The sequence below is a fragment of the Anabas testudineus genome, chromosome 13 (genome assembly GCF_900324465.2).
Source record: "Anabas testudineus chromosome 13, fAnaTes1.2, whole genome shotgun sequence".
NCBI classification, from domain to species: Eukaryota; Metazoa; Chordata; class Actinopteri; order Anabantiformes; family Anabantidae; genus Anabas; species Anabas testudineus.
The window spans coordinates 11,961,711-12,083,606 of NC_046622.1; the positions used below are offsets into that span (position 1 = coordinate 11,961,711).

The 121,896-nt window shown below is 40.1% G+C and overlaps 7 protein-coding genes across 12 annotated transcripts; 5 read left to right on the forward strand and 2 right to left on the reverse strand.

Moving 5' to 3' along the window:
• Positions 1-33,474: 33,474 nt before the first annotated feature.
• Positions 33,475-90,086, forward strand: gramd1bb (GRAM domain containing 1Bb). Of its 4 annotated transcripts, XM_026340543.1 has the most exons (22): positions 33,475-33,884; positions 39,550-39,627; positions 42,020-42,046; positions 68,584-68,794; positions 73,590-73,610; positions 74,229-74,252; positions 79,496-79,580; positions 79,719-79,822; positions 79,958-80,053; positions 80,451-80,531; positions 80,700-80,815; positions 81,271-81,430; positions 81,547-81,739; positions 81,884-82,027; positions 82,152-82,270; positions 82,361-82,503; positions 82,630-82,733; positions 82,924-83,224; positions 83,469-83,480; positions 84,061-84,168; positions 85,005-85,125; positions 85,674-90,086. In XM_026340543.1, exons 1-22 carry the CDS (start codon positions 33,475-33,477, stop codon positions 85,761-85,763), a joined length of 2,748 nt encoding a protein of 915 aa, XP_026196328.1. In that variant the 3' UTR covers positions 85,764-90,086. The 4 variants fall into 4 exon arrangements, with proteins under 4 accessions (XP_026196328.1, XP_026196337.1, XP_026196345.1 ...); XM_026340552.1 differs by lacking the exons at positions 74,229-74,252; positions 83,469-83,480; XM_026340560.1 differs by lacking the exons at positions 33,475-33,884; positions 39,550-39,627; positions 42,020-42,046 and adding an exon at positions 57,040-57,155.
• Positions 90,087-91,109: 1,023 nt separating this feature from the next.
• On the forward strand, positions 91,110-99,398 carry LOC113165697 (dapper homolog 3). Its single transcript, XM_026365395.1, has 4 exons — positions 91,110-91,539; positions 95,845-95,977; positions 96,760-96,870; positions 97,240-99,398. The coding sequence occupies exons 1-4, from the start codon at positions 91,327-91,329 to the stop codon at positions 98,724-98,726; spliced, it is 1,944 nt and encodes a 647-aa protein (XP_026221180.1). The 5' UTR covers positions 91,110-91,326; the 3' UTR covers positions 98,727-99,398.
• Positions 99,399-99,638: 240 nt separating this feature from the next.
• LOC113149652 (C5a anaphylatoxin chemotactic receptor 1) lies at positions 99,639-101,646 on the reverse strand. Of its 2 annotated transcripts, XM_026341871.1 has the most exons (3): positions 101,544-101,646; positions 100,234-101,284; positions 99,639-100,190 (listed from the first exon to the last, which is right to left on the reverse strand). In XM_026341871.1, exon 2 carries the CDS (start codon positions 101,268-101,270, stop codon positions 100,239-100,241), a length of 1,032 nt encoding a protein of 343 aa, XP_026197656.1. In that variant the 5' UTR covers positions 101,271-101,284; positions 101,544-101,646; the 3' UTR covers positions 99,639-100,190; positions 100,234-100,238. The 2 variants fall into 2 exon arrangements, with proteins under 2 accessions (XP_026197656.1, XP_026197664.1); XM_026341879.1 differs by having other exon boundaries at positions 99,639-101,282.
• Positions 101,647-102,893: 1,247 nt separating this feature from the next.
• lbhl (LBH regulator of WNT signaling pathway, like) lies at positions 102,894-107,544 on the reverse strand. The gene is made up of 4 exons (XM_033326313.1): positions 107,106-107,544; positions 104,727-104,802; positions 104,081-104,375; positions 102,894-103,641 (listed from the first exon to the last, which is right to left on the reverse strand). Exons 2-4 carry the CDS (start codon positions 104,757-104,759, stop codon positions 103,571-103,573), a joined length of 399 nt encoding a protein of 132 aa, XP_033182204.1. The 5' UTR covers positions 104,760-104,802; positions 107,106-107,544; the 3' UTR covers positions 102,894-103,570.
• Positions 107,545-110,856: 3,312 nt separating this feature from the next.
• On the forward strand, positions 110,857-114,915 carry polr2i (polymerase (RNA) II (DNA directed) polypeptide I). 2 transcript variants are annotated; one of them, XM_026342289.1, is made up of 6 exons: positions 110,858-111,021; positions 111,177-111,231; positions 111,583-111,656; positions 111,781-111,855; positions 113,715-113,766; positions 114,218-114,915. In XM_026342289.1, the coding sequence occupies exons 1-6, from the start codon at positions 110,960-110,962 to the stop codon at positions 114,278-114,280; spliced, it is 381 nt and encodes a 126-aa protein (XP_026198074.1). In that variant the 5' UTR covers positions 110,858-110,959; the 3' UTR covers positions 114,281-114,915. The 2 variants fall into 2 exon arrangements, with proteins under 2 accessions (XP_026198082.1, XP_026198074.1); XM_026342297.2 differs by lacking the exons at positions 113,715-113,766; positions 114,218-114,915 and adding an exon at positions 112,343-113,703 and having other exon boundaries at positions 110,857-111,021.
• Positions 114,916-115,387: 472 nt separating this feature from the next.
• pglyrp5 (peptidoglycan recognition protein 5) lies at positions 115,388-116,781 on the forward strand. The gene is made up of 4 exons (XM_026375949.1): positions 115,388-115,444; positions 115,558-115,753; positions 115,824-115,942; positions 116,129-116,781. The coding sequence occupies exons 1-4, from the start codon at positions 115,432-115,434 to the stop codon at positions 116,299-116,301; spliced, it is 501 nt and encodes a 166-aa protein (XP_026231734.1). The 5' UTR covers positions 115,388-115,431; the 3' UTR covers positions 116,302-116,781.
• A 2,294-nt stretch (positions 116,782-119,075) lies between these two features.
• foxg1c (forkhead box G1c) lies at positions 119,076-121,182 on the forward strand. Its single transcript, XM_026366154.1, has one exon. The coding sequence runs from the start codon at positions 119,519-119,521 to the stop codon at positions 120,704-120,706; it is 1,188 nt and encodes a 395-aa protein (XP_026221939.1). The 5' UTR covers positions 119,076-119,518; the 3' UTR covers positions 120,707-121,182.
• The last annotated feature ends 714 nt before the right edge of the window (positions 121,183-121,896 follow it).

Here is a 121,896-nt window from a genome sequence, read left to right on the forward strand (position 1 = left end):
GCTTGCTTGCTTACTTTTCAGTTCATAAATGTAGGTCAGGTTGGGGTTCTCCATAACTGTGAGACAAGTTCTGTGGTGTTGCAGCTGTACACTAAACGGTACTGCTTCCTCTCCATATATCTGGTCAGGCGATAGGGGTCGGTTGAAAGAAAACACTGTGCATTGCAGCTTGCTGCATACGGGACTATATGGATACACACTACATGTTTCTGCTTTACAGGCCAGCTCCTAAGGTGCAGGGAACAGACATGCCTGTGAACTGTAACTGCCTCGTTGGTGTGGATTATTAATGGGACTCAAGGACAAGATAAAAAAAAAATGGCTATTCAAAGCATGTAAATCACATTTAGCTGACTGCCCAAAATTGCATTTGCCTTGATTTTTGGCAGCTTTATGTGCAGCAGACAGCGGAATGAGACTGTCACTGCAGTGTGCTCACAAGTGATGTTCACATAGCATTCTTGTAGATCAACCAAGATAACAGCGCACTCCAAAGGCATATGAAATATTGATGAATGATCTGCCGTGTTCTCCTCCAAGCTGCTTAGCCATTATATCACAGAAGTAAAACTCAAAATACTGCTGCACTCGGCAACTACTACTCTTGCAGTTCAGCATCTGTTTATCCGTACGCTGGTGGTGAGAAAAATTTATTATGTTGGGCAATAAAATATTTAAGACTGATCTGTTTATTAGACTGCACTTTTAATATATAGTGAATACCTTTGTTTCACAGCCATGCATTTTATCTCCCCGTTAAACAAAGTTATTATGCTGTATCTATACATTCAAGAAATAAGTTGACAAACATCAACACATCAACCCCACAGTAAACAATTATGCTATTCTAACACCTGAATGGAAAAAGTGTCTAAGCATTGTATACTACTTTCTGCTATAAGTCCCACAATGCAATGCTCTACAGCTGTTTGTGATCATACAAAATGACGAAGCTTAGGACGTGTCTGAAATCTCAGTTTACTCCTCATCATAAAGGGAGTAGTGAATAAGACAGTAATTTTGGACAGGGACATGTTACAGGTCAATTAATATTTTCTCTTCTGGAGCAGTATCTTCCCTTAAAGGCATAGTACAGCATTTCCAGGAATGTGCTCATTTGTCCCCTGGCACAGAATCAGATGAGGACATTAATGCCATGGTGATGGTCTTGTCTGTTTTAACATAAAGCTCTGTCAAAACCCAGTTAGCTCTGGAGGAAGCTTGGCTCTGTCTGGTGGTAACAGCGTCCACCTACCAGTGCCTCTCTAGTTGACTGATTAGCACATTATACCTCGTTTAGTTTTGCTGTTTTACAAGGGTTATGTACCAGACTAGGAGCAGTTGCCAGGCAACCAGTGGAGACTTCAGGAAGCTACTACTATGAGCCAAGATGTAGGTCTACAGTACCATTATGTCCTGTAAAATGGTGAATTGTCAATTTAAAACATAATATGATGTCTTAGGTAAATAAGCTTTAGAGGTGCTGACTTGTTTAGACAGTCCAGTACCTGTTTTTAGTCTTTGTGCTAAGCTAAGATATTTAAGTGGCAGATTTGACAGTTGTATTGATTTTCTAATTTAACCCTCTGTGCAAAAGTCTCTCACAAAATGCCCTTTTACTATTCCTAAGGCCTTGTATTTCTCATTGCTGTCCTGGAGTTGGGATCCTATAGACGTCTTAAAGTATCCATCATCTAAAGTAAAAACTGTTATCCAAAACCTGGATGATCTGTTCAGTTCAATCTGTTTTTTTGTTGATTCATTGGTGTGTTATCCTTACAGACTTCTATTTATCACAGAGCTGAGCTAACAGTCTAAATGATTCAGTAGCCAATACATCAGTGGAGCATATCAGCACACACGCGTGCACACATCTTTTTCCTCAAGCTACCTCACTCCTCTCTCTAACAATGCCCTGGGACACCTATCATTTAGCTCATGTACTTAAGCCTGGTAATAGCTCCTCTGTAATTAAATACCATTCATCCACCCTGAGAGGCGTCAGCCAGTTCTAGCCCTGATTATACATGTAACAACACAAAATACCAGTTTGTGGCTTATAACACAGTGCAGCACCTTCACACAGCTGCCTAATCAAAATTAAGCATATAATTTTATTCTCGGTGCCGATACATTATGCAGTACTATAAGACCAGTTTCACTTATCACCCACCATGTATATTATATTGTTTTTTTTTTTAATATCTCCTACTGACTAATTTAAGAAGAGAGGGTGTAAGAAAGTGTCACGTCGTAACAGTATCTTCGTCTGTGCCATGACCTTATCTTCCGGCCCTTTCTTCTCTAATTATACTGTTAATGTTGCTTCCTCCTTCCCTTGTTTTTATACAGAAGCAGGTCATGTTGAATACTCTCTGCGGTGCTTGAGCTGTTCAATTATGGTGTTGCTGAATAGAAGAATTTGAAAGTGGAAGGAGCTCGTGTTTATCACTTTTTAAATCAATGCTGGAACGAATGAGGAACTGCAAAAGTGTATATCTAAACAATGTACAGCATAAACCTTAGTCCTGAGCTTTTACTGTTAAGCTACAGTCAGATGCTCATACAAATGACAACGTGTGTATCATTTCAAAATGACAGGCATTGTTTACTGCATTAGGGTATGAGGCAGTGTGGGACACAGCACAGCAGAGGTTCTGTGCCTGTGTGGTTTGTATACTGTATATGTTATATTTTAGCCCTATTATTAAGGCAGACACTCCCTCCATAAGACTGGCAGAACAGTTTTGTGTGTGGTATATGTTGTGTTGGAGGAATTAGTTACACACAACATTGACTTTTCATGTTGCGTTTCTTGGCACTTGATCCTAGTAATAAATCTTATTTTTCTATTCTGGTCTCTGCTGACTCCTGAAAAAAAAAAAAAAAAACTTCACAGCTGCTAGATGGTGAACTTTCTTGAGAAGATAGTTGCAAACTTTGTATGTCAGCTGTTACTGAAACATGCGTGTGCCTGTAAAACCAAAACTGAAATTACAAGAATAAAAAAAGACTGACCACTCTCATATTACATATCATTTCATCTCATAGTTATGTGCAGAAGATAATAGTAATTACTGTAACTTTAAAAGTACAGTCTTTGATGATAAGCAGCAGGGCATCATCATTGAGGACTGGTGTACTAATCAACTGACAGCAGGTATCTGCCATTTTTTCATATAATGTCTAAACAGAGAATGACGGATAAGATGGCTTTTAATTTGATTGTAAGTGCACTTATGCTGATTGCTATTATATGCCATTTATTTATAATTAGGTCTTAGTCAACATGGATGGAGCCCTTGTTGAGCGTCTATATGTGCATTTAGATTTAATAAACACAAAAGGTCTTACCAAAGACATGTCACACCATGGTAACAGAGCAGAAGCTCTGGCAACGGGAAAAGGTTATTAGACTTTCACTATTTTAATTTCTTAAGTTGCATGTAACAGTCTAGACACACATTGATTATTAAAATCGTTGTTGCATCTATTAAAGTAAATTGTTTTCCTATTACTTTCTCCACAACAGATACTGTATATCGGTATCATTTCTCTTGAACACACACCTGACACATCATCCTGTACAATGATGAGTGGAACATACTGTTGTTTATTTCAACGAACCATCTGCTACTAGTGCACCCACAGTCCCAGCTGGGTAGGTCTCGTGCCAATTACTGACTATATAGCCAGATGTTTTATAAGTTATTAACCTCCTTCTGCTGTAAGCAATATAGTACAAGTTGGTATTAATACCAAGCTATTTAACAATACTCAAAAAGGAATCACAAGGTTATTCATAAATAAATAACACTGTGCAGGAAATTCAGCATTTATTTCCAAAACCATGTAACAAAACTTGAATTCATTAGTATCGGTTGTTTGGCAGTTAATAGTGATTTGTCTCTCAACATTTTCACAGCTGGGATTTTGTTTTTTATTGTTTTAAAGATATCTTCTACTCATCACAGGATCAATACCGCAGCTGCTTAAAAAGTAAGCAGAAGTCAATGTCATTAACGTTTGTTTCAACATACTCACAAAAGGGCTTTGTGCATTTGTACTGTATGAGGTTCATGAATTTAAATTGATTGAAAACTTCAATATGCAATGTAAACTAGCACTATCGGATGAGACTTAAAGCTCACCCCCTGTTCTGCTCTGCTCTGCTCTCCTACCCATCTGCTACACATCACCATGATCTGCACTGCTCTTCAGCTATTATTAATAAGAACAATTCAAAACAAACTAATCAGAAGAAAATTTTAGAAGCAAATATCTCTGGGCCTCTAATATTCAGTGACCTCACCTTTAATGTGTAGACAGTTATAGAACAATGAAAACTCCACTAAATACTTTCTATCCTGCCTCTTATTTTTATCAGCTATTCCTCATTGACACTGAATATCGTAGATCTAATTTTGGGGGGACTTTAAATTAACATTTTAGTACTGTATATTAGCATAAAAGAGTGATTTTTAAAAAATCAAACTGATGTCTTAGTCACATGTGTTAGATCCAATTCCTCGTCACACAAGGAGCTGGGTCAAATTGACATTAGTTTCATGGTCAGGTTGGCATGGTACAGTAACATGTCTTTTCTTCTAAAGTGGACTAAGAGCTCAGACGAATCCAACTTGAAAGTGTTATGTTGAAAAAATTCTGTTTATGAAAGAGAAGTAGGGATATCATTCTCACCAAACAGCAGATTGCAGAGTGCCCTTCAACCTGATCTAGAAAACAGCTGACTGTAATACAGTTTTGTATAGACAACTCTTTAATCACTGCTGAATGAACTAAATAAAATAATAAGACATTAATAGAATATATTGTGATTAATTTTAGGTTACATCTTCCAATTATTGATCTACATATCTGCAGTTTCAGACAGCAGTAAGGCACCAGTTAGACACAATATAAATAATTATTATCATTCATTTCATCATTTTTGGTGAGACATCATAACACTCGTAGTGACTCATAGTAACGACTCATAGCCGTGCAGCCTAAACAGTACACTGGTCAGTTTAATCATGAATAATTAACCAAATAAAGACACATACACAGTAACACAAAAGGGAATACACATTTTCATTATGTGCTTGTTGTCAGGGCAGATCGTTTCCTGACCTTGTGTCTTATTAGATCTGTGAGAGCTAACTTTAATAACATTAAATTGGCTCTCAACATCTAAGACAAGAGAAAACTTTTTTTTTTTTTACACCTTCAGAACAGCTCCATAGCAACTACGTCATTAATGTCTTTATACCCTGTTAGTTCTGTACAATAGCCGCACATCTAATGACCAGACTAATATACGGCTAGATTTAGTAGCATTGCTAGATGTACTGTACCTGGACACAGTTTATTTTCTTTAGTAAAACATATTTTCTATTATGTTATTAATATTTTATTAGATTTTGAAGATTCAGTGTTTAACTGTTGCACTGTGCTGTCAAAGCATTTGAACCTTGTTTCTCAAACTCACAGAAGGTGATCTGTGTAATCTCATGTGGGTTTAGGTTCATATTGGTCTCTTGCTGCTTGTTGGCAATAACACTGCAGGCAGGTGACTTCCACCTCTGTGCAGACTTTTTTTTAGCCTTGAGCTAATCTACAGATTAGAGCTGCCATGTTTTACTTTTTAATCACAATGAATTCTTTGTGCTTTTTTAATTCTTGGAAGAATGTCTAGGCTTGTTAATCTGGTTTTATATTCATTTCAGAATGTTAATTTGTATTAAAATGCTTTCTTACTTAATGTTGATTAATCTATATATAGTTTAAATTGCTGACATTTTCTGCATTTTCAAACCATTTCCTTCTCCTCTTTTCATAATTATCACTGTGCAGTGTGAGGTGAACTAGACAGGAGCAGATATTTGTGTATTCATGTATTTGTTGGCAGCATCATACAGTAGATGCAGAAGAGTGTTTGTGTGTGCATGCTCTTTGTGGATTACACATGCACTTCCCAGAGAGAACATCACATTTTTAGCATCAAACAGGTAGTGAAATATTAATAGCATCTGTTTCTCTACCAACACAAATTCTGTAATCAAAATTTTACACGATTCCAAGACTCAATTCAAATATTGCTGTTTATGTGTTGAAAGATGTTTGGCCGAGACATCTTCTGTCAGACTTTTGAAATGTGTGACTTTCTAGAGTTTCAAATATAACCCAGTTGCTATAACGATTTGAATTTGCACCTGGACTTGACTGACAATCCATCAAAATCTTTGTACTCGGGTAGACATCCAATTTAGCTGGCATCCCCGCTGACAGTCTTCACAGGGTTGTATCAACAGAGTTGGCTGTATTATCTACATTTCACATTGTGATACTTCCACATGTGGAATTGTTTTATAAATGCTTAACAATAAGTGTTTACCAATGCTTCTTGGCATGCTTTTAAAAAAAAATGAAATCCACAGTGATTGTCCAAGTCTCCAAGCTTACTGTTGTAACTAACACTCAATATGTTAGCTGCTGGATCCCCAGCACCACCTAATAATGGCTGAGGTCACTCCAGCACTATTTATATCTAACAACTCTTTGCCTCCTTCCCTCCTGCTGTTATCCCCTCAAAGCAAGGGATTTTTCAGTGTGAAGGGAGAGAAATGTGCAGTGTAGGGGGAGTTCGGGAGAGATGGTAATGTGGTGGTGTTGGGGAGGGGGTGTTTGAAGGGGAGATTCTCAGCACAGTGCTGTCATCTTTCTACTGTTGTGCATTACAACTAAAGGCTCAAAATAGAGCATGTCTAGAGAGCATGCAGTCACACACATAGCAGTTTACGCACGCAGGCACACACACACGGTAACCGTGCCATATATGTGATCATAAGGAAATTAGTTTAAAGAGATTTTTGCAGAAAAGCTCATTCTGTGGAAAGTAACCAAATACTAAAAAAAGAAAAAACTACAGTTCTATGAGGAAACAGGAGTTTGTCAGTTTGACAGACACGCCTGCTTTTTGCATGTGTTTGTCTCTCTGGGCCATTTGCATATGTTTGTGTGTACAGTATGGTTTCAGTGGTTGTTCTCAAGCCACAGTGGATACAAATGAATGCCACAGTGAGTGAGCGAGCAAGTGTACAAGTGGAGAAGGATCAGGAAGGAGAGAGGAATAGAACAGAGAAGGAGACAGAAAAAAACACAGAGAGAGAGAGAGAGACAGAGAGAGTGAGAGTGAGAGAGAGGGCTTTGTGCAGTGGCGGATAGTGCAAGAGCAAGTCGCGATTCCACAGGAAAAGGGAGGTGCGTCCTTCAGTTTTCTCATGGGGGATTTAAGCTTGCTTCAGATTAGCTTTAGTCTGTTGGAGGATTCCCCCGCTTGTGGAGTTCGTCTCTCTCCTCTAATGTAACACAGGACTTTGCTGTGAACCGAGAGCGAGAAGCCCAAAGGAAGGAGGGAGAGGGACACTTGCTCCTACTTCCATTGTACCTAACGTGCTTGACAGATGGCACTGGCAGAATGATCTTTGACTCTCACCCAGCGACCGGTCCCTGCTCCTCTCACTGAGGTAACGTATGGCAGCTCCTCTCTACACCTCTTGGCAAACGAAACTGCATGCACATACATGCATTCTGCTGTACCGTTTGCCTTGGATGTGCTTGAGTGAATGTGCAGAATGAATATGACAGTTCAGTGTGCATGCAAGTATGTCTGAAATTGTAGTTCACAGGCAGTACCAAGAGGGATGAGAGGACAGGAAGTACTGTAGTTCAATCACCACCACATCAGCACCTCGTCAGAGTGGAGTTATTTCATATGGCTGAGTTTATCAGTTGTTTGTTGGTTTTTATCAGTGGTGCTTTTTGATCCTTTTATTTGTTGATAATCTCAGGTCTACAGTGAGTGGTGATTATGGCAGCTGAAGGGCAGCACTCTATTGTCAGTACCTGTTTTCTTGATTCTGCAGACATTTCCACTTTTTGATTTTGCAATTGTCCTCTGTAAATAAATCCAGTGTTCCTTAACCAGGTGTAGGAAACAAATCATGGTGGCACAAGTTGTAAGAGAAGCAGGTGCTGGGTTGGAAATAATAGGTACTGTCCCTGGAGAATGTGTGATGCTGAGTGTTGCAGGTTTAGCATTAGTGGTGTGATGCTCAGAGAGTTTGGGATTTGTGTTGTTCCTGTTGTAGAAAAGTGTATTCATTCATGCAACCTAAAATGGGACCATTTTAGGTTGCATGAATGTCAGTACAAGTACCTGTTAACTGTTCTGGAAAGCAATCAAGAAACTAAATCTTACAAACATAACCTTTGTTTGTAAAAAAGCTACTTTTGCTTCTGCCTGATTGAGAAATAATTGTTTTAGTCAGTCAAAACATACATCTGAAATCTAAAACATTTGAATTTTGTTCTACTTTTATAGTCTTTCAAACTCAGGATTTACATCAAATGACTTGGCCACTTGCCAGTCTTTCCTTTAAAGCTCTCAACACAATGTGTTAGTTTGTTTCAAGCAGCCAACATTGTTGGAAATGTATTGTTTAATTTCCTTTGAAAAATAGATGAAAGTAATATTTAGTGAAAAACTTGACATTTTTGAATGTGGGGAAGTTTGTATCAGAAACAATAGAGTAACCGAGTCTGGTCTCTTTGTAATAGATCACCTTCACTTTCAATACCTCCCTCTCTCCTCCCAACCTCTCTCTCTCTGTCTCACTCACTCACAGTCTGTCTCTGTCCTCTAAATCCTGCTGTGAGTATAAGGGTAATGTTCAGAGGAACAGAGAAGGTAAAGTCAGACAACAATCTGGCACTAAAATTAATTGCCTAGCTGTCTAACAAAACAGATTTATGTCAGACCACATAAAAGCAGTGACACTTTACCAACAGTGCACAGATTCAGTCCCTATTAGAATGTGTGTCAATCAGCTGCTTGCTGTCATAGCATCCATGTGCAGGAGAACAATTTCCCATCTGCACTTCCAATGCAGTATGTGGAGTGTCAACTAAATCCATGAAGTGGAAATGCAAATATCAAATGGCATCTATTAATGCAAACTAGTTTGTCTCATGAAATTGAGTTAGAAGTAACTAACTGAGAATGACAAACACAAGTGCCAATGTGAGTGCCACTGAATTACACTATTTAGAAATAAGGAACTTATCCTTGTGTGTTATAAGTGCATTTTCAAACCACTGATGGCAAAAGCCAAATCATCCAAGAGCAAATTATGTGTCCCAAAACAACAGGTTAATCTATTTGACTGTAAGGATATCAAGAGTTATGAGAAGTGTGTGTCAAAAATACCACAAACTGGCATCAATGAAGAAATCAGTGAGCTGAATTGAAGCAACAGGGACATGATGGTCATATTAGGGTAGCTTAAACACAAAAAGGTTGACAGATCGTTCAACCTATTTTGTCCCCTGTTACAATAATTGTATTTCTACAACGTTAGAATTTCTTTATTTTGTGCCTTGGTATCTGATCAGAAGGTCATATTTCGACAAAGGTGTTGTATAAATTTAGCACATCTCTGATTTAAATTTCAATATATCGATATTTTCCTAGCTTTGAACATTCAGTGATAACTGAACAGTACATAGTAAGGCCATAAACTGTTAACTGATATATACAGTTAAAGCCATCTGAGTCATCCAGCACTGACACCCTCTGCATGCCTGTGTATAGAAATACTATGCTTGGAGCTAATTAAAAATTTAGCAGACGTGGCAACCTGGATGTCAGACCCCATTCAATCACACCTGCTATAAGGCTGCTCTGAGGTTAATGCTATATAGGAAGGTTCCAGTTTAACTCAGAGTATGCAGAACCATCTGTCAAAGCAGGCAAGTATTTAAAATGCCATCATATTTCTATATGACTTCTAAATGGTGCTGTGTTTTTTTGAAGCCCTATCATTTTACACACTGCACATTGTACTGTACCACAGTGGATCCACAAATCTTAACAGTTTATTTAGCTTCCCCAATGAGGAGAGAGGTGTATGCTCACATTCTCTCCTGCTGTGTTCCCAGGGTCAGTCTCCTGCTGTCTTATACCGATACTGAAGCTCACATCATTAGTTATAAATTAAGGACACCGTGGCTTCCTTTCCAGACAAACCAGACAACGCAGGTGATGTGTAATCCCTACAGTGCTGTAGTTTAATCAGTTATCACCTAATGGACACATTTGTGAGATGTATCTGTGAGATAAATAAAGTATTGATTAAGGTTAGAGGTTTTGAAGTTGTACTTTGCATCAATAGTTTAGTTTTGGATGGATTGTTACAGTATTTATCTCACACACTAGAGCCAAACTAATAATGCTGTGCTGTGATATACTGAAATATTTCTGTTTTCTCTTCTAAATACTGTTACACACCAATTTCCTTTGATGTCTGGGTTTGACTTTGTGAGGTTATCCTATATTTTCTTGTAATTAATCTCCTAAAAGGTATTTCTGGTAAACTATACTACCAACATTTTTATTCTTGCCAGTAAATGATCTCTTTTGGCCCCCTCTCCTCACCACCTTGCTATGAGAGGCTGCATTATCATTATTTTGACACCATCTGCCACCTCGAGCGCACACGTACGCCTTTTCACACTGTGTGATACATCTTCTATAGTGTAATAATGCTAAACTAACATCGAGGTCACAGGGTGCTTATAGGTGCTTAGCTCTTAAGCTTTTTTCCTTTACATCAAGTGAATATGATTTAAGTGGCGTGTGTTGAGATTGTATCCCCATCTAATCTCTGTACTAATAAACAGTCTTTATTAGCATTCCCTCATTAATGACATGCTCCCCCTGTAATACAAATCTAATGCTCAGAGGGTTAGCTTAGTTGGCACGTTTGACTGGTATTAACAGGTGTTACCATAAGCCAGACAGACTTTACTTGTAAGGAGACATGCTGAGTTTTGTATAGTCAAAATTAGTGCCAGGTCTCTCCACTTAGTCATGACTTAGTAATTTAAGAATTACTACACCTGTTGTTGTGTTGTAAGGAGCGTCACACATGGCATGTTGACTGTTTATTTTATAAGGCTTTAAATAATTAACATTTAGTTATTTGGCATATTATTTGAGATGTAGGGTACAAGGCAAAGGCAGGGAAAGTGAAGTGAAGTGAAGTGAGTAAGTCTTGCCTAGGATCCCCTAATGGAGGTAGGCCCCAGCAGGGATTCAAACCCCAGACTGCTGCATGGAGGTAAAGTGATGTTACCACTACACTGTCCAGCCACAGAGCCGCAATTTGAATGTTCACTTAAATGATTCAGGTCTGACAGCAGGCGCTTTGCTTGATTTTTTTATTTTTTTTTCATTAATGAATAAACTTTGTTTTGATTCAATCCACATCAGCATCAGATACAGTCATCTGAACTTCTCGTCTACATTTGAAGTAGAGATGAATGAGTACAGTAAGAAGCAGGCCCAGCATGATGCAGATTTCAGCTTAATCTCTGGAGAAAGTGAGTGAACTTGAAACATTCATCAAGCCAAGTGAAAGAGAATATTATAATTCACATTTTATATTATTTCTGATAGAAGAAGGTGTAGCCTAATTGTATTATGCCTTATTACCTCACATTAAAAAAATGTATTCACATAGAGTGACAAGTTACCCTTGTCCAGTTGTTGTCTTTTTGGTATGTGTGCCAAAATGTCCTGACAGGAAGCTGTTACCAGAGAAAGATGGCAACAAAATCCAATGAGAAAATAGCTTCTAGCAAGTGTTCTACAAATTGTATTTGTTGTGCTTCTTGTTTATTGGTTGGTTTGTTTTGCTTTTCTTTTTTTTATCAGTACTCAGGAAATTAAAAAAGCATATTAGTTCACTTCTGTTTCCCCTTACTCTTGAGTTTTTCATTGAGTCAAACAGAAATGATAACATTCAGTAATCATTTAACTAATGCATGTAAAATGCTTACTCTGCCTCTGGGAAATTAACAAGCAAGCAAAACTAACTTCCCACATGCCACACAAGAGAGAGGATGAGACAGAAACAATAACCAGGGGTGGGCACAGCACGTTCTCTAATTAGCAACTGTCACTGTGTTGTTTGTATGGGAGAAGACAGTTTTTATGTTTCCTGCTTATTGCACGAAGGAGCAACCTCCAAGATCTGTCCCGGAGTCCATTTAACATCAGTCATTTCCAAGTATTGTGTACATTCAGATTGTAAGTGGTTTGAGAATCAAGTTTTACTTTCTGCCTTTGTGTCTATGTTGGACTTTTACCAATATACTAAATTAAACACTTTTCTAATTTTCTAAAATTGCTAAATATTTGAACATGTAAATGATCTCTTATCTGCAGCTTCTGCAGAAAGTACAGTCAGCATAATTAATTTCAGAGCTTGGTGTTACGCAATATCTGTTTGTAGTTTGAGTGTCAGATGAAGAGGAGGAGAAGGAGGAGGAAGATGAGGGACATGAGGTCCAAGTCTTAAAGGCTGCAGGCACTATCCAGCAACTGTTAGTCATTTTAAATATAGTCTTTGTACAAAAATTCATATGAAAGCCTCCAAACACAATGTCTGACACCTTTTTCTCCACATCTTATCTTCAGTGCATTAAAAACCTCCAAGATTTATTCAATTGTAATAACAAAAGTATATCTACTATCTTAAACATAGTGAGGATCCCATGCACCAGGTACTTTTTAAGAGCCTTGCTGTACCCTGCAGCCCTCAGCTCTTCCGCACAGGTATCAAATACACCATGAGTACCACTAACCCCAACCTTTACTGTTACTGTTGTAACATGTTTATTCCTTGTCTGATCCTGCCTGATCTTTGACACTCAAGGCTGCATTTTTTAAACTCCTGCTAACGGCTATGTTTTTGATTTCCCTAATTTTTCCTCTGACAGAGGAACAATGACAGAGATCCTCTGACAGAGGAAAAATGTAGTACTAAGAAAAGATTTTCAGTGTTTCCACTGACAAACTTAATTGTACTCTTTTATATAGGTGCAGCACACTCAAAAGAAGTTACATTGAATGCCATGCCAGTCAAGCACATGGCTGCAAAGCCTTGTTGTTGTAGCACAAAATAATGAGACCTGACATTGTCCTGTTGAAATATCCACTTCCTGGAATAAGATGCTGCCTAGAACTGACATTTTTGGATGCTGCAGCAGGCTTTTGTAAGTGACCATGGTTTTGCAAGGTACTCCTGATCCCATTTGACTGTATTCATAATTTTTGAATGATTGTTACTTGAATATATATTATTTTTACTCTATCCCAAATAATTATAGGCATTAAGTTATACATTTGAACATTGAGTTCTTTCCTTTATACGTTTGTCAGATAAATACAGGTAACAAGAATACAAGTAAATTGATAAATTATTCTAGAAAAAGTTATTTGTGTCTTTTCAAGAATTACAGTTTTATTCATAAAAACATGAAAACAAAAAGCACTGAGATGTGGTAGACGGTAAAGTCATATGCAGGCGAGTGAGAATATTTGGGATCAGAAACGATTCGGAGGAGATTTATTGGCTCTGTTATTGTTGGAAGCACATCCGTGTCCAACCAGTCCACCTGCATGACAGTTACAAGTACAAATAAACAAACACAAAGCTGAAATGGTCTCAAAACTGTCACACATATCGCAAATTTAATGAATTGGCTATGTCAGTGTTAGCAACATGGACCAGTGACACCGTTCATTAAAATAATACAACATTCGAACACTTGGCTGCAACGTAAACCTAATGAATGTGTCCAAAACTCATGCAACCTATGCCTACAACAGAAATCGAACAAAGGATTTCAGGTTATTTCGAATGAGACCTTGAAGTGCTTCTTGCATTCTGTTTCTGGCTGTATTATACAGCACAAGTTGCATTTCTTACTTTATAGAGTCCTCCAGTTCTGTCAACTTTTAAACAAACATGATGCATAGCAGGGTGCTGTCATGTAAATTATATATTTAGATTCTTTTTGGCCTTTATTTCATATACTGACAGTCCCACAGGCCTGTTAGCTGTGGCACTGCAATGTCAGCATAATCCACTTCATTATTATAATAATAGTGTGTGTGTGTGCTATGATTTTTTTTCACTCTGTTATTATTCAAAATGCCTATAGGCTACTGTTTATAATCCGCCAAATAAAGAATTATTAAGATATATTTGGCTTGCTACTATAGAGCTTTGTATGGCTCCTGGTTTCCATACAGTACTGTATGTTCAAATGAAAACTGTGTGTGCTACTCAGTGAGATCAAAGTTAAGTAGTCATTTCATTTTCTTTCTTTCTTCAGGGATATTTAAGCTAAGCTGGCTGATTTGAAAGGACAAATTGAGTTTACGCAGCAGGTTGTTATCAGAACTTCCAAAGGAGAAGAAGCCTTTTATGTGGCAACTGACAGATTAATTGAGTGCAAGGATTTCCCAATTTCATTCTGATTGAGTAACAAGTGAAGCTATTGTTTTTTCCTGATTCTAGTAGAAGGCCTTTATTAGTCATTTGAAAGAACTGTGACCCTATGAAAAGCTGATACTCCACACAATCGTCACAGAGAATGAATCATTGACCAGCGCTGTGAAATGAGAATATGTTGGTTTGAAGCTGTTTGTAACAACCATTATTCCACTGAATATACCACTGTGCTCTCTGTAAAGGTGCAAAAATATACGATGAGCATTTTGTATGTAAATCAGATATTTCTTCAGTTCAACTTAAAACAATTCAGTGCAGATGTACTGTAATATGATAAATATTGGGTGTATTAATTCAATCTTAATAGTTTATACAGATAAATTATTATGTATTTACAGAAGCCCAGAGACAGCTTTTATTAGACCTGTGATCTTGTTCAACAGTCACTGTGAAAACATGATTAGTTTCTTTGTTCCGGCTGTTGAACTATAAGACAGTAGATCTAACATGCAGCCATGATGGCAGATTTATGTGGACAAAGAACATGTTAAATGGTGCTGATCCTAAGTGAAGCTGAAAAATGTCTTTGTTGTCAGTGAATTTATCATCTGGACGTTGTACTGCTGACGCCTGCTTCCCTCCATCTGTCGAGCTGTCACTGATCGTCACAGTCTGTAATTCAGACGATTTGTGCTTTCACAAGGTGACCATTGGTTTAGTACTGTGTAGTTTCTCTAGAAATATAGTTTCAATAGACATTAAAAGTACATGTTCAGTTGTCTAAACACAAAAGGTCAGTTTAAATGCAACAGATCCAACATCACTGTAGTGGATGTGATTAAAGGTGCCGTCTTGCCAACAAATGAACATTGGAAATGAGTCGACCTGTTTGAGGAATACTAACAGAATCTCGGCATCAAACATTGGTCCGAACATATCAAATGATTAATCATTGTCTCATATTTACTCGTCATTCAAACAGGCCGTTCGTTCGTGTTTTGTCATCGCCTCCGATCACACCCACAATTAAGAATCAAATAGAATTTTTCTCTCGCTTCCCTGTTTTGTTTGTTCTGCCAAATTGGAATTGCATTTTCAGTAGTCTGGCGGAAAACATTTGCAACATTACTGCTGTTACATAATGCTGAGAAGATCACAGCTGCTCTCAATGAACACAATGAAGGTAACTGTGACAAATTGAATTGTGTATTATAAATGGCTTCTGGTTTGTTTATAATTTACCAAAGGCTTTATGAATAAGATATAGAGTGAGATTTGTTTTGATTAAGATACAACATGAATTCCCATTTTCCTGCAACCCACGTTTGAATTCTGACTCCCAGGGTACTCCATTAACGAACGTTAATCCAGAGCCCGCAAAGAATCGACTGACTGTGTTTTGTCTCATTAATCAATATTAATAAATGTAGTCACAGGGGTCATTTAGTTCACATTAGGGTTGTATTGTGCAACAGTTGGAGTGCATATTGATTCAGGGAAAACTGGGAAAAATTGAAGATATCCATTACTGTCAAAAGTAAACCTTTCTCCATTAACTACTAATGAGCAGTTGATGCCATGGTCCTCAGAGAGATGCTAAATATATCTGACACTTGGTTTAGTTGCAGCTAGAAAAGTGCATATTTTTTCCAAACTAATTACCTACTTGTAGCTGTTTCCAGATGGCTATTTATGCCTGACGGTGGCTGCTTACTTATGTCACTGCTTTTTTTTTTTTCTTCTTCTTCTTTTTATCCATCGCTGAAATATAGATTTTCTCATTCTTTTGTAATAGCAATCTCTTAATCAACGTCAAAGCTCAGTCTGAAATAGCAAGTTAACGTTCGCACTCTTGTTTTGCCCAGAAACTGTGCCACAGCATTCAAAAAATATGATTTTATTTAGTGATATCTTTATTGAAAACACTGATGTAACAGTAGTTTTATGTGTAGCTGCCTTTGCTGTTGTATCTGGATGGCATGCTGTGCAAAAGTAATAATAACTCACAAACTTTCTTTCTATTGCTCTTTCATAACAGTATTATTGTAGAAGGTAATTTGAAGAAAATAACCCCAACCTGCTTAATACCGAACCCTCGTGAAATTATACTGTGATGCTGAATTTTCCTTGCATCTGCATAATAAAATGTTATGGCCTCAGGAAATGGGTCAAAGAAGGACATGGGTAATAACTTACTTTTACATCAGAGGTGAATAAAGAGGAAATGTACCTGGTTACACGTGTGACTACCATTTTCTTGCACCTTGCACACTTCTATTTGAAGATTTTATGATTGAGCTGCACTCTCTCCAGGCATTCATTTTAAAGGCCTGTAGGCCAATAGAAGTCTGCCTCCATCTAATCAGAAACATAGTGGGATGCAGTGAAAAGCAGTGGAGAAGCTATTAAATGAGCATTTAGCAGAGAATGCTTTATTAACTGTACAGTAGATGTAGATTTGTTTTACCTACTGCGACTACAATGTCCGTAAACTGTATCAGGATAATAATATAAAGGATGTAGCAATCTCTCTATCGTCACAAATCGTCTACACTGATGAGCCAAAACATAGCAACCACCCCACCTACTGTAATCTTGCTGGAAATGTATGTGTTGTCAGTTCTTACATAACCTGCTAGTTGCCTGTCAATTAACAAAATTCTTTAAATTCACAGCTCAATATTGACTAGTACTCTAAACAGACATACAGTATACGGCTATTTAATAAGCTCACTTTAACGCCCCCATCAAATCTATAGCAACCTTCAGACAAGAGGCTATAAATGACCATCAGTAATGAGCAGAACAATCCTGACAGTGTCAATACAATCTTGGCCCATCAGTCTAACTTTACTTTACATCCTATTATGATGGAAGGCTCTGGAGGCTGCACATGCTGTACTTATGACAGAATCTGAGGCTCATTATCTGTGCTGAAGTAGCACCCCTGGGCACCATAATGTATATTAGAGAGACTTAGTCAGCCTCTGCAATAGGTTGCAACAACAGAAATAGTCCCAGCTACTCTCTTCCAGCTGATATTAATCATCTGGCGACTCCTTCTATCGCACACTGTCAATTCAGTTATTGACCTTTCCTTCATTCTTTTCAACCCATAATAACTTACTCTAATAAACTTATTAAAGTAAACGTGTCAGACCATTCAGTTCTGTAGTAAATCTGCAATTGAAGATGTAAATCACCACAGCCTGCTCCTCCACAGCCTTGAGCCCATGATATAGATCCTAAAGTATTGATTATAACTACATTATGTTATATTTGCATGTTTTTTTTCTCTTCCAATACAAGAATACTTTGTGTTCTGTTTGACTGATAATCACTTAATTAACTCTACTTAATATATGCAATTTATATATACTGTATGGCAAGATAACCCTGGATCAGGAACTGTTTTGAAAACCATGTTTGTAAAGTGCAAAATGCACATAGACGGAGCCACAGTGACATATTGAGCAGTATCACGCCTCAGCGAGTGTGATTTTCATCGCTATGACTTCACAGTTTATCAAAGAGTGTTGTGGAGACAACAGATTGTCCCTGTCTGCACACTGTGTGTCATTCTTTTACAAAAAAGAACTCTGAACATATTCACGCACTGAAAGGGACATGGAACTAGTTGCCAAAAGCTTTTTTATAAGAGGTTGAAGAGCTGAAATCCTGTTGAGTAGTTGTCTGTCAGCTTGATCAAACAAGCAGCCACACTTCCCGAGGTGCTTTGCGTAGCTCTACTGCTATAACCCAACCTACCTATATTGTGGATTTAACCCTTTACATGCTAACTTCTCCCCTTGTACAGTTAAGACTGTATAAGATGTGATTGTCACTGAATAGAAAAAACAAAATGATTAAATTTACCTCTCTACCCAGCAAATCACGGCTGATTCATCAACATTATTTCAGTGGCAGGCCAGAAAATCCAAATGTTACTTCACCCATTGCACTGTGTGGGAGAATGTATCTATGAGAAGGATGGATTCGTCTTTGAGGCAATACTAAGCTCATTTCTTCAGCTGTGTTATCGTTGCTTGTACCACCAGACAAGGATGTGATAAATTAACGGTTGTCCTTGCATGTGTGCCTGTTCAATCAAGTTTGATTTAGAGCCCCCTTAGGGAAGAAGTTTGCGTATAATTTTGTGTATATATACTATGTGTACTCTAGCTGCATGAGCTGATGGAAAATTTTAAAGATTACATTCTACAATACATGCTACAGATTTAAGTCAACATAGGTATCACCTAGAGATACAGTGAACCCTTGAATCATAAGGAAATGTGTGCAAGGTCACGAAATCCAACTGGACACCGCACACAGTATTCTCACCCTGTGTTAATGTGATGTTGATGTGTAGCCAGGAAATACAGTTGAGTGACTGTTGCTCTTTAGCTGTTCCTGTTCCTGTGAATTCCCGTGATGTGTCCCTGCGATTTAGTCATCCCCTGTGCGGTGGGTGGACAGAGAGACACAACAGTTACCCTGGGAGTCAGAAAATCCGTTGCAGCACAAGTTGAATCAACATTGATTGACTATACCTAACAAAACAGAAGAACTATACATTAGAGCCACATTACTATAATAATTAACATGCAACAGACATGCTTCACTTTTCTTCTCTGATTGTGAATAGAACAACATTTTTGTCCTTTCGTAAATGTGGATTCTGTTGTGTTTTAAAACTTATGATGCACTTTAGAGAGGCTTTAAGAGAGACTGATTTAATTCTGAAAAACTGTACGTGAGATTATAATCTACATATGGAAGTAGCTGCTTGTGATTTCCTGTTGTTTTGTTCCTTATATTTTACTTTGTGTTTGGGTTTGTGCAGTTCCTCATACTGTACATACAGAATAAATACATACAGATGAAATAAACCCTATCCGCAGCGCATCCGCAGCACCTGCTACAGTATGGTGTGTTAAAATGTGGTCCTTTTAAAGCTCTGTCCTTTAATCTATTTTGGAAACAAAGAGCACAAAACACCATTACATGCAACATACTAGTGAACAAACTTTAATAATCAAAGCAGTTAAATTTAGCAGTGAACGACCAATTCTCCTATTGTTGCCATGGAAACCAAGCAAAATTGTCAGTAACTCACGCCGGCTCTGTATATTTATTACCTCATATCTGGTCAACAAAATGTATGTGAAAGAGTCTATTCACAAATCAGTGTAGGGGAAGGAGGGAAGTAGAAAATAACAACTACATATTCCTCTCTCTCCGTTCTTCGGGTGCTGAAAGATGAATGTGATGTTGGCGCTTACTACAATTACTTTGCTGAGATTGGTACAAAGGCTGCACATTCTCCTACTCAATCTCAGTTTCTCTGTTTCGCCTCTTTTTTGTGTGTGTGTTTACCGTTTTTCCATCTGCCGGGCACTTATAGACTCGCAGATATATTCAACTGTACATTTCAGCAGGATGTGCAGTATATGCAGTAATTTAATGAAGCACATACTGTACACAGTAGATGACCTGACAACGCTGTCAACTGAGGACAGCTTGAAATCATGATATCAGCATAGAGTGAGCCTGACAGCACTAAACCTACCTCAGAAATCAGGTGACGAACCGGAGACAGGCTTAGGTTTCCAGATTTTCTTTAAAATTCCTTCCCCATTCATTCACTCCTTCCTGTAAAATAGACAAACAGTCACTGACTCTGGTGAGTTGTGAATTAAGACCCTTGTTATCATTTTGATTTAGCGTCATCACTGACAGATGCAGAGTTGCACAACTGTAAACGTATGAAGGATCATTAAAAGAAAATGCACCATATGGAATGGTGACTAACTTTTCTATCAGTGTGGGAATTTTTGATGACACTGCAGAGTAATTTCAGGCAAAGTTGCTCTTTCATAGTGTTAAATGGACTTTTATTTTGCTTACCTATGTGCAAATATCGAAAAAACGTATAAATAGATGTGCATCTATGTGCAAAGACGCATCAGCCACTCTCTTAGCTAATGGATAACTGAGATGGGCTTTTATGAGTTCAAGAGTTGTCCAGTTGGCAGTGATGTAGTGTCTGTGAATGGCTGCGTACTCAGGGTTTGTCATTAACTACACCGTCACTGCAGCACCTACGGAGATTTCCTATTCCCCAGAGCACTGACTGATTGTTACAGAGCCCATTCACAGTATAATTGGAGTCTTATCAAACAGTAGCTATTTCAGGCTTAGTACCCAACTCAAGGAAACCAACTGTGTAGCTTTTTATTTTGCAAACACACAGACAGTGTAGCACACACACATGGAATATGTTAAAGTGAAATATGCAGGGAAGACCACTTTTTACATACAGATTTAATATAAAATATTTAAGTAACACCGTTTAACATGATTCCACAATCAGTCTTTGCAAGATTGATTGTGGCTCACTACTTTATGCCAAAGTGTGTGAGAGAATTGTCAAGTCAGTTCAAAATGAATGTTGCTCAATGCGAGATTGCAAAGAATTTTATCTTTCACCATCAACAGTACATTATATTGTGAAATGATTCAGAGACTCCGGACTGATGTCAGTGCTTGAAGGCCAAGGGTGGAAACCACTGAATGTCTGTGACCTTTAACCCCTCAGGCTGCATTGCCTGAGAAACGCATGGGCCACATGGGCTTAAGTAATTGGGAAAACCGTTGTCACATAACACAATGAGTCAGCCTGAAACTCTATCAAGCAAGGAGAAGGGCTTCAGTCCTGTTTTCTGTGTCCAATCTTATGTCAGATGGACTGAAAGATGGTGGAAATGTGTTTTGCACATTCTGCAGCGTTGGGTTCTCCATGCCAAAGATAAAAAGGCTCCCCAGACTGTTATGAGAAAAAGATGCAAAGACCAGCATCTGTTATAGTATAGGTCTGCATCAGGACCATTGACACCATTTATGAGGAGGCGTATATTTAAGTCAATGAAATGTCTTTCACTGGGAAGTCAGTGGATATCTCAGCAGGGTATGCTACAGCAGTGTGACTTCATAGACACAGAGTGCGTGTGCTTGACTGGCCTGCCTGCAGTCCAGAGCAGACCCCTGGTCAGATAACAGCAACATCAACAGACTGTTGAGCAGCTGAAGTCTTGTATTCAGCAAGAGCAAGCAAATATATTCCACTTCGAAAACTGCAACACTTAGCATGATCAGTTCCCAAATGATTAAAAGGAAAGATGACAGTAAACGTCACTCTGTCACAGTTTGTGTGTCACAGGCATCAAACACTGAAACTCTTTGTACTTTTCTCAGACAAAAGTTCAAGCCTATTGAAAAATCATTTTTAAAATCTTTGTGTTTTTTTTTTTTTGCGACTTAAATAAAGTCCAAACTTTTTGTACACATTAACTGTCCAAGTCACACAGTCAATTGAATGTTTAGTATTATGTAGTTTATGTTTCATGCTTATCTGTCATGCACATGTTGTATATGACTATCAAACCTTTGTTTGTGTGTTCTCTCAGGTGCTAGAAAGTTTAAAATAAGGGAAGTTCTTTGAATGTATGGGGATAGAAGATTTTAGGAGAATAAAATATATTTCGTCTATCACTAATATTGCAATCAACCCTTTTCTTGTAGCTTGAGAAGATCAGACCAGCGGAGGTCAGCTAGGAGCCATGTTTTTGATGAGATATGGAAGTTTAAATTATTTTAAGTGGCTAGAGGGAAGAAACACTGAATGGGCTGCATAATATATTAAAGTACTTCACAGTACATGGTAAAAAAAGGCTGTGCAGTAGAAGTTTCAGACCATTAATGGTTTGATTTGAATCTCTCTTCAGCAAATCCACTTGTAAGATTGAAACAAGTCTCAAAAAGCAACTGACTTACATGTTATTGTGCTGCACAAGCGTCAGTCGGGCTTCCCAGAAGCGTTATTCCTCTAGGCAAAAGTCTTTTTTTTTTTGTGACAGTGAATGATGCTGATTGTAATCACATAATAACTGTCGATCTGTCCCTGTCTGATCTGCTGGACTGTCTTTTTCTCTTTTCTCTTTCTCTTTTTGTCACTTTCAAATCAATAGCAACATTGTTTAAGCTCTCCACAGAATCCAAGGATTGAGTCCTCCCTCTACAACAACAGCCTTTTTGCAAGCTCCACGCACAAGTCACCAGAAAAAGTCACAGAACGAGGGAGGTGTGGAAACACAAATACATACTGTAAACACATACACAGTTTAATCACACGCTGGCAGTCAGACTGCCCACACTGTCTGTCTGTAACCTTTAACTCTTTGTTCCCAGAGACTTGGAGAAGGTCAGGCTTTACGATCTGTGACTGAAGTAGCTATAGACTGTAATGTCCCCGGTTTGTGTAAGCTTTTAATACTGGTTAGTTTCTGATGAAGGCCAGTTTGACTCTACCACCAAGGACCAGATGAAATTTAAAAAATGTGGCTCTGTCTACTGGATGTGTTGTGTTGAAATATCTCTTGTAGCTTCACACAGAGCATGAAAGGGATACAGGCTCAAACTATATCATAATGAAAAGATATTTCAGATTGTAAGAACGTCTGGAAAGTCTGAATGACCCTGCTGCTGTGTTTCTCTCTTTCTCTTTAACCAGACACCAAACCAGTACAGTACAGTACGCGACTGTCTCACTTCCAGTCTAACTCCCTCACACAAAACTCCTGTTGTATAATGTGCTTGTTGTCTTTTTTGTTTTTTTCCAGTCATGTTGGTGCAAATTGTAACACATTTCATACATGCCAAAATATGTATTAGATAAACATAGTAAAATAGGGACTAAATATGCTCATATATATATATCTCATAACTTACAGTGCAGTACACTGTGTGTGTTTTGTGTGTTATTACACATATAAACATAGGATAGACCATGAAATGCTGCACTTTCCTTTCCTTTCTTTGTTTTCTAGCCACTATAGAGATTATTATTGTCTTATCTATTGACCTTCTCTATTCACCCCTGTGAGGATCCCTTATCACATATCTTGAACAATAATGTTTACCGCGTTTTACGTTTTCGAGGAGTAGCTTGGAGTGTTTCTTTGTCTCCGCCGTGGAGGTTTTATGATAACACTGACTTATCGAAAGCTGTCGGTCTTCAAGATACAGATACAGTCAGCTGAAGCGTGACAGCGCACAAAGGATGTGTGTTTTGAGATTAGATTTCCACCCTTTTGTAAAGAGGAGTCACGTTCATCTACTTAAAACAAAAAAATAAATAAGGAAAGAAATTGTGTACTATTAATGCAACATATATACTGTCATATACTGTGTCTTTCTGGAGAGTGAAGGGTGCAGAGGATGCTCTGGAATCCTGCACACAGCTCTGACATCTAATTGAAAACACACCCTGAATCCCACAGACCACAACTAATAAACAAGGAGAAATGAAAGCAGGCGTTCAGGCCACTAAGAGGTTAAAAGGAGGGAGGTCATTTGTGGCGTTTGGTCAGACACTGATAGGTCACTGCTCAGTGGTCTGCTCTCTGCCTCTCTCATCCGTGAAGGACCGAGCGGCGGGTCTCCGCCTCCAACACGCACTGATTTGGAGTTTTGCTGTTGCGCCGCGTAAACGTCGTCTTCAGCGGATGTGTTTTACCTGTCAGCATGGATAAGGAGGGTGTCGCGCACAAAGTTGACGAGGGCGAACCGAAGGTAAAACGCAGCTCAGACACTGATGAAACGTGTCACGCAGACTTTTTACTGCAGTTCTGATCTGACGATTTGTGTCGGTGAATGTTTGTGCTGTCCCACAACAGCGACTTCAGTTGAGCCCATAGGCGCAAGCAGTTTAATAAGCGTATGGGAATGGAGCGGGCTAATTGAAATGCCATGTATCCACATTGATGTAATCTCAGTTTGAGTCAACAGACTTTTCATTTACTTGGCTGCAAATAGATGTGCCATCATGTAGATTCCGGTATTTCCTGCATCTCTGAGAGCAAAGCGCTTTAACGCGCTCGCACTTGCTGCTCGGTTCCTGCAGCCTTGTCTGTCTGTCTGTCTGTCTGTCTGGGTGTGCGTCACCCAACTTTACCAAGTGTTGAAGTAAACATAGCCATGAAACAAGACTGCTCACACATCAGCATCATGCTGAAGCTGTTTGTGTTGACTTGATGCAACATGTAGGCCTGTGCATGTAGATCAGCTAAAAGTAAAATATGTCAGTAGTGAGTCTTATAAGAGTTATGGTTCAGTTCAATCTTTAGTAAACATGCAGGAGTCTGTTTAATTGTGCAGTTTATTTGTTTTCTAAAGCATTATAAATGTGTTTGCTATATTATTTTAACCATATTTCACTTACTAAACTACACAAGTTCCAGTCTGCTGATCATGCATCAGGTTCTTACTGCATGTATGGTTTGATTCATGGAGCCTACCAGTCAAACAGTGGTCCTGCTTGTTCCATGCTTTAACCCTTGGCACTGGCTGCAGCAGCCATGTGGCTGGCCTGCCTGCATAAAAACACTGTAGTTATATGTTCTGATGTGCAGAAGTGTGCAACAGTAAGCCCCCCCCCCCCATCTGGATACACATGTTCCCGTTTTCCTGACCATAACGTCTCTGTGGATTCATTGACAGTTTGTTTGGAACCACTTATACAGGGTTGTTATTGTGTGTGTTGGTCAAAGCCGACCTATAAACAGCTGCCTGATCAAAACGAGTTGTGCTACTATACATAATAAATATATTTATATATACCACAAAGAGAACACAGTTTAATTCCCATGAAAATATGCTCTTTCAATATATTGCATGTCACTATAGCTTAAATATCTTAACCAGTACATGTAATATTTGTGCTGGTTCTTGTTAAGTTTAGTGTATTACAGTACTATCTTCCATGTTGCCTAAAGCTTGCTCAAATTGGATTGTGGTGTTGTCTATATCATTTTTGTATAATTATTCTCTGTAAGGTCTTAAACCTTGCACTGTAAAGTGCCTTGAGATAACTTCTGTTGTGAATTGGCGCTATACAAAGAAAACTGAATTGAATTGAATTTCCCTGTGCATACTATATTCCAGGTAAAAGATGTTGGCCTGTAAGTTGCATTTATATAATCACTTTATTCCAGAGGAAGTCTTGATAGATCCTTCAGCACAAGACTACTCTTTAAGGCAATAGCATGAGACAGATTACTTTAATTATACTGTTTTACAGTATGTGCGCGAAACAATCAGTGCTACGTTTTTAAAGATTTGGACCTATTTATCTGCAATATAGGCAATAAGAAACTAAGAAAAAACAAATGCTGACGTGAACGTTGCGTTGTGGTGATAGACGCAGATCCTTAATTCATTAGTTTTATAATGTGACCGCTGTTGTAGAGGACACATCTGCTCCATTATGCACATGCAGCGCAGTGTGTGTTAGCAAAAAGTCTTTTGGGGTGGTGGGAGGGGGGGTGGCACAAGCTGACTCAGCAGATTATCCCCATGTGTCTAAGCAGATTCGTGTTCAATTCAGTATGTATGTGTGTATGTGTTTGGGTAGGAGTATGTGTTTGCAGGTGCCCTGTGAAGACGGTCTGTGTGACAATTGAAGCTGTATTGGAAATATTAATTTATGGAACTGTTTGACCTAAAAAATACACTTGATTACCATCTTAACCAAACACAAATGGAAAGATCACTCTCGATTTCCTTTCAGTCTTCAGCTCACAGCCCTGTGATTTATGTACAAAAACTGGAAACGTTTCATCTACATTTGGTTTGTGCTGCAGAGACATTCAGTAAAAACATTTTAGTAGGTGTTAGAGCATTTTCTCAACCAACATGGTGCCTGTAGCAGCTCAGACAATCTGTCTTCACAGCATAGTTGCCACCTTTGCACATCTCTGCCATACGGTACATCCAGGAAGCTATTGAATGTACTGCTGTACTTGAGGTTCTGTTACTGTGAAAAAGGCCTGGGCTGTAACTCACACAGAGCAAAGCAGCAAGCCGCTCCCAATGAGAGCAGATAGTAAACTTAACATGTGGTTACTGTCACTGCGGCCAGCTCCATCTCGCTCTCTCTCTCGAAGTGAGACCACTTTGAATGCGTCTCACAGTCTCATGTCTCCCAGTTTCCAACAGCCCCTCTTTTCAGCTGTTTGTGACTGTCAGGCCTGGGAAAAAGCCTCCTAACCCCACAGGAAATGACAGTTGAACACACCAAGCTGTTGCTCACAGTTGTCTTTACCTCAGCGTTTCTGTGAGTAAACTAGATTTAGAGAGATTGAGTTCAAAGATTAGATTCCTCTGTTTGATTTTTTTCTAAATACTATACACTGCATTTTTGCACCAAGTGAAAATGTAAAATACAACAAATATACAATGACCTTTCACCAGCTGTTCATAGTTCCTTCGTAAATATGTGGCTTCTATTGTAATGTACGCTAGAGAGAAGTGTTTTTTTCCATCCTGTGGTTCAGGTGTTTTGATTGTTTAGGTATTAGAAAACAATAACTTGACCTATATTCAAATGAGGACTATATAGGTTTCATATGGGTTTGCTTTACTGTCAGTTCATCAGTACTGAAGAGTATGTAGGTCTTGTGGTCTTGTTTTGCATTTTTTGTGGTCTAAGAATGGATTTCCTCAAATGTTGTTCCTGATAAAGATAGTGTTTGTAAAGGCTCACAACACTAGTCGTCAAATTTGTCACTACACCAAATTCTGCCACCAGTTGAAATACCTGGAGTAAAAGCATTCATTCAAGGATGAACACAAATAATAAGTAAGTTCCTCGCTGTTGGTGTAGTTCTGGGAATCGTGACTTAATTAGCAAGTTGTGAGAAGTTTAAATTGTGAGCATGCATCTAAAATTGGAAAGTAACACCACCTGATTTTGCTTTCTTTTTAGAAGCATGCTTTGTGATCCGACAACAGTAGCAATAGCATTGTTGTATGGAGTTAGATTATGTATACTCAAAACCAAAACAAAGCAGAATGTCTTTAAGATGTTCAGACCCTTCAGATAACATCAAATTTTTCCCCCTCCTTTAGCTTTAGAATAATGCACTAATACAGCCAGAGGGTGATCTACAGCTGCACAAACACATCACTCATACACATAGCAGCATCCAATGTGAAAGGCAGTTTAGCAAGACGGATCCGATTGTCTTGTCAGAGCTTCATTAGCTGGCGTCATTTAATGGTTCCTAATCACTGTCATTAAAGCAAAAGCTAATAGAACCAATCAGTCTTAATTCAGACAAATCTTGCGTAGGCTGCAACATGACTGCATTGATTAAGGCTCTTTTAGACTCTTAAGGCTAATATGAGCACTTCTTTTCCCTAATTGTATTCCCCATGTTAGACTATTATAAACTGTTGGTTTACTTCTTTACTTATTTCAAATATCAGACTTATTCGTGACTTCTCTTTTTATTAGTTGCTCTCAAAATACCTAGTGAGTTTAGCCAGAAGATATGTGTACTGATTTTACCACATGTGAACTACTGTATAGAAAGTGTGTAATAAAGCCTGATGAAAGATTGACTTTTGTATTATCCTGCAACGGTACAGCCTGTTTACAGAATAGATTTGGCAAAATTGTGGCATTCCTAGTGCCAAGTTATTTGGAAACAACCAAACCCAGTCTGTTATTATTATATTTATTTGCATTCCATTTAATTTGTGTCTGTTCCCCTCATCCTTTATTTATATAGCACCAACTCACAACAAAAGTCATCTCAGGGCACTTTACAGTGTAGAGTTTAAGACCTTACAGAATCATGTAGGAAACCCAGCCAATCCTACCCTGTAAGCAAGCACTAGGCAACAGTGGAGAGGGACAACTTGCTGTAACAGAAGTAACCTACCACAGAACCAGGCTCAGGGTGGGTGGCTCAACCGGCTTGGGTTAGTGGAAAGTAGAGAGAGAAAAGAAGAGCTACAAGTAGCAGCAGGCAAAACACTGGGTAGGTTGGCACACTGGAAACATGCAGCAGAGACCAGGGATAACTGCAGAAAGGTACAGAGAGAGGGAGACAGAGAGGAAGAAGGCAAAGTTAATGACATACAATGATGGCATATGAGTGAATAGAGAGAGGAGAACAGAGGAGCTCAGTGTATCAAGACAGGTTCCCAGCACACTAATCTAAAGCAGCATAGCTAAGTGATAGTTCAGAGTCACCTGAGCCAATTTTAACTGTAAGCTTAATTAAAAAGGCAAATTTCAAGCTTAGTCCTAATAGTAATGAGGGTGACTGCCCTTGGACCTGAACTGGGAGCTGGTTCCACAGGAGAGGAGCTTGATAGCTAAAGGCTCTGCCTCCCATTGAACATTTGAAACTCTAGGAACCACAAGTGGACTTGCACTCTGAGAACGAAGTGTTCTGCTTGGAAAATATGGAACTGTGCAGAGGAGGGAGTCCTTGTTACAATGTGGATGGTGGGACATAGGTTATATTTAGGAAGCACTTTGGTTTTAGCTTTATGTTAGGATTTATGCATGAGGTCAAAGAAAAGCCTCAACATTTGTGAGGGAGGCTTGAGGAATAGTCTATTACCATGCCTTGTAGCTGGTAGTTGTTATTGCAACTTTTATGTAAATAATAAATGACTAATATGACTCATGACTGAAAATAACCTTTCCTACATCATTTAAATTTACAATGAAGCCATTTTACAGTAAATAACCTCCCTGACCAGTGAACAGCACAGCAGCAAAGCTGGTCTCCACAAGAAAAGAGGGTGGCCTGTTTTGAATACAGTCATTTGCAGCAGAACAGGTTCCTTCATTCTTAATAGGATGCTGTGCAATCATATAGCAGTCTGACTGGAGCATTAGGGAGATTTATACCGTAGATTAGCACAGGAGAGAGAATGGGTAAGATGGGGTGAAGACTGTTACGTGAGCAAAATAAAGTCATCTTAGCTTCAAGGTGCACATTTGTTTTTTCTATCATCACTGAATTTCTGTTGTGTTTAGTACATATTTGAGCAATAGATAAGCTTATGATTAAAGTTTAAGATAAGGACAAGTTGTGGGCATCACATTATAACACCTCAGTAGCATCATAATGGATCTGCATGAAAGGTGTGCAGAGGCAGGGTAGAAATGTTTTACATGTAAATATTATTTCATTTTATTTGTTTACTTGTTTAAATTTAAAGTTTCTAGAGGGACAAGTCATTCGATTAGCTTTTTTGCTCATAGACCCAGGTGTTTCAGATTACCAGCAGTAGTCTGTGTGATGCTCTGTGTAATACTTTGTAATCCTGTTTAATTGTTTTACACACATTCACACCTGGAAGTGGGAGCACGCAACCACAATTTGGGGCAATTGAAGATAAAAGCCTGTAAGAACTACAGAAGAAGCCACTCAAATTACTTCCACTGTTACAACTGTGATCCACCGTGTAATTATTGTACTTCAGCTTCATGGCACTGCTTAGTGGTATTGGGTGCATTGATGAATTATTTACTTTTTTCTCTAAGGACTGTTACAGTAGGCTTATCATTGTAATTCATTTGGTACTTTTGTACTTCATCTACCATGACAGATTTCCCAGCTCTCAGATGGACTATATGTTTCATGCCCTTGTGAAGAATTAATTAGACTAATCAGGGCACTTTACGCTGCATGCATTTTCGCAAGTGTTCATTTAATCAGCATTAGCATGCCTCTGTAATCTGCCCAGTCTTGGACATTGTGCTGACAGGGACACCGTGCTAAGAATAGAGGGGCAGGAAAACAATAGAGCTGAACTTTGATGGTCAGTAATGACGCATGAAAGGCAAGCAATCACATGGTTGTTTTGTGCTGTGTAGCCATCACCGTGATGGAAAACTATGTCTCAGCTGTAACAGCAAAGCTGCTCTGTGGTAGGTCCATCTGTTGACCCCACCAATGCACGCATTTCAAAGTACACAAGAGGCACAAAATAACTAAAGCATTAGTGCCTTTCCTGCTGTGCACTCTGTTATTTCATATTATACTGCACAAACACCGCACAGGTGTATTAGCACAGCTAGAGAACAGTGTTTCACAGTGTTTCTGGTGGTTAATAAATTAATATAACAAAGTCACTAATCACATCTGAAAATATCAGCATATACAAATGCAGGACAGTGGGTGGACACAACAGCTCGTGGACATGATTCTGAACCTTGTAAACCTTGACATCACCTCCTCACCTGAGTTGAGTCCAGCGAAGCCAGAGCACGACCTGAGGCTACTTGGACGTGTGAAACTGTAACAAGAGATGTTGTCTTGCCATTATTTATGCATGATGTTTTCCCACTTGAAAACTCAGCCTCTGGGTCAGATTGTGTGTTGTTGCTGTCTGTGTGTGTGTATTTGTGTATTGGAGCATGAACCATACCATGGTAGAATATGCATGGTATTTATATATAACTTTTTCTATCCTTCAGTTCATAGTTTAAAGACATTTAAGGAACACTCATTCATTTAATTTTGTAGTTTCATTTATTTATCAATTTCCAATAATTAAAAAAATACAGTAAAAGATTGTTCTTACATATATGTATTGTCATTTGGACTTAAAATAAATAAAATGAAATATTTAGCTGGTTATCTCTGGATCACTGTTTTACAGTTTTATTTACACTGTAAAAATAGTCAGGCCTGAATGATTTCCAGCCCGTACGCTCTAAGGTAAAATTTTTTTATAGATTTATTGTCAAATCCTTGCATGTACTAGAAGTATCCAATCAGGCTTTGTCGCAATTCTTTCATCACTGTGGCATTCATTCTGCTGTCCTCTGCATGTCCACTCATTCTGATACCTGCACATGATGACCAGTTCTCCTGCAAACTTTGATGTGACTGATCGGTTGACATCTTTACTCCCTAACTATTAAACGGAAATCGTTTTCTGTGGAGTAGCACACCTCTCTATAATCAGCACTGACCTCCTCTTCTTTTATAGCTTAACAGAAGGACACACTGTTTGTTTATATGACACTGCATTTCATTAGTGTCTTCTTGATAGCACAGCACCTGTCCTGTGACCCCAATTGTGCGGTAGGCTCAGTGTTGTATTGCCTCCTATCACAGACAAAACTTCCTATCACATGGCTTACAAAATGCTTCTTCTGTATAACAGGACGATGAAAGTTATTTTTGTTTTATTTTACTTCAGCAGCCTTCCAAGTCTGTTTTTAAAATCCAAGTTTCAGAATGTGAGATAGGAGTTTTATAATCACTTAAGCTGCTTGGCTGCTGCTTTAAAACCTTCTGCCTGAATCCTTGAGGTCATTTCATCTTGGCCTTACAATGTCCTCTGTACTGCAGTCACCAAAGTTGTCAAATTCCACTTCTATTAAGTTTCCTGGATCAGAGGCCAGAACACGCCTTACTTTATCAGTTACTTTTAAGAAGTTTGTTTTCTCATATTTTCATTTTCAAGGTGAGATTATTGTACGTTTGTGTTCCTCTCTATGTCAGGGCAGCAATAATGCTTAGAACTCAGATACTAAATCAAATACAGAATCCCTCTGTGCAATTCGGATCTGCTTAATTTATAGAAAACACATTTTTCTATAGGAGCTTTTGACTCTTACTCTTAGGTTGTATAATATATCTGTGCAAACAGGACATGCTCCCTCTTCTATTTCAGTAGGCACAAAACAGTTCCCCTGCTATTTGTTTGTCACCTCATACAGTAGATGCCCAGCTGAGAAAGCCATATGTGCAGAACAATTATTCTAGTGGTGCTAATGGCATAGGCTATGAAAAGAACGCAGATGGTTGTATTTACTATTGACTTTGTGTTTGCTGTGTTTTGATCTGGATCTCCCACGAGGCTCTCACAGAACCTGCTTTGTGATTGTTTCTACTGTGGTCAATTTTATTTAATTTAATTTTTTCTGTTTGGCAGTTGCACCTCTAAAATAGAAAGGTGTTTTGTATTTTGGCCTGCATTCAGTCACTGTAACGGCTTCTTATCAGTGGCCAATGTTTTACTCCTGTTTTCTGATTTTTAAAGAGGTCTCGACACTCTGGTGTTCAGCTGAGTTTGTTGTAGCGCATAAAGTAGGTAGCCATTGTAACAAAGGTAGTCATCCAAAAGGGTTTGTCTGCAGTACCTGTAATACTCAGCATGTGTTAGAGATTAGTACATTAGGGCTGGTGTGTGGTGGTGGATAGGCAGTATACATGTAGTAGATCATGAATGTGACCATGTGTGATTGTGTTGGTAATCCCATGAGAGGTGCTGCTTGTTTCATTTGACTAGTAATCCTGTTATCTGCTTGTGTCTTTGTGTGTTGCTGTACACAATGTCTGCCTTTTTTTTTATTTTTTTTATTATTCTATGTGTTTGTGTGTATGTGCTAGTGTGTGTTGCTGCTTCAGTTGGTCATCATCACCGTCAGCCTTGCCTGTGGCTTGCAGTCCTATCACTTCCCCCTAACCTGTAGGCAGTAACGGTGTGGAGACAGCAACACACTGGGGCACAAGACGGACCTCACCTGCCAGGGGCATGGGCACAAGCCAGACCGACATCTTCCTCTGCTCCAGTGATGCCAAAATGTAGCAACAACCGCCAAGCCCTTTGTACGACATCAGAATCAATATTCAAGAGCTGACAATTGGTGCCTTTCTTTTTAATGTTAGCAAAAGCAGCTAAGGTAACAGCTTTGGCAGCCGTGACGGTAGCATAGCCTGTGTGTGTGTATGTGTGTGTAACTTTGCCTGCCAGTCCCTGGGGAGGACCAGCAAAGGAGTTGTGTTACACTCCCTGACAGGCTTTATACATGTTTCATCTGCTGCTCTCAAAACAGAAGACCCCTTTGTTATCTAATCCAGCCCTCTTCTCCCCAGCCTGAGAGACTGAGTTTACTGCCACAAGACTGCTCTTCACAGTCTGTCAGCCAGCCACTGAACTGATACATATCAACCAACAGCTGAGGAGCAGCAGACGGACTTTGTCAGGCACAAGATATCTGCGATCAGGACTTCTTAGTCAATCCTTAATCCATTGGCTCGAACATGGACCAAAAATTGTCCAGAATTTAAATAGTATGTCATCTTTTTACCACTAAACCTTAACGTTTCTGTAGCTTATCGCCTTTCAAGCTGCAGAACTGCAAAACCTGCATTTGGCGTAACCAAGGAATCTAAAGAACTACTGTAGGGGGTCGTATTTGCATTTTAGTGAGCTGGTTGAGACCATGAGTGACACTCTCAGGCCTCCTTCGCTCCAGGTGAGCGTCCCAAATGATGCCCCGGCATACTCGGATGGAGGAAGCAACGCAGTGTCAGATGGTTCTGTGCGATCCAGCTCTTCTACGCCAACTCTCCGTCGCAAGCGCTTCAAAATGCGACGTATGAGGAATGTGCCTAGCGAGAGGGAGATCGAAAGAGGGCGCCTCACCGATGGTCACCTCACAGCCCGATCTCACTCTGGCTCCAAGGAGTACCTCCAGCTGCCTTCCATTGAAATTACACCATCCAGTGATGAAGATGCCCCATCTTCCTGGTCCAGCTGTTCCACACCCAGTGCCTCTCCCCGCCGCAAGCGTTTCCTGTTGAGGAAGTGGCTAAAGGTCAGAGAGAAGAAGGAGCAAGGCAGTGAAAGCAGGTTGGTATGGGCCATACTCACCTCACATTTCCCTCCTCTCCCCAAATCTACCCTAATACCTTCATGCTGCTTCAGGCTCCAGCTACCTGCACTAATGTGGTATATGACTAACTGTTCTCTTGTAGAATATTGAACATTTTGACTTCTATCTTGAGGTTTCTTTTCACCTTTCACAATCTAATACCTCTTCAACAGTAAGCAGCTTAAGAAGCTCTCACACAATTTAATACAAGCGGTAGTTTTTCAGTCAGTATTTTTCAGTGTAACACTGATGCTAATGGAATTATGCACGTGGATGTGTTGCACTTTCATTCATAGTTTTCTGTTCTGTGCTGTTTGTATAGTGTGTTCATATCACTACAGGTCATTTAGATTTAAGGTGACTTCAGGTGCTGACAACGGTACTAAAGTAAAGGTCATGAGAGTTACAAAATGGATTAGTTTAATCTTCTTTGATGCATAGATATGAGGAAAAAAATATAATGACATCTGAGAAGCAGTATGTTGTGGCGGCATCAAAGGAAAGGTTATAAGATGAATAAAGTATTTTAATAATTTAAGTTAAACGATCATCCTCATTAAACCACAGAAAGTGAATAGTAGTAGTAGTAGTAGTAGTAGTACAGAAAACTAAAACATGATTCAAGGTATAATTAATCATTATTATATTACATTATTTTATATTAATTATGAAAAAAATGTTAAGCTTTATAGCAATCAGGGAAAAACTTAATGTAAGTATAAACAAGGGTACTTATGCTACCAATCAAAGTTTTGGTATTATGTAGTCAACAAATATGTTTTTAACAACCCAGAATACGTTTTATGTTTTATTATTATGTTGTATTTTAGATTGTTTAGATTTTAGAAAGTAGCTACATTTAGTTTTGGGACATTCATGGCATTCTGGCATTCATCAGATTCACAAGGGGCTTTTTGCTTCTAACCGTTGTATCTTTGTTTGACATGGAGAGGATGAACCCACGGCGCCTCAATGTGTGGACTTTCTATGAAGCACTTTCTGTAAGGCAGCAGGGCTTTGCTGGTGACACTGTTGGTGACTTAGTCAAAATTTAATTCACATTTAAACATCACTGATGCCATCCCATCTGGTTTCCACTTAGTGGGACCATCAAAACTATGACTGTGACTCCCTCACAAGGCCGACAGAGAATACTAAGAGTGTGCAAAGCTGCCAAATATAAAACAAAATATAAGCTCGACACATTTTTTTAAAATTCTACAGGCATGCAAGTGAACAGAATCAAGTTAATTCATTGTCATCATCAATAATCTTATTTGTAACACTGTTTTTAATCTGACTGATTAACTCGTACCAAAATTACTTTTGTTAGATAAATCTTAACCTTTACTTTTTGGTGTGTGACTGTGAATTTTTAACAAGTTTCCAAGTTTACCTTAAAATTTGGGGTTGTGCCACATACAGCTCCCCGGGTGCTGTATGTGGCTGCCCACTGCTCCCCCCAGGAGGATGGGTTAAATGCAGAGGACCAATTTCATTGTGACATATGACATTTAAAGGCTTTCTTTCTAAGACCAGTTCTATCGAAAGATAAGGAAAAATGCCTAATATACCTTAATCCTTATGGCTCTGTCTTCTGTTATTGCTGTATGGTAACAGGCCAGTTCTCACTGGTAACAGATGGCAGACAGAAATGAGTTCATTACTCACTCCATCTATGTGTTATCTTCCTGAGTTGAAGACATCATCTCTCTAGAGGCATGTGCGCATAACCCTATCAGCATCCTTAAGTGGGAAAAATTGTCATTATCTGGCACACCATGAGTAAAGCTCTACTTCCCTCAGGGTGTAATATTGCCTGTTCCAACAAGTGTTTCTTAGCTTAACACTGCATTGTGGCATTAAGACGACATGGCGCCTCCTCATTCTCCTGCTTGCTACTAGCTGCGTGTAATGTATAGAAAGATCTGCAGGCTTAAACCTGTACCAGAATGACATTAATCCAGCTTTTAAATGTGCATACTCACTTAATTAATGATGAATCATGGCACCAATCAAGTAGGTGTTGTTAAGTAAAGTTGTAAGGACATAATATGCTGCCTTATTATTTCTATGGACAGCCTTTGTCTTTTTATTTATTTTATTTTATTTTTTTTCTTTCCTTCTCTTTTTGTTCTTGGACTTTTTCTGACTGTCTGATATTTAGCGTAAGACTTTTAATCATAAGAGAAGAAAAAGAGAAGCTTCTGGCAACTTTATGTAGGTGAATGACATGAAAACATGTTTATGTATTAGTGTATGTGAGCATGTTCACATATAATCAATGCAGAGTGCAGGGCATTCCCACTGGTGATGTAAATATATTTTGTTGTTGTTCTACAGTACTGTGAGCTGTGCTTGCTGCGGGTCCACAGTTTCTACAATCTGAGTTTCAGTATGTGACTTTGCAGGATACTGTGTAATATGTAGTGAAAGGAGCATTAGTAGAGCAACATTGTATCAGGGTTGACATAAGAGGTTATTTCTTTATAGGGAATTGAAAATCCTTAATAACACATGATTTTAAGTGTTTTAGAGTGGCTGGCTCAGAGTGGTATCCACCAACTATTGAAATTCAGGCCAGATATTCATCTCCTCCTTAGGATGAATTGTAACAACTTGGTGAGCACTTTTCATCTAAGCCAGTCAGGTCTAAATTTAAAGATGTTGAATACTTTCGTGCATGACTGATCAATCTTATCATCCTGCCTTGTATCTTATATTTAATGTTAATTAGCGAAAAGCAGCATGCTAAAAGCTAAAGTACGATTCTGGACATGGTAAAAGGTGGACCTAATCATGCTCAAGCTACGTTGTGTTTTATGTTCTGTGTCAAGCGAAAGTAACCCCCTACAGCACGTTACTTCTAACTGCAGCATTTTTATTAGTATAACTCTAAGGAAGACACTGGACTTTGCATTCATCAGTGTGACACTTGGCTGCCCAGCACTTGTGTAATGTGCTGTACTAGTGGTACCAGCAAAGACTAACAGATTTATTAATTAAACTAGGAGTTTATTCATATTGTCAATTACAAAGATTATTTCTTCTAGTTATTACTTGATTTATTACCAAACTACTAAACTAATAACTACTGCACAGAATGTGCAGTAGTTTCTAGTTTAGAAAATATTTTCAAGGGGTTTGTGGCTTTAAATCTGCTGAGTTTGCCCAGTTAATATACAAACACTGCATCACATTTGTAGTAAACCTTTTTCCTGTGGTTTGGTGAGATCTTAACAGTGTGAGAAAAGCCTCTTCCTCGTGGAAGCAGTTAAAAATGCTGTAAGTATTCTAAAATATCTAAGTGGTAGCTGAGAGGTTTTGTTATATTAATCTTGTATTTCTCATTGTTTCCCTTTGTTGCTTCCAGTGGTAGTTATTGTACCGAATTAATACAAGGTGTAGTGTAGTTGTGTGTTTGCCTAAGTGTGTATGTGCTCATGTGTGTAGGATTGTATGTCTCTGAACAGTGAAAACTTGCAGACACAGTGGAATCAGCTGTTCTACAGCCGGATAAGAGCAGTTCTATTTTGAGGAACTGGTGCAGTATCTTTCACCAGGCTTCACTGCTTCCACCTCATCCAAGCATTTCAATATTTCACACACAACCTCACAAAGCAACACAGGAAAACAAGGAGTCAGATAAGCGTCTACTTGGATATACTTTGTCAGTTTGACCAATGGTTTCATCACTGCAGCAGCATGGAAATAATGAAATGTTACTTATATTTTAAAATCTAGGGTCACAAAGTATTTTTCTGGTAAAAGTAGCTTTCATTGTTAATGGTACTGATTGCATGTTAAACTACAATAAATTACAATGTACATTGTATTTATGCTATTTACAACCAAATATTTGAAAACCAAGAAAGTGAGATGCTTTAAAAATCTTATTCAGCTCTGGATCATGTTTGATAAGTGGATTAGATTTTGTGAGACTTTGAGTAGCTCTGGATTCCCTGTGGTTGTTTTGCACTCAGTGGTGAAAGTAAAATACATAATCATGCATTATTTGATGCTTTTCTGTGTGGGTTTAATGTCACACTGATCTCACTATAGATTAAATGTGGCAATATAATGTTTTGCCTGCTTGCTGTCATGTTCAAAGTGCATATTCCATCAATTGTGTAAGAGCCATACCATGTCAACTTTGTGTTCATATAATATTAAATTAACTTACTTTAAATGATAGGGACACAAGTTTAAACAATTCAAGCAAAATGCAAATCCAAGTGCAACTGCCTTTGCAGAACATTGCAAAGTTCTTCGCTGTGAGAGAGCAACCTGCAGACTTAAAACACCTGTAGCAAAGAAAGATTGGTCAGCAGCGTCTTCAGAATAAGAGCTGCTTTAGATCCACTGAGTGTAGATTTTGTTAAGATTTTTTTCTTCTGAAATGTAATAAAATGACTGTGTACTGGATTTGAAATCTGACCTTTAAGGTCAGTATTTTTTTTTTTCTTATGCAGCCACATCGCTCAGCACCTCATTTATTACAGTAGAAAAATACTTTAATGCTAAGTTTTACACACTGTCAAGTCAGTGAGTCTTGTCTTGTTGTTTTAGCAATAAAAACATCAGCTGAGGGGTAGATACAGTAACTAATGCGGTTTACATGATCTTTATTTACAAGCTACTACTGATCTGAACAGCATACAGTATGCAGACTAAAGAAACAACTCATTAATGTCCACAACTATTTTTAGAGTGCGTCCACAGCATACCAAAATATATTAACCTCCCAAAATCTGCATTTTTTATACAGGCCTGCATCCCTTCAGGCCATTGCGGTTATAGGAAACAGATTTTGGCATCCTGCAGAGTTAGCGTGTGAATTAATGAAGGCCTTTCCCAGCAGACCGCCTTTGTTCTTAAATGTCAAAATGTGGACGGGAATAGAAGCAGAATCTTAAAATAGGGAAAAATCCACTGACAAATAAACAGCCATGAATGTGATGTCATTCATGTGCTCCACTTTACTGTTGATCTGTGACCTGTTGACAGTTAAATGGGAAAGTAACTACACATTCCTAAGTTTTGGTACTAAACTACTCAGCTGCAGTTGTATGTGTTAATGCTTTTATCTCTTTGTACTTATTCTTATATCTGTAACCCGCACATATACTGCATCAGACACCTTATTTTTTGCATATGTCACATAGCCCCCTCTAGTGTTTTCACTGGATTTGTGCAAAAAGAAAGACAAAACTACTATGAACAAGTGTCACATACCAGACAGTTATCATATATATTTGACAGAAAATTAGCAGGTTCTTGGAAAGTTAGGCCCTGCATTAACAGATTTGTTAGAAACTAAAATTGTACTTTGCATGTGGACAGATTATGTGTGCAACAATTAAAATTTAAGTAAATATGAAAAAGTAAACTGGAAAGTCTCCAAAATGCAGCCTATTTCTGTGAAGGCTTTATTTTTTTTTAATTCTTTCTGTGCTACTGTATTTATATTTTATGGTATTTGACAAATATACTGTGGCACTACATACTAATTCATTAGGGAAAGCTCTGGTGCAAGATAATTCATTATCAACATAAAATGTATACAGTCACATATACATTGCCGTTTATTGGAACCATTCTGCAATGATTAACAGCCTCACCTCTCTCTTGCATGCCATGCAGCAGCCAGCAGAGCAGCCAGCAGAGCAGCCATGAAGACGACAATACTCGCTTCCTGACTCCCTTAATCCAAGAAGAGAGGTGAGCTATTTGTGTGTTTTTAGATGTGTGTGCTTTGCCACTGTATCTCCAATCGTGTCAGAGATGCAAATCAAAATTGTGATTAAATTATAAAAATGTGACCATGATAATTTGTTCTATATATACAGAAGGCAGGAGACAGAATATTTTATGTTCCCTAACTTATTTACCAGTTCACAGATAGATTAATGATACTTGAACCTACAAGTCAGTGTTCCCCCTTTTGGGTACGTCTTACATTTGTCCATTTCTGGCATTTCACCACTAGAGGGCACTTCACCTTTACAGGCATTCATGATCACATGACTATAATTTTTTTTCTACATATCTGCTGATTTTATAGGGATATAAAAGTTGCTACATGGACTATGAGCCATACAGTGACTAGATCTCTGCTCCTTCTCTGAGAGACAGGCAATATCATTAGCTCTTTATCTCCGCGAATCATGCTGCAGCTGTCACAGCAGTGCCAGTAACAGGTCTGAATATTAAATCAGTTACTGTAACTGGTTGGTGTGTGTGTTTCTCCCTGCTGGTGTGGGATGTGAAGTGTGGTTTCATACTTTATTCCTGAAGTAAAGCTGTGCAGCCAGGAGGAAACTCAGTGAGCGATCACTTGCCTTAAAAAAAGCGTCACAAAAGTAGAATTTCGGAACCACATATTGTCTTTTATGCCTAAAATGCAGTTATATAGTGTGAAAAAGCAAATCACCAGTGCAAATCTGTGTCCACGTCCTAAAGCCGGATTTTCTTCTTTTTTACTTTCCATTCTTGTTTTTATTTCTAGCATTTTGGTACCTAGTCATAGTGTTTAGCAGTTAATATAAAGAAATTACATTTAACTATATTATTTCATTAAATTCCAGAGAAATTATAGTTAAGGCAAATGCAGAAGTAATAAGGGAGTTCAACGTCATGTCAAGTAACCACAACCTTTGTTCAAAAACACTGTATATAAAAAAAAAAAATACACAATGTTTTCTTCAAACTCAGGTTTCAAAACACACAAATTAGAATTCAATCTAATAATTATTTCCATAATTACAATCTGGTGTTGATTTTGCTGTGAGGAAGTTAACAGTACCTAATTTGTGCAAAAAGCTTCAATCCAAAAAAAAAAAAAAAGCTATAGAAATTCTGTAATAATGAAGGTGCAGGGATCCTTGTCCAGCCTCGTAATAACCACCTACTTAGCTGTCTCTGCTCTCAGCTCTGTCTGTCGTTCACTACACCTCCACTCTGTCTCTCTGTCCTGCTTTTCTGTGATTCTCTCTCTGGCTCTCCCTCCCGCGCACTCTTCTCGCTCAGTGTCTCCACTTGATCGAATTAGGAACAGCACCTGTCAAACCTATGGGATTTCTCGCTGCTCTTCTCTTTGCTGTGCTGCTGATAGCTAGTGAGGGGTGTCTGCAGCAGCTGCAGGGAGAGCAGCGTTCTGTAGCCAGCTTTAGAGGGCACGGAATGTCATGTCTCCTCTGCAGGTAAAAAAAACTGCTGCATTTCTGCCTGGATGGTGCACCGCTGCATCTCCCAAACTCTACCTGCCTGGCTGTCGCCATGTCCATCAGTCTTGTTTTGCTCTCACTGCATCTGTTGTCGTGTGCTGCAGTTTTCTCAGTGTGCTGCGTGCGACTGCTTTTTTCTGATGAAGTGCCATCAGGCAGTCGGCTAACATTTGCCACTAGCTGTGATTTTATCCGCCTCTGCCAAATTATCAGAGCATCTGTGGTGGCTAAGAGAGGGGAGCAGATACAATTGGGATGAAGATATGAGGACAAGTTTGCTCATTTGCTTTCATTTTCTTGCATTTACATTTGAGGTTTCTCGTCTTCTACTGTGTAACTGCGGATGGAGTTATGTAATATCACAATGTGACTGTGCTAAGTCAGTGTAATATGACTCATCAGAGAAGATGACGCAGCACATGATTGTGATTTGTGAATTGGGATTACACAGTGCTAGGCATGCCATCACTGGTCTATAGCATATAGTATAATTTTATATTACCAGACTGCAATATTTTGCACACGGTTGTATATTCAAGCTACGTGATGCCTTTAACTCTCATTACATAACAGTTAATTAAATTCTCTTTAGCGAACATTTAATGGGGTACTACAGTGTATTTGTGAGACATTATAAAGATATTATAAGTGGTTAATAATGTAAATAATAATAGTCCTCCTATTAAGCTTATGTAAAAACCTTATAACAGCGTAATGATTTAAATAACATTTAAAACTGTTTATATTGTGTATATAAATGCAATTGTATACTGCTTAGAAATAATAAATGGAGTATTTATATATTACTTTTTACTATTATACCAAAACCAAAATCACTAGTTGCATATGTAATACCCAGTCACTGACTTTACTTTCGTCTCCTGCAGGTCTGACAGTGCTGCAGACAAAATTGGGTAAGTCTGCTTTCTGACTACTACTGTAAACAGGCTTTGTTTTTGTTGTTGTTGTTGTTGTTGTCGTTGTCTTACCTATAGATGTGTGAGCGTTCATGCTATGTTGTTGGAAACACAGTGGGACTGTCACCCCACTTGCCCCGGCCCACCCACTCCACATGTGACACAGATTCACAGCTTTGTCCAACAACCAAGGTGTCTGAATGCGCTTTACATTTGGAGAGGGCAGCAGTGAATACAACTGCAAGCCACGGAATGCCATTGTCTGCTTTTATTGGACAAACAGCATCAGACACAAACAGGGCTTTGTGAGTTGGACATTGTTGTGGCGCTTTTAGTCTCTTAACCAGCTAGTGGCAGGTCAGCACTGTGGACACACACTGTGGGCGCAGACACTTTCTTCTTCAGGGTGTGAAGGCTTTGTTGTCACAACAGGTGCTGTGCCAAAAGGGGTTCAAGGCACAAGCTGAAAAGGTAAGTGACGGAGAATAGCTTGCTCTGCATGCTTAACATACCATTTAGGATATTTTATGATAATTTCTATATAAATGGTCAGTTTTACTCAACTCTGCCTATGTATTTATTACATATCTGTGTTTGTGACTGGTGCATTATATCATTAAAGGTAGAAATGAGAATAAACATTATCTGGATTTACTTTTACTTTACTTACTTCTATTTATTTTATTTTATTTTTTATTTTTTGCATGCTTTTACTCAACAACATGAGTGGTATTGTAAAACCTTTCCAAATGATGCCTGGTCCAAACTCAGCATTGACTAAATATTGTACAGTGTTTGGTTGTAACTATGATCTTCACTGCTGAGGTATTATATTTTATTATATAATACTTTATTTATAATTATTGTATTATATGATGAAACTTCTGTTCTTTTTTATGTGTGATTTAGAGAGGAGCTAAGGGAGTGTTTGTGTTTGGATTGGCTTGGAGGATGGAGCCGGGGGGGTGTTATGTATACATCAGTCATTTACATTTACATTTGGTCATTTTGACGCATTTATCCAGAGCGACATACAAGTGCGGTACAAGGTACAAAGGCAGGCAGGGTAAGCATACGGAGGTCTTGCCAAAGGACCCCTAATGGAGATAGGCCACAGCTGGGATTCAAACCCAGTCTCCAACATGGAGGGTGGCGATCTTACCACTACACTATTCAGCATCAATCTTAAGAAGTGTTGCATTTCTGGCACATTTGTTTTTTTAACTGAGTGGACACTGTTGTTTTGGTGTAGTTTTTGTGTGTAAGGTACATGTGTGTGTCTGGTTTCGTAGTCAGTCATGCAAACTTGGGGGAGTAGCAGGCCGGGTTTGAACCACTAGAAGCAGATTTATTTAAGGTTTATGGACTTTGTGTTCTCTGTGTTCACCACTGAAATTGATGTTGACTTACTTTTAATGGCCTCATATAGCCTGTTACGATTCAATTGTAAAGTCTGTTTCTGCTGACATGTTTCATGGATGGGGGGGCCATTGGCTCCTCAAGTGTCCTGCTTGTTTTCCAGTTATCCCTGCCCTACCCCTGTTGGTTACCCGGATCAGGTGTGTTCAGCCAATCAGAAAGTGCAGGTGCGGGGATAGGGCTGTGGCTCTCTAGGACCAGGGTTGACCACCCCTGACACAAATAACTTATATATGTTTTGCTTTGTAATGACATTATAGCCGTGAATGTTCATTTTGGAGTAATACAATGTTGTTTGTTTGTACTATATGTCTTACTATAGGTGTACACACACATAAATACCACACCTGAAGTAACACACTCCTTATATAAACACTGGAACCTTATATAACTGGAGAGAGCGCTGCGTCTGTGTGTGTATGTTCTCAGTGGGAAGTCAAACACATGACCAGCTGTTGCTGTCCTCTGTCAGAACCTCCTTGGGCAGGATCTCAAGGCACAACTGGGGGGTGACCTCCGAATGCATGTCCTGAACACCCCTCATTGGGGGTTTTGCCAGTGTGTCCATCTGTTGGGAGACACCTGGACTCACTGACCTGGGGACACCTCAGGGTTCCCCAAGATCAGCTAGAAAATACTTACTGGTAAAAAAAAAAAAACGATTTCTCTACTTCTTTGTTTAGTCTGCTGGCATCTCTGGATGCAACTCTGGAGGAGTGGCACTAAATGGACGGGTGAATGGATGCACCTTATTGACTTCACACTTCTGTCATGGAAATCAAGCAGCTCCTCTGCATTTTTGAAACATTTAGCTTTGAGTGGAACAAATGAGCAACAGGGATATAATAGGCTAAGGATTTAGAATCACCACTGCAGGTATTTCCTAAGTAGTTTTGATTCACACAAGATCGATACTTAGTTTGTTGTAAAGCCAACTGTAAATAATGAATGTAAAAAGCCCTCTGGCTGGATAAAGTGGCCAGAATGAAAGTGCATTCGGAAACTCTTTAGTTTGCATGTTTGAAAAACGAGTAGTTAGATTCAGTTGTTGTCAGTGTGTCAACAAGGCAGAAAGAAGCTCTGATGTATTTTATGGCTGATAAAATGAGCATCTGCTGAGTTGAATAAGGGGACAGTAAATTATGTTGATTATTACATGCAGTAGTTCTAATGTGGAGATTCGCTTACGGAGTTCTGCATTGTACTTTCTGCCTTTTCTGGCTTTGCCCTAATGTCTGCATTGCTCTTCCGCCTTCTCAGTTGCCTGATTATTGATCATTGTCTGTGGTTTGAGACATTAGCTTCCAGTGATGGAGGTCAGCATAATTTGATCTTGCTGTTTACTTTGGGTAGGAGCCTTGGCAAAGCACGGTTCCAACATATTGAGAAAAACGATACTCAAAAAGTACATGACTATCCGATTTTGTGTTCCTGGTGACCTTCAAACAAGGAAAGGATAAGTCACTATGCATAATTCACCTGAGCTGGGAGACTGATAATTAACTTGAGAAAAAAAACATTAATCATAATAATTCAAGTTAGATCATTTGCTCAAATAATTCAAGTATACTTCTACTTCCTTTACTTATTAATATGTATGAAATCTCTGTACAGACCCACATCCTACACATAAAATGATATATTCTTGATATTTGTTTCTTTGTTTTCTTCAGGTTACACTGCATCTTGTGGTGGCAATCTTCATCACAATGTATTAAATCACTGATTACGTTACAGTTTACCTTCAAATATTTTTACATGGGGACGTGTACAGTATACAGGATTCAGGACATTATTTGTCTAATCTTTAGAAAGCGTAGATTAGTTAGTGGTAGGGTAATTTTTTAGATTATGGTAGTTATACACTAGGTCCAGGGCTGTTAAATGGCACAGTTAAATAGTTATAATAGTAATGACAGTGGGGTTTTTTTTCATTTGAGTCAGTGGCTTTGTCAGCGTGTTTGTATCTGCTATGAATTTATCAAGTAGCCATTATCCCTTCTCTGTATTAATGTGACTGTGTATTTGTGTGCATGCAGCCACCCTATCACTAATTTGGCTCTTCACAAAGACGCAGTGATGCTTTGCTCAAGGACTGTGAATGCACGTCTGCAGCTTGTATCACAGACAGGGAGCCTGAGGGGGAAGAAGGAGGAGAGATGGAGAAATTGCAGGAGAGCAGGGCAAGGGAAAGGAGGCTGATAAAGCAGGAAGAGGAGGAAAGGAGGTGAAGGACCACCCTTATCGAGCATAGCCGTTCTCAGGGAGCCTACCAAAGGGACCTTCCCACACACACACCATAGCCAGCCAGCCAATCAGAGCCCTTACATCCTTGACCCATCCTCCCTCGTACAACTGCTCATCCATGGCTCAGCAAAGCAGATGTGAGGTGATACACTGGGAAGCAAGGCTGCGCACAAGCAGGAAAAGAAAACTTACATAGTGTTGTCTGCAACGCTGCTATTTACAACTTTCAGTGTGTGAGTGGTGATCTTATATTTCTTCTTGCTGATTTTGGATGTGCTGTGTAAGAGGGGAAGACGATGAGGATTTTATGAGGCTTGGAGATGATGACAAAGCATGCTGGACTAGTGACAATCTGACAACGAAACAGTGGGACATTGATTGACGGGAGGCCATGAGAGCCAGGAGAGAGGCCAGGATGGTGTCTGCCTGTTCACCATGCACAAACATAAGGTCAGGTCTGATTTCTGTTACCCTTCTGTAGCTGCGCTACATTCTTCTTCTGTAGTGCGGAGAGCAGAAATGCAGACTAGAGAAGGTGCATGATATTAATTGGAAATGTAATGTAGGCTGTGCTACATCAATTATTACTATTTTATATTTGATTAAAAAACACACGTTCAGAAGCCAAACACACATATACAGTATGGTATAACAACCTCCACCCTGGTTATTATTACACAGCATGCAATATGTACGACTACATATACAGTATAAGGCACAACTGGTCTTATGGCTCTCTGATACTTATTTTATGATTCTATTGAATTAACTGCTAATGTGGTTTCCACTGACCAAATCACATGACCTGGATGACCCTAGTATTGCTCTGCAGCTGTGTACCCTTTACAGTTTGACCTTTACTGGAAAAATGCATCTGTTCTCTGTGTACATAGCAGCCTTTTAAATATCAGTTAAATATCAGACAGGTAAACTAATAGTGGCAGAATAAATCTCTGTATATCAGTAATACTGCAATACACCCACATACACACGTATTTGTGTAGAAGGGATTTTCCACCTGCCTTCTGGGCATCCTAAATCTCCACTGATCTCTGCTCCCCAGGTCCATTAAGGGCAGTTTGGTTGGATTTACTGTGGCTGTTGAGAGGGATACAGGGCTGTTCTAGGACTGCATTAGGTTGCCTCTCTGAGATAAATACTCCTGACAGGTATTACTGCATCGCCTTCACATAACTATTTTTTTAGCCCTTGAATGAATCATGAATGATAGTCCTTAAGGATCAAAAGAAGTGCTAGTAGTTCAATCACACCTTTATCCATTTCTTCTATAATGGGACAATAAAAATAGCTAATTTGCTTAAATCACTGGCTAAAGCAACTGTGTCAAATATTTATGAATGATTTATTATTAAGGTAGTTTTTACATAATTTAAAACCAGAATACTTGTTTGTTAAGTTCAGATTCAGACTATTAGTAATGTGTAATATTAAACATCAGGGCACACACAGACTTCAAATTTGTATAATGTCTCACCAGTTTAGCCAATATATGTGTTTGTAGAGTTAATTATACAAATTTAGAACATTTGACTATAATAAAATACATAAAATGCTAAAATAAATATTTTATATGCATTACAGAAATAATACAGATTTTATGGCTATAACAATATTATATTAATAAGAATTAAGTTAAACTCATCACAATCTATCAAAGCTGAAAAGTGTATAGATGCAAATGAAATGATTTCAGAAAGAATCTTTTGACTCTTACAATATATGCTGTTCAAGTTCTATCAAACCTAAAATGGATTAAAACAGTACATAAAGCAATCATTAAGATTTTTAACTCATTTGAACCTGGGTATAAGTTGTTATATTACAGCCTGTATTTTGCTTCATCCGTTGACATCTCACACTGAAGGTGATTCATTAAGTACCCCTGTCTGTAGACAATCTGTCTGTCACTGGCACACCTACTTACTGCTTTTGTGAAAGGTCTTGTTTCCATGCTGGGTGGACAACTGCCTCACTGTGGAGTTGCACAAGAAGATGTGCCATGCACATATGCCATTTAATGATATAAGAACTAAATATAGACCTGTCTTTGTATTCCAGTATTACTTTTTAGACACAGCTCTATCCGAATCTGTTCACAGTTGGAACTGAAACTGATACCAGTGCGGTTGTCATTTGTCCAGAGCTCACTTCATGTGCTGTGGTGTTAATGGAGTATTGGATGCTTGGAGGATTGGAGGTCTGTGAGATAATGAAGCTGTGGGTGATTCAATGCATTAGACTGCACAAAGTTGTAAATTGGGACAGTATGTGAGCAAGGTTGGGAAGGCAGGCACAGAGATAATGTACCTCCAGGTTTGTAACATCACCCTACTGTCAGCTATGTATCTGCAGGCCTCCTGACTCTCACTTAGGACAGGGCCTCTTGTGAAGTACGGCATAGTTTGCATCAGCAAACAAATCTCGCTGATTATACTAAACGTTTATTTCTCTGCCCCAGCAGGCCAACGTTTAATGTTGTTTTTTTTGTTTTTTTTCTGCAAATAAGCACTCTGATCCAGATGCATATCCACAGGGATAAACCTTAAATAAGTTGTAGGGAGAGATCCATCTGCCATGTTAAAATTACCAACACAGTTGTTCTGTGCCGACCACTGCAGATTCAGAGCTGTTGATTGTTGATTGCCTCTCTTAAACATATGGAGCCTCTGTTTTTACTGTTTATAAATCAAGTGGTGTAATTGAGACGTGATTGATTTCCCACCAGTTCCAATGGGCCTGTGGATTTAAGTTTTATTTTATTTATATTCTCTTCCTCTGCATCTTACTTTTGCACTTCCAATCAATGTCATATCCGCTTTTAGCTTCTCATAGTGAACATTGATTTAGTTTGTCTCTGTCATGTAGCAAATGTCCTTTAGTCTCTACAGTCTCTACTGCCTTAGTTCATCTGCTTCTCTCAGTGAGAAAATATTAAACTTGATTACCTCACTGGCAGGCATAAAATCAGTGAAGGTGTTGCGCAGCTGAAAGAAACTTCTCAGTAAGTGCTCAGAAACTCAGTCAGGGGTAAAAGAGTGGGAAGAAATTGCCCTGACTGGAGAGGCAAATGTATTATCAGGTGCCACAACAAAAATGAATTGATTGAATAGATGGAGAGGTGGCTTAGGGCCTGTGATCACAGTGATTCATGCTACATGTGGGCGCTCTGTATTGAGTCACTGGCGGCAGCAGCAATTGGAGTGAAAGAACTGTGCTTTGGAAGCACAGTAGCCCACGACTTTATTTCAGTCATGCACACATAAACATACACAAATGCACTTGTAGATAACATCTTGTGTGAAATGCAAGTCTGAATTAATTGTTAATTTGTTTAAAATTTTCAGAATTTGAAGACTTTTTGCAATTGCAAGATCTTACTAAGACGTTAGGGCTGATCACTCAAATAGTCACCAAATATCTAAACTATATATCTTCCAAATGAATCTTCCAAAAATCTTTCATTTCATTCATCTTCTCTACCTCCACTGATAGGCCAAGCAAAAGACGTGGAAGAAACTGATATGGAAACCTCAAAGGTAGGATATAACTCAACAAGCAAAAGACACTGCACACATGAACAGTGATATGAAGTGGCAACATAGATATGCTTCGTGTCAAAATGTGGCACAACATACCATCCTTTGACCCTTGCACATCCACTGTATAGAAACAGCTTCCGTAAGCCAAGTTCTTTTTGTTATAAAAGCCCTGCAAAAGATTTAACACCTCTGGGAATGTCATGTTCAAGCAAACCAAAAGAGGGAGCAGTTCCAGCACAAAAAACAGCAGTTCCTGCATAGAAAACAAGTGCACGTAGCTCCTCTCATTTTTTTCTGCTCCTCATATTTCACAGTGTGTGAGATCCAGAAGCAAAACTGCTGTACCATCACTTGCTGAAACGCTGTCAGCATTGTCCTCTGCAGGAGCAGCACATGTTCCGTGACAGGTGTCATTTTGGCTTCAATATAACCAGTATGTAGTCTAGAATATAAAGTAACTTAAAGCTCTGTTGCAAGAATAACACTGAAACTGGTCAACAAGAAAAGGAGCGTTTGAAGACGGATAAAAGATTTAAAGAAAATGACCTCCAACAGTGAATATAAGAATCCAAATTCGTGACACTTGTGGATGTTATATTGCCTGTGTCCGTTTGATGCATGGTTGGCTATAAGGAACATTACTGTGACGAAGGCTAAGACAGTTTTCCTGAAAACAAACACCCACTGCTGCAAGACTTTCTACTCATCCTGTGTGACTGATAGCATATAATGTTAGCATCACCAGTCAAGATCACTTCACTGACTGTGTCTAAAATACTCACTGCCTCGATAAAACAGCTGCACCCACACCGCATAGCATATTGGAACTTGAACTTATTAAAATAGGCATCTACTAGTAGCCGTGATCAATTAAAGTTAGACACTCTTGAAGCTGAAGTTCAGTGCTTATCAGTTCTGTGTGCCACCCCAAGGTGTCCAGATGTTATTTGGCTTATGTGCATTGAGCAGGAGTATACAGGCTGTAGCATTGTTCTCTAAAAAGCCAGTATTTCAACTTAGCCTGTTTCTTTAATCTTTAATTACCCATAATGATCATTTTATTATTTAGTTCAGTAATTATATTACATATTTTAAGTTTATGTAACTGCTACTGCTGTTTCACATCAACTTGACTCTTAGTGATCTTTGGGGTGTTGGCTGAGTTGCTGGTTTGAGGATGGATAGATGTTGCAACTTCCTAAAGGGTCTAAAGACACCAATTGTAAATTCTGCTGAGCAATGTCCAGCTAAAACGTTAAATGCACCCCTCTAAAACTGTAAGTAGTACCTTTTTGACCACCCGAGGAGTTATGTGAGACAGAGCTTGAGTATGTTGTGATCTGAGGACACTAGAGGACAGTCTCCCTCTGCGCAATATTTGCGCTCATTGATATAATCTAGGGTTTTAGGTTTTCATCCACTGTGTAAGCCTGATATGGAAAAAGCAGTGGTTCCTCATTGTAACCCATAACGTTAGCTTTGCAGAATTCATCAGTACAAAGTTGAGGTGGTTGAAAGTCTGAGGGCTTTCTGGGTGATTGTTGCTTTGTCACCATGAGTGATGTGGATCGTTTCCGAAGCTCCGAATAGCTCAAGCACTGTCCTTGAAGACAGGTGGGTGGTAATGACATAGCAACCAGTGTTAAGAAAATGTAAAGTCTGCATGTGTGTGGTGTGTGCGTGCTTCTTTGAGGATTAGTATTATGTTTCCCAGGCAGCGTCTGTACATCTAACTGAAAAAAAGCAGTCGAGGTCTGCATGTGGCCCTGAAGCTGTAGTCCAGACCGCTCCTGGCTTCAGTGATGGCAGCGAGGGTCATCTCTGGAGCAACAGCCCTGGAAGGTGTGTCTGGGAGGGGCAGTCAATAGCTCAACTACCGGTCCCTTATACCATCACAGCTGTACAGCCAGAGTCTTCTAATAAAAAATATCTTTCCTCATTCATCCTTCTGTCGTGAAAATACATATTTTAGACAGTATTGTCATAACGGTGTGACAGCTAAGCTGGTGCGCGTTTTTAGTCTACTTGTCTGATTAAATAAAGGTTAAACGAAGGTTCCTGTCTGGATGGTGCATGAGGACGCAGATGGGGCTATTGTTTCACCCGGGGAGGTCTGTGTTTGTGTGTTGCCAGCACTGAACAAACCCCTCAGTAACAGCGGTGACAAAGTTGGCTTCCACACCAGTGTACCTCACTGTCACTGATGATGAAGTTGTGTGGAATTAGTGAAAACGTGACGACTAAACTGGCATCATGTTGTTGTGAAATTAATAATGAGTCGATGTTGGTGTTTTGTTTTTGTTTTATTCATAGCAATATCCAGTAACTAGAACGTTCTTGGAAAGTATATTATAAGCTCCCCCTTCTTTCTTTTTTTTTCTTTTTTTTTGACATTCCTGTGTGGAAAGCAGTACGGTGATATATTAGCATCTAAAATGTAGACCATGTATATACTGTAATGAATGTGGCACGGTTATAATAACAATTAATAAAATTAAAAAAGTGGCCTTAAACAGAAGAAATAATCTCACATAATCAGGAGATCTTTAATCCTTTAGCTTACTCTCTATACTCCTCATGTTGTGTGTGAGGAAGTTTAGTTTCTCCACATTCTTAGTAAAAATAAAAAAATGTGCTCCGTGGTTAAAGTTACTGGTACCCAAAGGCAATGCCAGTTTAGGGTGGTGATCAGCTTTTATCTTGTCATCATTCCCTTTAACAGCAGGGTGCCCAGGTTGAGATGTATTTCCTACATTATAATAATGCCATTAAAATTAAATTGTCACTGATATATTACATTTAGTCAATAAAAATCCTTCTCTTGATTCGTGCCAGGGCATTAGTGATTAAGTGCATTATAAAACTAATAATTGATTTAATTGTTCATTAGCTCATCAGTTTATTTGACCTTCATTTTATATAATGTTTATATGAACTAAAATAGCAGACGCATTCACATATTTTAGGTCAACTTGTTACTAGGACTTTGGTGTTGATTATTATGGACATCCATCATCTCAACAGTATTAATATGGAAAAGCATAATAGGTAAGTAGGGAATCGGTATCAGAGAGGACAGAGCGGCGCTGTTATCAATTCAGTATCTGTGTTTCTTCTTAACTTTACTTCATTTAAGTGATCATGATCTTTCTTTTTATGTAAGGTAGAAATCCGGGAAGCTAAAGTTCATATTTCTGCTCCTGTTATCAGACATTTTTCACTGTGACCTTCTGAGCAGTTAATAATAAAATCAAGGATCACAGTGAATCATAATAAGAAAGGTTCAATTTAACCAGTCACAAACCTCCATGTTACACAACATTGTGCAGGTGTAGGTGGGAATTCTCACTGATTTCGGGGCCATACAGGGAGGTTACAGTATATTTTCTCTAGACTTAACCCATTGTTTGGGTTAATAGTGATAATCCCAAACTCCATTTTCCACCACCACTGTCTTCTTCTCTTCTCCTCCCTCTCATGCCGCTTTGTTTAGTAATTATGGGTGTATGTGTTGGAGGTTTGTTGAAAAAGAAACTGGGTCTATTTTCATCGTGCTTGCTGCGGCAGAAACAGGAAATGGAAGCCTTTTTTAAATTAGTGCTTTAATGTCAGCACGTGCTGCGCTTTGTTCTTTTATTCATGGCACACGTGACAGGCGCTCAGAAGGCCATCTGTATTTCACTTGATCACTTTTTGGGTCGACCTGATGTTAAACATGATATCTACCTCTCGCGGCATTGTTCCTTTTTCAAACATTGTGTGTCATTCATCATCATCACCGTCATCATTCCGTCTTTCACACTTTTTCCATGTATTGCTTTTATGTGTTAGCCACTCTTGGCTGTGTTGTGTCTGCTTTGCCTGTCTGCAGTGGGATGCCTGCTGCCTGTGTGTTTTCTGCATAATATTAAATTTTCTCTGGCCTCTAATGGAGTCTGTTTCTGCTGTACATTGTGGTCCGGTTTTTGCATCTGTTCAGATTTATTATTTATATGTGCTGCTTCCACTTTAAACATTGTTTGTTTTCTTGGCATGTGTTGCCTGCCTAAACAAAAGTTAGAAATAAGTTAAATCAGACCAGTATCTGTGTTTTTTTTATACAACAATATAGTGAAAATCTGTTTTTGTTTCCATAATGTACAATGTACAATGTAAAATATATTTTGTGTCTGTGCACAATATATTGTATGTCTGTGTCTGAAGGCTGTAAATGCATTGCTGCTCTCTATCTTATTAGTATGGCCTTGAAAACATGCGTTATCTTCCATGGTCGGGTCATCTACAAACAGCCACCCACTCACAAGATCACACATTCCCCTCTGTGATCAGATAATCGAAACCAATCTATGGGGGTTTATCTGTGTTGAAGGAAAGCAGTACAAGCAAGATCTACTGTGTGTGTTACAGAGTAAAGAACACCCATCAGGCAAAGTGGGAGATTCGGGCTTGCCATGGCATCCAATCCCACAAAGCAGTGTAGAGGGATTTATCCAGATTATCTACCAATGCTATTCTTAGAAATAAATGAAAAATCTCTGGGCCAGATTAGGGCTCATTGGATGAGAAAAAAAAGAAGCTGATGCAGAACTCACATGACTGCTGTTTCGCTGACTTATAATGACTAATATTTATCTGTCGCTTAATAAAATATGAGCCTTAAATCATTTCTTCAAGCAACATTACACCACTGTAACCCTTAGAATCATCTATTTATTTTACAGCCCTTCACACCAAGGGCATATTTTTAATGTAAAGCAGTTTTTTTTTGTACATGACCCTAAATCAATTTATTTTGACTTTTTGCCAAGGTGAACACTTTTTGTTTTACCTGATCATAAGAATTGTTTTCCCGTCGCGGCTCAGGCTGTGATCTGGTCAGCAGATGGCGTCAGTGAGAAGAAACCTCTCGCTGACTGTCGGACTCTTCTCTCTAGAGGAGCTGTCCATTCAGCACCATCCTGAAGCTGCCTCGCTACAGAGCACTGACAGGGGTCAAACTACCATCACACACAGAAAGAAAGATGAAAGACCTGACCTGTTGATGTCTTAGTGACACACATTTTTTATTAGCTGTTTATTCAGATGCAAAACATCCAATTTTGAATTACTACTGAACAAGTTTGAACAATCTTTGTACCTGTTTTTATGGCACAGGACTATATGAAATGTCCCAATGACTCCTCCGGCTGCCCCTCTGATACACACTTTTCTTGAAATAACATGGCACAAATTAGCAATGCATGCTCCATGATGTATCATCCACATTACTGCAGAAGGCTGGGTCAAGATGTCCTGCTTGTCCAATACAGAGGGGTACTGTCAGCTATTGAGGTGAAAGTAACTTCATAACTTCTGAAATCTGTCTCCTGTCCTGCATGTTCCCAGGGTTTAGGACCAACAGTCACATCTACTGAGTTTTATTAAGATCAATAAGGTGCTCCATGCCTGCAATCTTTTTTTTTTTTTCATTAAATTGTTAGTAAGCCACGACTAGGTGGGCAGCAGATGGACTCTGTGTGAGACAACTTACTGTCCTCATGCTTGACTGAAGCTCGGGCCACAGCCCTGACTGCAGAATGGATTGGAGCACTCTCATATCTTTGCCTATTTTCTTCTCCTCACTTTTCTCTCCCCGCAATCCTACCGCATTTGCAGCAGCCCACGGGGAGAGAGAGCTGACAATAGAGAGAGTGTGTGTCCTCCTGTCTGCTCTCGTCTGCCCCATGGTGCAGAAATGAGAGATGGACACACCAATCCTCTTCCATCATTTCATAATAAAAGTTTTTGAAGTGTGGTCTCTATTGATAACTTGTAGATTATAATACTGAGCGCTGAGGTCATTAGAATTTGTCATGCTTTCATCTGTGCAAATTTTACTTGTGCATCAGGATCAGCAACTAAGCTGTAACACAATAATATGTAAGACTACAGTGCACAAACTTCTCTGGCAGTTTGGCCTGAGAGCAGCATATCATATGTGATTCTCATAACCAAAAGGAGCTCACTCCAGTTAACTTGGAAAATGAAATAAAAACTACAATTTGTCTGTCAGTAATGTTTCTTCCAGTATGTTTCTTTATGGAAAAGCTCGGGGCTTCCATGTTCTCTGCAGCGTGACTGTCTGCATATTGAGTTTCTACCGTGCCCAGAATTATTTTATTTCTTGTATTTGGAAAGATGTTGCACTCTCCTTGGGATGCTTTAGTCTGTGATCAGTTCATCAGATCATCTCTGGAAACTTGTGTGTGACATAGATGATGTCATAACAACAGTGCCTCTGTGTACTCATCCAAGTTAAATGTCAGCTCCAAACTGTTTACTGATCTCTGCCTTAAAACATGCCTTGAACCTTATGTAAAACCCACTTTGACAGAAACGAGTTAACTACTATTTTACAAATAGATCCGAGAGCCAAAGGAAACAGTAGTGAGACCAGCTAATGTGGACTGGAGGCCGTGGGACTGACAAAATCACAGGCGAGACAGGCAGAGTGAGAGCAGCATGCTGATGCCAAGCTCAACTGCATTATCTGCATGAAGTTATCTTTTCCAGTTTTTTCATCCGTCAGTCAGTCGTGCACTTCTGAAATAGCAGAGACAGTGACTGAGGCTCAGTGACACAGCAAATTAAGCTCAATAACAATAACAACTTAAAACTTTGTGCTAATTAACACTGAGATTTCTATTACAAAAGTGTATTCACTAAGAGTGAATAAACTTAATAGTTCTTTTTTGAAAGGAGTGACGAGCAGAAGTAGAATAAAAAAGAAACGGGAAGCCAATGACAATGGATTTGCAGACCAGCATGGCAAATGCTAATACTGCATGAGCTGGGGGAAAACTGATTGATACGATACTAAAAGACTGAGGCTGGGACCATCTTGTGGCCTGATGGTTGGGGCGTGCACGACAGGTCTGCAGATGATTTATGAAAGTCACATTGTAGATTCCAACTCAGCATTTTTGCTCTTATAAAACGCTGCCTAGCAAATTAAGCATGCTGAGTCACACTGGTGTTAAATGCGATTCATCGTGCATGCAGAACACATGCACAGCACACAGCTGTAAACGCAGAGACACCCCAGTTAACTCAATGCATTAAGAGATTGACAGAGTGAGCCGCTGACACTGATCAGGGCTGGAATCCAGTAACAGAGGGAAGAATTACAGCAGGTTCCCCTACTTAATACCCTCCCCATACATAGCGAGGAGGGTGGAGGTGGGGCTGGAAAGAGGACGGAGAGACGAGGAGAGGAGGGGAAGGGGAGGGAGATGGAGGGGGGTGGGGGAGGGCAGAGAACCTGCGCCTGCTCAGTGCGAGCGCAGCAAGTGCAGCTTTCATCCGCAGCGGAGGCTTACAGAGCGACAGAGTTTGAACGAGCAAACAGAAGCTTTGGGAGGCACGAGTCCGAGAATCGGAGAAAAGACCGAGTTAGAAAGAGACACCACCAGTCATGATGGCATGTGTTCGCAACTGCTCTTCCTTCTCCTTTTGCTGCATGCTGCAGTGTGCATTGTGAATGTTGCGGTGCAGGTCACCTCCTCTCTTTTGGGAAAACAGAAGAACCCCAGGGAGGTATGAATTTCTGGCACGAGTGCTCAGCACTGCGGCACCTCGATAAGGGCGAAGGAATATTGTAATAAAGTGGGCAAAGCTGAGGATTATCCTTGTGGACTTTGGTCCCCAACCATCCATCTGTCTGTGCATCCGCTCTTCCCCTCTTCCCTCCGTGCTCCTCTCCTGGTCCGTGTATGGGAGGTGAGGCTCTGGCAGGCTGTCAGTCAGCATGCGGTGCTGTGAACGGGCAGCCTTGTGCCCACAACCCGCTATGGACGTCAGACACTGCTCGCTGTACAAATGAAAGGCTTCAAGCTCGCTTGGTAAGGCTATCCACAGAGCAGAGACTGTGTGTATGCTTCTGCTTATCGATGCCAAATGTAACCTAAATGTATCTCTGGAGTTGTAAGGCTGCGCTGCATGCATTTACACAGGTCATTTTAACACTACATGTGTGGGCTAGCACGGTTTTTTTTTTCTGTCTTTTTTTTTTTTTCCCACTGTGACTGTGGCAACCCTGCGCTGCTCCCCTCTGGCATGCTCAGTGTGAGCGGAGCAGCTGAGGAGAAGCACTCACGTGGCTGCCAGGAAAAGAGCAGGCACATGCTCCCTCTGTCTCTCCCCGGCTTTCAGCCTCGCTCTCTTCCCAGTTTGTTTTCCTGTTCCCTCATTATCTCATGGAGAAACAAACCTACATCCAGGTGGTCCTACTGACGCTGTCTTTTTTTTTTTTTCCACCCGCTTTGCCACAGTGTGTGCTCACTGTGCACTTTACCATCATCCATCCATCTTTCTATCCTGTCTTCCTCTCGTGTTTGTTTATGCTCCTCCTCCTCCTGCCCGATATTTTTAGAGACGAATTACAGAGCACTGCAAGAGGAAAAAAAAAACTAGAGGGGGAGCAGTTTCGGCAACGTGCGTCCCGCTTCCTTCCTTCTCACTTTCATGAAGACCCCTTTTTTTTTTTTTTTTTTTTTTTAATTTCTTTTCTCTAACATCTTTGTCACTCATTATCTCTATATTTGTCCTCCTCTCACTTAGATCCCTCTCTGCTTATATTACTCTTCTGTTCTGTGTGCGGGTCAATGGGTTTTCCTGTTCGTGTGTGTCTCAGACTTCCCGGGCCTATTTATTATTCTGTAGAAGAAACACTATTAAACCTGAGTGTGTCCGCACTGAACCTGTTTGCAGCACCTTGACAGTGCAGTACTTTACAGTGAATCATCATCTGTCTTATACATGGAGGTGACCTGTGTGACTGGCTGTCTGGGTTTAGTTGATGATGATGTTGATAACATGTATCTACATAAGTCACCTGTAGTTGTACTGTATACAGACAAAATGTTAAAGGTTTGTGAAGGGGAGTTTTCCCGACAGTTCCTACTTCCTGTTTAGCTGTGCTTTAGTCCATATTGAAGGGCAACAATAAATCAAGGGAGAAATGATGACGATGACCTATCAATTCCCCTCATTGATTTATCAATGAGTGGATTCAGCAGAAATCTCATTCTTGTTATTAGCATTTATAACGGTGCTCTGTTCTCCAGGGAACAGTTTGCTGTGTAGGCAAAACGTCATCCCATCCATCATTAGTATAATTTTATATGTCCTGAATGAAAGAAAGCGACGAGCTGACACTGGATATAGCGGCGGATTTATTTACACTACATGTGGTGTTTTATCTGTACTAACTGGTTTGGAGCTTTTCCAGTATGAGGTAACTCAAGGTGTTGATTATGATCTTTTATTAATATGGTCCTGGTGTTTTTCAGGCAAATGATTTCTGTGTTATCTTTAAATCTAATAGTAGTGTAAAAGACATTGATGAAAAAAATCTCAAGTGATGTTGGGGGAAGCAAGAGTGAAAGAAGTTTTTCCGTTTGGAAACCAAGCTGCCCTGTTAGGTGTGTGTTTGTCACAGTTCATGCTGTGATTAAGAGCCTGGGTGGGGGGTTATTTTTACAGCATTATTTACTTGTCAGAAGACAAGAGGAGAGAAGAGAGCAAGAGAAATGGAGGCCATGTGCGCGGGATTGCATATGTGTATGTGTGTGAGAGGTTGCTCGGGATTTGGCAGTGGCCCCAGTGTGGGGATGTTTGCTTCATATGACATTTGGTTTGCCTTAAATCTGCATACAGATACACACACACACACACACAGTCACAGATGTGTGCACACAGGCAACAGCAGCAGCTGTAGCAACAGTAAGGCACTGACAGGAGGCGAGAGATGCAGCTCATTCTCAGCACATGGCATTGGGGGGACGAGGCAATTGTTGCTCCAGGACACTCAGACATACAGTGAATGTGAACTTTAAGTACAATACATTCATTTACTGCATCTTTGCTGCTTCACCTATCAAAAACGTGTCTGCTCATTTTTTGTGACAAATAGCTGCAGATGCCGGATTTTCTGTGAACAGTGACGCAAAGTAACCAAATATACATTTATGCAGAAACAGAAGTCATAAACAAACAAAATAACATCGTGGAAACACAACCACCGAGACCACAACATGCAAACCTCCCTCACAGCCAGGTGTTATCCAGTGAAGAGTCACTAAGGTCTCTCTGGGCTATTTTAGTCTAAATAGAAAATTGTAGCTCCCAGACCACTGCACCAAAGAATTAGTTTCAATATGCAAAGAGAAGGAGAAGGAAAATACGTTCAGAATGAACTGTACGTGAACTTCTGGTAGTTCGGCGGGTCCCGCTCAGAAACAGAATCATGATACGTCCAGGGTTTGTGAGGCATGGACGGGGAGGCTGGTGACCGACTGCAGGCTTATAGATAAAGCACTGCACCATCACATTGGGCCACAGTGGACTTCTGAGCTCACAGCAGGGGTTCTGCAGAGAAGAGGAACTGCAGAACCGTTTCCCTCCTGGCCACAGCTTATTAATTCTCTGCATCTTCCTCTCTCTCCCTCTCTCTCTCTCTCCCTCTCTCCCTCTCTCTCTCCCTGACCCTCATCGCCTGCCTACCTTCCCAGAAGCCATTTGTCATCACTGATTATACTCTATATTGTTCTGTGCCACATTTCTTCTGCCAACTCTCAGTATAACCACCTTTTTTCTTTGAGATGTGAGAGGATGTAATTGATGGTGCATGGATTTTGTATTGATTGATGAAGTCACTGACAGTAACACAGGTGCTTGCTTGCACCTAATTAAACAATTGTCTAAATAGTTAAGTTTTCAAAATAAGTTCAGTGTTCCTGTTGTTAACAAGAATTGAAACCAGTCATGTACAGTTTGTGTTAATCCCACTGTGAGGAATAATCATTTTACACAATGACTACAATAGGTGTCGTAATTACAAAATAACTTTGACAAAGAGACAGATACATTTACTTCCAAGCAACTTCTACAACACAAGTCACACTATGAGAAACGTCTCTGTTTCCCTTTGTCTCAATCAGCCTCATTATGAACAGACTGGAAGCTGCATTTAGAGACAGACAGTGATCGTTACTCTCTGATGGATGTCTGATGAAAAGACAGCGTTGGTGCTGCATATGCTTGTGTCTGAAATGAAGCCTGTTCAAACAAGAGGGGCACTTTTCCATTAAGCTTTTCAACAACACAGTCAGAACCTGTTCCACGCCTCCCTTTCTTGAATTACATTTGCTACTGTACATCATCAAAATAGAATCATATTTACCAAGCCCATTAACTTTAGTACAGTAAACTTCCCTTTTTTTTCCACATATGTACAGCTTGCTTATTATATAACCTTTTCTTTTGTATTCATTTGCATGACTGTTCACATCAGACATAGGTGCTAATGTGAACAGTCTAGCAGCTGCTCATCGTGTTTTATTATACAGCTGAATGTCTAAATTACATGATTGTGTTGGAAAAAAACATTTAAAACAAAAACTTTTAATAATTAATGCAAGTTTTGCAAGTTGCATCCAGCTCAGTGGACAGCGCACAGGATTTCAACTTGATATTGACACTTGCACCTTTATCCGTGGGACTTTAGTATTTTAGTTAAAACATATTCACACTAACGTCTCCTTACTTCTAACACTAAGATGAACTATACAGTACACAATCTCCCCCTGTTCCTCCATCACCCTCTCTCTGCCCACTGCGCTGTGTCTCACAGCCGGCTTCCTTCCGCCTGTATATCCCCTGCAGATGGCGGTGGCTCTTGTCCCGTCCCGCTTGGACAAAGGGGCTTAATCTGGTTGCTAGTTTCCCGTCCCTTCTGCCCCTCTCTGGTTTCCACGAGCTTGGACCAAATCATGTTTTAATCGGCATGTTTTATTATAGCTACTTTTAAGACAGGTTCCTGTACCCAGAGCTACAGTAGGTCACAGATTCACTGAGGACCCAAAAATCATTACAAGCCTGTCTGTGTTAGGTGACCACACAATGAGGATAATTAAGCTAATTAAGCTTGGGACTAGAGGTTAAAGTTATGCTCCTGGGGCTGGATTTAAATAGTTTTGGGATAGGTAATGACATACCGCGCAGTGGTTTGACTCGGTTTTTGTTCTTAAACTCTACTCAGTGATGTTTCAAACTATTTTCTTACAGTGACTAAAATGGATATATCAGCTATCAGGCCCCAGTGATTGCTCCTGTCACTCTGAACATGTACACAGCAAAGTGCACTTAAACTCCAGGGCTTTGTAGATAACTAATCGTGCGTGCGTGCGTGCGTGCGTGCATGTCTGTGTGTGTGAATGCTTTATGCAGCTGCATCACTCCCCCTTATACACAAACACAAACACACTCCCTCCTCCAGCTTTCTCTCTTTCTCCCTCTAGTTGGGAATACTTCAAGTGGCAGTGCACATGAATGGCTTGACGGGTTGCCATGGTAACCGCACGGCCGAGACACAGTCGGGCTGACAGACATTTCCGACCCAGCCAGGCGTCACCACATTGGTGTTGCCATGACAACTCTGTAAACAGCATGATTTCCTCTCAGAAAGATTGAGAAATCCGTCGCGTTGTGTTCATCTTAAATCTGTGTCAGGAGGAAATAGGGAAAAATTAAATTAAATTGAAACATCTTGAGAATCTGTCAGTCATCTGTGGTTAGGATGACTGAATCAACAGTTATATGCTCATGGCTGTTCATTATATACCATGTCTGTCAGCGTGTGGTCAATATGACCATCTGTGTGTCCCATGGGTGCAGCTACAATGAGAACAGAGGTCTCCTAAGTAGGTCAGTTGTTGGTGTGAGGCTAGGCAGGCTTATCTGAGCACAGTGGTCCGGCTCAGTGGACCAGCTCCTTTTGTTCCATAGCACGGCTCCGCTCAGCGCTCCCACAGAGGCAGCCAGCATTGCTGCAGCCCCGGGGTCAACTCTTTCCAGTAGCACGGCTCAGGGCTCCGTTTGCTTCATCAAGGGGTTACAGAGGTGGTCGTTTTTATGTATATGTTTGACTGGATTATCTTAAAACTAGCTTTCCATCTAGGTCCAAGACCACTAAATATTAGTTCATCATTTTCTGCAAGAGCTGTTCACTCAAACTTTCTTAACCTAATAAACCTAGTAGTGTACAGTATATACTAACATTTTGTATGAAAGAGAATTTAACACAAAAACTTCCATAAGTTTTAAATCCTTAAACTGCCATAAAGTAAAATATCACATTTGAATATTTATACTTAGTCATTACATAAGTTGAATTTAACCAAGAGCCATCATAAGAAGTATAAATGAACAATAACAACAGTACAGTAACAGGACTGTCAACTACATTTAGCTATACATTAATCTGCATATTGTAAAATGTATGGTAATGATTCACAGTGGATAATATTTATTTCATTATATTTAATATAATGAGTATCATAATCAACACATTCATTTTTAACACGCCCTTGAATTTGTTTTTCTGCCTGTGTTGTTTATTTAGTTTGGAAGTTTTTGCAGATAGGGCTCACTTATTGTGTGATTTAGAGTGAGCTTCAAATGTAAAGTGACCTGAATACCGGTGATGTCAGCCCCTCCATTCATGAATCGCATGAATAATTGAGGTAGCAGCAGGCTCAGTGCACTAGCACCAAGTAGAGGTGAAATGCAAAGTGAAAGCCATCTCTTTCCTCATTTGCTCTGTCTCTGTCTCTCACCCTCACCTCTCTCTCTCTCTCTCTCTCTCTCTCTCTCTCTCTCTCCCTCCCTATTCCCGGCTTGCACGTTTTCCCTCCGTCACCTATTGTCAGTCTGCAGCCGTGAAATTCTGTGAACCAGGAGCAGAAATCGCGAGAGAAGCGCCTTTGCTTGGATACTAGCAGATGCAGTATTCAGGCTGATGATCCAACGACTGGGAGAGCAGCGGAAGAAAAGGGGGGGAATAGAACAGTGCAGGTTGCTAAGAGGGAACGGGAGCTGATCAGCCTCAGTTTGACAAAGCAGAGCAGACTGAGAACAAAAACAGACATCTCCAGCGTTTATGTCCCTGCTCTCTGCTGCGTCTGCTTCTACCTCCTTTTCCTCCCATCCTCCTGGAATGCACCGGAACTTGTCCACCCTCCTCCTCCCCTCTATCCCTCATCCCTCTCTCTCCTATCCTCTCCCCCCCCTCCTCCGCTTCTTCCTCCTATGCCTCATCCATGGCTCCCACTGTGTGAATGAAGCCGTTTGAAAAGGGCTGATCGCTGCGGAGCGGCTCTCTAAATGGCTACAACCAGGTTAGTGCTGAGAACAACTGCCTGCCTGCGTTCACGCAGAATTGTATGGAGCCTTCATAATGATTGGTTCTCTGCTTGGCAAGATCAATTTGTACTATTTAGAAGGAGAGTCCAAGGGAGGGGGGGGGGCTGCCGCACCTCAGACCACCAATGCCTCTTTGGCAGGTGGTGTTAAGGGCAATGTAAGCTGGTTATTAGGAGATCAGAGCTGGCTGGGGAAGATCAGTGGCCCTAAGCCTGCTAAAGAAAATCTCCCAGCCTGCTTCTTCCATCTTTTCTCTCCCTCTCTCTCTCCATTTATATTCCGAGCCACCTTTCTTCCCTCACACTGAGAGTGAAAGGAAAGTGCAGCGTGCCGTCTGGGGGATGATCCACTGGATGAACAGCTCAGTACCGGGTGCTGCCTGCGAGGACATGGTCGTGTTTGAGTGTGTCACGGTGGCCAACAAGGGCTGTCGCTGCCTTGAGGGCTGCTACGGCGAGGTGCTGAGGGACTGTGTCTTTCAGCAGGGGTATGGCAGGCTCTGTGATGCATGTACGAGAGTGTGCATGTTGCATGTGCAGAAAGAGTGGATGGGTGGGGTAGGTTTCGTTATTTAATATGCACAGTTCATGGGAGCATTTCTACGTGGAGGTGGGTGAGGTTGTACTATTTTGTTGATGTTGCTAAGTTTATAATTTCAGTAAAATGTGAGGGATGTGCTTCTGCAGAACGGGGGCGTATGTGCTCTGTGTCAACGCGCATGACTGTGTTTATGTCTGCTTCTGTGTACCGTATGCGCATTCCTGTGTGTGCATGCGCAGTGGATGCCGGTGCTCCTCATGGCCTTTTCAAAGCAAGCAGAGCTGAAGGGTCACTGCCAGATGGGTTTTTTCCAGGGTCAGCAAAACTGTGAAAACAAGTGGGGCCGTCAGAAAGACCCGGAACTCTAGTGTATTGTCAAGCGGAGCGTTTGGACAGCTTGAGCTGGTTGGATTTAGAGCTTTAGAGCTTATTTAAAGAAAAGACTGTAACAAAGTGGCACATGCAGCATGTTTGTTTCTCTTTTTTTTCCCCTTTCTCTCTATACATAGGAACTTAAACTATAATATAGTGACTGACATGGGGATCCTGTGTGAGCAACACCTTGAAGTGTGTCTCTCTGTGCAGAGCTCTGTAATACAGACGGGTTTTGGGCTCATGCCCCCTGGCACCAATCCTTCTCTCACGGTATGCAAATGAACATGTTGTGCTGTACAAAATTTGAGATTTTAGTGTTTTTATAATTAAGGTGTTGCCTCCAACGTCTTGATTTACTGTAAGATTTGTTTATCTAACAAAAGCACAGTTACCTGTTTCATGAATAAACAAGTTGCAGTTAGTTTTCTCAACCACAAAACAACATATTCTGTATGTGCAATATCATTCTTTTGAGACACTTAAGTTAACATAGCCTAATATAAGTTTAGCAGAATGTGTTGCAAGTGCATCTTAAACGAAATATGGCACACAAATTCAGAATGAACACCTCAATAGGAAATGGTATGATGAAATGCATGCTTGTGTCCAAACTTAGAGACGTACTACTGTCCATCACGTTGGGTCCCTTCTGTATTTCCTGCTCAGGCAGCACCTCAAACAGCTGGTCTTGTTTAGTATATTTAGTCAGACTGAATATTTAAATCGCCCTCTCTATTCAGTGTTGCTATAGCGATCATTCTAAGCTCATCTCTGTTTAAGCTTTGCCGTCGTGTGGGTGGTGCTGGCTTTTTAATTGTTAAATTGTTTGTCAGCTCTGTCTCTCTACTGTTTACAGTCAAATGTAAGACGCAGTCTCCTGATCACCACCAAATGCGGCTCTAGAACTCAATAGCTCACGAGTGCCGCCTCAACAGCTGTGTCTATTATTATTATGACGGCTGACTGCTTTTTTATTCAGTGACTGTGGCATTACAGTCTACAGTTAATGCACTGACAGGTACTATTGCATTATGTCAGTTTATCAGTGTTATGTTACTAACAAAGCGTCTGTGATAGATTCTTTTGTCTGCTTCTCTTCAGGGTAGCATCAGCTGCATGTTGACTCTATACACACCACCATGCAGGTTCAAAGAGCAAACTGTTGTGTGAATGACTGACTAGGCTTACTCATTCATATGCTGATGATGGAGTCGTGTTCCCATTGTTCACTGCCGTGTATCTGGAAAGGCAAGGTGATCTGTGAATTCCTCTTCTGCTTAAAACAACAAGTGGAGGTCCCTTTACAGACAGATCATGTCAGTTTTTGCACGGAGGGAAAATCTGAGAGATGATTCTCTATTAAATGCTTTGGTTTTCTCATATATATGTGTGTGTGTGTGTGCATGGACCCATTTAAAATGGGATTACTGCGGGGCCATTGTTGACCTTCACACTGTGATGTGGAGTGTGATTATTTTTCTTTCCGTTTGTCTTGTCAAAGACTCTTTACAATATGACACAGTTGTTTTGGAGTATTTTGAAAAGTCATGTCATTATGTGTTGTAATTCAGATCTGTATATCACACAGCATTCTGGATGTCATGTTAAATGGCATACCCTCCAATACCAGGATCCTGGATGATGTAGATATTGAGATTTTGGGCAGCATATTAGAAAAGCTCGTAGGATACATAGAGAAGAGGTTGTGGAAGATCTGAAGCATTTGAGATCTAGCAGTCCAAAATTAAAATTGTTAATAAGTTAATAGCAATTGTTACTTTTCTCTAAATAGATAATTTGCTGCTCATTTATTATATAACATGAATAATAAATATGTTATTATATACTTCTTGGATGTTAAAATGGCCACTAATAATAACTGTGACTCATTGTGAGAAATGGTTCAGTTAAATTAGACAAACAGAATAGTAGGGTCTCTGCCAGGAAGTAACTAGCATGTACGGGTCATGGCCTCTTGTCTCACTTGTGTATTACTGTATACCGACCTATACTGTATAACAGACCCTTGCACTATTACTTCTATACTACTATACACAAACGGTAACTGAAGTTGTTCTTAGTTTTCCCAGTTCTCAATTTTTGTTTCAGGAATTTAATGAGTTGCTAAGCAAACAGCCATTAGTGTGCAGGGTTTCTCGGGTTGTTTGTTAATCAAGACAAGCCACCACACTTACAGTAGAGACCACTTCTGTCTTTATCATGAAAAAACATACGCTGTAAAAAAAATTATTAAACATCAAAAGCACAGTTACTTTTGGACGTAGCAAATTTCATCAATTTAATTGATTAATATGGATGTTGTCAAGGACATCATCCAATAAAAGGGCTTTCATGGGGTGAAAGCCTTGTCTGGCTCACTTGTCTGCCAATTGTCATACTTACGGTGTGTGCTTGTAATCCAGAAAGTCTCCTGGCTTAGACACAGATTATCATGCATAATGAATATCAGTGCACTGTGTTTGTACTCTGACTTCATGCTCTGGTACTGTCACACTCTACTCAACATGACTCAAAAAGCACATTTCGGGAATAACCGTGTTTTGTTTACAGTGGATCAAAGCAGAGCTAGTCGATGCTATTGCAGACGATGCGTTATGTACGTACGTTACCCCTGTTCCTGAAAGACAGCAGTCCTTTCAGACCCACTCGCTTGATGTGAATACTCCAGAATAATATCTGCTGTATTTGCACATGGGCTCAATCAGACGTAACCCGGACTTTGATTGAGGGCAACACACATTTAATGTGAGGGCCAACTGACTCACACATAGCTCCTTTGGGTGATATCTAGAGAAGTTCAGGATTCCAGTGCATGTCTGAAAATAAATTACGGTGAACACCACCTGTTAACCCAATGAATTTGTTAAATAGAGCGCAATTCAACTTCTGCTCGGCTGTGGTTGTATTGGATGTGTACTTTGTGTAATGCATGTTCAGCAACTGGGAGACTTCTCCCACATTTACTCCTAATCAGGTCAGGAGGACGTAATCAGTAGTAAGTGCAGAGTACACAGTGTACAGTGGAGTCACAGTGGTCATCCGCTGAACAGCAGACCAATTGGTAAACAGATCACTGTTAATGTCGGGTGTGTCATAATGTACCACATCTCTCTCCTTGTATTAAGCAGATGTGAAATCAACTAGCTACATGTACGAAAGGACAACTGGACAGAAACTGTCAACACTGCTGTCTGTGATTCAGTGCTCCGAGCTGCACTGAAGTATCGAATGTAACAGTAGATCAGTAATTCATGGCCACTAACAGCACCCATTGGCCGGCAGTGATGTAATGGCTTGTGTAACGCCATGTCAAGTAACCGGGCCTGCCGGGCACCCTGCCACACAGATCACTTACAGAGCCTTTTGTTAGCTTCTGCCATGGTGAGGAGAAGGCTTCTTGCTGAGCCGCTGTGTATGCTACCTGATAGGAACTTGGTGTACGATGGAGGACAGGGACTACCTGACATATGACAACAGTCCTTCCATTTAGATGTAAAGGTCTACATGCTATGTTAATGTGAGATGACAAAATCACAGGCCGTAAGCCTCCTTTAAAGGCACGATGCTTCCCACCTAGCACCATATCTGTGATCATTTAATCCTCCTTCAGTTTTGCAGAGTGTTTTCCATAGCTTTACTACAGGCATGGAAACTATTTTAGTATTTCATGGGAAAAGAATTTAAAATAAAAAGTTAAATGAACACAGAATCAGTGAAATACTTAAAAAAGACAGACATATCGATGTCCAGTTCCATTTAAAAGTGCAGCAACGTTGAGAAAACCCTCAGCGATGTAGTTTACTACAGGTTTCCCTCACAACTGCTGTTGTTGTTGTTGTTGTTGTTGGTGGTGGTGGTTTCCTGTATTAGCTTAGCTGTTATAAGCCAGGTTAGCACATGGTGCTTCAAGCCCCTTAAGCCTCCAGTGATGTAATTCTGAGGAAACGGCGTGTGTGCTGTGTTCCTGTCCAGGCTGATCAGTAGGCAGTATTCAGGAACCACCTTGCCTGATGTAAACATCGTGTTTTCTCTGATGCACTTTTTGATTTGGTTCAATTTGATTCACCATGAAATAACTCAGAATGAATGCGTCGTTTTCTTATCCCTCTTTCCCTCTCTCTTTCCTTCCAGCACTGCCAGTAACTCGAACAAGAGCACACCCGCCTGCTCACCAGTCCTGCGTAAACGCTCGCGCTCTCCCACACCACAGAGCCAGGAGGGTGAGAACATGGTGGAGAAGGGCTCTGACCACTCCTCTGACAAGTCGCCCTCCACCCCTGAGCAGGTTGTCCAGAGAACATACTCTGTGCAGTCAGCACGGAGCGGGGGAAAGAATTCAAAGGTGAGCAACCAGGAGATTTCTTACCTGTTTGCACAGTAGCTGCTTTAGAGAGAGGAAAGCGAGATTAAATATCCTATTGTTGTGTGAAGTAGAAACAACTCATCACACTGTGGCATCAGGTTGCATCGCCTGAGGTTCAGTATCATCAGAGGGAAGTCTTAATGAGTATATGAAAATAGAGATGATCAATGAACTCTTAAGGAGCCATTCATTAACTGTGACCACATAAGCACGTCAGAGTTGTTTTTTCCCCCCAGTGTAGTGACGTATATGTTATGAGTGCCTATTGACTTTATGTCGTTCTTGCCAAACTCGTTACTTCTAAACTAAACTACAGTCAAATGACAGAAAGGACAGTTGACTAGTGAAATTCTGTCATCAGGCCTGTAATCAAGTAGTAAAAGCCTCTTTTACATCTTCCTAGAGTTGAGTTGTGGTAAATTAAATACGTTGATTATGGCTTAGCTTAATTTATTTGTACTTAAGCTATTGCCCACAGTGAAAGCAAGATGAGATGAAGAGTGAAAATGACAAAACAGTAGATCATTCATCAACGAACTGTGACACTGAGTCGCTCACTGTTCTTGTTTCTGAAAGGCTTTATTACAAATATGTCTTTGTTACCTCAGTCATGATCATTGTGTTTCAGGCCCTTATAGTTGATTTACCTGTTCCTACACTTATAAACACATTTCCACAAGACACTATGCACATACAGGTTATGCTGTTTATCTCTATATGGTATTTCAAACATTTTATCATTAGCATTTATCGTTAAATTACAACTGATATGAGGGATCAGCAGTCTGAGGAAGTCCAAGTAACTTTCAGCTAAAGTCTTTAATACTGAAGTTTTATTAAGGAATGATTACAGAAAGCAAACTCTCCCAAAGCACAGACAACACAGGCATGTAAGAATAGATAGAACTGGATGGCAGATGTGTTTTCTAGATGTGTGAATAGCTATTTGTTATTTATATTATGAAAGTATAAAGGATGGATCAGTAAGCTCATGGTCTGGACTCTTGATAGATAAGTCAAGGAAGATAAAATGTAGAGATGTTTCTTAAAGTCTTCATTAAATCACATATTCTGGTTATTTCACAGAAGGTGCATGTGGCCCTGTTGTTTTTACACTCAGCACTTAATTGAGCTCCCATAAATGTTAGAAAAAGGCCAAGTCATGTCACCCTCCATTTCTTACCTGCTCATTTTGTCTTCATCTGTCTCTGCTGGTTTAAATCACTTTTTATTCCCCTTTATTTGAATATTTTTTTGTCTCCACAACACAGTGTGCACACCATCTCTCTTTGCTGCAGCTGCTACATGCCATGTCATAATGTGTGCTATCTTACAATGACTGTGCAGCTCTTCTGTTGGTACTTTCAGCTGTTTGTTCTTGTTGTTTATTTCTCATTTTTGTTTTCATTTTTTCTGATTTTTCTTTGTTCTTCTCCTGGTTGCATGCTAGTCTCACAAGCGACTTTCCAAAGTAAGCATTACTCTTTTTTCTGTTTTTCTGAATATTTCTGTGCCCACCTTTCCCCAGTGCCCCACCTCTTGTCTTGTGAGCTGCTCTGTGGAAATGTCCAAACCCAGTTGCTTCACCCTGAGCCCAGCTTGCTCCTGTGCACAATGCAACTGTTACAAATCCCATCTACACCCACAATCATAGCAAATGGACATTTCTTGAAGCCAACAACTCTATGCAACCTCAGTGACTCTCTTTCCTTTTCCTCTTCCTGTCCTTTCCTTTCTTTTCCTATCTGGTAATGTGCAATATGGCAAGCTGCTGATTACATTATATGAAGCTTGGTATACATACTGTGTATAAACACCACATCAGGATGGTTTCCTAACTAAAAGAAACAAAAAAAAAAACATAAAACAGATGCATAGTATAATAAAGAAGAGTGGAAGAATCAAAATAAATGTTTCTGGTGAAAGTTCCTTATAAAATCTTAAATATTTTTTGGCCTTTGCTCTGTCGCTCTTTACAAATTTGTGGCGTCGTTACAGTGTAGTAATGAGAGTTTTATATGTGTTGTGCTGCTCAACTGCAGAGGGATAAACACAGCAAATCCTGCCAGCATCCCAGTCCAGAGCTCCAGGACAACATTATTATTTGAGCAGCCTCTCTGTTGCCACATGAGAGAATCCCTCCTGCTTTTTTTTTTTTTTCTTTCCTCGCACCACAAGCCAAAAATGCCCTCCCCGTTCAGTCAACGTGCTGCAGACTGGTGTCACATTTTAGTCCACTGGCCATACTGTCATCCATGTAAATTGCTACTTTTCAGTGTGTTGCTAACAGGGAGCCGCTATAAAACAATGAATTTACAAAACACCGATTTGCGTGAAGACCAGCTTCATGACGCTCTATTTGCTGCAATGCGTTTGCACACATCCATTACACACACGCACGCACACGCATCCCAATTGATTACATCACTTTTCATTTCTGTGCCACAGTCAAAGCACCCACCCCCAACCCGACTGCAATCCCCCCACGTGAGCCCCGGTGGTCCAGCTATCGTCACATGACCTCAGACATGTCGAGAGGTCATCGGAGCAGTGTGATCGCATTGAGCGAAACGAGGGACACGTGCATCTCTGCAGCAAATGCTAAATGATGACAGCAGTGCGAAAAATAAACAATAATCAATCCGGCTTCTCATGTAACATATAAGCTAGACGGACATGTCATAGCACAGTAACGTTTTTGATGTCAGGTTTAGTAGCCTCAGCTTTCTCTCGCTCACTTTCTGTTTCTTTCTGTGTCTGTGTTCTCACTGCTTTGGTTAACATTTTGTTTTCTCTTTAATGTTTCTTTCAGTATGACAGACTAAAACTGATTAAAGTAAGCATTACTTCTTGTTTCATTTGACCCATTGACAATCCTGGCTGGCCCCCATCAAATCCCCTGATCCTCCACTTACTCTGTATGTGTGCGACTGTAGGACCCCCTTTTGATAGTTTCAGTCCCTCGTGTACTTTCCAATGCTTTTCATCCCCTGAATTAATGTGAAAGGACATCGATTTATACACTGTCACAACTGTTTATTTTAAAATGTCCTTTTACTGAACATTTATTTAAAATGCGTTGTAATCTGGAATTTACAGATCTCTTTTGTTCTGTTGATTGATTTTGTAATGAGAAGACAGCCACAGAAGTATTTTAAAAGGTCTTTCTTTTTTTATTCTCTCCCAATATTAACTTTTTAATTCAATGGCAAATGGTCAAACGAAAAATGTTAATCCAAGTGTGATTCTTACTGATTAATTACCGATAAAGTAACTAGTGATGATCCAAACAATACAACTCACTGTAATGCATGATGGACTATTTTTTCTGGCCAAATAATTCATAAAACTCATCGAACAAAACCCATTCAGCCAAAGTTATGAAAATGTAGATGTATTATATAGCTTTGTACAATATATATATATATATATATATATATATATATATATATATATATATATATATATATATAAACAAAACAAAAACAAAACTGTTGAAACTTGAAAAACTTTTCTTGCTGTGTGTTCCTCTTGCTCACATACAGTAAATGTCACAATCTCACTAGTGTGCAGTCACAGAAGGTCAAACACAGTGGCACACACACCTCATCCAGACAGTGGCTTCACAGTAATTCTTCTCCTGTGTCACCTTCAAATCAGATTAGCCCACATTAGCCTGGCTGTCGTTACAGTCAGGCCTCGGGCTCCACTACTGCAGCTCGCCGCTCGTTAACGCTGCTCAAACACCAATCCTTGAAAAGTCAGACCACTACAGGCACAAAAGGGAAAAGGAGAAGTGAACGATTAGCTGTGATGCAATTGATGTGGCAATTTGTGAGGCTCTTTGCTTTAACTTAAAATGTGGTTTTAATCATTGTTCTGTTGCAATCAGACAATGGTTATTGCTTTTTACCCCTTCTCCCTCTTCTCTCCCTGAATACCTTCCTTCTTCTTTAGCCTCTGAATGACCACATGCATGTTTCCACTCTAGGACTTTTGCTATTAGATGATTAGAGCAGAAAGTGTGTTTACTCTTCTGCTGGGAATGTTAAAGCGTCATAGGCATTAAGATCTCTGGTGCCCTCTGCTGTTAGAAAACAGAAACAGAGTCATTTTGGTTGCTATTGAAGAGCCTCCAAAATGATAAATGTTAGTTATCGCTGACATAATCTATGAATGTCAATAAACAGCCACTGTAGGTAATTCAATATATAATGAAGGTGAAATCATTTCACCAGTTACATCATTAACTTGTTAACTGAGAAGTTTCTCAAACTGTGCTGCTCTAAAATGTGCAGTATTCAAAAATCATATGTGATGGAATGATTTCATGAGGTGTAAGTCAGACATATTGCAGTATATTAATATTAAAAATACAGTAATAATAATAATTACACTATTTTATTATGTTCTCTTATATTTAATTTCAATTTCAAAGTTTGTGTCATTCTGTTGTTGTTATTATCATTTAAGTACCAAAGTAATTAAACTGGAACTGGACACTTATATTTACCTCAGCATTTTGAAGGTATATTCAAGAACAGTATAAACAAACAGATGCCGTGGGTATTTATATAGTGTTGACTTCCTGTGATTTCTGGCAGGAATAAAGTGTGTGGGACAGTTTAACCTTCACGCCTGCTGTTACTTGTTATGATCAGGTTGATCATGTTTCACACCTTATGTCTGTATGAGCCCACAAGCCTGCTGCACTATTTTCTAGTTTCAAAGAGTTAAATGTTTCCTCTGTCTCTCTCTCTGTTTCTCTCCACAGAAGAGCCAAAGCTGGTACAACGTAAGTCCTACATGTTTTTTAATTATTAACATATGTGATTTATTTATTTTTTTTATATGGGTGCATGCTTGTTTCTGTCATTTGGGTCACTCCGATGAGTCTCCTGGAGTTGTTTTAGTAGCAGCTGTGTGAGATGGAAGGGGGTTTGTCCCAGACCTTGTTTCCTAGAGCACCAACAAAAAATGTCACCGGGTTAATGGACCTCCAGGCACAGGTTACCATGTGTTTATAAGTCGACAACAGCAAATCAAGGGAATGGAGAGTTTACAGTGGGGTATGATGCTTTACCGAAGTTCCTTATTTATGACACGCATACACACGCACAGTATACAAAAACACAGTGTTGCCGTTTTACATTGCACCACAAGATGGCGTGCTAACACTGTTTCTTAGCACCCTGTTATTCTTTCTCTGTGGTACTTTAATGAGCAGCCCCCCTGGTAATTGTATTCAGTGACCTTTTAAATGAACCTGCTGTATTGATTGAGCCTACAGAGTGAGCTATTCGGTGTAAAGCCCTAGTTCATCCAGAAGTGTCACTGTTGGATTATTTTCCCATTTTATGTCATTTTTCTTTTTCTATCCCTCTGTGTGGACGTCCTTCCCCTCTCTCTCCAGCATGAAAGACAACACATTCTGAGAGTAAGCATGACTTGTATTCTTGTGCAACCCTGGATACCTTTCTCTGTCTCTCGGTTCTCAGTCCCCCACCCCCCCATCACTCACTCACTTGTTACCACCCAAATAAAAAAAACACTTTTGGAAAAGTTCTTGAAATGTCAACATGGACATACATGTTTGACCGCCTAAAGCCCTGTACAGCAGCTTTGGAGTATATTTATTGTTTGCATATGTATTTTCCAGTCCCTCAGATGAGGTCACAAGCCTGTCACTGCACATACTTCTAATTTTAATATACAGCAGGTGGTGATAAGTGTACTGAGTTCCTCACTGTACTAAACAAATCAACAATCACAAGGCTGTCTGGACGAGTTTTGAATGCCTTTGAACAAAAGGGGGAATGGAGTCCCAGCATGCTTCCCTCCACCCTGATTCTTTTTTTCACATCCTAATAAACATGGAAACTAGGACATACAGTTTTTGTGGTTCCAGTATGACAATCAGAAGACAACACAGATTACTTTGGAGGTTTTAAAGTTATACAGCAAAATGTTGCTGTGTTTAACGGAGGCTTGTTTCAGACAGTCCAGACACTGTCTTAACTTTTTTTTTATGTAAAGGAGCATAACACGTAACAATCTCAAGTTGATGCTGTGCTTACTTGTACCCTGTTAATGTAAATGTCTTGTTTACACATCACATACAGCCGGCTAACAGCACAGTGTACTGTACATTAAGTGTACAGGAATCTTGGACCGTCTGCTCTTGTCATTAACGTATCATCAACAAATCCCACTAAAAGACTAAAATCAACAATGAACTGATCAAACTAACAAATATTGCCAGTGTAGATAAAGCTGGATATGTCTCATTAACACGTGTGAGCAGTCGTACCAGTAGAGAAGACTTCCTATTCATGTGTATGATAAATGGAGGGTTTGACCAGCCTCCTTTTCTTTTCTCCAAAGCTTTGCAGCTAAATTAAAGGTGCAGTCCGACCACCTTGCAAAATTTATTTGCACGGTTTGGTCAAAAGTAGGAGGGGACAGGAAATCGTGTGGCACTGGAGAACTTTGCAATTTCGCAGTCACATTGAACTTTGGAGTGAAGCTAACGTGTCTCACTGCGTTTTACATACCCATAAATGAGGAGCAAATGATTTGGTGTTACCATGGCTTAACTCAACTCTGACCCACAAAACGGCAACGTTCACCAATGTGCTGATGGTTTACGAGAGGGGTGGGACTGACTTCTTTGTCAGTAAATAATACTTGTTTATATTCCTGTTATGTAACTACATGGCAAAATAATCCAAGCAGCAGAGAAGGAGAGATGCTGCTTGGTTGTAGCGAGTGTGAGAACAGTAACAGAGATGAATGGCAGGGAAACGATGAAACGTTTAATAAAAAGCTTTTTAATTTCCGACATTGTGGACTGATGTTGATGCTATCCTTATTAGCTCCTTCCCGTTACGTTCACAGCCCTTCCCATGCTATTTCCTTTGTATGCCAGTTTTTGGCCCAACCATGCAAGTGTGTGTTTTGGTCTGACAGCACCTTTATTTTCAGCAGATATGCAGATGTGTACCTTTTGGAATTTAACATTTGACATAGCACTATAATTTGCACTATTAATTAACTTTAGTAAACTCAGAGGAGGAGGACACATAACCTTTTGAGTCATTCATGACATGTTCTCAGCACTTTGTTGCTGATATCTTGAACACTGATCATCAACATTCATACAACAAATGAGGAAAATCAATCATTTAATAAATGTAATTGTCTTAATAGATATAACTTTCACTTCAGTTGGTTGTGGTTGAACGTGTATGTGGTCACACCTGCTTGTACTGTACTATCGTGCACCTCTACATGGCTATGATGACCTCCCATGGCACTGAAACCACAATGATTTAAAATCCATCCGTCCTGTGAGTTCTGAGCCTGTTAGAGATGCACACAGTGGCCATCTTTCCTCAACAGCTGTCTGAAAGTGCCTGTTCTATTGCTTTGCATCTGCGCAAGTTTGTTGCAAATATTCTGTGGTAACAATAACAGGAAATTAACAATAAAACAGCAACAGGGGAAACCACCAAGAAACAGAACATGGATACATCAGGTCGGGGCTTAACCCAGTGAATGAGTGATTCAGTTTGTGTAGATCTACGTGGACGGACACAGCAGTGAGCATCTCTGAAAAACACACATGGCCACATACCTCGCCTGACACTTCCATCAAATAGAAAAACAGCCACAGTAAAAGGATGGCTTTGTTCTTAACGGGATGGACACACATCTCAAGCCGTCACCCCTCCTCAACACACTAACCCCACCCTGGTGTACAGTACCAGTCTCTCCCATCCCCTACTGTTTGCCCAGCAGGTTAATAGTTAACCAGATCCATAAAAATTTGTGTAACTACCTCATACCAAGCCTCGCACTGTCACCTGAGCACTGGATGCAGAATTGGTCACAATGGCCTGTTTATTAGCTTGATTTTTTGGTGAAAAAGAAGGAGCAGGAAATAAAAAATGACTCTGAACGTGGACACCACAAGTAATGACTTGTTCTGGCGACAGTTTTCGAGCAGATGAACCCTCATTTCACTGAATTTCATCCACATGCTTCTCAATGTGGGTGAAGGCCTTCTCAGAGCTGCGTGTGAATGATCAGCACTGTTTTTCAAGAGGCCTGCGATTGAAGACTGTTTTCCAAGTCTTGTCTATTCTTTCCTGCTGTAGATTGTATCTTCAGTGTCTGTGTCATGGGAGAATTTGTAGGGTGCAAATCATGGCTGAACATTTGAATTCATCTAGCAGGAGTCAATGAAATTCAAGCTTTGTCACTACTGGGACCTCCATAACCATGTCCACCTTCTTGACTCTTAAAATATTTTAGTTATGAATAGTGGGAGAACATGTACAACAGTTGTGTTACTAAAGTAGGAGCATGAATCCAGAGCGAAGAGAAAGGAGGGCATTCCTTCATGTCTTCACTGCCTTCAAATCATTACTGATCACCGACACCAGCGCAGTCGGCTCTTCTAACACAAATTAACCGACTGAAAAAGCAGAAATATTTACACTGTTCAAGCTCTGGCCTGCAACCCAGCGCAGACCCTGTGAAGATTGATGGTGTTGTTTTGCAGGCAGAGGTAACTGGAGGTTATGCTCACATCTGTTCTCTGTAACTCAATCACTCAGTCGGACAGCAATAGGAACTCGACACATACTTCAACCAACTGGAGACGTTCATTTCTCTCTTTGGTGCAACTTACTTACGACAAGGCACTCCAACCTGGACAGCAACACACACACACACACACACACACACACACACTGAGCTCAGAGGAGTAAGCGGGAAAAAAAGGAAAAGCTACTGGCATGATAATAAAGGACTTGTTGGCTGGGGTTACTAGAGGGCAACAGCCGTAACTCCTCTCCCTGTGTGTGTGAGAGGAAGAGAGGGAGAGCCAGAGAACGACAGAGAGAGACAAGGATCATGTGGCTGGAGTGTGCCGTGTCCACCGCTCAACACTGAAAGGGGGCAGCACCAAAACAGGGGGTGGATACTGTGGCTTCCAAACCACTGGACTCACCAGCTCTGTCTGCCCTTATTTTCTAAACCTACTGCATCTGACAAGACCTGCAACATCAGGGGAGTTCACTTGGGCTTGTTGTGGAAACTTTGCTCCCATCCAGGTGCCAAAAAGGATCTGGCGCAATGCACATGGAATTGGATGAGGATTGTACAACGTCAGACTGGGAAGCCTTACTGGAGCTTGATGAGGCATTAGCAGGATGGCTTCTGCAGGGTCCAGCCAGAGGGGAGTGGGGTTGGGAGTGGGGCTGGGCTGCTTCAGACCTTCAGGACCCTGAATGGGACAATGAGGAGATTCCTGCTGTAAGTCGTCTTAACGCTTGTAAAGTCAAACCCAAGAGCCACAAGGATGAGAGTGAACAGAGCAGTCCTGTAAAGTTAGAAAGGATTTATGTAGCTCCAACAGGACATGAACAGAGGGGGTCAAAGAAAAGGCTTTGCAGCCATCTTTGGCTGTATGCTGCTGTAAGCGTTGTTCTGTGGTAGTTCCCCACTTCTAAAAAAACAACTGGTTTAGTTATGACTCATAGCTATTTGAATTTTCCCAGCGCTCATACAGGCCTGTTGTTTGAAGGATCATCAGGTTACTGTCCTGTGCTGAGTGACTTGATATATAAACTATGGAGGTGCTTTGGGTTGTTTCTACGTTTTAAGAAGCCTAACGATGGTGTGAGCAGTTAAGGCAGTTCAATTCAACTTCATGCAGTCGGTATAGGCTTTCAGAGAGGTCACTGACGTGAATTAAAAGAAGTTTTTCTTATCACCACACTTTTCTCAAATACAGATACTCTCTACTCAAATGATTCATAGTGCAAACAAGCTGATATTTTCTCTCCAGTCCTCATGAGGAAGAATATGTTTTCTTTTGTTTCAGTATACCCCTTGTTACTGTATTGGCAGCTATCATTTCCTGAAGCTTTCCTGTTAAAGGAAAGCATCTGGCACAGACAGTGAGAGCCCTCTCTTCTGCACACATTTGGAGATTTTACACATCGCGAGCTCACAGTGCAAATAATCAAGTCTGCCAAGGCCGGGAAAGGAAAGTGTGATCATATTAAATAGGATATTTCTCACAGAGCATTGCTGAAAAGCTGTCATTTGACCGGGCTAATCAAACCACTACTACCAAGTTTTGTTTACACATGAGATTTCATCATTTGTCATTTTCCTTGTCACTAAACAAAAGCCTCATTGTTGGAAACATGCTGTTATGTAATGCTAACGCAAGAATGTGACTGATACTATGAATGCTCACACGGTAATGTGTATTGAATGGCCTCCAGCAGACTGATTTTTTTTTTTAGCTTGTACTACAAATTGCATTGCTATTAGGTATCATTAGATACTATAGATAACTCCGACCATGTACCTCTGCTTGCCATTCACTATTCATAGTCAGTGCTTGTCAAAATCCCCCACACAATGAAAGTCATGGTATGATTATGCTGTAGTAGGCTGGACATCCTGATTAAGCGTGTGGGTGGTTTTAACAAGGTTATCTTACATGCTCTTTGAAACAAATAGCCCAGGCTGCGTGACAGGCACAACACTTGCAACGTAGTGAGTGAGAGGGCATGAAGAGTGCTCATTTTGGAAGCATACGTGTGTCTGTGTGCGTATGTGTGTGTTTAAGGTTGTTTCTGAATCTGCTCGTAACTGCAGGTGCTGAGCCCGACATACAAGCAGCGCAATGAGGACTTTAGGAAACTCTTCAAGCAGCTTCCTGACACAGAGAGACTCATTGTTGGTGAGTGGACTAATAGACACACTGGAGCCATCTCAGGGCTGGCAGATGCCTTTGTATGCCTTTTAACCTGTAATGTCACATCCTACTTCGTGTTTGCTGGTGTTTCCTCTCTGATTTTGTGCCTTCTTTATGTTTCAGACTACTCGTGTGCTCTTCAAAGGGACATCCTCCTGCAGGGACGACTCTACCTCTCTGAGAACTGGATCTGTTTCTATAGCAACATTTTCCGCTGGGAAACATTGGTATGCCTGCTATCACTCAGGATCTCTGTGCATTCCCATGTTTTGTTTCGCTTTTAACTGACAGTATTGGGTCATACTTAGAACTATAATGTTTGTGTGCTGTATATCTGTGTTTTTGTGCGCGTTTGCATTTAGCTGACAGTGCGGCTAAAGGACATCTGCTCAATGACGAAAGAGAAGACAGCTCGCCTCATTCCCAATGCCATTCAGGTCTGCACGGACACTGAAAAGGTAAAAGATGCAGAAACACTTGGTAGAAACTTACATGAGGTAGAAACCAATGTACAATAGTAACTGACTGAACAGTGTGTGCTTAAAATCTAATCATCTTCACCTAACAAGACACCAGGGAGCTCTTTAGGTATGACGTCTGACTGGTTATAAGAAGATTGGTGATTTAGTCTTTATCACCAACAGGGCTGCATGTTCCTGCAACAAATGAGCAACTGGAGAATGGTTGGCAAGAAATTAATATCCACCATCTCTGCCAAAAGACAACATTACAAATGAAAATAAATCCCAGACTAGAATTGTTCTAACTGTGCTCTTCAAACACAGTTGGTGTTATTTTAATTTTGTTTTATGATGATGTTTTATGGTGAACATGATTGTTTTATATTCTTCACAGCACTTTTTCACCTCATTTGGAGCCAGGGACAGGACGTACATGATGATGTTCAGACTGTGGCAGAATGCACTGCTGGATAAGGTAAACAGCTTGATATACGAATATATTCCTTTTCTGTACATTGGGTTGCATAAGTAGTTATACTAGAGGAATACTCCAAGCGGCTCCTTCTTTCTTTTATTCTTTCATATATATTTTACTACATATTGTATTTTTATTGGTATCATTTGTTCACCCCTGCCTTTTCAGCCCCTGTGCCCCAAAGAACTGTGGCACTTTGTTCATCAGTGTTACGGCAATGAGCTTGGCCTAACGAGTGATGACGAGGACTATGTTCCCCCTGATGATGATTTCAACACCATGGGGTGAGTGTGGTTACACTGCACCATCATTTGCTATGGGTACAGCTCTAAACGCGTTTCAGTCACAAAATAATTACAGAGCCCCCGTGGTTGAGCCCTAGTCACGTATGAATCGTACACACTCATTATTCAGTCTTCTCCAATTCACACTGTGATGGGTAACAATTCTTTTAATTTAAACGTATTGGTATGCCACCTGTGTTGGACACTGCTCAAAAGCTACTAATGAGTAGCTACAGCTGCAATAGAGCACATACTGCATTTGTTTGAAGGCTTCACAGATCCTTATCTGCTCTATCTCTTCATGTTTGAAGAAGATTTACAAGATGGGGTCAATATAGGGTTGCAGTTTGATGCTGGATACATACATATGAATTTGTGCAAACCGGAAAGCAGGTTAACAGATGGGTGGTCAGAAATGAATATATTTAAGTCTCATTGTTGTCTGGTACCTTCAGGTTCAGCGAAGAGATTCCCAATGAAGAGAACGAGATCAACAACGACAACTTGTCTAAGAGCAGCGCTGAGGCCAAACCTGAAAGTAGCCCTGTGCTGCAAAAGAAACTCATCCCTAACAGCACCATCCCCATCCCAGGCAACAATGATACACCTGTCACAGTAAGTTACCTGCTAAATACCCGCACACAGCACAAAGAAAGTAAACGTCAAACTAAGTTAAAACATTAATAACAAGGCATTTCTGATGAGATTTTGTGTTTTCTTCTTTCCCCCAGTTTGACCTCCCGACAGAGGAGTATGCAGACTGCTTACCAGACGGTGAGCTGCTTGCCGTGCCACTAATAGTGGAAGAGAAGAACAATGATGCCAGTGGGCCTGGTGGTCCTGTGCCCTCACCCTCACTTGACTTCAATGACAATGAGGACATTCCTACAGAGCTCAGTGACTCCTCAGAAACACACGATGAAGGTAATCTACGGGCCTTTTTTTTTTATGTATCATCTGTAACATGTTCTTTAACTGATTTCATAACACGATGATGTGCAGTAGCTTGCTACAAGAGTTGAAAACAAACACAATGTCATCTTGTCTTTGTCTCTCTCTAATGTGAAGGAGAAGTACAGGCTTTCCACGAGGATCTGAACGGCAGGCAGCACATTAACGAGGTCTACAATTTCAGTGTAGACAAGCTGTATGACATCCTTTTCACAGAGTCACAGTTCATGAGTGACTTCATGGAACAGAGGCGATTTTCAGGTCTGTGCTTCTGATGCTTCCACAGCTGAACTCTTACTTTTCTATATCTGAGATAGTTCAGATGAAAAATATGTTCATTAATTAATCATTGTCTCTCTCTCTCTCTAATTATTATGAAATTTAGATGTGGTCTACCACCCATGGAAGAAGGAGGAGGCTGGGAACCAGACCAGAGAAATTCTGTACACAATCTCTCTGTCCAACCCACTGGCCCCCAAAACAGCCACAGTCACTGAGACACAGGTACAGTCGACTATAGCATTTAAGAATCGTTTCTTATTATTTAAACTTTCTTGTTTGATCTGAACGTGCCACATTCCCCTCCTTTATTAGACTCTATACAAAGCCAGTCAGGAGAGTGAGTGTTACATCATCGATGCTGAGGTCATTACACATGATGTGCCCTACCACGATTACTTCTACACTCTCAACCGCTACATGCTCACCAGGGTGGCCAAGAACAAGTGTCGCTTACGGTAACTAACACGTGATCAGATCGTGTTTTTGGTGTGATTTTTAGAAATGTAAGCATTTGACTGTGCCCTCAATTCAATTAAAGAAAAGTAAAGTTCTTCCTTGATGTAATTTTGTCTGTTTCTCAGGGTATCAACAGAGCTGCGCTACAGGAAGCAGCCGTGGGGGCTGGTAAAGGGCTTCATTGAGAAAAACTTCTGGAGTGGGCTAGAAGAGAACTTCCGCCATCTTGGTAAACTTTAACAAATCCCATCGACCATCTGATCACACAAAACCAGGCAAAGATAGACCAGCCAGTCACAACATTAAATCCACTCGGTGGCTTTACTGTTGGGTTAGATACGAGTGAGCATAAAAAGTCTTAAAGTGAAAGTAGATGAGATATTATTGAGATGTGTAACAGTTGTCGTCTTCCATCTCAGAATTGGCGCTATCCAAGCTGGAGGAGATACTGATCGAGTCCCACCGGCTGTCTCCCAAGGCGAAGGTGGTGAAGAACTCCACGGTGAGGCGGAAGAAGAGGCCGCTCCCTCACATGCGCAGCCAGCATCTGGACGAGGCCCTCAGCCCCGTTACCACGCCAACAGATGAGGAAGTCATTCAGAGGATCAAACAAGTGGCTGGATCCACACAAACCAGACACCAGAGTCCAGAACACCATCACCTGCCCGGAGGTTTTGCTCTGTACAGCGTCTCCAAACTGCTGCTCATCATCAGCTTTGTGTACGCAACTGATCACACGCTTACAAACAAGTGCACAATATACCTGAATATCTGGCCATGAGGACAAAAAGGCAAATTTGACACATGCTGACATGACACAGGGATACTAACACGATCATGCTGCATATTAAAATGTCTCTGGGTCATTTGATTCATGATTTGTAGTATTTATAAGCTCATTGGTGTTCTCCTAAGTGTAACTCCTCTCTCCTCTCCTGTCCTTTCGTTTTATTGCTATCCATAGGATCTGTCTAAGGTACAGATATTATCTAACTAGCCAGCATAGCTATATGCATACGGTGACAATAAAAAGTATGTGAACCTTTTGGAATTTCATGGTTTTCTGCATTAAATTGTCATAAAAGTATGTGAACCTATGGCCGCCCACTAGAGTAGAGTAGCCACAGTCCCAGGGTATCCATTTGTAAACTGTTTGCCTAATTGTAGACTGGTGAATTTCTAAAGTCTTTGACATGACTTTTCAGCTAACACTTTTCAGCTTTATTTAAATCAATAATTATTGATTGTAGGTCCTCTTAAAGGTTTTTTTTTGGCAAGGTATGGGTTGTGTTATTATTTTAGGCACATCATATTTGTTAATACTCTTGACTTAGATGAAGATCAGATTCCATTTTACTAATTAATGCAGAAAATTGTGAAATTCCAAAAGGTTCACATGCTTTTTCTTGCTTCTATTTATTTAGTATTCCCGATATATTTTGAATGAAATATTTAGTTTTCATTATCACCTCATTAATTATTAATCACATTCAGAAACGTGAGGGAATGATTCCTTATGTTAAGTCTCTCTTTCTTTCTGTATTGCCGTCCTTCAGCCTGGTCCTGCTGGTGTTCCTCAACATGATGCTCTTCTACAAGCTGTGGATGCTGGAGTATTCTGCACAGTCCTTAACTACCTGGCAAGGACTGCGGCTTCATGAAAGGTACATATGCATAGTTAGACGCAGATGCACCTTCAATGTTCTCTATTATCCATCTGCTCTTTTTGTCAACAAAAATTTTGTTGAAGTTTTTGTTGACGAATGTTTATTTAATGGCTAAGAATAAACACAATAGTTTAAACTAAATTATAACAAAAATATGGCACAATGTGACGAATGAAGATAATCGTGAACACAGTTTCCATCTGAAAGCACTAAAGGTTGTTTTCTTTTTTTAACCAGTCGTTTGCATGTATCCATTTGAACATGCAAATTCTCTCAGTGTCCAAGCATCTTTCTCATCTTTCGCACGGGTCCAGTTTTGCAAACCTGCAACCGCAAAACTCAGTACCAGTTTATATAATTTATACCCTAACCTATACTAACTAAAGCTACAGTATTAAATAAATGACAAAAAGGGGGATAGAAACTAATTGCAATTTCCAGGAAGCAACTTTGACTAAAACTAAATACAAAAAAGATTTAACATTATTATTTATGTGATTTAGCATGGTCATTAGCCCTATGAGGCTTTTGAGTAAGCATAAACATTATCACTGCACATGGATAATGTTGGAGTATGGAGTTTTGCTGTAATTATTTTGATATTTACCCAAAAGGGTGTAACACATAAACATAACCTTATAGTGACAGACGTAAACATGCACACATTGTTACTGTTATGTACACACAACACATTTGACAGGGAAAATTTGAACTTCTAAATTACCCCTGAATAGCTGCGGGCCTCCTGAAACAGTTTGTTGGCAGTTCTTCAGAATGGCAGTCATGCTCCAATGTCTGCACACTGATGTTGTTTATGTCTGTGTGTTTTCCAGTAAACTGCCTCAGACGCAGATGGAGTGGGCCCAGCTCCTGGAGGCACAGCAGCGTTACCATGACGCCGAGCTGCAGAAGTGGAGGGAGATAATCAAGTCATCAGTAGTACTGCTAGACCAGGTACCCAGACACAGAAAGACATTTTTCAAAATTAATGTGCGTGATGTTCCCAACATTTTAACGACTTTCTGAGAAGTGGCCTGCTGGGAAGACATATTGCATGTTTAACCTGATGGTCAAACACAGCCAGACACCTCTGAAGACAAACCTCTACTCTGTGCTATATGTTTTATAGTAATGGTGCCTTTTAGTGTGCTGCTATTCTACACACAGTACTATGTATGCTGGTCAATCATATAAATTATTTTACCACCCCAGCTAAGTGCGCTATTTCACAATATATAACCGATAACGCAAACAACAATATTTCCACAACTGAGAGAGAGCATCTGTGAGCAGGAAGACATGAACTATATGGGAAAAGTAAGCAGAATAAAATATTGAATAAACCCTGTCAAAGTAATAGTAGTAATAAAATCTGTTATGGTTGCCTAATAGCAGCTCTGCAGCGCCCATGAGGGAATTTTTGCTTGTTCTGTGCAATAATCTAACTCATGATAATTTTACTAGCAACTAACATGTTTTTCACTCATGTTTCTCTGCTTCAGATGAAAGACTCTTTATTAAACCTCCAACGAGGCATTGGTTTAAGGGACTACAGCTCAGAAGCTGAGGAAAAGAGAAGTCGCTATCACTGACACAACACCACAAGGCCATGAGGGCATGCTGTGCAATATCGGACCCGTTTTGTATATGAACCAGGATGCAAGAAGCAGAAGCAAGACAGAGAGAAAGGACAGAGGGGGGGAGGCATGACCGGCAGTAAGCTGGTCCAACAAAGAGAGAAACAGTCATCTCTAACGCGCAGAGGAAATCATAGAAAGTGCCCCTATCACATTCACACAGAAACATACATACATACTAAAACACAAACACACACACAAACACACACCACACACAGGAACTGAGGTGTCCCCACCATCACTGAGGTGTTGTGGGGCATTGGGCGACTTCCCTAAACCTGTGGGATAACTGCTTCCTTCTACTCTCTTTATTTCCGTGTGCATCCTGCTGTAAGCCATGTCAAAAAGGAGAGTGGCAGAGAGAAAGGAAACTACTGCATGCATTTAGACATCCTAGCTCCCCTCAGTGTTAATGTGGTCCAGTTCCAGTCTATGTGTGTCAAAACTAAAAGAAGAACAGAAGGAGAGATCGAGTCAAAGGAAAAGGGGGGTCCTTTTAAGTCTCAATGGCTTTCTACACTCTCTCGACTGTTCCAAACCAATCCTCCCCTAGAGGTCCTCGCTGCAGTGTCTCTTTAATAACCATGCAAGTGATCAAGGTGCAGTATCATCCCACAACCAAAAGGGAAAAGAAGTATTGTAGCTGCTAGCTCCTTGCCTTGTTTGACCCATGTCTTTATGGTCACTGTCAGGGCTGGTTCCCCGTCAGACCATTGTATTTAAAAGCAGAATCTACAATGTACACAGTACACAATTTACACGAGCACTTACCCATGCAGCAGTGATAGTTACTTTACATTGCTTTATTCCTCATCCTTACAATGAACTAGAATGTATTATCCTGGACAAAAATGCCAGACTTTGATCAGGACTTATTAACGAAACCCATGAAAAAGGGATGCTGCAGCCAGGAGATCTGTGTTCGTACATGTTTTATTACTAAACTGTGAGTATATCTCATTTAAAAAAAACAAATGTTTAAAACTAGAAAGAATTCTATGAATATATTTGAAATATATAAGAATATTTCATTATTTAATATATATATTTCAAAATATATAAACATCACCTATATTTATTGTTAATTTATGTACATAAGGAAATTATCAGAGCTCTAGAGCAGTGAGAGAATTTCTAACAAAAGTGTTTTCTTCTAAAAATGCATGCCAGATATGTCTGTGACATGTCCAGTGTGCAAGTATGATTCTGCATTTGCGCGATTATATTCGCGCGTGTACGTATGTATGTGAATGTGTGTGTGAGTGTGTGTGAGTGTGTGTGCACAAATGTGTGCTGTAAAGTGTGACATTTTTACCATTTCACACCTGTGTGTTTCTTTTTTCTTTTTTTTTATTTTTATTGCTTTTTTTTTGGGGCTCCTGAAGCCAATTATGCCTTTTTTTTTTAATGCTAATGCGTTTGGATGCTGCCTAGCGTTAGCTCCCACCAGGGTACGGTTTACAACAGAAGATTTTGCTCCATAATGAAGTATCCAGCATTTGTTTTTGTTTTTGTTTTAGGTTACAGTAGGTTAGTTACACCAACTTTTACAAAATGATTCATTTCTGGAAGTATTCTCACTTTTTTGACATACTAAGCTGAAGAAATCTGTGGTGGACAAAAATTTTTGATATTGAACTTGATTATTTCTCTCTTGCAAACGGATACAGAACATTTTGGAGATTAACTCTTCGTCTGCCGTCTGTGAGCAACACCTTTGTTCATGTCACCACATTAGTGGCCTGTTCAGTCTTTACTAAAATGGAATAGTTTGACTTTTATACCCGCATTTACCTTGTTGCTGACAGTTATATATGGAGATTGATGACACACTCAGCTAGCAGCCAGTTAGCTAGCCTTACTAGCTGTTCCCCTGTTTCCAGCCTTCATGCAAAGCTAACATCCATTATGCTGCTCTACTGACCAGCAACCATTTAGCTTAGCTTAGCATAAATGAGCGAAACAGCAGGTCTAGAAAGTAATTCTCCCGTCTGCATACTAAGGTAAACTCCTGCTCTAATTTCCTATTTAGCATGCACATATGACAGTGGTGTCAATCTTCTTATCAACAGGAAAGCAAATAACCATATTTTACAAAATGTCAAACTGTTGCTTTAAAAAACAAAACACCCTATTTCACCCGAGTTATATTCACCCTTCCACATTTCAAGTGTCTGTCTTGGGTGCGATGAAAGCATGAGAATCAAGCGTACGCAACTAAAATGAACCAAAAGAAAGAAGCAGAAATAAATGTACCTTCATGGATGATCTTGTTTTAAATGAGGTGTTTATCATGTGCGTCCTGTATTACAGCTGACCCACGTAAGCGGCGAAAGCACATCCAAAATATTAAGAAATATTGTGTAAAAAAAAAAAAAAAAGTGAAGCACTTTAAGGCGTTTTCAGGTACAAAGTGGTAGAAAGTAAATGCAGGGCTGAGATCATAGTTTCACTGGTGTGTTTTGGTTAGTTTGACGACTAAATTGTGGTGGTTTACAACTTCCAAATTCAGTAGAAAAGATTTCAATCTCACTGCTTTGTTACTGGTAAATATTTTTATTTTTGCCCACAAAAGACGATTATTGCGATGATGTAAATCCCAAACAGAGCGACTCCAAATTGACTTACTTCTTACATATTTCATTTCAAGGCCGAAGTGAGTGAAATGTATTTATTATCTTTACTGTGTGCCTGTATGGCTCGTTACTGACTGACTTATTGAAAACAGCAGAGCAGCTTCAGGATTGGATCCCTGCTGTGTGTGTGTGTGTGTGTGTGTGTGTGTGTGTGTGTGTGTGTGTGTGTGTGTGTGTGTGTGTGTGTGTGTGTGTGTGTGTGTGTGTGTGTGTGTGTGTGTGTACATGACATTTAAGACGGCACTGAGTAATGAAACCTTAAGACCTGAATGTGAGTGGTTGGAAATGTTTTCTGTTTTATGGAAATCACTTTCACAATCCAGATGACACTAAAAGATTAGAGTGAAATTATCTTCATGTAAAGTCGCTTCAGAAATTATTTTGAGCCTTTCACTTTTTGCCAAAGCCGGGACTTACATCAGACTGACAGTACATCTGTGAGGAAACATGAGGGAGGCGGTTCACAGACGCTTCCCATCCCATCTGACAGAGCTTAAGAGGATCTGCCAGTAAAAATAAAATAAAATCTACAACAGTGTGCAAAAAAGTGAAGACGCCTGAATACGTTTTGAAGCAACTGTGTATGATGGTACAGAAATGTTATATATATGAAAATGTGACTGAAATGCTTTAAGAGTTTGTCTTTCAACGTGTATGTTTATTTTAATTTTTATTTTTCAGATGCTTGAATTTCATTATTTGTCTTAAAAATGCAAACTTGACTGTTTTGAAGGAGACATTGTGAATGCTTGATTAAGTTGGTTTTAGTGAAACCTGATTTTATTCTTCAGGCCTGAGTGAAACAGTTATAGTGGCACCGGACGTGAATTGAATTGTATCACTCCACAATCACGCACATTACTTTTCTTTTACCACCATCATTCCAGTCCGAACGGCATGTTTCTCATTATTAGCAGCGAAAAATTTAACTTCACGCTAAGTTCCAAACATGCATGGAGAACACCTTTATTTATTTTTGTTTTGTTCATTTCACTTTTCCTTTTCTAGAGTGAGATCACACAGTCACCTGTGTTACATGAATGATTGTATGATTGCTATCGCTGCACAGCTGTGGAGCCGAGGCAGCCCGAGAGTTCCTGATGCCACCATATTCAGCACTGACAACTAATGAACTGTGTGCTTCATTTACTATATTAAATGGCATTTGCCTTGCTGTCACGGAGCCAGCGAGTCATTATTGCCGCCCATACAACAAAGTACTAACTAACAGCCTTGGCTAACACATGGTAGAAATCAAACACGACCTCCTGGAAACAACCACTTATTGAACTCATAGCAAATGCTCTTCTTCGAGTGTGTCTTGATAAAAATGTACTGGTGTAGTTCTGTTCAAAAACAATTCTACTGTATGTTTCTTTTTGTTTTTGTTTTTTTTTTGTTTTGTTTTTTTTTTTTCTTTTTTTTAGAAAATGTTTTGATCTCTAGAGAGACTTTTAGTGAAATTTATACATGAGATAAATATACTGTAAGTATATGTTGTGTATATCTGCAGTGTGCACACAGACAAGAGAATCCAACCTGCGCTGTGCGTAGGTTTTGACTTGCCGATGACTTTGCCTCATAGAGACTGAAGATGAAAGAGGCTTTCTGGTTCATGTGAAGTAGAGTTTGGAAGTATGAATAAAAAATACTGAACAAATAATCACGTTTGGAGGTGATGCTTTATTTATACTAATTTCTTAAGCCTAATCACGGTTACAATATGCATTACTTACTTATTTCATGTAGATGTATTTTAAGTTTTCCTGTCCCTAACGAGCCAATAAGAGGGACTTTACAGTGATGTAGTACAGCATCAGGCAGTAAGATTAAATATTCATGTGTTAGTCTACAGTACTCATAAAAAAACACATCAAATATTGTTGGATGTGAATAATGAAGCATTGTTATTTTGGGAGCTGCACACACACAAGCTCATGTGTGTTCCCATAGCCCCCTGTTGTCTCACATTTCCTATTTATTACCAGTGTCTATGATATGATGAATCAACCAGATGAAAAAAGGTGAAAACTGTCTGTGGGATGCAATTACTCTAAAAATGTAATTGTTACCTGATTCATCCTGGGTTTGGAAACAAACCCTGATTCTCTGATCCTTGTTCTCTTATTGATTTTTCCAGCTGTGCTGTGTTCAACATTCCTCTACATCTTGAAAACATCCAGGGGAAACAGAGATGATTAATGACTTGAGCAGGTGATCATGTAGTAATAGTAATTAAGCATATGTAACACTAGACACTCTGGATGTCCCACTGGCAGCACTTAGAGACTCCTGCTACCCTCTGTCTGGGGATCAGGCTACTGGACACAGCTTATTTCACACGGTTCAGTTTTAGTATTGTTGCATTGTTACATTATTCATTTCTTTAATTTTCACCTGGTGATATAAATGATTTGTTTCAGGACAGTAAAGTCCCCGTCTTTTACTGTCTTTTACTGTCCATTACTTCCAGGACAAAAATGAAAACATGGGTGAGGTCGATGCGTCACTGTAATGAATCAAGGGGGATGGGACGGCGTGACTCCCAGCACCCCGCCAGCCTCTCGCATTCAATAAAGACTGACTGGATTTACAAAAGGGGGCGGACGAGTCCCCACTTTGTCGCCCCGGCTGGTCGCAGAGGGCGGAGCTCCGAGCCTGCGTTTGACAGCTGCGAAACAGAAATTGAAAAGCGCATAGAAGGACTGAGAAGCCATGCTGCTCCAAGGCGACCAAACTATCACAAGGAACGGCAGACAGCATGGACCTCTGTAGTCTTCGTCTGCCCTCCTAAAGCTGGATTAATAAGAGAAAGCGAAGTAGGCTGCACATTAAGAGGGGATCCATCTTCATTGTGCACATCGTCCTGGGAATCTGGAGCCATGCACCGTGCGTTCTCGTTCCCGGTGACTGTGGAGCGCAGTCGGACCAAGGAGCGTCTGGAGGCGAGTCTGGCCGGGTTGTGTGAGCTGGAGCTCCGCAAGCAGAGGCAGGAGTGCCTGGTGCTGGGGGCGCTGGCTCTGGGACACCCCAGAGGAGAGCTGGGGACTTTCAGCAGCTGGGGGCAGGAAAACTTGACACTGAGGCGCCAGCTGGTAAGAAGTTTATTTTCCTTTACTGCTTGTTTGGTTTCCAGCAGCTCCACCGTGTCGGTCTCAGTTTTCACCCCCCACACCGTGATGAACCCCACTTCACCTCTTGCACAAACATAGTTTTGAATATATAATGACATCTTTTTTGATTATGTAGCCCTCATTGTAACGGGCTTGGCCCTCGGATGGACTCTTGCATTGCGCTTTTCCTTTTGTGTGCAGCTGACCCCTATCTGCAAAAAAAGTTCCTCAACTTGATTAATATTCTCTCTGTGTCAAAGGATGCGACGCGTTTCTGCTTCAGGCTGAGATTAATGCCTCAGGGTAACGGAATCAGGGGGTGGAGCGCCCTCCGTTTGTGGCACACACTGACAATTTAATGGCCCATTGTTCCCTCATCATGGACTTTTGTAGATTTTATTACTTAACAAGCTCGTATTTGTGCCTTCTACAGATAATAAAGTATGAATTGCTTCAGTTTGCAGGTTTCTGTCGCAGCCTATATTTGTATGTCTCCTCCACATGAGGGATGAGATTTGCTTTTTCTCAGAGAGCTCCAGCTCAAACATGTTCCACTTTGGCTCAGTGATGTCAGGATTAACATGAGAACAAAAAAAAAAAAAAAAAAACTGGGTTCATCAAGACTAAAGTTTAAGTGACAGCATCACTACAACGCCAGTCGTTTCACTGAGCCACTCATCCATTTCCATTATTGCTGTTTTGTTTGTGTTTGTCTGCTGCTCGTGTGCAGCTCGAAAACTGTCTAAACATTGATACAACTGGAAGCTTTTATTAAAAAGGGTGAAAAGGAAATTAAATCAGCCGCGTCCTCCTCACACCTCCTTGTCTCCTCCCTCCCTGCCTCCTTCCACTTCGCCGGGGGCCTAACAAAAGGCGCATATGGAACAGAATACTAATGATGCCGATCGAGGCCCCATTGAGAGAAAACCAAACACAGGTGGCCTATTTATTTTTACTCTATTTATTTTTTTTATAATGCTTCCACTTCTCAAATGGTGGCTTGGTTTTAAAATCCTGACAGAAAACAAAGACTCATTAAAAAACGGTGACAAACCCATCACAGGAGGGCACCGGGGTCAAGTGTTTCCAACGCGCCACACACAGGGGGCTTCAAATCCAAATCGTGGAGCTGTCAGTGTGTGACAGACCGACTGACAGACTGACTGACGAGAAACAGACGTTTTCAAGGCCAGAGAACCAGAGACACCCGTTTCCCCCGCAGGGCCGCACTTTTCCCGTTTTCATTTTGTGCACAACGCGTCACCAGGTCGATGTTTATTAACAGTTCTGCTTTTCCAAGCGTGGGAGTAATTACAAGGGTGACTCCTCAGGGAATATTTTTGCCCCTACAGGTCTTTAATTGTAGTTTTGGACTGAGACTTTATAATATCAGGTGACCATCTGTGCCCAATCTAATCTTCCATGGTTTAAAGCCTCCACACTGTACAGTTCATAGTGTGACACAGGAACAAGTGACCCATGAGACCACGGGTCTCTGTCTCTGCCAGTAGTCACCTTGAGCATGAATGTGGTCCCAGATGGGCAGAGAGACCTTTTCCCCTGGACAGAGTGTGTGGTGTTCAAGGTGTTGACAGCTGTGGGACGCCAGACAGCAGCTGCGAAAGCATGAAACTCTGACCTCCCTCTCAGATACCCTGCTGTGTGAGTTTGAGAGAGCGGAGGAGAATATATCAGTGTGTGACACAGGTGGAGAAGCATTTGCTTTACAATCCATCTTCAAGTCATGTTTAACCTCTCTCAATTTAACTCATACTACAAAGAGCAATAATTGATTGAAGCTTTGTGTATCATCATTTGCATTATAGGTATATTCCTTATGCAAAGTGTGTGTGTGGATCTCTGCTGTAGGTTTTGTTCAGTGTTTTCTGATCCACTGGTTCATCCTCAGTCAGGCATTTTGTCCCCTGTGTGCTTTGACTCCAGCACATCATTAGTTAGTCTGCTCAGTAGGGACTGATCACTCAAATGGATCGCTGGATGGTTTCCTCAGTATTGTTCTGGCTGTACCTTATACACAGCCAGCCAAACCAGGCTGCCAAATACATTATGTATTACTGTGCACGTGGGACAAAGCTAGGACATGCTAATGAATGCCACTGTCGTAGTGAACAATATGTACAAATAGGTGTGCAAATTCATCGTCTCTCAAACTAGAATTTATCACTAAAATTACATCCACTATATTCAAATTTAATTGTGTGTGTGCTGCTGCTTAAAGAAAGATGGGATTAGTGATCAAGCACTGGAACTGAGAGCAGGGAGTCATGCATGTGCATGTGTGTGTTTCCGGCCTCCAACAGCCTTCTCTGTTGGTGCGACACACAGCACTTCTTTAATTATACAGGGTTCAGTTGTGCCGCTGACCTGTTCTGTAGATTTCTATATCCTGCCATTTCTAAAGACTTGTGTTGATGACTGGTAAGAGGGCTATTCAACAGATCCAAATACCCTTACAAGTAAAATCACTTACATAAAGTCTCTTTATATCCGGCATCTTGATGTTATTTGTGTCTTGGCTCTTGCTGCTTTTCATATATAATCTCAAGTGCCTGAATGGGATGTCACGGTGACATCAGTAAGACTGGATTTGCCTGCTGATCAGTCTGTTTTGCTAAAAGAGCAGTGTGGTCCTGATGTGTTGTCCACCAGCTGTGTAAAAGCTTAATGGCTAGGTGAGCATGCTCCCCCATCCCCCAATCCGCCCATGGTAGGGGATGCAGTAAAACAGCAATGATACAGTGTGCAGAGTCTCAGAGACCCAGTGTGGAGCCATTAACAATAGAGTGCAACCAAATAGCAGCCTGCAAAATGATCTCTACTACACCGTGAAGCTGCTCAAAGCCACTCTACAAAATGACAAATTGTTTGATTTGTTCATCCACAAAGGTTTGTTTGTCTTCTGCAGCATTATAACTTGATAACCCGCGCCATAGTTTCCACAGTGTGAGTCCGCGTTCATTTGTGGAAATGGCAACAAAGAGCCCACAAACAATCAATTGTGTGAAGCAGCAGCATAATTGATTAATTGATTTCCAATAGTCTCCCCTCCTCCCAGCTAGCCCGTACCCCACACCAGTAAGACAAAGCAAGCTTCTCTTACACAAAACCATATTGATGTAGTAATGCTTTTATAAAGTAAGACAATAAGTAGCCTTGTCCAGAAAAAAGAAATGTGAATCTTTAGAAGGTTGTGTGGGGAGTGTAGATTAGCTCGGGTCAATGGCTCCTTAACAGCAATGCAGGACTGCATTTCATTTACAGGACAAAAATATAGAGCTAGAGCTTGGTCTCACTCAGCGAACATCCAGTCAAGCTGTGTGTTTCAGACACTGAGCAGGTTTTATTTCCAAGCCTCAGTTATAGAAAGTGGTCCAGAAAAACAGGCAGTATGACCTTTAAGGAGCAGAACAAAGCCACGGCCATACTGGCAATTCTGCGAGGCATTTACATCATATAGGAAGGACGGTAGAAGTAGAGGGAAAGGTTTCCATGTTAATGTCTTTGGAGTGTCTGGATTTGAACAGCAGCTTGTTGTTCATTGACAATTAAAGCTATGTGTGCAGTTCTGGCTGTGACTGTGCTGCATCATCATTGTTGCTGTCGGTAAAAAAAATAATAGCAATTCACTAAGTAATAGTTAGAGTTATAGGCTCTCTGCTGTTTTTGCACATAGAACGTGTCTACATGTCTACAGGCGGTGTTTTATTGGCAGAGGTATGCAGATGTACAGAGCTCAGGGAGTGCAGCATTTTCAGGTGCTGTATCGCAGCCAGTTTGTTATGTGAAAAGTGAAAACCTCTCTTACTGAGACTTGAGTGTCCATACAGTGTCCACAATGTCCAAAAAAAGCTTCAGATGTTGGTATGTTGTTGAGGTTTAGGTTAGGGTTCAGCATTTAGTTGTGATGGTTCAGTTTGGGGGCTAGTGAATGCACTATGTCTCTGAAAGACTGAGATTCAGACTGATTACTGATTACTATTAAATTACTTTAACATTTAACTATACTAATTTCAGAGCTTATCTAACAGGTGTCTGATGTCAAACTAAATGTGAGCTGACATGCAGCTGTGAAAAAACCGTGTTGAAGGATTCACAGCTGTGCTGCCTTCTATATTTCTGCAGATTTGATTGTGAGGGCTGTTTGACCCTTTTTGCTTTGTTGTTGAAATCACTGATTGTTGCCTTGTGAACTGAAAATGTACTTCTCAACAGTGCAATCAAACACAGACAGCAAGAAAACTGTGTGCGTGTGTGTTTCTGTTTCAGAGTGCTCTTCAGAGCTCCCCGTGGGGCCTGATGCAGACGCTTGAACAGCAGGTGGAGGAGCTGAGGCTCGACACCAATGATGGCTGCTGTGATGGAGCTACAGGCGACACCAGCGACAGTCAGCAGAGTTCTGGTACTTTCACAGTTATAAACCTTTTCTTTGGTCAGGGCTCTGTCATGCATGGAAATTTGTTCTTAGGAAAAGTCCAAATAAAAATCTACATCAGATTTATGAGGTGTTCTTAAATTGGTGATTTTGCCCGTGCCTCCGTTCTTATATTGGTGAATCGTCCTCATAATTGAAAGCACCCCATTACTGCCCATAAAAGGGCATAAGACTAGATGAAAAATAATACAAAAGCATAAAAGTGTTATCTCAGATCTAAGAAAGAAGGTTTGCCCTGAGTTAGCTGAGCTAAAGGGCGTCATGATGCTGTGGAGGTGGCTGAAGAGGAAGTGGAAAATCATGTTTCATTGTGGTGTCATCCGCTGTGAATTAATGTGATAGTGTAGTGAAGAGTTTATTTATTTCAACAGTACTGTTTTGTAAGATAATGCAAATTTTCTTCTTTAATATGAGTGATAAAATTAGGATTGTCATTGAAGTCCTGTAAAATTCCACAACTATAGAATTAATAAAATGCAATAACAATGTCAGTGCTGAAATGAGCTTAAGAGTCATTTTGAGGTTGTGTAGATTTTGTTCTCTCTTAAACTCAAGTCCCAACATTGGTGAATCTTCATTAAAAAAAAAAACATGTATTTGTGAATAAGGCAAAATGCTCATTCATGCTCCAGATGACGGTAACCTTTTGTGGTCTGTTTGTGAAATGTGGTAAATCATATCTGCATCAAGCAGCATATTTTTGGGTATATAAAAAAAGAGAGTCATCTCCTCTCATTCTGTTTTCCTAGATATCTATCATTTAAGTCAGGGTCAATCACCAAAAGGAAGAGCTGAGTCCACTGAGCCTGCAGAGACTGTATTGTCCTGGACTTACACAAACGGAAGAACAAAATCTGTGGGTAAGAACGACTAGCAGCTCTTGCAATATACAATATATTCTAATTTAGAGCACAGAGGAAAACCTGAGTCTCACAATGTGTTCATCTCTTCTTTATTTATTACTAAATTAGAAATGTTCTAATTAATAAATCTATGTTCTATGTTCTCCAAAGTTGGAGTATATATACAGTAGTATGGAACCAGTTGACCAATGAGTAAAACTAACTCAACTGACTTAAAATGCTCTTATTATAGACAAGCAGCCAATAATAATGACTTTGAGGTGTGTATGAGGTATTTTCAGTCAAGATACAACATTGTGCGCTATTGTTTGATATTTTTTATTGTTACTGTATATAGTGTTAATAATGAATCATTTCTTTAATTAGAAGACCCCCTCATGCTGAATGGAGAACTGGATGTCTCGGTCCCACGCACCACCCTATCCCGCTCTTTCTCTGCCCCTTACCCACCTCTGGAGGGCATTGCTGAGGAGGGAGTAGGAGTGGACTCCTGGCAATGGGAGGCCTGGCAGCAACAGCCTGAAGAAGATCAGGCTGAGGAGGACTACGAGCAGGCTTTGAGGGTTGAGAGTTACATCCTGAGTCTCCTCCAGCGTCATACTATGTCACCACGGCCTTGTCAGCCTCGCACCACCCTGGGCCCTGACTCTCCATACTGCAGTGTCTCTGGACACGGCTCTCTACACAGGAGAACTTCTTCTCTTACCACAGAGCAATGCCTTCCTGACGCCCACCTCCAGCCCCACATTCACCTTTTGGCACACCCTCAGAGGCAGTCCTGGGGTTGTGACCTCCAAGAGGGGGAGGCCGGTGGAGGAGAGGCCCAATCTTTGGATGATGACTGTTATTTGGCTCTGCCCTACCCCCAATCCAGACCACACTCTCTTGCTGGGAGGCTACCATCACCTCTGCCCTCCCTGGACCCCAACTGTGGTGCTGAGTCTCTTGACCTCTGTTGTGAACCTGCATCCCCCCAGCATCTATATCCACATCCTCCTATTCATCACAAGCACAATTTAGCTAGTGCTCAGTACATCCCTGGACAAGCCAGCCATGCCCCTGTGCGCTCCCCCAGACACTACAACCCAGAGCAACCTAAACTGACCCAAGTTATCATTTCTTCTGACCACCCAAACTCCAAGTCCAAAACCAGTAAGAAAAGCCACAACGAGCGACACAGATCAAAGAAATCAAGCAATAAAACCAATCGATCCCAGTCTGAAAACAGCCTCCTGGCTCAGCAAGTACTGCCCGAGCGCAGATACAGCACTACCGAGAGGCACCAGGGAAGGTGGGATGCTGCTCAGAACCAAGGTCAGGTCCCGGGACCCCAAGCGGGAAACAGCCACGGTGGGCCCCGACACTGGTGTTCCAACCTGGAGCTCAGCCAGGACGAGGGGGACAACAACACAGGGCAAGCAGCTAAACGACCACCTCGAAAATCCCGCCATGGTCATGCTTGTTCCTATTCCCAAACCCAGAACTACCAGCAGCAGCTGCAGCACAACCAGCGCTGGCACCCAGACTTTCAGGAGAGAGCACCTCTCTGTCAGGGAGAGGAGGGCTATGCTGCTGCTGTCCCTGCAGAGTCGGAGTCGAGCATGAGTGAGGTGTATTCTCCAGCCTCCAGCTCGCTGTCCAGTGACTCAGACGAGAGTGGGGGGCTCGTGTGGCCTCAGCAGCTGCCACCACGTCTCGCTTCTACCTCCTCCTCAAACTCACCTTCACCTCAGGCCACAGCGAACGCCCCATCTCAGCCAAAAGCCTTCGTTAAGATCAAAGCTTCCCACGCTCTCAAAAAGAAGATCCTCAGATTCCGCTCAGGGTCCCTCAAAGTCATGACGACTGTATGAGGAAATGGTTAAACGTGTTTGAGACCTTTAATATTTACTACTGTGACATATGCTGCCAGTTCTTCCAAAAGTTTCCATGAAATCATAATGTAATTTGACAGTCATCTGAAGGAATCAATTCAATTCAAGCCTGAGAATATCAGTTTATTATTGAAAGCCTAATACACTTAAAAGAACAAATCAGGACTACATATCAAATTGGTTTAGTTTTTCAAGGGGCTATACTGGAAATTATAAACCCCATAAAGCTATAATTTGAATGTGTAGCGAGACTTGTAGCAAACAAAGGTTTGCCTGCACGTGTACGTGGTGTGTCTCGTATTTGGTTTTCCTGCAGTCTCACAATTTAATGGCTGGATTGTGAACCTCTGAGCAGGGAATTGGCGTATATCCCTTCATCTTCCATGAAGCACGGATGTACATCGAGATGTCTGCGCTCTTCTTCAGCCAGCTAGTATTGGTTTGTGTAAATAAACAGACATCTGTGGGACAGAAATAGACTTTGAAGGCCATAATACGGGACCTATCTACATGCATGCCTGTAAAATACACAGATTCAATTACACAGGGACTAACACACTAAAATGTAAATATGTATGTTTTTGTCTATACCATCATGTGGCCTTGTTTGGAATGAATGTAGTTTGTAAATAAAGTAAATCTGGCTCTTGAGTTTGGTATTTTAACACATTTTTATTGTTACCATTGGTTCTTTTCCTATAAGATCATTGTAAAATAAGATCATATGTAGCTACTAGGAAAGCTTTTACTGTGCAACTGTTTCTATTCTTATTATTCTCTGAAGGATGTGGTTTGCAGTCAAGAGGCCCAGCAGCTTTTACCATCAGGAAGAGATTAAGAGTATTGCTCCCTCTTGTGGTGAATTGGAATGGTTAAGCAGACGTGTGCATGTAGTTTTATATGTTTTTTATTGGTTAACAAGTAAAGTGGTTACAAACTTGAAGCAAAACACAGATAAAAAAATGAGCAAGAGAACAGCCGACTTCTACATTTCTATTAATAACAGGTTGTCAGGAAACAATACATGTTGACCAATAGTTCCTGATGTGCTGCAATCCAGGGGCAGGGTTAACATCAGTTCACTTCAGTGAGAGACCCTTCAAAAACACCTCGTATCAGCAGAGCTGGTGTGTTCACACTTTCAAATGGGTTACTCTGTAAAACATGGAGATTTAGCAGAATCCGCTGATCTTTTTCCATAAAACTGACATGTTTACCTCTATTTTGTTCTTTTCAATTCATCTGAGAGCTTATAGACATGAGTTCATCTAGCTTAGTTAAATTCATTCAGTTCATTCCACTTATCAAATGTGTGATTGCTGAAACACTCAAGATTAAAAGGAAAGTAAGTGGGACAGTAATAAACATGTGTATGACCATACAGGTGTCAATATCTTACATACTTGAACCTATTTTCTTGAGCTCAGTCAGTGTGTCCAAGTTTTACCCTTAAGTGTGGAAACTGCAATTACTGTATATCAGAGTCCAGCATCAGATTTTAGTCATTTCCTTCCCATTGCTTGTGCTCTTGGTGTCTGTATTGGTTATGCTGGGCCTGGTTGTTGGGTCCTCGCTGATGAAGTGAAGCATGTTGCGCAGGGAGCGGTTTACACTGTCTTTAAAGCCTCGCCCCAGACACACGTAAAGCAATGGGTTGAGGCAGCTGTTGAAATACGCCAGGCAGAGTGTTAAAACGTGTGCCAAGTAAATTTTTGGTCTATAAACAGATGTTGGAGGGGTTATCAAGTACAGAAAGTCCACGATGTGCAGAGGGAGCCAGCACAGGAAGAAGCTCAACACCACAGCAATGATGACTTTCAGTGTCCGCTTGGAACGAGTCCGACCACGAGTCAGTCCTCTCTCTGCTCTGCAGTACACCACTATGTGACACACTAAAATAACCAGGAAAGGGAGGAAGAATCCCACAAGGAAGCGGAAGCAGGTCATCACCCAAGCAGTGACAACATCGTGCACCGCCTGGCACTCTCGCTTTGCTTCACCTGCTTTGATCTCCTGCGTGTAAATAAACTGGGGGATGCTACCTATCAGGGCCAGGAACCAGACAGCAGCACATCCAAAGGCAGCCTGCATAGGTCGTCTGTTGTTCTGGCACCAGACAGGTTGGGTAACCAGCATCAGGCGATCCACGCTGATCAAAACCAGCTGCAGGATACTGCAATACATCACCAGGTAAAACAGGCCTTTAATCAGTGTGCAGGCCAGCGGGCCGAAGTGCCAGTGATCATCATGGGCTAAAGGTACCATGAGGAGAGGGAGGGAGAGGCAGCATAGAAGATCAGCCAGCGCAAGGTTGAGGAACCAGAGGGAAGTGACAGAGGGAGGCATGCAGAACCCTGTCACCCAGACCACCAGAGCATTTCCAGGGACACCCAGCAGGACCACAAGGCTGTATGAGACTAGAGCCACTATCTGGATTGGTTGAATATGAGGGGTCTCCAGTATATTCTCAGGAAATGTAAAATTATAATCATAATCATAGACGTATCCGTCTGTTGCATCCATTGCTGGTCAAATCTCTAGATGGAAAATTATCAAAAAGAAGCAAGAAATTAGAAATTATTAAAAAGTATTCTGCTTAAATTATTATTATAAATTGATGGAAACATTTAAAGTTTTTTTTTGTGAAACAAAGAATTTTTGTGTGTGTGACATTTAGCTCAGTCACACAAAAAATAATAAAGCTTAACCAAATAAACCGGATTATTGTTGTTAATTCTTACAAATACGTGAAATCTAATTACAAAAACCAAGTTCTAAAACTTAAGTTCAACTCACCGTTCAGGCAGCCCGTTGAAGTTGCACTCACACTGCTTTTAGGAAGCTTATGGAGCTCTTCTGCTTTTGTTGCTGTGTTTTATATCCAAAACCTCTCACAAACTTTCACAAGATTATTATCTAGACTACAGGTTTTCACCACTCAGCCGCACCTTCTTCCCCTGTTGCTCCTCCTACGTTGGGTGTGTTACATCACTTCTGTGGACTTGCTCTTCAGTTGTACTGTGTTTGTACAACTAACTTTAATGCTTTAATAAATTTAAAACTAAATACATAGTTCTAGTGCACAGTGACTGAAGAAAGAGTCGTAACATATGTTTGTATTACTCAATGACCTGTTCATAAAACTCATTGGGGTTAAAGGAACAGAACTAGGCTGGTTTAAATTATATTTGTTAGATAGATTCCAGTTTGTGCACGTTAATTATGAGTCTTCGAAGCATACAAAAGTTAGTTACGGAGTTCCACAGGGTTCTGTGCTTGGACCTATCATTTTTACTCTATATATATGCCCCCCTCACCCAATATTATTTGGAAATACTCTATACATTTCCAAGCCTCTGTAGGTGATACCCAGCTTTATTTATCTATGAAACCAAAAGAAAATAATGAATTAATTAATCAAACTTCAAGCATGCTTAAAATACATAAAGGCCTGGATGTCCTCCAATTTCCTTTGGAGACAGGGGTTATTTTGTTTGGTCCTAAAAATCTCAGAGACATGATGTCTAATCATATTCTTACCCTAGATGACTTAGCACTGGCCTCAAGTAACACTGTGAGAAATCTCAGAGTTATCTTTGACGAAGATATCTGCTTCACTTACATACAAAAAACAAATATCTAAACTATTGGTACAATTAGGAGCAAATTTCTGCAGGTATCCTCGGCTTTGGAGCTGTATATCTCCATCTGTCTATCTATAGTCCAGTTAGTGGTCCTACCGACCTGCCCAATGTCTTTGCGCCTGTTGCACCACACAAATAAAATTCAATTGAATTTAATTGAATTTAAAGTTTTCTATATATGAGTGTTTTTCACAGAGGTGATAAGTTACTAAGTACATTTATTCAAGTACTGAACTTAAGTACAATTTTGAGGTATTTGGGGTTACCTTTACTCCCCTTTACTCCCCTGGTCTGAGGGAAATATTGCACAAAGTTTTTACTAACATGAACCTTTCACATCCAAAATTAATTTCCACTTTTAGTTAAAGTTCAGAGGTAAAATACTTTATTCTCCAATAATCATTGTAACATGACTTTTCCATATAAGTGATCAACAAACTGACAAATCAGTCTACAAATGAGACTATTATTGCTACAATTCTCAATGGCTACTGAGATGAGAAGCAACTAAAGCTGCCTTCTGTGATTTTTTTTTATTCCATTTGTTTTTGGTTCGTATATGCATGACAAACATCTAATCCGGGAAGAAAAAAATTGCTGTTGAATTTCCTAACCATGCGGAAAATGCTGATTTCGAAGATTACATCAATGGTCAGCATTTGCCATTCACATGACACACGATGAGACATCTCATTCGTGTTACGGCTGCCTTATTGAGAAATTTTGATCAAATAACATCATCCATAAATCGGGTAATCTGAAAATAGTGATCTATGGGGGAAGATGTTTAAGATGGTTCTGAAAATGAACACCAGAACAACACAAACTAACGTTTGTTTTGGGGAATTACATCCTCTTTTATCTTCACAGAATCTTTAAATGATCAGGAAATAAAAACGGAAATAAACAAATTTACACCATGAACACAAACTTTCCTAAGAATTGTTCAAAGTTCTATTATCGGCATGTATTTATGGCCCTGTTCGTGTTATAGAGTGCGTAAACGTGTGTTACACACACTCAAGTACACGCAGCTACATTTGGTGTACTTTATGACAAAGAGGTATTTCTCTTTTACAACCTAGCCTCACTGATACAAATCAACAAACTTCTGGTTGCTGGGTTTTGTAATAGATGTTGACATAATTGATTTCCAGATATTTTCTGCGTAATTAGAAGTCAGTTGAGAGCTGGGGCACTGCTCGGGGGAAGTGTAGGTGTGTCGTCTCTAAATGCATCCGACTGAAGGTCTGCGGGGGGGAACAAATACAAATGTGGTGAAAATATTAACTCCAAAAACCATGTAATAAAGATAGTTCAGTGAGCATATTGTGTTATCCCTAAAAAAAGAAAACTAATCACTGACTTCCTATTTAGAAATCAGAGGAACAGTATGCTGACAATGTGAGTCTGTTCACTGTTGTCTGTCTGTGCTGGCTACACCCAGTTTACCCAAAATTAGTGAAGTGGCAAAACAGAGGTCAGCATTTTCACTAGCTGTTAGTTTTTAGAAGTGGGTTTATAATCCCAAAAGTGTCAGTAAGTGTTTCTACTTCTACATTTTCTTCTATAATGAAAGTTAATATGTTGGGCCACACTAAGCACATCCAAGCAGAGCTTTAGGATTTGTTTTTTTTAATCAGATTGAGTGAGTGTAAAGGAGAGAGGATTGTATCAAGCCCAGCTCACCAATGAGTGTCAAGCCTTGCTGTTCGTTCAGTATGACTGACGTCTCCTCTTCCTCCTCCTCTTCTCCCCAGTCTGCGATGTTGGCCGGGGGGATGCACTGTTCCAGGAAGAGGTCCTCCTCATCTTCCTCCATGCTTGTGTTTTCTGGAGGCCAGCGCAGCTCTCCACTCTCCACCTCGCTCACCTCCGTAGGCTCCACGACGATGGAGGGTAAGCGTTCTTTGTCGTGGTCGTGATCCAGGCTGTACAAGGAGGTCTCCGGGGTCAGGACAACCCCAACAGGGTCAGGGAAGATCTGGAGGAATAGATGAGGGAGCTGACTGAGTACTGGGGAGAGGCCATGCCAGTAAATCTGTGTTTGTTTTGAACTCAGTTATAAAGTCCACTTTCATATAGACTAGTAATCCTCCAGATTACTCTCTCACACAGACACACACCTACGCAACGTCTGGACCATGGATTTTGTGTACTTATTGTGTTTCACAGATATTAACCCTGTTTTTTTTTTTGTTTGTTTTTTTCGGCACTTTTGTCTCTTCTGTCACATTTTGTAAACCTGTTATTACTCACTGTCTTTTCATGATAAATTCAACCAGATTCATCATTATTTAAACATGTGTGGGCACCATGTGATGATGGAGCATACCTGGAATGGCAGTCTTTCATTCTTCCTTTGCATGTCTTCACAGTGTGAATTTTGACCACTAATCTCCTTGATCCCTCTGCAGGTGAAACAAAGTCACAATGAGACCGGAACAGAAACTATGAACAACCACACACATCAGTCAATAGTAGAGTATAGTACAGTATATTCACAAACAACACAAGTTCAATCTGTTTATGGTCTTCAGAAAAGCCACAGGGGTGATTAAGGAGGACTGAGAATCAGTCTGAATCCTCATTTTAACCCCCTCTCTCTCTTTTTTCCCCTAAGTATCTGTTCAATCCCCCTAAGTACCAATCATGGCTTGTTGTCATTCACAGGCCTGGTATAATGATACAATCTGATAAACCTTGTTTACCCTTTAATAAAGTTTGGGTTTGGGGACAGATTTCATTTCTAGTCTTTCTGTTTTTAGATTGTGTTGGGTAATGTTTGGTGTTTGCCAACAACAGCCTCACCAGCAAGTTCTTTCGGGAAATGTGGTGTTGAGATATTTTAGTAGAGAACAAGATTATATCAAACACGTGCATAAATATACTGCCGATCGTGTGTGTTGATATGCAGCAGAAACCAATTATGACAGGGGGTGTTTTTACTTTGCTCCAAAGGAAATTTGCACTGATGATGACGACCTGATTTTCCATCTAGCACCAATGTCAGGTCAAAAGTTGATTTAGTCCAATATTTTGGTTTATAATCAAACAGCAACAAAACCAATGACATTCCCATCAACATCACTTGTATCTAGCAACACTTTAGTATTTTGCAACAGAAAATCCATGGATAACTTCAATAGTGGATAAGTTAGATGTGGGAAGAGTGTCTAATTTCAACAGTTGAGAATTTCAGAAATTGCATCAGTGGATGTTTATCCTTCCCCATCTCTCTTCCTCTTCCTCTCCTGCTCTCTCTACATCACCCCGTCTTCTAAATTTAATTGCTCTAATTACTTTTAAATAACTTTTCAACCAAACTAGATACATGCTCTGACTGGATTTAGGTTAAATGTTTCTAAACAACAAACCTACTTTCATTGCATAATATGGCAAATGAAGAAACTGTAAGCCAGTTTGCACAACCATCAAAACGAGGACATCCTGTTCTTACATAAATGGGGCCAGCTTTGGGAGGATGCTATCATTTTTGACCCACTTGTGAATGTGTGTAACCCTACAATTCCATTTCTGATATTATGCTGCTGACAACTGTGTCACACTAAGCTGTTTGTGTGCCACCTGGGATGGAAACATTCAGCTGCTATTGTGATGAAGAGGCTTAATCTCCATGTAATTCTTCTCATACACACTTCCTCTGACCACCTGCACATTTCAACTCAGTCAATTGTTCGTCTTAGCTTGTAAAATGCACACAAAAAAAAAAATCTCAGCTAAAAGTATTAGTGAGTGTGTGTGTGTCAAACCAAGATCAGCTCAGATCGTTTAATCGTTAGAGGAAATTGATGACGTGAAGTCACCGCACCGAGAGATCTGAATTTCTACAGCGATGGTTGACCTTTGGTGACTTTTTGTATCTATCACAAAACAACTTCAAACGTGATTAGCAAAGCCATGATGTTCTCCTCTTCTTATAATTTACATTGCTTTATTATTTTTGCTTTCACTTCTTTCTCCTATTCTCCTCCTACTATTGCACACAACCCAACATTCAATAGTGGCCATTATTTGCATGCGTTCTACACGCTCACACACAAGCTTCCACTCAATTTCTGTGTCTTATTTCCCACTTGCATTGACCCTGCATGTGCATTGTTCATCTTGTGTTATTCACTGTCATATGTTAACCTTAACAATAAGTTGTTAAACGATGTTAATATAAAAAAGTCACATATCCTTACATAGTTGGTTTCTGTAAATCTTCTCCTACAGCTCGAACGCATGCTAACCGCTGCTTAACTGATAAAGTCCCAGCTAAAGGTGGTTTTGTACTGGACTGCATTCTATTAAGCAGTGTTTTCATTTAATAGAACATGCTCATCCTATTGTTAGTACGGTATAGCTCCAAAAAACACAGCTCCAAGGTGCAGTGAGACAGCTGCAAGAATGCATTTGCAATTTAATCTTCTGCAGCATGGAGAATGGTACTCAGAAAAAAACATAAGATTAAAAGCAGTTTTATTACAATTAAATGTTTCAAAAGAGCAACAGCTAGTTGAGGGGCCTTGTATATCTATCTTCTACTCCACCTGGTGTAAATTTGTACAAACCCAGGAAGAGTGAAGAGTGTAACTCATTTACATGTTGAAGGTATGAAGAGGAATTAGTCTTCAAAATAGCTCTTGTAAGATGTTTGCATCAAAAACAATAAATATACACACACACACACATTGTAACAGGTCCTCACCCCTCATTTGCAGTCAGGCAGATGTGTTCTTCATCTTGGCACAGCTCCACAGTAGTGAAGCCTGACTCCTCCTCAGTGGGTGCAGATGACACCAGAGGGGGTACAGGAGGAGGAGGTGAGCAGCTCTCACAGCATTCCCCCTCTGCAGAGCCCTCACAGAGGCTTTTGGCCTCCAGGGCGAAGTTTGGATGGGGTGAGTCCCAAATCCTTAAGGATCCCAGGAGAAGATCCGTAGGTGGAGATGTGCCTAGTTTTGTTTGTCAGTCAGGACAGCACCTGTGTCACTTGTCCAAATCAGGGTTGAGTCTGTCTGCTAACATATACTCCTTTGTCTCCTGTGTCCAACTTTCTTCGTCACGTCTCTCTCAATATCCCTCTCTGTCCCACCTCCCCCACTACCAGGCTTTGGAGAGGAGCAGGATTAGCGTCTCTTTCGATTACAGAGACTGGATGGGTGACGTCAGCCAGGCTTGACAGTTCCCTCTGATGAGCTGGCGCAGCGAGTCGCTGGAGCATCTGTAAAGAAGCAAGTAAAGGGCACACAGATGGCACAAAGGTCGCAACTATGAATGAATCAGTGGGAGCATAACTCGCAAGGAGAAGTTTTGCGCAGTGTAAAGCTTTTTTACATCAACCTTATCATATCTGCTTGTCCACTATGTCTCTCTCTCTCTTCCCAACTGTGCTAGTTGTTGCTCCACCAGTGGATTTAGATTGTGACTATTCATGGAATTAGCCCAGGGATCAAGAGCTCAGTGTTGGGGAGGGGACAGATATATGTATATATATAACAGGCTGCAACTACTGCTCAACACACTGAGCACTACTAACAGCAGTGTGTAATCCCCTCTGTAGGCTGTCTGTCTGTTCCCCGTTCTGTCTGGTCGGGACAACACTTATGAAAACTGTTATGAAAATGTATTCCATGCACAGTGTTATGTATTGGCACAGAAAATCAGATTCTGGAGACAATGTGTGGTAAAAACACATGTCAAAGTGTATGCAATGATCATCATCTATTGAGATAATGTGTGTGTTTGGTTAAACAGTTTCGTTTTGTTGGTTCATTGAATACTTTCAATTCCTCAATCATCTGAGTAAAAATACATTTTATGTTGCTTTATGCTTACTTAGCTAAAAGAAAGACTACAGTATAAGAAATAACTCAAACATTACAAGACATTTTCACCAATTAAACTCCTATGATCGCAAGGAGTCTCCACCAGGATACTGCAGAGTGTAGAAGTAAAAATCAGGATCCGTCAACTTCAAGAACTGATGTCGTTCAAATGGAGTTGGCACAATGTTTAAAGGCCAGACACAGAGGCTACAGCTGATTACCAGATTGTGACATTGTTGTGTGTATTTTTTTCACACTGTGCTTAATCTCCCATCTGGCTTAGGTTTATACTCTAATTCTCTATGATCCTGATACTTGTTGTAGCCGTGTTATTGATACATGTGCACTGAAATGCTAAATCCCAGTCAGGAACGTGTAACGCTAACTATTTTCGGTTATACAATATACCACACATAAACAAAACAAACAAAAAAAAACAATTTGACATTTTATTTGAATATTTTATTATTAATCATCAGGTAATTTTATGTATTCATGCAAACATTTGGTGTTGCTGAGCAACTGGCCCCAATCACTGATGAAAAAAACATAAATAACCAGTTTCTCAGCTGGTTGAATCTGGATTTATTAAAACTAGGCAAGAACATGTGTTTTACGTCAAATGTACTGTGTGACGTTATTTTACCTAAGTTTTGGACTATACATGCCACCCTGATGTTGCCATAACATACGTGGACTGTTAAGTTATGAGCCAACATGTGCACTGTTGCCACTTCTTTCCTTCCTCTTTTCAATTGTCACAATATGAAGAATATTGTAGTGTCAGTTTTTGAAAACTGTTTGTCAGACTGAACATTGTAGAAATCTGTTTTATTTGAATAATCACTCTCATTCAGTAGGGGACACTACAAATCTGAAAAACATCCCCCCTTGTTTTCTCCTGCTACACTGCAACAGATATGGACCTCTGTGCTTGCAAATTCAAATATTGTGTTATTTGTATCAGAAAAGTATTGCAAATGGAATTTGTAATTTTGTATTATCAAACTTATCCAGATAGTAAAGTATTAATATATTAGTATAGTGAGTGTTACTCTATGCAAACTGACCTCAAAATACAAAACTGAACTAAACTAAACAATTGTCAAAAACAATGCAGGAAATAATCTTATAATTTCATATTGTCTAAGTTTTTTTATCTTTTACCCAGAGCCCATCCTCAGTCTGGAGGAGGACGCAGTCCTGATAGGTACCTTCAGCACTCTTGCAAGGCCAAGAAACATCTGAAGACAGATTGTTCAAAGGATTTATAGACTGATGAGAGAAAAGCAACTCTTGACAGACCCATGGCTGGATCGGTAATCGGCCCAGAGCTTCAATTCGACTTAGAAGCCAGCAAGGTGGAAGTGGGATGCCCAAATGGGCTGGTATTATTAAAGATGAGCTGGTTGGACTTTTTTCGGTTAGAAGATGGACTTAAACTCAACTCCCAAACCTAGTGCCAGTTTTTATACACTTTCTTCAAGCAGTGGTACATGAAAAAGTCTGTGTCTTTCAAGAAGACCATACTTTTTATGCAGGACAATGCTCTATTACATGCATCAAAGTTTTCCACTGTGTTGCTAGCCAGTAAAGCTCTTAAAGATGAAGTAATAATGACATGGCCCCCTTCCTCACCTGGCCTGAACCCTATTGATAACTTCTTAAGCAAGTGATTTACAGGGAAGGAAAACAGTACACCTCTCTGAACAGTGTCAGGGAGACTGAGGTTGCTGCTGCTCAAAAAGAGCACTTTGATTGTTCAATGATAAAAATAATCCTCAAAAATACAACTTTCCTAATAATTGTGCACACAGTGCACAATATGTGTTGAAACAATTAAGATATTGCAGCTCTTTGCTTTTTGTCTTACCATCAGCTGTGCTAATCATCTCATCTCAAAAAAATTATTTTAAACACCATTAAATATTTCTAAACACCAGTGTTTGCCAACATTTTATAGATCATTGTTTCAAAACTGAAGTTAAACTGACAAAACAATCATCAGTTCCTTAATCCAGCCTCACGAGGGACTGATTTAGAGCAATGACAAATACACATGTGTACACATCTGTTGGGTAACCTTGCTTGTTGTGACCAGCAGAATAGTATTACAGCATGTCTCCCAGCAAATATCTTTAAAGTCTTTGGTCTAATTGGTCATGATCTCACCCATACCAGACACTGTACGGTAGCTTTCCTAGGCACGCTTAGTGAATATGTACGGCATGGGAGAAACAATATATTTGCATTTGAGGATAAAGACATTCTCTCACCTGGAGTCTGTATCTTATTTAATATAGTCTCAACATAAAGTTAGAGTTTTTCTTATCCCACAATGAGCCCTTATCACTTGTGTAAGAGTGTATCTTTATTAGGCCCTGGTCTGAGTGTTTGTAAGAGTTGTGTTTTCTTGGTGGAAAAGTGTGTTATACGCAGGACATGCTAAGTGTAGGTTGTTTATGTTTTGATTGACCTAATCCTATTCCACTGCATCGATAGTCCACACGTGATTTGCCTTCCTCATACCAATAATAACATAATCCGGCTTTATTACAAATAGAAATGAAGCAGTTTGTCTCCCAACAGCTAGGAGGCGCTGTCTCCTAATTCACATGGTCAATCGGACACGCATGCGCAGGTAGTCTGTTTTCAAACGTGAAGACTACTTAGCAGCGGTAGGAAGTGACCGAGCAACTTATTAAGTGTCTTTGTCAAGTTTATCTTCACTCAAATGGATTTAGACAGTGGAACATACGAGCCGGGATTTGTTGGGATACGGTTTTGTCAGGAATGGTGAGTTTGTGACTAAATAACGGTTAGATAGTTTAACCAAGCTAGCTTGTTGTTAGCTACGGGTTAAGCTAACACGCTACCTACATGTTAACTTAACGTCGTCTCATATAAAATAGATCAAGTTCAGTTACAAACTGTCTGAGTCTGTTTTTCAGTAACAACATGTTATACCCTAAAGAAGACAAGGAGAACCGCGTTTTGCTTTATGCGGTAAGTGTCTGTTCATAGTTCCCTAGTGTCAAGGTGAAATTAGTAATAGATTATTACATTACAGGTAGCCAAGGTTGTGTTAGTAATGATGAATGTGCAGTAAGGATCATCTTATAGGTTATATACAGGTCAGTGAGTCTGAGTAATGAAAGATTGCTCTAAGATTGCAGATGGTTATACTGAGATAACACAACACAAAACAAAATGCAGGTTATAACCTATGTTAACAGTTTTTGTTTATTCTTTTTCTTTGAGCTTGTGAGATGCTTATTGTAGTGTGGAAAGGCAATATGCTTGTTATGATTAATGTTTTCAAAATGCCTAGTATTATTTTTATTTCTTAATCCACAGTGCAGGAATTGTGACTACCAACAGGAGGCAGACAACAGCTGCATTTATGTCAACAAGATCACCCATGAGGTTGAGTAAGTAAAAGAAACCACATTTAAAATACTTCAAATGTGCTACCATTGCATATTCGGCATGCATGATTTCAGCGACTAAATTACAATGTTTGCTAAAATCATTTTGTTTTTGTTCTTTCTCCAGTGAACTAACGCAAATCATTGCTGATGTATCTCAGGATCCAACACTACCAAGGACAGAGGACCACCCCTGTCCCAAGTAAGTCTTAACTAATAAATCAACCTCACCCATTCTCTCTGGACTACCCAAATTGTACACATTTATAATTAGTCTTTTGGCAGATGCTTTTATCTAAAGCAACCTTCAAGCAAGTGACATGCACAGGAGCAGGTTTAGTGTCTTGCTCAAGGACAATTCAACATGTGGCCAGGAGGAGCTGACAATCAAACTACTGGCCCTGCTATTTGTAGCAGTTTGTGACAACTACTCTACAGCTGCTTCATGGCCACCCCATACACTGCAGTACTCAACCAATGCTGCATATGCCATTTGTTTAACTTTGAGCTAAAATGTGTGGCTAACAATACACACTATGTGTGAAAGATGGAGTGCATTAAACGGTCAAAAGTGTCTTCACTTTAGAATAGAAAGTTAGATTTTAGCTGCAAGTCTAGACGCATATCTAATCAGGCCAAATATATGAGGCGGCATGGAACTGACATTTTACATCTTTGATGTCTTATAGTCTCCAAGCCAGTAGCATCTCAAGAAGAGCCAGGGACACCAGCTGTGACACACCATTCTCTTTGGCAATGAAGTGAAAGCTGACCAAAAGAAAAATTATGAACTGTGACAGGGCAGTGAAAGCATTTATGGTGAAAGGGCTGCATCCTTTACAAATGTCGAATCTGTGGGGTACAAAGGTACCTTTGTAACGTTGCCTATCACAGCCATAGTGACATCCTGCTTTATCTGCCACACTGCTGCATTGACAGTTCAGTTAAATGTTAACTCTTTTTTTTTTTTTTTTTTTTTTTTACTATTTTGGAATCGAGGGAAGAGAGGGTGAGCTAGAGGAACGGTGCCAGAGAAAGAGGACAAGAACAGTATGGGCTGTGTGCTGTTTCATGTCTGGAAAATCGTGCTATCCAGATGATACTGGGCAGATTCGCAGTGGGCAGGATCACACAGGCCAAAACAGAAACAGACATTCTCACCCAGAACATTACAAAATAGAGTTTACAGGCTGTAGAAGCCAATATTTTTACTTAGTATGTTTTTTTAATCTCTGATGACCCATAATGATAATGTTGTTATTTAGTATAATACTTATATTACATTTTTTTCCTTTAACTTATTCAGCTAAAAACCACATAGGTTAATGATGCTTATTTTATTAGTTTGGAAACAGTTACTTTAGTTGAAAATGTTTCCGCACAGAATAAGATTTTTGTGAATTTAGGTAAGCAAAAAGATACGTTTAAATAACCCAAAATGTCATTCATAGCCACTCGTCTTGAAGTACTTGTCATATCTGATGTGTCTGAGAGTCAGCAAACTTTGTTTCTGTTTGTTCTGCCAAGTTCTGAGAGTACAATTAGAATAATATACGGGTATGTTGACCTGGCTTGTTTAACAGTCTTCATCTGCCATCTGTTTACCAGTCTGTTTCTCTGCCATTTTGAACAGACCACGTAGCTTCATTAATGTGCAGTCTCCCTTTATTATACATATACTTATGTTGCAACATAATGTTTTTTGGACACATTGTTGAACTGTAAATGATAAAACTGTGTCAAACTGTAAATGGTAAATTAAGAACATACAATGACACATTATTGGGGAAACAGAAACTATAGACATTTAAATAACTGACGACAACCACGCTCTGCTTTTAAAATTAGTCATCCAGTGTATGATCCATTTGCTGACTTGTGGTGTAGTCTCTACATAGAGTCATCACACTACTTGATGACTTTATACAGATCTGGTGATATAATTTTTTCCCATATTCAAGTCTCAGTCTTTTTATTCCTCATTTAGTTTTGTGAAACCTTCCCACTGGTATGTTCACAGATGACAGTTTTGAAATTGTTCACCTTCATGTCTCTTCACAGATGTGGTCACAAGGAGGCAGTGTTCTTCCAGTCTCACAGTATGAAGGCTGAGGTAAGGATTTTTTGTAATTAAACACACTATGCATGACCTTGCATGAGTTTTTTTATAGCTTGTGTATGAACAGATTTACCAGCTTTCTGTGGTCAGCAGATTCAGATTCAGACATTAATAGTCTGCTTTCAAGGTTTTCCAGTGCTGCAAAATTGGACAAAATAGACATATGCGGACACAAAGTCTAATCTTCTTTCCATACACACCAGATATGATCAATTAAAAATAATAATTAAGAAGATTTAAAATACTTGGGCACCCTGGTGGTCAAATAATTAAGCCTACATAAGCACAGTGTCCTAGGTTTAAAGGTTGTCCTGCATGTAACACCCTTGTCTCTCCCCTCACCTTTCTTTTGTCATCTGCACATCCATAAAACAAAAGCACAAAAAACACACATTAAATAATAAATATTTAAAATACCAAACATGATTTGTGCTTTTCCTCACAGGATGCTATGAGACTGTACTATGTCTGCACGGCCCCTCACTGCGGACACCGGTGGACAGAGTAAAGCTGGTGATAATGAAGAGGTCTAACATTTTCATCTTCATGCTGTTCAAAATAAAATATTCCCAGCTGCTGTTTTTTAATCTGTCAAATCAGTCAGAAACCAAACAGTGTCCCGGATGACTGTGAACATAATGCATGAGTGGACAGCTTTGTGTGTAATAACAGCATTGTTGATGTTTGTAGACCCTGACATTATCTTTGTCTGATGACAGTTTGCGATTATAATGTATTAATAGTTTTGATAACAATTTACCTTACAGCCCATTGATTTACTATATAACTGTTTGAAGCAGATACCAGTAAAACACTTAATGCTTCCTACTGCCGCTTAGATGTATGTAGAGTAGAAGAAAAAGCGTCTATAGCGAACAAGGTGCAAACTATTTTATGATACTCTTTTAATTACAGGGTAAGCTTCAGTTTTCTTTGCCTGTTCTGTAGCTGGTTGATATGCAGTATTTCTAAAAATACTTAGAGTAAGAAATGTTTGTCTTTTTATTTAGTGTTTTATTGGTACTTGATTCATATTACTATATTACACTGTAAATTTCAGGCTGCACAATACATTGTTATCATAGTTTTTTACAGTTGTCTTTTTCATATGTGTTTAGTTGATTAAAATAATCAGTTGATAAATGTCTCTGAGTATTTTATAAAACATATTTTTGTAATTATTCACATGGACAAAATATTGTACTCCTTGGTTTTCAGAATATTCCCCAAGGTGGATCAATAAAGTATTCATTACTTGCTTACGTATACGTACGGGTTACACAACTTCTTGTTTTCTTATATTGTAATAACATACACGCTTCTTGTCATTGCAAAAAAGAAACTACTCTTTTTTTTCATACCTGATGTGAAGGAAAGGAACTGCCGCAGTATTTCTGTCACTAAATTGATTATTCAACTTCCTTCTTTGTGAAACTTATTAACTCCTGACAAGCTGTTAGGTAACTGCAGAATATTACTTAGCCAGCATGACCAGTTGGAAAATAACTCACATGATTATTGAAGTGACATCCAACAACAAAGAACAACATAATGTGTACTTCCCATGACCACACCTCTTCCTACTGGTTCTTTGATAAGGCAGTTGCACAGTCAAATGCTGGTCACTCCTCACAACCAGAAGCAACTGTGGACAGCGTTATGGAGCAGAAAGGTACGACGGCAAGTAACCTTATGCTACACTTGTAAATCTTGTTGCAAAGACTCTGTTAACTAAACGTTAAATTATGACAGAAACCAAATTTTGATCATCAAATTGCTTTTCAGTAAAAATTGTTTCTAGGCCACAGTGGGGAGCAGCTGCCCCTCAACAGAAAGAACGGCTGAAAGGCTCTGCCCAGCGAGTCATCATACACCACACTGCATTCCCAAGCTGCACAAGCCTGACTGAGTGTAAGGATCAGCTTATCAGCATTCAGAGGTTGCATATGCAGGAAAGAGGCTTTGATGACATTGGATATAAGTGAGTGATTCTTTCCTTTGGCACCCGAGACTTGTTCAACGTTGTATAATAATCACAGTGTGTGTTTCAGTTTTCTTGTAGGACGAGACGGTACGGTGTTCGAGGGCCGTGGCTGGGGTGTGGCAGGGGCTCATTCCAAAGGAAACAATCACGACTCGCTGGGCATTGCCTTCATGGGGAATTTCAACAGTAAGCACACACGTTTATCTTTCAGTGTTAAATCAATAAATGAATTCTAGGTTATGTCAGTGGAATAGCATAAGATCCAGAAAGTTCAGTGCAGTTTCAATGAGCTTACATGATGGAGCTATGAGGACAGCGAGATACATATAAATTATAATAATTTATTTATACATAATACTTTTTTTCTTTCAGATGACACACCAAGCAATGAGGAAATTTCATCCGTCAAACAGCTGCTGCAGTCTGGAGTGTCCCAGGGCTATTTACACCCAGAGTTTGTTGTGCTAGGACACCGAGATCTTGGAAATACAGAATGTCCAGGAGAAAACCTTTATGCTGCGCTCCCAAAACTGAGGGGAACCTAGTAAATCTCACTGCAGAAACTTCTTTTTTTAATCTAAGGGACACACAGGATGGTGGGACCAGCAACTTTATACACAAAACACTAATTCTCCAAACTATCTTCTTTTCCCTTTTTTACTGCATTTCTTAATGTAGCTACAGAAGAGGTGCTGCACGTTTCACAGCCTGTGAGACAATTCTCTTACATCAGAGCAAGATGTCACGTAAGATTAATAAGCTGTAACCGTGTCAACATGTGCAAAATGTCTGTCACCATGGGTCTGTCTTTTTGGTGTGAGTGCATGTTTTTAACTTGGGATGTCACTTTTTATGTAATGGAGTCTAAGTGCAATATTATTACGGTATTCAGTACATTTTATTTATAAATACATGGCTGATTTTGTTATCATTGGTCCATGGTGTAAATGAAACTGCTGAATTTAACAAGCTTTAATGTTACACTGCAAATCCTTTGGGAATAAATAACAGGTCAGTATTATCTTTATTGATTAAATTTTTTATTTATGTAAGGAATTATTTTAGGCTTGTCTCTATTATGAAGGTATATATATATATATATATATATATATATATATATATATATATTGTTGTGGTATTATGCAGATCTTTTTAGGGATTACTCCAAAATCATTCTAAACAACAAAAAGCATGAAATCAAATATTGAACAGAGAAGATCCAGGAGGATTACAACTGTTGAGGCAACAGTCGATGCTTCCTGTGGTGCCAGAAACATTCCCAACAAGTGAACACTTGTGCAGCACCAAGATTATGGAGGGAAGCCCCTATCAAGTTGACCAATAGAAGATGAAATAGTAATAGATTTCATGTCTTTACGTCCGATGTCTGACAAAATCAGTAAACATCAGTTCACTGGGATAGTTTTCCTTTAATTGTTGTCTATGGTGATATGAAAAGAATATAACTGTACAGCTCTCTGCTTCTGTGTGAATTATTCACACTGGATTTGACAGACATCACTGAAAGCATGCTGCTCACACACTCTTGGCACTTTTTCTTCTGGATCACTCATTTATGAGAAACAGCTTGTGGCTGTAGACTTTTACTCTTGACACTCAGCAAAACCATAAACTACAGTAATGTGCAAAAGTTAGTACCCTCCTTATAATTCTATGTTTATGTTTGTAAAAACATAAAATTATCTGATCACAGCAGGTCTTAGTTTTAACCTCAGACAAACAACATAATTTAACGTTTTTCATTGTGCCTTTATTTATTCAGTGATAATGAAGCCAAAATGAAGGACCCCTTATAGTTGAAAAGTTTGTAGATGTACCCTTAGCATGAATAACTTAAAGTAATCTGTTACTGTATGATGCTTACAGTCTCTCACATTGTGGAAGAATTTCAGCCCATTCCTCTGCTTCAGTTCATTGAGGTTTTTGGGCACTCTCAGCTCTCTTAAGGTCCCACCACAGCATTTCAATTGGGTTGTGGTTCAAACCTTGATTCTCTTGATCTTGTACCCGTCTCTGATTTAGTTGGTGTGCTTTAGATCATTGTCCTGTTGCATATCATTTGAACTAAGCTTTAGTTGTTGGACCGATAGCCTCACCTCACATTTGCCTCTAGAATAATCTGGTAATCTGAAGGAGTTTGTGATCAACTTAATTACTACAAGGTGATCCGGTCCTGGGGCTGCAAAACAAACCCAAATCATCACCTGTTCACAGCCATGCTTGGCAGTGGGTTTGAGGTGTCTCTGCTAAAATGCTGTTTGCTTTTTGCCACAAATCGAACTGTCCATTAAGGCCAAACTGCTCTACTTTAGGCTCATTTGTTCATAAGACGGTCGTTTGTTCAGTAGTAGTGAGGGGTACTTAGTATTGTCTAAATGTTTTTTTTTTTTTGTTTGGCTTCATCTTTGTTTAATACATAATGACACAGTGAAAACAGTTATACATTGATGTTCGTCTCAGGCTGTAGTTGCCTGATACTGAGACCTGCTACAATTATTTTATTGTGTTTTAACACACACACTCACACAGACTTAAAAGGGGTTACTAGCTTTTGCACGACTGTGCCTGAATTAATAATGCCATTAAGAGTTACATGTGTATTTCTGCATACTGTGCCTTCAGGAACACAGAAAGACATGATCTAACTTTTTACTTAAAAAAACAACTCATTCACACCAAATAACACCTTATCAGAACCTATCAACATTAGGAGAAACACGAATTACAAAGAATTGTGTCAACTTGTGTCAGTTTTGTTTGGCATCGCCTGAAATAATAATGTGGGTAAAAAGTAAAATAATAATAATAATAATACTGATCAAAACATCACAGTGCTAAAAGAAGCTGCAGATCTTTGGCGTCATTAGGAAAAATGCTGGGCCCAGGCTTGTTTCCTGTCTTATTACTTTGCACTTTCATTTTTATAAGACATGAACTTATTTGAAAATAAGATCTGAGCATTTCAACATAGTGGCACGTTTTCATGTCTTGCACTAACAGAACCTAGTGGCAGATGCAGCAGATGAAACGTCGCCCTGCAGTATTTCTGTTTGCACACTACATGAATCTGTCCTGTGCTTGTTTAGGCTCATTACCTTCATGATCAGGCTACACGTCTTTCTTCTGATCGGCATTTTGCCAAAAAGTGGTGTCAACAGAGATGCTCAGAGAAAGAAAAAAAAAAAAAAAGAGGGAGACATAAGAGGCCAGCCCCAGAGGGCAAGGCGCGTGTGAGAGGATTGGGTTTCATGAGTCACGGAAGTGTTATAATTTCACCTGAGAGTTCAGCGATCAGTCACTCAGATTGACAGCACGCCGATATGATCCTGCTCATGCCGCAGTCTGGGTAGTTCACTTATTTAATGGACTGAAACTTACCTCAAAACGTGTTATTCCTGCTTTGTTCTTGTTTAAATGAAGACATGTCTTGAAAAGGATGGTTAAATAGAGCTTTACAGTACTGATTTATGGGCTGTATGGGCGCCGTATGCTTTCCAATGACGATCCGTTTCGATTAAATGACGCCCACAAATGTTTCAGCGTTTGATCCGGTGACAAAACGCACTAGGAGTCCTGAGGCACTGTGATCATGCGCATTTGTTGTCACGCTGTCGGGCCAGTGCGACTTTGGCTCCTCACCACTTTGAATCAGCACTTCTTGGCTCTGTGGGTTCAGGGACGCGCTCTGCTCTGACAACCGGACAAACTTGGAGGATTTAGAGGGTGATTCCAACCTTTGAGATGGAGGATCTGAAAACTTCGGATCGATTTTTCCACAAGTCCTCGTTCAGTATCAGCAACCTGTTGTGGAGACGGGAGAGCGTGATGAGTGATCAGGACTCCGCGCAACCAGATAAACCCGGTAAAGAGGAAGACTTTGACAATAAAAAGAACTGCGAAAACGCAGATCATTGCACTAAAGTAGATGCCAAACCAGTGGCTGCAAGTGGAAAACCAGAAGGAAATCGGGGAGAATCAAAGAAAAGAGTAGAAGAAGGCGTCAAGCCTGAAAAACCTCCCTTCAGTTACAATGCGCTCATCATGATGGCGATCCGACAGAGCCCGGATAGGCGGCTCACGCTCAACGGCATCTATGAGTTTATTATGAATAACTTTCCATACTACCGAGAGAACAGACAAGGGTGGCAAAATTCAATCAGGCACAACCTGAGTCTGAACAAGTGTTTTGTCAAAGTGCCGCGCCACTACGATGACCCGGGCAAAGGCAACTACTGGATGCTGGACCCCTGCAGCGAGGACGTCTTTATAGGTGGCACATCTGGCAAACTCCGGCGCAGGGCCGCCTCTGGCTCAAGGGCCAAGCTTGCTCTTAAAAGAGGAGGTGGTCGTCTAATGTCCTCCAGCTCTGCAACCAGTGTAACCTTGGCTGCAGCGGGTTCATTTTACTGGCCGGTGCCGCCGTTTCTGCCTCTCCAAACGCCGGTGCGCACGCACATCGGCGCTGGGACTTATCTGAGCGCGCATCCCCGCTTCTCCAACCATGCCACATCGGTTGTTTCGCAGCGGTCCCGGCTGAGTGCAACAAGTGCTGCAGAAGCTGACCGGTTCGTGCAGACGCACCAGGAGATGTCTTACATTGGAGTTAATTGCGCGCAGTCCCGTCGCCATCAGATTGGTACTGCCTGCGCCGCATTTTCCACATCCATCCCTGCATGCACCCTGCCACTGTCGGATCCATGTTCTTTTAACATGATCTCCGGACAAGCCAGCTACTTCTTCTCCCATCAAATTCCTTTTGCCACAACTTTTAGTCCATGTCAAGAGGAAAGCGCATCCAACAAGACACCTCCGGGACAACTTTTATCCAAGAGCGGTCACGGAGACCTTGGGGGATGTTGTAATGACTTTCCAAATTACTGCCCGCAAGTCAACTCAAGCCCTCCTTCGTCTTGGATTATAGAAAAATAAGAGTGTTGTTTATTAGTCGTAACACCTATTATCTAAAATTGTACATATTACTATAAATGTTCGAACTACAAATGTGGAAAACTCACTTGGCTCATGAAACATCCGCCAAAACATCAGTGTGTATTATATTTTTGCCTTCTACGCGTTAAGGATTTGCACCATGAGGTGTAAAGACTGCAAATTTGAGCAAATGCTTCTTCTTGCATTGGACACAATTTTCAAAAATGTGGAAATTTATGTATTTGACCTTTTATTTCAAAACAAGACAGGAGAGAGTCAAGTAATCACTTTTAAAATGTAGCCTAATTCATTTGGCATCTTGGTCTGTTGATCGATACCATTCCTAACTAACTTTTCTCCTGAATTATTTTTACATGAGTGTATGCACTTGTCTATAGCATAGAAACTGAAGTGATGTTTGCGCGCATGTCACTGTTTTAGGCCTACCGCCATCATCTGAATTATCCTACTGCAAAATGCCAACAAATAAATAAAAATAAATAAATACAAATGAAATAAAATTTTAAAAAAAAGAACAAAAGATTGCATGTCTCAAGTGATTCATTTTAGCCAGCTTGTTAACCCAAGACTAAAACCTATTAAGTGTTACTGAAGTTATTAGCGCTGATAAAAGCAAGTGGCAAGAATAAAGTGCAGGTAACTTGATTTAAAGATAGGCCGAAGAATTAGTGAAATTAGTTTAAGTGTGAAGAGGAGAAATATTTTAAAACGTAGAAAACTGCAGTTAAAGTATAAAAGTATAATGTTAAAAAAACGGGTGATTTACTGCTCTTAGACTATTGTCTTCGACTTCGTTAATGTTGCAACTAAAATATTATATTCCTTTTTTTAATTAGCCTACATATAATTAAACGATAAATAATGCATTTTTAATTGTGTTTTCTTTTTACCCCATTAAGATTTACTGTTGTTGATCGTTCTTATTTGGCTGTGTTATTATATGTTTCACTCTAGAGATTTGAGCCCACACAAGGACACCAGATTCATTTTAAAAGTAACATTTTTTTTTTTTTTGATGATGATCTATTTGTTGGCTTCAAAGTGCAGCTGGAGGTTTCTTGGGGAAGGGCGCAGACTGTGATGTAACTTCAACAGGTAGACGTGAACGTTTCCAGTCTTGCTGATCTTATTGATTTGTCTTGAGTTTCACCAGGCGCTGACATCACTGC

Bases quoted from the DNA above. Each gene is read 5' to 3' on its own strand.
- gramd1bb (XM_026340543.1), top strand. From the start codon at position 33,475: ATGAGTGACACTCTCAGGCCTCCTTCGCTCCAGGTGAGCGTCCCAAAT. The intron at 79,823-79,957 runs GTATGCCTGCTA...GTTTGCATTTAG, and splicing joins TTTTCCGCTGGGAAACATTG to CTGACAGTGCGGCTAAAGGA. The intron at 81,431-81,546 runs GTAAGTTACCTG...TCTTTCCCCCAG, and splicing joins ACAATGATACACCTGTCACA to TTTGACCTCCCGACAGAGGA.
- LOC113165697 (XM_026365395.1), top strand. From the start codon at position 91,327: ATGCACCGTGCGTTCTCGTTCCCGGTGACTGTGGAGCGCAGTCGGACC. The intron at 91,540-95,844 runs GTAAGAAGTTTA...TTTCTGTTTCAG, and splicing joins TGACACTGAGGCGCCAGCTG to AGTGCTCTTCAGAGCTCCCC. The intron at 95,978-96,759 runs GTACTTTCACAG...CTGTTTTCCTAG, and splicing joins CGACAGTCAGCAGAGTTCTG to ATATCTATCATTTAAGTCAG.
- LOC113149652 (XM_026341879.1), bottom strand. From the start codon at position 101,270: ATGGATGCAACAGACGGATACGTCTATGATTATGATTATAATTTTACA.
- lbhl (XM_033326313.1), bottom strand. From the start codon at position 104,759: ATGCAAAGGAAGAATGAAAGACTGCCATTCCAG. The intron at 104,376-104,726 runs GTATGCTCCATC...CTATTCCTCCAG, and splicing joins ATGAAAGACTGCCATTCCAG to ATCTTCCCTGACCCTGTTGG. The intron at 103,642-104,080 runs GTGAGCTGGGCT...TCCCCCCCGCAG, and splicing joins GCAAGGCTTGACACTCATTG to ACCTTCAGTCGGATGCATTT.
- polr2i (XM_026342289.1), top strand. From the start codon at position 110,960: ATGGATTTAGACAGTGGAACATACGAGCCGGGATTTGTTGGGATACGG. The intron at 111,232-111,582 runs GTAAGTGTCTGT...CTTAATCCACAG, and splicing joins ACCGCGTTTTGCTTTATGCG to TGCAGGAATTGTGACTACCA. The intron at 111,856-113,714 runs GTAAGTCTTAAC...GTCTCTTCACAG, and splicing joins GAGGACCACCCCTGTCCCAA to ATGTGGTCACAAGGAGGCAG.
- pglyrp5 (XM_026375949.1), top strand. The intron at 115,754-115,823 runs GTGAGTGATTCT...TGTGTGTTTCAG, and splicing joins TTTGATGACATTGGATATAA to TTTTCTTGTAGGACGAGACG. The intron at 115,943-116,128 runs GTAAGCACACAC...TTTTTCTTTCAG, and splicing joins CTTCATGGGGAATTTCAACA to ATGACACACCAAGCAATGAG.
- foxg1c (XM_026366154.1), top strand. From the start codon at position 119,519: ATGGAGGATCTGAAAACTTCGGATCGATTTTTCCACAAGTCCTCGTTC.